This window comes from Diadema antillarum, unplaced genomic scaffold (assembly GCF_040938485.1).
Source record: "Diadema antillarum isolate AM-2024a unplaced genomic scaffold, OU_Dant_1.0 seq00001214_RagTag, whole genome shotgun sequence".
Lineage (NCBI taxonomy): Eukaryota > Metazoa > Echinodermata > Echinoidea > Diadematoida > Diadematidae > Diadema > Diadema antillarum.
In genome coordinates, this window is record NW_027272006.1 from 1 (window position 1) to 144,179 (window position 144,179).

A 144,179-nucleotide genomic window follows, 5' to 3' on the forward strand; every position below is an offset into this window, starting at 1 on the left:
TACTGGAAAACGATTACGAACAAATGATTCTTGAGGGCAACTTTAAAGGGGTCAACATTCGAAATGCAACGGACAGCTTGAGGCAACTGATTCCACAGGTAAGGTCCAGCATGTGCAAATGACCGATCCCCCCATGATTTCGTTGTTTTTGAGAATATATGGCGAATGGCATATGGGAATATATGGCATACAAAAATATTTGTGTGCCTCTATTTTTGCGCTAGTTTCTGGTTGCGCGAAATGCGCATAAATTTCCACTTTCCAGTATACGAGACATTACAAAGGCTTCTACAGGAATCAAAGTGAAAAAAAAAACTAAGGTGCACTTTCACCACAAATATCCTTCAATTACCACAAGTCACTTAGAGTGAGTAGGAGCTCACTTGGGTTGTACACAATATGAAAGCATGTATCACATATTAAGTACACTTCATTCGTGTGGAAGAAAAGTGATGAAAATCCATTTACCTACTTCAACTTCTAACATTCGTATTATTTATGAAATATGTACTGTAAAAGAAGATATTTTTGCACGACTACTTTTTCATACTCGGCTGGGTAAGAAGACTTTTGCATGGTTTTGATTCCACAAAATCAAGACATCAACTACTGAAACATATGACAATTAAAGATATTTGCATGCTTTTATTTTTGCACTAGTTTTTGGTTGCATGAAATGCCCCAAATTTTTAACACTGCAAAAATTTCCACTTTTACAGAATTGCAAATATACTAACTTGTTTGGTATTAGGCTTTCATGTTTTGATACAAAGGAGTCTTATGCCAAACATCACACACGTAATGTCACATGGATGTGACTGTCCTCATAATATGTCCTTTTGATTATTGTATTAAAAGCTGTACACTTCACAATCATTATTCAGTCTTCCACATATACTGAGCACTTGCTTTTATTGTCGTTGACTTCTGTGAAACTGTCTGGAATTCGCTTTGAGTTTTTTACGCACAATATACATTCTGTTCTCACAATAATGGCTATTCCACTGTACAGAGAGAGTGTCTTTGACAATAATGTGCAACATATTTCTGCATTCATCAAAATACTTTTTTCTGGTAGATAACAATACAAATAGCATTATTATACGTTATAACCTACTCGCCCTTGCAGTTGTTTGGCAAGATAGCACCAGCACCGGCACTGCCGTACTTGCAACTACCCAATGCTTACGTTGTGCAAAGATGCATCATCTGAACAATACAAAGTGATACGATACGATATGATACGATACAATACAATACATTGTGTCAATGATGTATGGTACTGTCTTGTGGGATGCCTTGGCAAGATGAATTTATCACAAAGAAATCAAATACTGTAGTTGCATTAGGTTTTTCCATCCGATCATGCTTAGACATAATACTCATCGTGTAAATTTTATACTTTTCCATGGTTCTTGAATGAGTGCTTTTATTATAACAAACAAAAACATATTTGCACTTCGTATATAAGAACATTGAAGATTTAAAAGCACTGGCCAGTAATGTCCAGACAATATTTGAGACAATGATGAAAAAAAAAATGCCTATGTTTGCTGTAATGCCATCACTGATACTTGCATATTCAAAGCCATAATTCATGTTTAGCATATAATGATGAGATTAGTTTTCTTGCAACCATTTGTGACCCGCTACAGCAAAAGGATCCTAAAGTCGCTGACGGGTGAGCCGAGAAAATCGAGTTTGAAGTCAGATCATCAAAATGCGTCAAAACGTATGGATTTCTGTTTTTGACATAATTTTGTAGTCTAATGTATTATCTATCATCTGCCGAAATTTCGAAGCTAAATGATAAAAGGAAAGGCAAGAAATTAGCATTTTCCTGGGCCATGATTTTCCGACTTTCCAGGGAACAGAAACGTGTCCGGTGATTTGGATTTAGCGCCACAGCTAGACTCCTCCCCTAGAAACGAGGGAGTGATCGCATTGGTCAGTGCATGGCATCCTGATTACTGATTGGTCGTGCGTAAACCGCCGGCGCTAAGCTTGAGTGAACATCGCAGAGGTTGCGAGGAGCGTACCTTCTATTGTCAATTGGTGAAAACTGTCTTGCTTCCCCTTGATCATGATAGCGTCGGAAGGAAAACTTTGAAGGCAATTTTCTCGAAACGCTGGTTTCTTAAACCACTCAACATGCGCTAATGAAGTCATCGATATCTCCGCAACCAAGTACTTTTTAAAGTGGAAGAATGAGGGAATAATGCCATGTCATTTTCAGAAAATTGTTTTTCCCCGACTTTCGGATCCTTTTGTGGCAGCGGGTCACATTTATCCCCACTGTGATACTGGTAGTATGTTACCCTTTGGCAAGTATCGCTATTACAAACAGTCATTGAAGTGTCCACCTGTCCAGTCACTTATCTACTTATTGTTATGGCAAGCATTTACATTACAAGTGTCTTGTTGGCATATATCACATACACTCATTAAAGACTGCACTTGTCCAATCATTTCAAGTGTTTTGGTAGTTGCATATGTTACCTTTGTTCCCTGGCAAGTGATGATTGTTCTAAATGTACATGTACATGCATAATGTTTGTTAGTCACTACGGCTACACAACTGTTTTCTTATGTGAGTGCTTGGTGACCACTTACAGTTGTACCACAAAACCTCTATCAAGTTTCATGGAATATGGAAGTGTATGGAAGGAAATGACTCAAAGCTATGTAAATAAACCTTGCATGTCATTATTGTTTTTCATCTCACTAAATTGAATGAAACTGGTGGGAGGCAAGTGGGATATCCATCTATGCCAAGTACTTAAGTAATCTCAGAAGGTAACACATTTATCGTTTGGGGTGGGATGATTCTTTTCTTTTTATCAAATTGATTCGGATGTCTTGAAACTTGCTTAAAACTGATAGAGGCTTAGCCCTGTTGTGGTGGCCATGCTCAGCTTGAGTCCAAGGGTCTTCAGATACAGTTGTCGCATATCTGTGGTGATTGCGCTGCTGTCTGAATTTGATGGGCCACTTTCTCCTTCCTTTTTTACCCCTACAACAAGTGCACATGCATGTTATGATTCCCATCAAGATGATTACGACTACACTTAGTATCACAATAACTGTGACGTAAATTTGTTCTTTCCTTCCATCTAAAGGGCCCACAGGCACGGGTGTTCTGTCTTGCGGGTTACAGGGTGTCGTTTCAGATGGTGGTGGCCTTTTGTCTGGTATCTGCTGCACAAAGCAAAATTTGTAGAAAGCACAAAACAAATTTTAGGATAGAATTCTCATCAAATGTTGTATTGATCACTTTTACCATTGAAATAAAAAAGTGAGGAATCTGGATGATGTTGATTGAGACAAAAGTGTATTTATCAATATAGGCTAACAGACAAGCAAATACCTGATGTGCATATTTTGATGGATGGAATCATAATTGAACACCTTTTTAGTTTTAATACTATGTGTATGATCCCCATGCATGTGTGTATGGCAATGGGCAGGACAAAGGAAAAATAAAAGCTTTGACCATTACAAGGTAGCAATAGAAAAATCAGCCCTCTAGCTAGCTCGCTGTAATTTGAGGACATGCACAAAGTGAGCAGTGGACCCGCACAGCGTGCGAGCTGCAAGCTGCAAGCGTAGGGAGCGCCTTATTTAAAAGTAATATCTGGACACTGATAATAAGCTTCATGCATAATTAATATATTATGCCAATTCTTTGCATAATTCATATCTAATGATATCAAGGGAAAAGGGAAAAGTATGAGATTGTTCCATTCATACATATTAGAGGGAAATAATTTTGAAAGTGGTATATGTAATGAGCTTCAGTTCAGCTCCATGCACCATATGTTTCATATTTTTAAGAATTAATTTGACAATAATATTACTCTACTATTTGGAAAATGTCTTAAGTTTTGATTGTGACTGATTTGTAGTGGCATATGATTCTTTCAGATCCATGCAAACAACCTCTGAAAGACATATTACAGTTAAACAGCACTAGATCTTCTACTTCGACTTATATCACAGCCCTATCTGATGGTATCTCAGAAATATTATTCTATTGAACAGTGCTCTAAACTACATTATATTTGTGTAGTGTGAATATGACGACTATCAAAAAATGGCAGCTTTTCTTTTGAGGGGAGGATAGGTTAAAAAGATATATTGGAAGACAATGAAGGAAGATGTTTTTGGCGTAAATTGCTTTCATTCCAATTCAACTATTAATCATTGACTTTGTCATCACGCATTCTATCATTTCAATTATCATTGAAAACTATTGTGAAAAACAAAAAAACAAACTAAGGGCCTAATGACTAAGAGTTGGTACCGGTAGCTGCCAAATTCGACCAGCCCTGTGCTGTTCACATAAGGTCTCTTTGCCCTAGAAAGTAAAATATATTTGAGTAAAATGGCAAAAAGATGTTTATATGGTGGTATTGTTACTACATTTACCTCTTTTTTCGGTGTGCCACTAGACATCACATGTGGTGCTTGTGTTGTGGTATGGAGGAGCTGCTCTCCATCTTGTTGCTATTATTATATGAGAGAACAAAAAGACAAAATGAAATGAATTAAAAGCTGCAGTCCATGTAATTCAGCTGTGTATGATATCAATAATTGTATTACATAACATAACACTAACACACACACTCACAGAAATATCAGAATTGATGCACCTGCATGCTTGCTAATGGTGAGCACAGAGAATGCCACTTCAAGTCAGACATCACTAGCGAGATCAAGTATAAAGCCCCTGTTCCACTATGCCGTTCTCGCTACGATTTGACAATTTTCTCAGGTCGGGAAGGATCGGGTAAAACCTGAGCCGATCTGGACACAGTACGATGTTAGAACGCTCTAAGTACGCTGCAGTTACGACTACCACGTTCTTGCTACGCTCTTACTACGATGATCGGGAATGAAGCATTACGATCTCTGCCGCTGCAGCTATGCTTTAGAACGATGTAGCTACGCTGTCAGTGCGATGTTGCTGATGTTATCTGATCGATGCACGCTGTATCTACGCTCTGAATGATCTATACGATCTTATCACACTGTCACCCCGTTCAGAGAGCTGAAAAGTGCCAGATGTGCCCCGATGTACCCCGATTCGACTGTCAATCTGCAGTCAGTCAACTTATTAGCATGCAGAACCAAAGAAATATACTGTGGACCTCGAATAGGCTACTCAACTCACAGTTCTTTTGCAGCAATGCATTGTTATAAACACTGACGTGCGGATTTTTCCAAGGCTTTTTCTTGATGTCCTTGCTTTTGTAGTCCGTCTTCCTCCAGTTGTAGATGATTTCATATTCTTCAAAATTCTGCTATGTCCTCTTCCTCCTCTTTAAGCATCACGTGCAGTCTTTCTTTCTTCGCCTTTTGGGTAGCTGCTTCGCTGCTTTCTTCTCTTCTTTTTCTTCATCTCTTCTTCTTCTTCTTCGGAAATTTGAGCTCCTTCTTCTTCATGTTCTGCCCTGACAGGTGCAGTGGCAATGCCCTCCTCCTCCTCAACAGTTCTGCCTCTCGATCTTCTTGATCTTCTTCTGGCAGACATTTTTGTGTAAGTTTTCTTCCCGTTCTTGTGCCGATGTTACTACGCTCAGAAAGACCTTGTTACGCTCATCCTGCTGCGTTTACGCTGTCACTACGCTCTCCCCGCTGCGTTTACGCTGTCATTACGCTCTCCCCGCTTGCCGTACGATTAAAAATTAAAGAAATTTTGAGCAGGTTCAAAATTTCTTCCCGATCTGAAAAAATGCCTGCTCCAACCCCGACCTCCACACGCTGCTGCTACGATGCTTCCGATCCCTGTACGCTTTTGCTGCTCTCTCCTGATCGGCTAGATCGGGGTCCAAATCTTGATAGTGGAACGGGGGCTTAAGCCACAATGATAGTAACCTCCTTCATCATATTTCTGTAAAATATTTCACTTCCTTTTTGTGAATATTTTAGAATTGTACGCTGTAAAAGCTTTTATATAGTACTTTGCAAATATTGCAAATTAGTGTTGGACTGCGAATTTAACAACATGCAAAAATATTGCAAATTGACAGGCATTAATGCACTTTACGACAGCCTCAGTATCAAAATAGCATTATTCATAACATAAAGCAAAAAATATCTGTGACCTCCTCATTAGCAAAAATATGTAAATATGGATAGAATAGCTTTTACAGTAGATAATGGATGGTGTGGGATATAATGCACAATAATCCAAAGGGTTTGAATGGAATACTTAAGGGATGTATGACTTTCCTGAAACTAGTATCTTAAGCCTGAGGTAAGAACATTGCATATGATCAACAAACTTTTGATTATTATTTTGTGGGTGTGTCAAAGTTCTTCAAGGTAAAGCATACATTCAACTTAAAGGACAAGTTCACCTTCATAAACATGTGGGTTGAGTGAATGCAGCAATATTACTGGAACACATCAATGCAGGTTTGAGGAAAATCGGACAATTCGTTCAAAAGTTATGAATTTTTGAAGTTTCTGCTCAGTCAGGGCTGGATGAGAAGACTACTATAGCTTGTGATGTCATATGAGTACAGCTATATAAAGAAAGTATTTAAAAGAAATTTCAATATATTCTCACTTTTCTCACATAAAAAAAGAACACTTGACTTCTCTCTTTCAGAAGTTTTGGGGAATAATATTACCCTTAACATAAGTCAGTAACAATTCGAGGAAATGTGCACATTATTCAAAAAGTCAACTTTTGTGAAATTCTCTCTTTATTTTCTTTATATCGTTGTACGCATATGACATCATACACTGTAGTAGTCTTCTCCTCCAGCAGTGATTGCACAGATACTTTAAATATTCATAACTTTTGAACGGATTGTCGGATTTTCCCCAAACTTTCACTGATGTGTTCTACTAACATTGTTGCCTGCACTCAATCCACATGTATATGAAGGTGAACTTGTTCTTTAAAGTTCTTTGTAGCTCAGCCACTTAGCAGCATCACTAACAAGCCAACAACTTTATAACTTCAACTTTGATACACTTTGCTGTGTCTCATGCATTCAAAGCATACCAGGATGTTTTGGGTAAATTTTGCTTATGACGTACATTTTATTGTCAGTCGTCAAGTTATTGCTCTCAGGTTTTCTTTCAACAATGTATGAAGCATTCAGGCTAAGAGTTTAGCTCACCTGTTTCATTGTGTGGGCATCACTTTGATCTTCTGTGACGTTGAATATGAAGTCGTGAATGGAAACCACTGTCTGATCTTTCATCTCAGAAAGTGCTAGCTGCATTTGGTCTTCCAGTTTCATGTCACTCACAGTTAGTATGATTTGTCCACTATTGCTGTCTTCCGTCATTGTCACATGCATTCGGCTGCATATGTCTTCGTCTAACACACAAGAGGTTCCTCTGACGAGAGCGACGTTTCCATAACATACAGATCCCCATATAAAGGAGCGATCATCCATGAAGTCTTTTGGTCCAAGGCGAAGATTTACAGTAACCTGTACAGTCCCATTCACTCCGTGTGTTGTGTGATTTGTATGAATGTCTGTGATGAATGTATCATATTTGCGCGAGGGCTCACCATCCACATGCACTGCAGTGAGGGCAAGGAGCAGGCACGTTGTTATTAGCTGTGCATTCATTTTGAGCTCTACACCAGCTAAAATTATGAAAACTGTCTGCTCTTTTTGTCCAAAGAAGCTATCCCAAGCACAAAACACTATTGAAGTCCCTTTTTGTTTGAAATCAAAGCCTGGTTCTTCATTGCACTTCGTGGAAAACATAGATTGCGTGTACTCTGCTGGGCACTGTATGGAAAAAATGACACGTGTGTGGTGCGAACAAAGGCCAAATGTAATGGAACATTTTCACTCTTTTGAATGGGCAGTCCACAGAGTGCGCAGAAGTGCGCAGTCTAATGCGTAACCTATGGAGTATTCCGCAGTGCTGAATACACAGAGTTGAGGAATATCATGTTTGTTTGTTTTTATTGCCCTTCAAGAGAGGTAATCCTCTATTGTGTGTGTGCGACTGAATGTCAATGTTTGATCACAGGCAGACTCTGAGTCTGTAAATATGACAGTTTGTATGATCTATACAGCATAAATGAATACTTTGGCTACAAGACCAAGTGAGATTTACATCAATGACTGTCTGGTCATGGAAGAATCAGTTCTTTGTGCGAATTTTTATCTTTTTGTATAAGAGTCTGTAGAATAGTAGAGTTGTATGCAGTCACTGGCATTAAAAATGCCAAGATACATTGTATGTCCCAGTATTCCCTATCTTTATGCCTCTGCCATGAAGTGTCACCGGATACATACAGTTGTGCCTATTGAAGGGGGAATCCAGTCCAAACAAGTTTGTGTGATAAAGAAGAATAACATCTTATGAGTTCAATGTTCTGTAAAATTTTGACTGAAATCAGATGAAAAGTAAGTAATTTTATGAGATTTTTAAATTTTGCTAATTTCTGCAAAACAGTCCAGGATTGTTCCATGGATATGAATATGCAAATGAGTGAACTAACCATGTCATAACCTTACAATTTTCCATTGATCGTGTACAAAAAAAAAGATGATGAAGATTCAATGTTTCTATATCATTGAAGTCTGAAACATAATGTTATTCCTTGTTGAATGACTTCAGAATATTGATCAGTTACTGTAAAACATGATGTATTCGCGGCATGAATTTTTCGCGAATTGGAGCCGACGGCCTTTTTTGCGGCATGAAATTTTTGCGAACTGCCACTGGCATTCAATGCACATAGTGTAGACAAGAACTTTCGCGTGCATTTTAATTTCGCGAATCTTGGCGCTCGCGAAATTCGCGAAATCAAAATGCACGCGAACATTCCTCGTCTTACAGTAGATAAACCAAGGAGGTACTACACGAGCATGCCTAGTATCTCATTGGATATTATAGGATTTTAGCCTCTGGCATAATTGCGTTTGAATGAATGAAAACTGGAAATTTCCCAATTTTATGTACAAACAATATACATGGCAAGTTGTGAGGGGATAACATGCTCACTTTGCCATTTGCATATTCATATTGACTGTTCAAGAACTGTTTCCTGAAAATTTGTGAACCTTCAAAATGTCATACCTTCCTTATTTTGACCTGATTTCAATCAAAGTTTTGTCATTGAATTCAATCCAAAGTCAAAATCCAAAGTCAAATTTCATTATTTCCCCATACCCAACTTCTGGAATACTTGCTGTTTGAAACAATTACTGTATAAGCTGGGATTGTTTGTTTTTTTTTTTTTTGGCATACAGATATTTTTGCAAATGAGGAGGTCACAGACATTTTTGCAATATGATGTTTTTCATAATTTTGACACTGACGCTATCGTAAGAGCACTAATGCCTGTCAGGTCGAGATATTTTCATGTGTTGCTAAATTCGCGGTCCAACAGTGATTGTGAAATTTGCAAAAATATAACCCTTGCAACCATAACAGCTCATACAGTTAAAGCCATCTGGATAAAAACTGGTTCAAGGAATGAAAACACCCAATAACTTTTATTGTGCCAAAATTTTAGACACATTTTTAAGTTTTTATTATGTCAAAACTGTTATTTCACATTGTCAAGATGTACTAATCTACTATAGACCTATTGAGAGATGTGAATGAAGAGATACGACGGAGGCATACCAGTTGCCAAAGTGGCATTTCTAGTTTTTCTAATCCTTCATATTTCCAAAAGAGGAAAGGTAAATTAATGCACTGTGTGTGTGCTTTAATCTGTTATCTCAGCCTTGGGACACAAAATGGTTGTCATAGAGTTTCTGCCTATGATGATATTTCCCTGCAATTCTGTAAATTATGGATGTCATCTTCTTTTAAAGACTGTGTAAAGTGCCTTTTTTATAGTAATTATTATTATTTATTTTTTTTTTATGTGTGTCGGGGAGGGGTGGGTCTCCTTCCCTAAGCACAATTTCTTCAGATGACCCTTCTGGTGACTGGAATGGCAAACAAAAATAATGCAGTCTCTTTTATCTGCATTCCAATCAACCTGATTGTAAAACATAACCGTGCACAAAGCTTTTGATATTATCATCACTGCAGCTATACATATGAAGGATTTTTCATCACCTATGCAGCTTTGTTGATTTTTAACCAAGCCCTGAATTTACATGATTTACATACCAGTAGCTAAAGACTTTGAACTGAAATATTTGATAATGAATGATAGATACAGTCCTTAAATGTTAAATTTTAATTTCTTGACGCATATCATCATCATCACACAGGAACCAAATCCCCAAGGAGACCTACACCAAGGCAGTCCGCCGCCTGAGGGAGCTACAACGCCGACACGCAGAGTTCCGTAACCTCATGACCTCAGCCAACCTCTCCCAGGTGCCCATTGGTGGGATGTCGTTTGCGGCCGCCTCGGTGTCACAGCCACTGGATGCCTCTAGTCCAATAAAATCAACACAGGTGGTAGGTATACACACTAAAATCCAACCTCAGTTATCCGGCCATGTCGGGACCGGTACCCGTCGGGATAAGCGATTTGGTCGAATATAGGAGAAACAATCTTTATGTATACGTATATATGTATGAGTACAACTATGGGCTGCTGACCCAGTGGTAGCTACATAGGTAGTGTACACCACAACAGTAGTGTACTTTAAAAGTGGAAAGTTTTGCAGTGTTGAAATTTTTGTGCATTTCGCACAACCAGAAACTAGCACAAAAATAAAAGTATACTTTCAAGTATTTCATGGCTTCCAGAGTTGACTTTTAGAATTCATCCAACCTCAATCTGGACATATCTCTTACATTATAGATGCTTACATTTGATTTAAAACACTACGCCCCCTCTAAAACAAAGGGAAAATATGGATAGAAATGTTTCTTTCATAGAGAGCACTAGTTGTAGTTGCATTTTGCAAGAAGATGAGTGCATGCAAGTGACTGATTCATCTGGGAAAGAAGAAGAAAGAGATGTACTTCTGCTGGAGAAGGGGGTTATTGTTGTAGAAGCAAAATCAGCTGGCCACAATAAATATTTTGTGTTTATCATATAATCCTTATAAATGAAGATATACATTATTATATCCATACAGAAATCTCAAAACACGCATACACAGACACAGACGTTATGTATGAATAAATTCAGAAAATTCCATAGTACAACTTTGCTGCATATTCAGTATTTCTTGTCTACATTTATCATTGCTCTGTTGGAAGGGGAAAAACACTAGAACTCCCCGCATCCATTTCCAGCTAGCGTCCAGTCACACAGAACTGACCGGCAGGACGTCAGTGGTAAATAAGCAGCAGAGAAAGTTTGAGCTCTGGGTTAGATGTGGTCTTTAGGTGGTGGTTTTCGACATTCACATCATTCACAATTCTTGATTGTCTTGCAAATACAACTGTGTATCTGCTCTTCTAATGAAAGTTAATGCATACTTTTCGTGCATCCTGCTAGAATCTGCAACATTGATTGAGTTCACTTTGATTTTCACTGTGGCCAGTGTATGCCACTTGTCATAGAAAGATTGCAGTAATTGATACTAGCGATCTGTCTTGACTTTATACACTTTTGTGGCAATAGCCTCTTTCTGATTTTGGTGTCATTTTTGGGAGGTCTTTACTGATCTCCGGGTGTTAGGGTCTCATGTTCTTGTGTTGTTCCTCTTCACACTCTTTTCATAATTAACTCTCCTTCTTGCTCTTTCCTCTCACACTTCCACTCTTTTTGCCTTTACTTCTCTCAGAATAATAAAGATTGAATTTTTATCTCCGTTTTTATGCCAAACCCTTCTGTCATCTACTCTGAGCTTTATTCTCTCTCTATCTCTCTATCTCTCTCTCTTACTCTGTGTGTGTAATGTCGTACAAACACTTTTTCCTACGTATTTGCATGTGGGTGCAGTTAAATTTGTGTGTAACAACCTTTCGAGTGAAACATAAAAGATGACCATTATAAGTAGACAGAAGACCATGGTAGACAGGGTAGTGGCCTATTTTTATTTCATCACAGAATGCATTTTCTGTAATAAACTCAACACTCACATCTCCCATACACAAGTGCACAAGGTCTTAGGATGCAACTGATTGTATTTTTTTTTGGGGGGGGGGGGAGGGGGATAGTGTAGCTAGAAGTGTTCATTACTTGGCTTTCTTTTTCTTTCGTTGTTGTTTCTTTTACTCATTGACTTTATATGTTTGGTACTGAAAATGGCCGTGATGTATTCATATAAAATGCAGAGACACTGGCAGTGAAAAATTAGTTGACATTCTAACAGACAGAAGTCAACCTGGAGTCTATTGCTTAGTACACAGTGAAGTGTTGCTAAAAGGGATGGTTTGGTATTGGCAGAGATGATGTTTTCAACTTTTAACCTTTTATGAAATAATGAGAAACCTCTTATGAAATGTTAAAGAGCATACAATTCTTACAGAATTCAAAGTTTCCTCGATGAAAAATCGGTTTTGAAATGGCTCAAGATAGCTTAAAACAAAGTAAAACAAAGCGATCCTATGTTCCACCTTTTATTAGGATTGCACAGTTTTGCATATCTCGGCCATTTCAAAGCCAATTTTCACCAAATAAACTGTGAATTCCCCTTAGAATTGCATTTTATGCTCTTTCATATTTCATAAGTGGTTTTTCATTATCTCCAAAAAAAAAAAAAGTTTGAAACCTGAAGCCCCATGTCAACCAAAACTATACTATCTCTTTTAGGGAGACAATCAGAGTGATAGCTTGTTTTTAAATACTTGACTGGCGGCCACTGTAAGCAAGGTTATTATGAACACTTGATATCTCTTGGAGGGAGTTTGTGGAGGCTGTGTAAAATATTCAACTGCTGAGACGGGCTTGATAACCTTAAAGCATTTCATGATCCTCTTATTCAAACTTATTGACAAGTATCTGTGTACAGGTTTTCAGCATGACAAACTCTTGACAGTATATTTTGTATTTGATTTCTGTTTTTTATTCTGTTGAAAAAAAAATAGGCCTATATATTTTATTTTATTCCAAATACTAAGAATCTTGCTATAGGATATGTCAAGAGCTGATCACGTGATAAAGCGTAGTTTTGCCCATCACATCACCTGAGAAGAACTAGGTCACTTGATAGTACACAGTGCAACGCACTTTCCCTTCAGTGTGGCGCGGTGCGCGCAGCAAATTCATTGTTTTGTCATCTATAAAGACAGCTGTTTGTTTTGCTGATCTCTGGCAGTCCATACAGTCTTAACGCAAGATGAGTACGCGCGAAATAAAAGTGCATTGCACTATGGACTATCATTTAACTAGGTCACTTGATAGTACACAGTGCAACGCACTTTCACTTCAGTGCCGCGCGGTGCGCGCAGCAAATTTATTGTTTTGTCATCTACGCGCACACGTAGCCTAAGCACTAAGGATACCTAAAGACAGCTAAAACGGTTTCAGATGTGCAGTAAAATGGGAATTTCTAGGACCCTAGATGTGGAATATAAAGCAAATAATCAACTTTTAGTTTCAGGCAATGAGACAAACTATCACTTCCGAGGCGATCTAAATGTGTACGCTATCTTTCCTCAGCTGCGCTTCGAAAGATAGCTACATCCAGATCGCCTCGGAAGTGATAGTTTGTCCCATCACCTTCGCCAACATTGATTATTTGCTTAATATATTACAAATATAATACACACATACCCTATAGATGTGGGTTTTATCTTTGACAAGATATTCTCTGTAGCTTTTGCAGTTGACATCAGCAAGATGTGAGAGAAAGCTACTAAACACTGAAAATAACACTTGCCATACATTTACATGGTACCTTAGTTACAGCCTGCAAGGATATTCTTCCAGTGGTGATTAAAGCAAATGTAAACTATTATAAAATGAGGAATGTTCATGTGCATTTTAATTTCCCTAATTTTACGAGAGCCAAGATTCACGAAATTAAAATGCACATGAAAGTTTGTGTCTACACTATACGCATGGAATGCTAGAGGCAACTCACGAAAGTTTCATGCCGCAAAAAAGGCCGTCGGCTCCAATTTGCGAAAATTTCATGCCACGAAAATATTGTGTTTTACAGTATCTTGTCTCTCTGCCCCGTCTCCTCCAGCACCATGACGACCTGACGGCCATCAGACATCGTCTGGATGAACTCAGCGAGAATCAGAAGCTTCAGATGGATGCCCTCCTCGGTGGCGGCATGCCGATGACAGCACGGTCTGAGATGGAGAAGGAGGGGGAAGAGCGCCCTCTTAGTCCAGATGGAAGTGGCATGGACATGCTGGATCTGTGAGGCAGCATGTGTCTCATCGTGGTGGTATACTCACATTCTGCTGGAGCTGCACTCCTCATACAGTACATGATAATGCCATGAAGTGCTATGGTATCTTTAGATCCCAAATGGTGATGTCACAGAAGCCTTACAAATTGCCTTACTTAAACTCCAAATGGACTTGACTGAACAATTATTTTTTTATGTGTATTGACAATGCAGTGCATAATTTCAAGGAGTATTTTCTGTCCATAAATTGATTGAGATTTTTATGCTTTCTAAGTACTTCTCTGATTGAATTGTATATATTGCACATACTGAGTAAAGTATTTATGTCTTACTAAAGCCGAGTGTTCCTCTTCAGTATTTTATTATTTTTACTAAATCACAGTAAATGGCAGCAATCACTGGACCATTTTATCCACTGGAAGCCACATTGGTTTCTCCAAACTTCATGACGATTCTAGTGCTATCAGGAAATTATTTCCCTCTCTGTGTTACAATGTACATCATAAATCTGGACACATCTTGTTTATTTTTGTTTATTATCTACCCAGCAACCCAATTCCAAAAGAGTATTAAACTTTCCGATGGATTTTAAGCCTTTGTTTTCATTATAACACCCCTGGTGTATTTGATGTGATTTCGTAATATACACAACAATTTTAACACTATTTATGAATTTGTGAAAGCAGAGATTTAAAAGAAATACAAGAAAACACAAAAACACAATATTCCAAATCTTTTCTGTGTCTGTGTTTATTATATGTGCAGTCGAATTTTTTCCTGTAAAACGTGATATTTTCGCGGCCTGAAATTTTCATGAGTAGCCCCTAACATTCAATGTGTACTGTGTAGACAAGAACTTTCATATGTGTGCATTTTAATTTTGCGAATCTTGGCTCTCGCGAAATCAAAATGCGCACAGACATTTCTCGTTTTACATTAACTTGTTTTAACTATCGAGATCCTACAGACCATACACATAAAATAGCTGCAAGAATGATTTTAGTTACAAGTGACTGCTATTCACATGCTGACAACCAATTCTAAGCCACTGTCAACTTTAAGATTACAAAATTGACAAAATTTCAGATTTTGCAAAATATGTGCTCTGAAAATTGTTTCATTATTTTATAAAAACTGAATCTTAATTGTGTAGCCCATAAGCATGCATGCTTGAAATCGCCCAATTTCCCAATATACCAACCTTTTGATTACATCAGCTTCTACCCTTGCTGCGTGGCACCTCACCCCAGCAGAGCATGCACTTTAGTGCACGTAGACATGCAAACCTCAAATACGCGCCAACTCCCAAGTTCATTAGCCCCGTCTGCCAAAAGGTCAAAAACCCTTCAAAAATTCGTAAAAATTCTTGTATCACTACGCAAAAGTACCAAAATTGAGTTATGTATTCCTTGTGTCATCAGCTTTTCCTGCAAATTTCATCCAAATCCATTCACAAAGAAAAAAAAAACCACCAGCAAGAGCATAACCTCCTTGGTTGAGCTGATGAGCTTCATTGAGGGGCCACACAGCTGACAAATGTTGTACACTGTCCCCCCAGTTGATGTTCAGTGCTTTGTTGCATAAATAGATGCGATGAAACGTAAGCCCTAAAGTCAATCGTAAGTCGGGTATAGTGTATCAGCCAATCAGAATTGAGTATTCAGAGACTTGGGTTTAATTTTTGGGCTGTCGTTTTGATGTCAACCTTCATGCAATAGGGCCAAGATGGCGAGTCTGTCAGAATATGTGTTATCTCAAAGCAAATCAGAAACATGAGTGAGAGTGATTTAGAGTGATTTAACCCTAACTACCAGGCTATTCAGGTAGATGATAAGAGTTGGGGGGGGGGGGGGGGGGGGGGGGGGGGGGTCAACCACAACAAAAATTGCCTGTGATGTAATCTTCAAAACTGTAAAGTTGACTTTTCAAACAATTATCATTTATGCTAATTTATGCATAACATATGTGTGAAGTCAGACTGTTTGTTAGAAATCAGTGCATAAGCTAAAAAGACATTTTTGGTGTAAATACAATGTATATACTATATACACTGGGTATATATGGTATATAATGTAAGTGACCTTACAGCATTTTTTTGCGAAAAATAGCCACTGTGAAGTTTAAATCGTGTCACCAATTTATGAAACAAAATAACCTCCTCCCTTGGCGGAGGTAAAAATGCACAGTAATTGGTTAAGTGTTCGTAAATGTTACTATCTGGTGGATAATTCTCACTAATGCCCTCTGTAATGTACATTAGGGAGCTTTAGACTTGCTACGCAGACATTTAAGACGACGATTGCATTGGCCATTCTCTCCCTGCGTTGTGCTCGAAGGAAAGCAGCTTAAGATTATGCTAGGACGGTATAAAAATAAAATGATGCCCCCATATGATCGGTGCATCAAGTAGCTCTCTGCGTTGGAAATTGAGGGAATGTAAAAATAGCCCAGAACACATGAAAACTCAGACGACGCGAGACATAAATAGATCAATTTTGATAAGCGATTTTGTGCGTGCACAGATAACAGGTTTTTTTGCCTTGAATGTCTGCATTGTAAAAATCTAAAGCTCCCTTTTATTTGTCTACTAAGAACCTCATCATAAACATTCAGTACGTTTGTCTCAATCTGTCTTGTGCTTTTCATTTCTAATTTTGGTTATGGAAACACATGGCAACAGTCTTCCTTTTTCAGCAAGCATTTATTCCACTGACAAGAAGATTGCATGATCAGTTTTTTGTAGAATATATTCACAGCATTCATAATTTTGTGTAACAACAATATTTACATACACAAAACAAGATATAGACAACCTGTATAAACACAAGTGAACAAAGTTTGATAAAACATCTCCACGACCTGTACTTCTAACCTGACAGAAACGAAAAATGACACGTGAACAAGCAAAGATGAAATGAGCTATGTACATGCTTGCTAAAACTGCTCCACAGTGGTACACATAATAAATTAAATTCGACCATGAAATTTCCACAAAAAAAAAAAAAAAAAATTGACATATCTTTGCAGTTTTCAACTCCAAAATCCCTAATGCACTGTCAGCTGCAAATACAATCAATTGTTCTGTCCCAATCACACATTACTTCCAGTGAATTAGCAGAATTCATAGCTTTTAATTGTAATTTTTCCCCTTCAGGACAAACAAGACCATACCTCCTTGAAAAGAGGTTTATGCTTATTTGCAAATTCATTGTAAAATTTGTTCATAAGAAATTATTACATGGATTTTTAAAAAAAACAAACTCGAGCCTTTTCTCTCACTGTATTCCTCCTGTTGTTCACTTATTGTTGGAATTCATTTAGGTTACAGGAATCATCACATTAAAGAGAGAGAGAATGAATTCCATACAGCTGTACCTGGTTTTCTTCACAAAATGATAGAGGGCTGTACAGAAGTTCAGTGTCAGACAAATTTGACTTGAAAAGTCATGAGAAGGAAAAACACTTAAAAAACCAAAGGTCCTGGATCGTCTCTAAAATGGACATTTACATGTGACATGTGTCTACACAATTCAAGGAAAACACTGACTAGAAAGGTTGTCAACCTATTTAAATGAAGAAAAAAGAAGATACATTCAATGTTACCTGCACCATTTCAAAGTAATATGGTAATGGCAGAGCATTGCAAGCGAATGAAAAACAGTTCATCATTTTTTGAAGTCATACCAAATTTTCATTCATTCATTTTGCTTTTGTTCTTGTGCATGAGAAAGTATACAGTCAACCATTAGTTCAGAATGGTGGATTGCACAGTAATCATGAGTATCCCATAATTGTGAGACTACCGGCTAAGCAGTTTACAGTACCAAAACATACTTTAGCAGAACACATGAAGACCATGTGATGCCCTGTCAGATCTTCAATTATTAAAATAAAATGGGCTTAATATTACAGGTTACATTTGCTAAAAAGTTATTCCCTGATCTTGATTTACTGTACTAGCTTGTACTCCCATATAATTATGTTTCCGGTTAAAAGTAAATCTATCTCTGCTTTCTACTTCTTTGACCAGTTTTCTGAGCTGATTATGAAACAATAATGACATGCATTACATAGCAATACATAATGGAAAGGTTTTTCACAAATGGGCTCATCATAATTGACATTCATGTCACCCCCAGGTATGATTTTTAATGTGGTGATCATGATCATGAAAACCTGAAGGAGATAGACAATCACTTTTAACCATTCTTCACTACACCACAAATATCTGAGCAGACTAATGGATGTCCTGGAAAAAAAAAAAAAGACTTCATGAATGCTGCTATCTTATCTATACTTATTTACTTTATTTTTTTCTTCATGGTGGAAGGTCATTTGTCCATGGCATTCTGGTCTTCTTCCTATCCTCAAGAAGTCCATAATATGGCCTGGGGCTTGATGTCTTGGTCCAGTTTACCACGCTGCGTATGATATTTTGGAGCTGCCGACAGCGTAACAGCTAAGCTTGCGCAGATTGAACCGCACTTCATCACACCACAGCATCCTATGAGCTATAAATGTCCTGCTCTCGATGCTCTCTAATAATTATTTACATTCCTTTCTTTGCAGTTCACTCAATCCTTGAAGTTCCCTTCCAAATATGTAAGGCATGTTTCATGACATTTTAACAGGAATAGAAACAGAAAAGTGCCTACAAGTGGCAACTTGTGACATGCAGAATGATTTGCACCAATACTCTGCCATTTGATGCCATGGCATATCTACAGTTTGTGAGTTTGATACAAACAAACTTTTTCTGATTATAATTGCACATCTCTTCAAGTTACCTCTCAACACACGATACAATTGTGTCAAGTCAGTAATACCTCATTTGATAGCATTTTAATTTCTTCGATATTAGGATTTTTCTTTCTTTTTGCAAGCTTCATGGATTAAGTGTTAATTATTGACATCTTTCCTTCTATCCATACAATTTAGGATCTGAACAATTACTTTCAGTGGTATTCTAACTACAGTTGTGACTTGAAACTCAATTTCTCTGGATTTCTACGCAACAAGGCTAGCAGATGAACACAATATGAGAATCTTTTTGACTTCCCTCTGCACCCCAGGAAGCTTATTGGCTAAGGTTAACTCTCTCTCTCTCCAACTGTTCTAAAATGAACAAAAATCACTGAATATCAACTGCATTTCACTTGCTCACTAAAGACAGAGAGAGAGAGAGAAGGGGGGAAAAATGTTATGCTTTCATTATGCAGTCAATAGGGCTTATGTGTTTTCCTGACTTCTGAGTTCACACAGAATTCAAAAGATTGCCATAATTAAGGAACGGTTCAATGTTATCTCTAATTTCATCCAAATGTTGATGCTAGGCATCTCTAAAGGGAGCTGCAGGCATGCCTCTCACCTTTTGACTAAAGTAAACATTACTTTTTGAAGCACTGCCCTTGCATGGAATTAAAGCAATAGTCATTACACAGTAAGCTGAAAGGCATCCAGGTCTTAAAAAACTTAGTGATTCTCTCTGACTCATCACATTACCGTTGATGAGTGACTTTACACTTCTTATGTGCTTTACTTCTCTCTGTGGTTTTCTGCTGTACTGAAGCCCCCGAGGAGCACGCTATTTCACAAGAGAGAAACGCAACTCGAGCCATTCTACCCCTGCTTACATCTTCATATCCCTTCACCATCATGATTAGATGCAAAGATTCAATTTCTTCCCCGACAGACCGTTGGCAAAGTCTGCATCCTAGCTGGAATTTGATCCTTCAGACATGTGCGTGGAAAATTTAAAGGAAAAGAGAAAGACCGACAAAGTAACTAAACTAAATCTAAAAATCTGTATGCAGTGAATGAAGTAGAAAACGGTCGGAGGTGGCAGCACATAGTGACAGAGTCCCTGTGTCTAACATACGATGGGCTGAGGAAAATACAACAATGCAGAGACTTGAACAAAATTGTGGTGTATGAAGTAGAAAATTATCAAAGGTAACAGCACAGACTGATGTATTTCTTACAAAACACGCATGACAGTCTGAGCAAAGAAGAATGACACTGACACATGGCATCTGCAATGGCACAGGCAGTCTTTGCAGAAGCACGTCGGGCAACTTCTCACTGCCTTGTCCACTGTAAAACTGGTCTGGTCGAATGACGATGCATTGAACATGGAGTTGGCTTTCCTCCTTATCTCTTGCCCCTTTGGAATCCTGGCAATTTCTTACTTACCACATTGCAACTTTCATGACATACTAGCCATAGTATACAGGAAAGTGATGAAAGTACATTGGTATGTCAAAATTCAGTGTAGCAAATGAGATGTCGTAATTAGCTGCTCTAGTATAATACATTAAAACATTGATTTTATCAACATGACTTCCAAATATTAGGAAAAAAAAACAACATAGTCCGATGAAGATGAGTAAAATCATCTTTTGAGAACCTAACTCACTGATAACAGTAATGGTATTATAACACGCAAGCTATCTAGAAAAATGGAACATGCATCAAGATCATGTTGCACTTTTAACTTGAGAAAATTGAACCTGCTTTCAACCCTACAAAATATCTCAATAGACAAACAGCTTACTTCTCCTGGAACAATTGTACAAAAAAAAAGACTGAGAATTTCACAATCTTTCCATGTATCAACAATAAGGTAATGCACTTCAAGTAGGTATACAACTTTCTCCATTCTGTCCTCAGTTACAAAGGTTGCTACAACCACAAACAAAACGAGTCGAATGTCCTGTAAAAAAGGAAAATAGATATATGTATATAATTATGTGTAAAGATATATAAATACAATGCGTGCATTGGTGTGACTCCAAGAATGTGGGAGCTGTATTTTGCAGCTGGACGCATCACGATACGCCTCCTTGGCTTGCGGCATGGCCGGCAGTTCAGTGAACAGGAAGTCCATGTCTTTGTGAGTTTTCTCAATCTGAACACTGATCTGCAGAGAAACGTTCACCAAGATGGAGGCTCGTCAACCGCTCAGTGACGTCGGTGAGGCTGATACCGTTATCTGCGCCGTGTTGTAGTCCGCCGTCTCCATGCGTAGAATGTACGGGATGATGCTGTCGATCTGCACATTTCCGATCAAACCGGCAAAGAAGAGTTCCTCCATGATTGCTGGACTCAGAAGTCGCAGGGTGGGGAGGCGCAGCAGCAGTTTGGAAAAGCGGTTCAATTTCGTGGAGTAGTTTCTCGCTTCGTAATCTCGCAGCTCCGATACTGCCAGTTCCTGGAATCGCTCGATTTGCCGTACATTGCTCAGTCCCGGATGATCTTTGCAGAATTGACAGAAATGGATAAATGTGTGTGCATGTTGACATAGTACAAGCAGGACAACTGCTGGAATGTGTCTATTTTGACGTTGGAAATGAGGCTATTTGAGACCTTGTAAACACACCACCCAACATAGTCAAGTTTACCAGTGTCCAGTTGAGCTGTCATTTCAATATCTGCATAAGTCACACAAAATGCCTAATTTAAATACACAATTGACATGAAAAAAGGGGTAAAAACTACCATCATTAACTTTTTTCAAACAATAAAATGTGATCCGTACCATGCCAAATTGGGAGCATTCGAGAAAATGTGAAAATGGCGTGCCTCACAAGTTAATTTTTGGACTCGGAGTCACATGTTTTGTAGAAATGGGGTCATTCACCTCTTGCACTTATAGATGCTATAAACAGGTGATCCTAACAAAGAGAATCTATCTTTGTATTATGATATACGTGCACACTTCTCATGTCAACATCTGGTAAAGTAAGTTTTCAGAGCACAATGAGAAGTGATCCACTTTTGGCAAAGCACAGGATGGTATGGTACGCTTTAAGAGAGCACTCGAACACATCTACTGTTTCTTTTTCCATAAAGCCTACCTGGGCTAAAAAGGACGATGGTCTTGAGGTATGCAAACTCCGTCTGATCCACCCCCAGCTTGGCTGTCGTGGTCACAAACTCCTGCAGCTTCCAGATGTGTTCCATGACGGCCTTTACCCGGTCTGCCGACAGCTTGTCTGGTCCCCGAGAGAAGGAAGAAATGTTGGGCACAGCCATTACACACCATGGTAACTGCTCAGCTATACAATCCCTAAATGAAAACTTCCCACTTCATTCCTCCATACTGCCAAAAAGTTAACTCCTGACACCAGTGACTTATCACATTCCAAAACATTAAGGGAATAACAAAAACAGTTTTTCTGTAAAATTAGTGGGTAGAATTATCGTATATATTGTAAATGGGTCAGAAAATTGATGTCACCAGAGAAACGAAATAAAATGTATTCCTTTTTCTTTATACAGCTATTTTCTCACAACGCTTATAGCAACAGGATAAAATCTTTTTAATAGAAATTTTCCCAGATTTTTTTTTCCCCTTGTAACACATCAGGAAAATCTACACAGCTATAGGCAACTGGTAATTATTCTTGTGAAAATAAAAAAGAACAAATACTCAACCATTCCTACAAAAATTAGTTACGTGAAATTAATGCTCTCCAAATAAAAAGAAAAAAATGACATAAAAAAGAGCAAAGCAACCAATGATTATACGACACAGATGATTCCTAGAATTGTATATACCCCCTTATACACTTTGTGTATGCGGGGGTATAAATATCTGAAGTTCATACACACATCTGCAAAACAGTAAGTCTACCTGTACTTTAAGAAGCTGTATAACAGGGCTGCACACTAACCCACTTTTTTGACTGGTGCGACCTGTCTTTCGGACCAGTAGGTACCCAGTTTTTCCATATTTTTTTGCTTTTTTTTTTTGACTGGTCCAATCCTGAAAAAGTTACTGGTCCCACAGTGACTTTTACTGGTAAGGGACTGTCTGACCAGTGCCAGTGTGCAGCGTTGTGTATCCTATCTTGGATTAAATTTTGTTTCATATTTCTCAATTGGGGCACCTGATAGTCAACATGGCTACAGTTTGTGAGAGGGGTGTCAATCAAAATGAGCAAACAGTTCATGGCTAGCTTACCCTGCTGAAGACTGGTCTGTAAGTGGTTGACGATGGCTGTAAGGATAGTAGACAGCGCCATCGCCTGGGCACACTGTGCCAACCCTAACGTGAACAGCTCACTCCAGCACTTTTGCACCATGGTTGTATGCGTTTCAGCGCTGTCGGGAAGGAGTAGCAACACAGGACATTATGGCATACATTGCGATTACATTACTAGTGTCACACAAAACCTCTTTTTCAAGACATCATTTGCATACTTATCTACACAGATAAGATAATCATGTGAAAACTACCATAGACAGGTTGATTTAATACGGGCAGAGCAACTTCCCCAGAATACATACACAAAGGCATAGGAAGTGGTCTGTTGGGCATGACGATTACCAAGTACACACTTAACATCATTTGGTAGCATATTTTATCCCACAAAACTTATTTGCATCAACTTGAAAATCAGTCATTCAATAATTTTGCAGATAGAAGAAAAGAGAAAATGATATTTGACTTGTACACTAATCTAATGAATTAATTTATGTGAATTTGTATGAAGAATGCGTGTCCCATATACCAGAAAAATGGTAGATGTTTCATGGCATTTCGGAACACCAATATATCAGCAATAAGTGTCTCACTGAAAAAATATGGCTTCTTCATGTCACTCACATGCACAAGAAAAAATTGCCTGGGATGAGTATAGACAAGGGATGAGAAGGAACCAAAAATAACAGCAGTCTTTTTCTTCTCTGGGCTACATTGGATACATATGTTCAATCTCTCTTTTCTTTATTCTGATGGTCAAATTCAAATTAGAACCGTAGATTGATATCTTTTATAGATCTGATATTTATTCAATATCTTACATAAATATCTAGTAAAGCTCAACCAAATAGCATCACGAAGCTGTTGCATGGCAATCAAATATACAGATTAGAGTTTCTGCGCTTTAAGGTCCAGTTTACCTTTGGGAGCAGTGATTTTAAAAATGTTTAAGATATCACATTTGATGCATATGTGTAGGTCTGTTGTATCACAAAACATCCTACCATATAAAATTTTCACAATAAAGCCTAAAATATATGGAGATATCGGTATTTTTCTCAATGAACCATAACTGTAGATGGTTTAATCTGGAAGCATTCTTATTATAACTATTGTTCACATTTTGTGTATTTAACAATACCTATCATTGATTATACAGATTCAAAATTTTACAGTGGTTGTTTCTATCCCTAGCTCACATTTTAGAACTATTTTAAAGCACTAATGCTGGATTTTTGTTGCATCTGCGAATTGTAAATTATGCCTATAACATATGATTTATTATCATCATTCAATAAAGTTATGGCAGTCTTTCATTCATGGTCTTATGCTAGTCAGAGAGCTAAGAAGGTAATGACAAACCTCAAGGCTTGGAATGCTGGCAAGCTTCTCGCCCAGTGCATGGAAAGAAAGAGGAGCCTCGAGGCCGACTCACAGATATAGTGCACATTGAGAAATTGAGGCATGGGGGTGGGAGTGGTCAGTTTGAACTGCATGTGGGCGTCGCTCAGCATCGGCGTTTCCAGCTTGACCAGGTCTGACTCCCCTGATGACCCACTGCCACCGTTGGTTGACTGGTCAATGCTGCAGGAGAGACCACAAAAACATACATTGTATATGAGGTTCATTGACCAAGCACTACATCTAATTTGGTTATACTGATCAATAATCATGGCCTTTCAGATGAATTTTTTGAATTCCACAAAAATACAGCTGTCACTTCTATCCCAATTCGTCTATGCTTCTATCCGCATCAAAATAATTCCTCACAGACTAACTGCTGGCAGTGATAGTGATTCTGTCGGCTAGAATAACAGAGAGGTATCATTTCTCTTCAAAGGTGAGGAATTCATACAAACCTGGCTACTCCTGTTACAAAGGTTTCGACTTTGGTCAAAGATGTTGCAACAATCTATCTCCTGTACATCATGAAATGCTGATCTGTCTATTGCTGTCGTTAGCTCAGATTTTCTGATAAATGTTTCACTTAACCTCTATTGTTCCTTATCTTGTTTGATGTTGCCTCCCTATTCATCCTTTTCCTTCAATGGCTGCCCCCATGGTCCTCAGGATCATCACTGACCCTCCTCTGCCTTAGTTGTCTGTCCACCCTCCTGCTTTGATCCCCCTCCCTTTACCTGTTGGGCTCCTTGCCCATGACCTCCCACCCTCTCCTTTAGTTTTCTTTGTTTTGTGTCCCTAGCTTGTCCCTGACTGTTCTTGTTGTGTGAAGTCCTTATATGTGATTGCTTTCCCTGCCTGTTTGTCATTTTGCCTCTGACGAAGTTTCTGCTATGATCAAAAGCTCAGGCCCCTTTTGACTCCACTTTGCTACACTTCAAAAACATATCATTTTATTTCTGATGAAGGAAAAACAGAACATACATCACAAAAACATGCTAGTTGGGGGCCTTGGTTTGGTTCAGACCCAACTACAGCATATCCCTCCCAGCAAAAATCACTGGTGACCACAGCTCTGAAAAGAGTTAGTCTTACCTGAGATCGCCTGCATCGGAGTCCCCCGACGTGTTGAGAGCCTTGGTTAATGCATCAAAGGCTTTGGATACGTTCATACTCTCGCTGCCTTGAACCTCCTGCTCGCCATTGGAGATGATTTGCAAGGTTTGCGAAGGAGAATAGATCTGCAAGGAATGGAGACCTTGGCATCAGTTCATTAGATCAATAGTGTGAGAATGAGACTGTACAAGGCGTGCTCAACTTTGGCCTGTTCACACCGGTCCAGAAGTATAACTGCAACGCTAAATTAAAATCATGATTACAATTACAACTAGAATTATTGTCCGTACACACAACCAAGGCTTGCTTCATAAATTCTGTGGTTATGAATTTCAGAGGTGTGGCTTCCTACTGAGTTCCCATCAATCTCTCCTGAGCAGTAAATAGCGTGTGCTTTGACTGCAGTGTGAGCATTTGAGGAACACATTTTTTCTAAGGAAGTGGTTGAAGACTCACTGTAAGCTCCAACCCAAAAACATGATTTGTAAGTCAATCTTTATACAAGACTGTTTCCTCCATAATTCTGGAGAATCGTGGCATCCGAACCATCATTTAAATCATGATAGGAATTAGGACTCATATCAAGCGTTGCCTTCGGCCCTCTGACCCAAAAATTTCCCAGAGAACCATTGTCAGGCAGCACATGCATCATATGTACTAAGTTTCATGAGGATACCTTGAGCCATTTCAAGGAAATGGAGTAAAAAGTAAAATGTTAGCATATTCACTGGACCTATGACCCCATGGCCCAACACTTTCTCTACAGAATCCTATCTGGTAGTACATGTATACACTAATTTTCAACAAAATCCCTTTAGGCATTGCATAGATACGGGGGGAATAGTAAAATTTGAGGATTTGACCTTGACCTTATACCTCTGTCCTTGATGATGCACACTCAGAATTTGACGGGCACAACTGTATCTACTCATACATACATATGCCAAGTATCATTAGAATACCTCAAACTGTTTTGACCTGTTGAGGACAGTTTGATTTTGCTACAACACACATTTCCCATAGATGCTTGCCCGAGTGTACTCCGGACTCGTCTTCAACAGGTTAAAGGGATCATATAGTTTTGGTTGAGACCTAATTTCAGGTTTCTAACAGTTTTTGGTGAAATAATGATAAACCTCTTATGAAATATGAAAGAGCATGTAATTCCATGAGGAATTCAACGCTTATTCGATGAAAATTAGTTTTGAAATGGTTGAGATATCCAAAACAGAGCAATTCTAATAAAGTGTGGGACCCATATTTTATTACGATCGCTTTGTTTTACTTTGTTTTTGGATGTTTCAGTCATTCCTAACCCGATTTTCATCAAATAAACTTTGAATTCCTCTTAAAATGGTATGCTCTGTATCATTTCATAAGTGTTTTCTTGGTATCTTGCAAAAACTTAAAAGCCCAATTCTCATCTCCACCAACACTGTACCATCCCTTTAAAGTTATACCGTCCACAAAATTTATTGTGGACGAAAGGACAAACGACCTGAAAAAAATAACCCCTCCAGCGACTCTTCATGATGGAGGCATAAAAAAACAGAAGTCGCGTTATTTCTACTGTACAGAGTAGAAAGAAATCCTGAAATTGTCATAACACACAAAACTGGCTCTTGAGGTCTACAGTTTCCATGTTTCCTCTTTCATCTGACACAGCATGCTTGCCATAACTGTTTGGTAATATCTTACCGGTACAGTATTCATCGCATAATCGGGACAGGTTGGGATTAGCAAACACCGGCCCTTTAAGCGGGCGGCTGCGCCTGATTTCGCGATGAGCACTCACCATACACTAACGGCATACGACATGTAAATGTAGTGTGCACACACACACACACACACACACACACACACACACATGCATACTGACGTACTGTACATGTACATGAATACACAACCACGCTACCCCTCGGCGCGACCCTCTAGCTCATTCACAACTGAGGAAGATTGTGACGTACACACAGATCACAGTGTATTGAAAGTTGAAACACTCAGAGATGAGGAATTTGGACTTTGCTCTCAAAGTGTATGACTGAGATTAAACAACGTACACAGCCTGAGCTGTGTGAGCGAGGCATGTTTTTTATTGGATGTGAGTAGGAATTGCAAGCGAGCGCATGGCTTTGCTTATGTAGGGGAGAAGAATGTTCGCGAAAGCATGTGTTCCGCAATGGTATGGATACTTATACACGGCGCTTTCGTGGCTATGCATGTACGTGTACTGGATGGACGGAGGTCAAAACACACCAGTCCGAAGCTTGCTTTGTAAGTTCGATGTAAAGGACAACTGATAGGGAATCTTTGAAATATTGTTGTGGTATTTTGGTAGATTTTTTGTTTACAATATCAACAAAATCAAAGATTGTTTGAAGAAAAATTGTCCCGTTTATCAGAGGTCCCTGCCCGATTATCCAGTGAAAGTAACATGCATTGGAAATGTTTCTGGGAAGCGTATGTCATTTAAGCGAGGTTCCTGATTATCAGATGCCCGATTATGCGATGAATACTGTACTACATGCCAAATTTTTTCCCCCTCCCAAACACACCCCTACCTGCTGTGACTGACTAGGCCCCTCTTCAGTCTTCTTGTTCATGTTGGCTAGTGACGTCACCACGCTGGCCAGCGTGCTCAGGTCCGTGGTCGTGTCCGTGGTCGCTGCCGGCGAACTCGCCTGGGTGCTCTGCAGGTTGAGTAGGATGCCCTGATCAAAGAGACCTGTCCGGTTCCCTTGTGGGCTTTTCACGTCACCTACAAACCAGACACACACACATACAAAACTTTCATTTTGCTGTCTCTCTGTACAAAATCCACAGGGGCATCAACAAGAGAGTGAAAAAAATAACCCAACTTCAGGCTGTCCCTCCCATGAATGGGCTAACAATATGAAATTGACCAAACAGCTCTTCATTCTGTACAGTAGTTAAAACAAGTGATCATGGTAAAAACTCCCAAATCTTTCATGCTGATTCTTTAGATCCTGAAGTTCCATTCCCCCCCCCCCCCTTTTTTTTGTTTGGGGGGGGGGGGGGGTCGGGGGATTGTGTTCAGTCTCATTGTCATGAATCTTTGATTACTTTTTATTGTTGACTAAAATCTACCAAAGTCAGAAAGAAGACTGGGCATAGTTTCCCTCTACCTTCAAACTAAGCTAAAAAGGACTCTGGCTCTAAAGCAAACTGGACCTTGCAGGCACAGAGTGGTGGCAAACCTTACCTCCAGCCAGAACGCTGCTTGTCATGAACGTGGGCGTGGCTGCCAAGGGACTCCTGATGTCCTTCCGGATGTAGATCTTGTCCGTTGACGCCGCGCAGTTACTGGTCGTCTTCTCCCGTGCCTTCAGGGGAGACCTCTCACACTGCACCGCTGCTTGAAGGACAGATCAATGCAAAGGGTGTGCTGATGTACTTATGGATGTCAGTGATCAAACCAAGAGATAGTACTATGACTGCATCACGTGTGTCATCTAACACACAATGTCAGGAATGCATTTTGCATATTCAATCAACTTTACGGGAGGTATTTTGTATAAATGAAATAAAATTTACAGGTGTGCATTCTTCATATTCAATGATCCTTAAATTCAATTATTTTAATACAACCATGTTACATAGCTAACATACTTGGAATAAGCTCAATTGATGAAATATCAGTGCATTAATGGATACTGCTTTCTTGTCCATGTGCTGAATATAATCCGGCTGAGAAATTACATTGTAAAATCATTTTTGTTGATGCAAAGAGATATCACAAGGTAATAATTTTCCTTATGCATGGTTGACAGCGTTTGCTCCAGTTTTCCACATCATAAATTCAAAATACAGATACAGGTCGTCAGGAATAGCAATCATGAGTGTTACAAAGAACAGAAATTGGATCTTGAAGGGTTGCCTTGTCTAAAACTTTCCAGCTCACATGATATGACATCTTCTACTGTCATATTATTTCCATTTTGACAGTTCCATACGCTGAGAAAGACTTGAACATAGAGAGAAAGCCAGTTCAAGATGGCATGGATGTATATTCATTTATAATGAATGGATGGAGTTTACTTGGGTTATTTGATGAACTGATGTCAGGAATAGATAAGGTGACAAGATACAGACGTATACATATATCATGTGACATAGACGTATTACATTACTTTGATGACAACAGAACTCTAATATCAATCACTAGATATGACCAACCAAAGGTAACAAATAGAAAGTAGTGATGAGGATAAGTACACCTGTGATGCTTCATTCATAAGACAGACCAAAACTGCAGAATTTCACATCTGCATGTCAATGGAGGTTAAAGTGACTGTACAGCACTGGTTGAGGTGGGGATTCATGTTTTGAACATTCCTAAGTGAGATAATGAGAAACCTCTTATGAAATATGAAAGAGCATGTAATTTTAAGAATGATTCAACGTTTATTTGATGAAAATTGGTTTTCAAATGGCTGAGATATAAAAAAAAGTGAAAATAATAAAAGGCGACAGGCCAAGCCTTTTATTAGGATCTCTTTATTTCACCTTGTTTTTGGATATCTCAGCCATTTCAAAACCGATTTTCATCAAGTAAACTTTTGATACCCCTTAGAATTGCATGCTCTTTGACATCACATAGAGTGGTTTCGGAATATCTCACAAAATGTTAAAAAGCTAAATCCTCACCTCGACCAGAACTGTACACACCCTTTAATCTATGGACGTGAGTTTGTGAATCTGAACATAGATGCCACTGGGCAACAATTGTAACATTACAGTATCAATCAATACACCTATTACAAGTTCTTGCAACATCTCAATAAAAGGACTGCAGTCCAAATTCCATTGATTTCACTAAAGGCCTGGTAGAACACATATAAGACCTGAAAGTGACAAAGGTCTGAAGATAAAAAGGTCTCAAGTGCACAAGGACGTAACTTCACATAGTGTGACAGATGGCCAAAACACAAAGCCCCAAAACCTACAAAATACTGGTAGCTAGCAACCTGCCAGCAACTCTTGGGGAAGTTACAGTAAGTTGTACCAACAATGACAGGCATCGTCTTGCTTTCAGACATACAAGGACCACTGTCTTTTTCTGGACTGTGGAGCCCTCTGCTGGTCAAGAATGACCATAGGTACATCCTAATTATTCTCCACTCAGCTGGAGCAGCATCTTTTGTGACTAAACAGACCTACCTTGGGCGACTCCTAGCACCGCTAATGCTGTTATGTTGTGAACACCAAAAGAGAATCAACCCAAACAGCGCTTTGTTCACAGACCAGCTCAGATGTCTGAAACCTAACTTTCAATGAATAGAGATCACCTAATCCCCTTAATCCCTATTATGTCACCATGGCCTTCCTGTTGGACTGAAGCACATTGTTACACCTGAGTGGGCTTGCTAATTCACAACTAGGACAAGCTCAGACAGATTACGGAATGCCAAAAGTTTGGCAAGTTAAGCTATTGTGATTGGGCACCTACAGGGTTAAAGGGTGTGTACAGTTCTGGTCGAGGTGAGGATTTAACTTTTAACGTTTTGCGAGATATTTAGAAACCACTTTATGAAATGTCAAAGAGCATGCAGTTCTAAGGGGTATGAAAAGTTTATTCAATGAAAATCGGTTTTGAAATGGCCGAGATATCCAAAAACAAGGTGAAACAAAGAGATCCTAATAAAGTTGTGGCATGTCGCCTTTTATCATTAGCACTTTTTTGGATATCTCAGCCATTTGAAAACCAATTTTCATCAAATAAACATTGAATCCTTCTTATAATTACATGCTCTTTCATATTTCATAAGAGGCTTTTCATTATCTCACTTAGGAATGTTCAAAACATGAATCCCCACCTCAACCAGTACTGTACAGTTCCTTTAACCCGTTGAGGACGGACTGATTTTGCTACAACACGCATTTCCCATAGACACCTGCCCGAGTATACTCGGGACTCGTCCTCAACGGGTTAAAGTCAGATTCCAGTACAATGTGATGTGGATAGATAATCAACATATGACACTTTGATGGATAAATTCATGACGGATAAAATGGGTGAATGGAGGAGAGTTGCTGTTGGGAACAGAAAAAAAGAGAGGAGGAAAATGACATGCAGTGTATGTATTTTAGCCTGAAATGTATGAAATTGCCCTTAACTATGTCTGATCTGCTGGACATTTTGATGTCATGGACACTGAGTCTGTAGTGAGAATAAGTTGTTAGATGTACACTGTACGTCATCAAAATACATAAACACAGACTTAAACACCCACATACACACAGACACACACAAACAAACATACAAACAGGGAGATGCTTTCAAAGTAAATTGGACCACAATGTTTGTACTTTCACATCCAACTTACACGAAATTTATACACCTCACATGTAATTGAAGACCTTGTGAATTCACTCAGTCACTACTTTGCAGGCCTTCTGCATATATACACATACACTCTCCCATCTAAACAGCTTTGTTAGTCTTTCTCCTATGGTCCTTGTTTGAAGGCATTTCACTTGTGCACATTCCAACACACAGACACAGAAACACACAGTATACAGACATGCAGTGGGTGTACATGGGAAAAATGGGGGCGGGGCAAGGGTAGGGGGTATGTTAGAAAAGATGTTGCCAATTTACTGGAAGAAGAAGAGGGAGGATCTACTCTCCCGCGCTTACAGTCCGACTTCATGCCCAGTTCTAGGCACTTCTGGAGGCGACAGTACTGGCAGCGATTACGATTGTGCTTGATGATCTGACAGTCCTTGTTACCCCGGCACGTGTAGCCTAAGTGCTTGCGAATGCTGCGCTTGAAGAAACCCTTGCAGCCTTCGCAGCTGATGGCCCCATAGTGGCGACCTGCAGAGTGAATAGACATAGAAAAGTTAGCAAGCTGACTTTAAAGGTATTGTTTACCATTGGGGGCAGTGTTATAAAAAATGTTCAAGTTATCACATTTGATGCATATGTGTAGGTCAGTTGTGTCACAAAACATCCTACCATATAGTTATTTAGCAATAAAGCCTAAAATATAAGAAGATACTATTTTTCTTAGAAAACCATAACTGTAGATGGTTTAATCTAGAAACAATCTTATTATAACTTTTATTCATATTTTGTATACTGAAGAATACTTAACATTGATTATAATGATTGAAATTTTTGCATTGGTCATATGTATCACTAACTCACACTTTAGAATTATTTTGAAGCACTTAAGTTGGGTTTCTGTTTCATCTGCAAATGGTTAATAATGCCTTTAATAAAGACAGCAAAATTAAAGAAAAAACACTGCAAGACATTTCACACAAACATTGGGCATAAAATAAGAACAAATATCACATCTGAACAAGATTCCCCAAACAATGAAACCAGTCAAAATTGCATACACAATCGAGATAAACTGATGATGTGAACATCTCACAGGTGTCTTTTTGGCTTGCACACCAATCTTCACATAGTTTCCTTTTCAATGAATATCCAACATAAAAAGGATGAACAAAACTTGCTGCAATAAAACATAGCACAGTTACAAAATCTTCAATAGCAAATGATGTATAGTATGGGAGGGAGTTGTAGTAGACTCATACATCAATCTATAAGTCTACAGTGAGTGTTGTCACATTCCTAGTGATATGCATGATAGTTACATTTATCCATGTAAAAATGGATATATTAATCCGTGACACACTACCCATCACATCATATTTCCAAAATGTATTCCTCTGAGCACCATGAACAATCTAAGTGTTATTAATCCTACGTGATGGTAAAGAATGATGAAATTAACCAAATTATATTGCAGATTTACAGGGAGAAATACGATGCTATACAATTACACTGACAAAATATTAGCAGAATTGTGATCCCCCACATATTATCTGCATGAGTCTGAGCTCCATTTAGAGCAGCAAAGCATCATCAAAGGTCATTGAGTCAAGCAAAGTAGTGTAAATATAAACCATCTCAAGTCTACCTGGGTATGGGCACACAACTTATTAATAGGCTAAATGAGTGAAGCTGCCGCTGATGATTCAGCAACACTAACAGTTTTGCTTCACTTGCGTCGCATCCTATGTTCCTGTGCACGTAAGCATGCCCAAGCTTGTTTGCTGGCAATGTGCCAAGTTGTAAATCCACCATACTTGACGTCATGGTGGCTGATCATTAACTGTCACAGTCTGCATTCTCTGGGTCAACCTAGGGTCTATTTCCTTTCCACACGCTGCCATTTTTTTACCTGATGCTTTGTCGCCACACACCACGCAGAGCTCAATGGGTCGTGGGGATGTCATGCCGGGCTTGGCGATCATCTGGGCCTGGGCCAGGCCCTGGGCCGCAGAGAACTTAATGATGTCCTCCTCCCGTAGCTTGACCAGCCTCTCGGCCGTGGCTGCATCGATGGTGGTCACTGTGGTTCCAGCCGATGTCTGCACCCGTACCAACTGCTCCACTGTCTGGTCATTAATCTGCACCTGTTGCACCTGTACGATGTGAATTAAAGGACAATAACAATAATGATGTTGATGACAATAACGATGATGATGATGATGAAGATGAAGTTAACGACAGCGACAATGATGATGACGACATGATAATGATGAAGATGATTATGATGATGATGATGATATTAGTGATAATAATGATGATGTTGATAATAATAAGCATGTTGATAATAATAAGCATGTCATTAGGACTGGTGATGATGACAATAAAAACAACAAAAACACCAGCAGCACTAATGATGACATCAGCACTAATGATGACATCAACACTAACAACATCACCACCACTATCATTTCTACCACAGGAATATTTGATATACTAGACAGCATTGGCTAAATGAAAACAGAAACATTCTGATATATACTCTTAATGGTAACTACAGTATTTATAAGATGCCAGGGAAATGCACCTTAGTGATGAGCTAAAATGACATAAAATTGTTCCTTCCTCCTAATATAGTACTGGGAAAAATAAGTATACTAATATTAGTAACAGTAATACAAAATGCTTTCTATTTCTCTTTTTATTGGAGACACAGGAAGCCTGTTTGATAGCGGTATTTCCATTAATGCTGGCGGGCAAAAGGGACGTAACAGACATCATGTTACAGCACCTTGAATGCCTCCACTGGCGTGGGCTGGGACGAGACTACCGTGGCAACGGACCCCAAGACCTGCTGAGGCATGCTGGTCATGGCAATGTGCTGGACCTGACCCGTCGGTAGATGGACAGTTTGCAAGACTTGTGGGTGCATCCCAGTGTGGTCAAGACCATGTACTTCTTGGATCTGCATTCAAAGGAGAGGGGGGGGGGGAGATGAAGATGTAAGGGTTAAAAAAAAATGACAATATTCCAAAATCATTCATTTCATGGCTGCCAGGTTTTATCAGACAGCATAATGAATGGATTTCACAAATGTCAAATAGTGTGTACTAGTATGTTCTGGAAGACAAAGAGGGTCATGTAAATCTTTAATAATTCCTCTCTCACTGGTGCAATATAATATACTTCCCTGCACGATGACTGCATAAAATCAGTAGTTGCATCCAAGGAATGTAAATGATTGCTTTGTTGTTGTATGGTGACATGACAACACACACAAATTCAAAGAATCACTAAAATTACCAAAGGTAGTGACATGGCCTTGCAAATTTCCCATTAACCCATACATAAATCCGCGCTAAGCATCTATTTTTGATGCGTTACTGAAAAAGAAAAACTGGTACCAGTGGCATTAAATTTTTGTTGCATTGCAAATGCCTTGAAATGATTCCCGAGTTTTATTGGGGGAAAGGGTTGCACTTGCAAATTTCCAGGCATCTGTGACATCTGATATTTGCAATGTCAAAGGAATTGGAGAACTGTGAGTCTCTGACAACATTTCTTCAACTCATTTGCATAATTTGTGTATGTGGTGACAATCAATATCACAATATGTGAGAAACATAATCAATATTCTGTAACTTTTATATTTCATATCATTATCTTGACGAAAGACCTGTCATTCTTTTTGTCTGATTTTATTACCTCCGCCAAGGGAGAAGGTTATGTTTTCATCAGCATTGGTTTGTTTGTTTGTTTACTTGTCCGTGTGCAAAATAAACTTACAGAAAAGGTTGATAATGACACAAGGAAGAGATTAATCAATTTTGATTATGTGATCCAGGAATTTTTACGGATTTTATGAAGGGTTTTCGACATTTTGGCAGGTAGGCGCATTTTTTGAGGTTTGCATACACGCACCAAAGTGTGTGCTCTAATTTCTGCTAAGGCGAGATGCATTACATAGCACAGCTGGAAGTTGATGATGTAACAAAGGGCTTCCATATTGGAAAATTGGGCGATTTTTCAGCATGCATACGTATGGGTGGAAATCACTGATCTGTATGAACAAGATCAGTGGAGGAAATGAGCTGCTTGGCAGAGGTCTGCGCTCTCAGAGTGCTTCTCTAGTTGTTAATGAAAATCAAACCAAACATGGTGGCAGTGCATTGTAGGTAGTCTGAAACAAGCAAACAATGACCAACTGTATGTTGCTACTGTCAGTACAGTCATTCCATGAACACATTATAAACAGCAGTGGTCATTCATTAACTGAACTGTGAGTGAACAGAGACCAGTTTGTCAGCAAACCACACCAAGCAATGACATGTCGGTGTAAAAGGAAAGGCAGGAAACCAAAACTCTCATACCAGCTCTCACAGTATCCGTTATATGACCTTTGAACTATCCATGCCAGCAGCTGCGTCATGACATAACACTTCACGCACTCGCCTTGGCAGGATCACAAAACATTGCCAGTAGTATGTACTCATGATCAAACTTGGCATATTTCAACAGTGGCTAATGACTGCTTCCCCGTTCAGTATTACCTAGTTCCCACGGCAATGATCTGACGTCAAACAAGCTTACACTTGATGCTTTAAAAAGTTCACGCACTGTACAGACAACACAATTACTTTTTATTAGAAAATTTTACAGGTCGAAATATGGTAGGCCAATGCAGTCTGTGAAAATCCTATTATTTTCTAAAGTTGCTAATACGAAGGATGGTATAATTACCTGCTGTATTCCACCATCAAGTCCATGGACTTCCTGAACATGAACCTGAAAAAAAGGAAATAAGACATTCATCAGAAATATGGACTGGAAATACATTGTACATGCATCTAACACATGATCAAAGAGGCCAACAAAGATCAAGGATTGTCAATATACCACAGAGCTGCTTCCCACAACAGAAAACCTGGTGACGAACTGCCACAGGCTAAAGCTTACATCAAGTATTTCCAGCACCACTCCTGTAGGTATCGTGGGAAATACAGTGGCCTTTCAATACAGGTGGTCACTATTGGCAGGTTTGCCGATTTTCTAACCTATCTTCAGCGGAGAAGCAGGGTAGTAGACAGAGAATTAACATGAGACAGGGCTCAACCTGGAGTCTCTAGATTCACCACACCTGGACAGCACTGACCATGGACAGTACCGACAATGGACAGGACTGACCATATAAAAGAGAATGGATTACCAGGTAGTGGTTCCTGGCTGCATCAGACAAGTGACTGCTACATGCAGGGTCATTTACACAATGTTCTTTTTTCTAGCCAGGATAGTTTTCATGTAACCACACAACTGCTTGGAAAGGTTGGACTTTTGATAACAACCACCCCCCCCCCCCCCTTTCTCTCTGAGGGAATCTGACATGCATCCATCCGTTCTTGATGTTCTGGCAAGGGTCCAGTGCTGGTATAATTGTAAGCCTCCATTCTGGCACTAGAGAGAATGTTTTCAACCAAAACATTCCGAGAACCTGTTTCTTGTCAAGTTCATGCCAACCTGGAGTTGGGATGTTGAAAAACACAGAGCCACTGGGGAGTCACAGATGGTGATATGCAAGGTGTAGTTTGCTTTTAAATGATTGGGAAAAAGTCTGAACAGACTTATTGTGAGATCATGTTGTGTACATGTACATCACCACAACTCTTCTCATACGATGACCATCATACATCAACTAATCCTTCGGGAAGTGTGCACAGAACAGGATGAACAACAATCATCAGCTATCTAAAAGTTCGACAACAATACAAAAAGGGATTTAATGGATTGCAGTATTGACTCTCGCTTTTGTTTGCCAAACTGTAAATCATGAGATGAAAGTGATAGAAACAGTGTGGGATGATAAGAGGGTATATTACCTCTTCCTCCCCATGCTCGATGTCACCCCCATCAATCTGCTGCACCTCTTCCACATGAACCTCAGCCACCTGAAAATCAAACAAATGCCAGGTATTAGTCATGATACTCTACATCACACACCTACACACATACACACACACACGTTAACATATTCACTGCGTGTTCAATTCTCCCTATTGCATATAACTGTAAAAACTCAAACGGCAGCAGCGCTATTTAATTTCTGTTACAATGTGTTGAAAACGCTATACCAGTGCACAGCATGAGCTCTTAATGATTGTATGCGAAAAACATGGAGCACTATTTCTATCTCAAAATACACACAACAGTTTTGCAGGATTTTCTCAGCAATTGTTACATGTTGGAAAAAAGACATTTCAGCTCTAAAAATGCATTTCCATTGTGAAGTGATGATGCTACTAAATCGGTCATGATAAAGAAGGAAAATTTGATGCAATTATCACATACATAAAGTGCTCTGCCCATGCCTGCTGCAGAGTAACTTCTCATTACCGGAAGTGCACAAGTGAATATCAAAAGTGTGACCTCGCTTGACCTCCATGTCTTGCAGGAGGGTGCGTTACGTGTAGATCACCTCATCCATTATACGGACAGCATGCGGACCCGAACGCTAGCGACAAAATGTTTACATACATTTATATGCGATAGGGAGAATTCTAGACGTGACATTTGACTGCTCATACTGTCACAACCCCACACAAGACAGGTATACGATACCTCTTCTTCGCCTTGTCCTATATCCCCTTCCATTTGCTGCACTTCCTCTACATGCACCTCTGCCACCTGAAATTGCATCGAATCGGAACCAGACATCAGATACCATTAATCAATTACGCTATCTTAAACTTCCAGTGCAAATTATTCATTTTGACATGCACCATATGCTGGTAGATGTTGTTTTTATACGCGCAAAACTGCTAAAAGGGTTTTTGCTACAATGGCAAGAAATCTTACACAAATGTCAGAGCTCCCAAACAGAAATCCTTCACATACATATCTATGCAAAGTAAATTTGAGTGTCCCTGGCACACAACATAAACTTAACAAAATGCAACTGTGGTGATGTGACACGCCAACGCTGGAAGTGAAAGTTTGACAGAGAAAAGAATGTATCTTCCTTGATTAAAAATCAGTGCAGTGCAAATCATATGCAGAAACAAGTGACAATGGTGCAATGTTCTACCCTGCAGCTCCAGTCGTATTTGGCACGACGGCTTTGTGAGGATGGCTGTTGCTAAATGTAATGTTGGTCCTTGCTCTCCATGAACTAGTACTAGACTTCTCATGTCTAGACTGTGTTGAATCTGGGTCTACAGTATTCACCTGGCCCCTTAAAAAGCAGATACATACTTACAGGCAGCCAACCACAGGACCGATACATGTAAAGTTCTTCAAGTTCCCTTCTCAGGTACATTGTTAAACAAGTTCTAGAAAGCTGCTTTATCATTTATCCACCCCCCCCCCCATGTAAAAAATAATGCTGAATTATTTTTTAGCTTAAATACCTGGTGCGTGGGGAAACATGGGTGGTCCTTTTGAATCTACCCCTACCGTAGAAGTGAAAATAAAAGCATACATGCAAATATTTTTATTTGCCACAATATGTTCCAGTAGGCCTACCTAATTAATGTCTTGGTTCTGCAGAATTAAACATGCATGAAATTCATTTTATCCGACCAAGTGTGAAAAACTACTCACGAGAAAATACCCACTTTTACACTATCTTCCATTCGCTACCCAACGGCGCACATTCGAAAACCATGAATAGAGCCCGTCAGCGAATATGTGCATCAAAGCAAATAATGTTCATCAGTACAGTTGAGTCCAGTCAAGATTCTTCGGCTATGTATATACTTACAAAGAGTGAAGTGATAAAACTGTACATACATGTAACTTGACACAGGTTTCTTAAAGGGAATCCAAACCAAAAGAGCAATGTGGATTGAGTGAAAGCAGCAACATTAGTAGAACACATCTGTGAAAGTTTGAGGAAAACCGGACGAGCGATGCAAAAGTTATGACTTTTTAAAGATTTGGTGTTGGAACCGCTGGATGAGGAGACTATTAGAGGTTATGACGTATGAGTGGACAACAAATAAAGAAAATATAAAGAAAATTCCACAAAAATTCATTTTTTGATGAAAATTACACATTCCATCAACTTGATACTGACATGATATGTTAAAGGTAGCAATTATTCCCCCTGCATTCTGAAAGCGGTTGGTCAAGTGCTCTTTCATAATGCTAGAAAAGTGAATTTTGTGGAATTTTCTTTATATTTTCTTTATATTGTTGTCAAAGAGATTTTTCTCCTCCCCACCACTAGAGGGCGGACTCTACAATGGTGTCAGTGATTTCATGGGGGCTGCCATTGACCCACTTAGTAATGGCGGACTTTGCGTACTGAAGTAACATTCTTACAGCGCGTATTACGCGAACTTTTGAACTTTTATGCGAGTACGCACTTCTTGATTTGGCTGCTCTTCGGTTGCTCGTTTGCTAGCATGTTAGCATGAGGGGTGAGCCTACCGCCTCAATGAGCGTGTTACTACTGAGAGCACCTCACGTCCCTGGCATCGCCACGAATTCACCACCTCGTATTTTACGACCACTCGAGCTGTTTCTACTGAGCGATAAAATACGAGGTGATGCAAAGGTGACTTGCAAATGCGGCGATTCCGGAAGTCAGGTATTTTTAAGTCACAGATTTGGTCACGCGCGCACTGCCTGTTAATACAATCCGAACCCTGCCTGCTTTGCTACTGCGTCGGCTATTTTTTTGGTATTTTTGCTATTTTTCTGGTATCCTGCCACTGACTGATGAGAAATCTTTGCAGATCGAGGGTCCAGTTGAGATTTTCTCAAGGCTGCGACATACTAATGTGGAACTCTCGCGATTCGAGACAATATAAAATGAAATAACGCGGTGTAAAATCAAAGTAAGTGATGAGGGCTTAGTAATGCAATAAGTTAGGCTGTTAATCACGCGAACAATTCACATGTAACGTAACGTATAGGGCCTATCGTGTACACAAGCGAGTAGGTACAAACAAAACATGATGCGAACACGATCGCTGTGTGTACACACGTATTTTGTACACATGTGTCGAAGGAGTGAGTGCGATGAACCGATTGAAAAGCGCGGGGAGAAACTCTAGACGCCCGATATTTTATTATTTTATTCTATTCTGTCTTCTTTATACAGGGTAGTCTCTTCAGTACATAAAACTGCTTTACAAGAGAGCCCTGTATTACATAAAAACATTGAAATACAATTTACAATTCGAAACAAATTTGATACAGTATAATGTTACAATCTATAACAATATATTACATAAAGTACAATACAAAATACGACAAGTTAAAACGGCAATCAAAGTATAAAACTGAGTATGATATAAGTTGAATAAAATGTATAACAATGTAAGATTAAAATACGTCTTACATCTTACATTCAGGATAACAATATACATTTATTATAACCAGTAAAACATCACCCATGATTTAAAAAACAAACAAACAAATACAATCTATCCATTATCCCCTATCCCCTATCCCCACCCCGCACCCCACCCCCCCCCCCCCCCCCTTTCCGGATAATACAGTGTAGTAGCTGCGGCAAGATGTTTTTGGGGAGAATAAAAAGAAAAAAAAGGTGAATACGGTCGGCAAGAATTTGTTCAGCTAAAATGAAAACAAAAATCAAACTCATATTTACATAATTTCTTTAGATATGAAAACTACACATAGATTCGTACATAAATAAATAATCACTGTTTGGTTTGGGTAAAACCTCAAATGGGTAAAATATATAGAAATTAAAAATCAAAAATCAAAACTTAAACGTTTACACTGTTTCTTAAAATTTTCAAACGACACAGAAGTTTGGACTTGAATAGGTAACATATTAAAATACAATGTGCCTTGATACGAAAATGTTGACCTCATATATTCTGTACGTGGTTTCGGAACAAAAAGAGGATTGTTTGCAGCATATCTTGTATAATAATATATCGGTCTGTTGGAAATTAGTTTCTTTAAATACATGGGTGTACGATTATTGATAATTTTAAACATCATTATACAATGATTGAATTTAATCCGTTGTTGCACTGATTGCCAATTAAGCAACCTTAATAAATTATCAGTTGATGTATATCTATCAGCATTTAATATCATTCTAGCATATCTGTTTTGAGCGCGTTGTAATCTTATTATATTATATTTTGTCGTATTCCCCCAGATAATGCTACAGTAATCCAAATGAGGGACAAACATACTATGATATTTCTACTGAGAATCGTCCTTTGTGTCCTTTGTGTCACCACGCATCGACCACCTCAATAGGTGGACGACGGAGCACCTCGCATCACCCGGCATCGGCCACTACCCGATCTGTTTCTACTGAGGAAAAATTCGAGGTGTCACCATGCATCGGCCGGTATCGGCCGGCATCGGCTGGTATCACCACACATCGGCTGGCATCATCTCGAATTTTTGTCGCTCAGTAGAAACACGCTCATTGTTATCCAGTGCTCCCCGTGCACTCACAAAACAATGGTACAGGGCGTATGAAGAGTCCGCACTCTAGCAGTCACTGGGGAAAATCTCTTTCATTGTTGTCCACTCATACGTCATAACCTCTAGTAATCTCCTCATCCAGCAGTTCCAACACCAAAACTTTAAAAATTCATAATTATTGCATCGATTGTCCAATTTCCCTCAATCTTTCACTGCTGTGTTCTACTAATATTGCTACTTTCACTCAATCCACATTGCTCTTTGGGTTTGGGTTTCCTGTAATTATATAGAAGCGCGGCCAGCCTTCCCACTTCATAGTATCCCCACATCACCAAGTCTTTAAATGACAGTATATCAACCACAATCAAATAACAAATGTGCAGTTTGCAGTGCAGGACCACATGAAGCTTACTGCCACTCATGTGCGTATTTGTGTAGCAGCAGATTTCACTACAATTGTAAGTGAGGTCTACGTCCATCATACACTCACCATTCACTCTTGCAATCAAAAGAAAGCACTTCTAATAATGTGCACAGTACAATACATGTCTCACCAAAAAAAGATGAAAGAATGGGCATGATAAGTCTCATCCAACATTTTCACTTTTCTCATACAAAAATGCAATAATACATCCCATCATATTCATAAAATGCTGTTGAAAATCTACAAATTATATTTGTGAACTTACAGAAGTTGTACCAACATTTCAAAAAGTACATACCAGTTGTACATTGAAAGTACTCTGTTGCACTAAATTTCTAGCATTCAGAAATAGTGTACATGTACACTACCATGCCCCTGATCACACTAGTGCTGGTTTTTATCAGAAACATACAGTACATTCATAACCCTGAAAAGGGAAATTTGAAAGTTTCACACACAAAGTGTCTACAAGTAACTACAAGTACTTTTGAAGGTTGACGCATTTTTGCATCTTCATACTGTTTCATATGGGAAAATACTTGCCAAGATAATATGGCACATTTGAATTTAAAAAAAAAAAAAAATGGGGAAAAGCCTACTTTGACAGTTAGGAAGATGATATCTGATTAGCCTGCCCTCTAATTTTTCTTCTTTTTATAAAAAACTTTCTTTGTTTAACCGCAGAACAAGCTGTAGCAATGATTAAATTCTAAGTACTATGATATACAATTAAATCCATCAAGTATCAAAAGACCAAGTTACATCCCGGTGATTATACCTCTGAGATGGTCTCCATAGGCTGCCCGTCATCCGTTGTGCATGTGATCTCCTGCCCACTCTCAATCTCCTGAACTTGCACCGTTTCCATGGCAATCCTCACCAGCTCCTTCGCTCACAGGAGTCCTGGATGCAGTGAAAAGGAGAGCAATGACCTTAGAGTAGATGGCTCTAGTCTTTATCACAACCATCTTCATTGTCACCATATACTCCTTAATCCTTTCTGTGCAAGGGACTTTAGGACAGTGTGTATAATGCTATGAGGTTTTCTGTGTGAATAGACATTTAAAGCACACAATGGTTTAATGAAAAGAGAGCAGTACTACAATTCCAAGTCAAGAGCATAAAAGAAGATCTCCTCCAACTTAATCATCTGCCATCTTCTTTCTTTTTAGCTTATCTATTGTCTAAATTGTTTTTGAGCACTTTTAAAACTCCCTCTCTACTTAAACAGCTTATGCACAGCAAACATATTATGCAGACACTTGGGTATATAACTGAGAATAGGGTGAATGAGTTATGGTAATGTAGCTTATGGTACATATGTTCCTGCCACTCTAAAATTCAACAAATATCACTTTACAGGGTAAAAATATTGCCCCCCCCCCCCCCAAAAAAAAAAAAAAAAAATGAATTTTCATCCATCTTTTGTATATCACTAGTAGCAGGTATTGACTAAAATAGGAACACCAAGATATAATGAAGCTTCTTCTATTCCTACGTTAAAATGGAAACAATTGGCATGTACTAGTACATTGTATGATGGCATGGTTGCAAGTCCCCAGATTTTGAAGACTGCGTTTTAGACCTTTTCCCAAGCAAATAACTGCATCCAAGTCCAACAAGTCAGCTTGCCTTTGAATCATTACGTTTTGTAAAAATGAGTGTGTGAATTACCTAAATGGCAGAATACAACCGAGTTTTCCATGTACATAAATGTTGTACATGTTGTTTAAAGTAGCATTGCACAAAGTTATTAAAAGAAATTCACCAGAGTATGGCTCAATGATGTAGATGAATGGGGACACCTCAGTAAACAAACAAACAAACAAACAAACAAACAAACAAACAAAACTTACAAGTGAATTTAGCAAAAAGCACACCAGAATGTAGATTCTGAAAACATTTTAATTCATACCAATGTAACCTATGACAGCACTGATTTAAACTGGGCTCTCCTTAGAATCAATGATATAGGAATCTGTATAATACAGTTTGACATAACTGATGCTTGAATACTTCTTTACCGAACATTAAATTGAACTTAAACTAAAAGCTCTTCATACTGCTGAATCAAATCAACCAGAGTAAGAAATGATATGAAAGTTCCATCATACCTGTAATAGAGCCATGCAACACACTGTCAAAGAGATAGCATTAATTTCATTTAATGGCTCACAATTAAATTGTAAACCCCATTTTTGCCAATGCAAGAAGACATTTCTCTAAGTTATTATAGCTACATGTAATTTGTATGAAAACACAATCACTAGCTAGCATTTCTGAATTCAGTGTAGGCCTATACTTTAGACAGTCTGTATATGCAAAACGAGGGGTGAACTATGTACATGTAATACAAATTATTCCGTCGATGAACATATGTTCGTTCATTCGTACAGTGCCCCAGCTCTTTTGTCTATATACACACATACTGCTGTAACCAGGTATATGCAGGTCAGGTCAAGCTCCTACAAATTCAGCTGCTACAATAATGTAGTCTTTGGAGGAAGAGCCCTTCTGAATATGCTTCTTTGCTCTAAGATACCACAAAAAAAAAAACAATCTATGATATTTCATGAACAAAACATGTTTTCTTTCCCATAGTCAAAATATCCACTAGTGAAAAGAACATAATTCTACAGCCTGCATGTCTTTGACCATCTGAGCATTTCCTTTTAATCTCCAGATCATTCCAATCCCTGTTGTGAATCTCATCTGAGATTGGCAAGCACCTCAAAGGGTCTCCTAGCATAGACTAGCAATGCTTCTGCCTGGTCACACACTGGCCAGGCAGTTCAATGGTGCCTCATTTGCATGCATATTAAAAAGCCTAGGCTGCATGCACACTGCACCGCACTTTTTCCACTGCCCAGACATACACAGTTGTAGCTTCGCTGAGTGGAAAGGGGTCAAAAGTTCACGCTTGCATAAACAGACAATGTGCATAAATTATGTGGTTTTTCAATGAGTCTACAATGAATGATGAATTTGCACATCACACTTATACACATATATTTATTCACTCTCTCGCACAGGAATTCAGTAGCAGGTGAATGGAAAGTCACTGAGTGAGGAATCACTGTTTCTTTAATCTTTTAAATTATTTTCTAAAGATACATTGTCCAATGATATTTCCAAGATTTCTTTATATTGCACTGTCTAGCAAATTCTCTCAAATGATAATAAGCTGCATTATCATTAGAATTCAGATGCTTGAAGTACATTACAATAAATTACACAGTTCACTGAATCTAATTTCAATGCTTGACTTGGGGTTAAAAATGTTACCTCCCTGGGAATCATCAGAGCATGGTATAAACATAAACTGTAAAAACATGATATTCAATATGCATGACGACACAGAAATGAATGACAGTGGCTCCACAACTTTTATGTGTTTGTGACGAACAATCATTCATCATTCATTCTGACAATTTGCCTCAGTTAATTGAAGCATTTTACACATAATAAATTTGTCAAGTTCCATTAATATCTGCCATCTCTGAAGGCACTAAACATTGTTTGATATCAATCTAATGGCACACAAGACCAGGTAGTCAAACCTGCCATTGAGCAAATGAAGACATGTCTTGTACCCTGAATTTGAGGAAAATCAGATCTACACAAAGTAACAACCATCATCTTCAAACATGCCTCTTTTTCAGCCACTAATTGTGGACTAGTCCACTCCATCTTTTCCCTTTTAGAAGAGGCAGCTACTGATAAGAATTTATCTTCCAGAAACTGTCAATTTCCTTTGATTTTGTTTTCTTATGTGGCACATCCTGTTCCCATGATGAGCCATGGGTTCAAAGCTCCATCAAATTTTTCCATGTTTTGTATTAAATAAATCCTTGTTTTCTCTTTGCAATAGCAAGCCCTACATCTCATATGTGAATTGCCTTGTCATACATTTCTGGCCAGTTTCTGGTCACTCTTATTACATAGTGACATTCACACAATATTCCTAATTTTAAAGATTACCTCGAAGTTTTAAAGGGAACCCAAACCCAAAGAGCAATGTGGATTGAGTAAAAGCAGCAAAATTAGTAGAACACATCAGTGAAAGTTTGAGGAAAATCGGACAACCGATGCAAAAGTTATGAATTTTTAAAGTTTTGGTTTTGGAACCGCTGGATGTGGAGACTACTACAGGTTATGACGTATGAGTGGACAACAATATAAAGAAAATATAAAAGGGAGTTCCACAAAAATTCACTTTTTTATCATAATGACAGAGCACTTGACTAACCACTTTCAGAAAGCAAGGGGAATAATTGCTACTCTTAACATATCAGTATCCAGTTGACAATATGTAATTTTCATGAAAAATGATTTTCTTTTTTGTGGAATTCCCTTTATATTGTTGTCCACTCATACGTCATAACCTCTAGTAGTCTCTTCATCCAGCGGTTCCGACACCAAAACTTTAAAAATTCATAACTTCTGCATCGATTGTCTGATTTTCCTCAAACTTTCACTGATGTGTTCTACTAATGTTGCTGCTTTCACTCAATCCACATTGCTCTTTGGGTTTGGGTTCCCTTTAAACTTTTATGATTACTAGTACAATTGGTTGTAGCTCATAATTTAGCCCCATGTAGACACACTTGCATGTTAGCAATCTGACGGATTCAATATTAGGGCCACAAAATTTCTTGGGGTACATGCTCTATCCACGAGCTGAAGGGGGTCCGAATTCATAGTTTTGCATTGTGTGGACACAATAACCAACAAGTCTAAAGTTAGCATGACCTCTTTGTGAATACTCCCCTTCAGCTTCCGGGTCAATCTCCGCTCCAGTGCATGTTGTACACTACTGTACAGTGTACATCATACTATCGGCTTTCATCATACTATCGGCATGAGTGCATGTATTTCTTCCGCTTCTGTAGTTTTATCATCCAGAGTGACTCTCAATCGAAAGCTAAATCATAAAGATTAGGTGTCGTGTGGATGTGTATTGTTGTTAAGGAAGTAAGACCTAATCATCTATGACTATCTACCATCAATGATTAGCCTCTGTGTGAACACAACTATTATAGAAGTGCAATCCCTGAATGTGACCTTGACATCATGACCCCTGACCTTAGAAATGTCATGACATGATGATGTACCAAAGTCTTCCCAAACCAAGTTGCATTTCGTGTTATATGTACTGTAAGTCTAATGGCACATTAACTCTTACACAAAAACTGGCAAAATTTCATTTGACCCTAACTTTCATTACTCAAAGTGTATTTCCACAAAAATTTTCATCATCAACATAAAAAAAAATGCATGTAGTGGCTTTCCTTTATTGCAAACTTGTATAAAGTAAGTGTAACCTGGATCTCAAAAAAGACCCCCATAAGTTCTACGGTAGTTCTGGATTAGGTGATTGTAAAATCCCAAATACACTGGTCACTGAGAATCTTATTCTTAACAGATGACAAAGCACCATCATATCAAATATCAATCGTGCTGTCTTTATACTTAAGAACTCCAAGCATATATGTGGAGTAATTTGATCTAATATTTTTGAATTATTAGGTCTGCTCGACACACCAGTTTACCACAATGTATCTTCAAAACAAAAGATGTCCATGACAGGAAGAAAGCTTGCTCATAAAATGTGTGAAATGGCAAAAACTACCAGGTACACAACTGGAAATGCATATAATTGGATTCTAAGTATTGAAAATTTGTATTCAATAAAACTGGTGAATTGCACCGCTTACAACTACATGTAGGTCTCTAGGAAATATACAGTAGTTCTGCATGAAATATCAAAGTTCACATTGGTACACTGACTTTTTCCTCAAGTTTCAGCAAGTACCCAATCTACAGCTGCTGTGTGCAGAAGCAGAGCACATTGTGTATGCTGTGCAGACTGGCTGGCATGAACTCCGCCCTGAACTCTGGGGGTCACTTCCTGTCAGTTTTACAGGGTTGCAAGGAGTGCTTCCTGTTGATAATTCACAACACTTCAAGGCATGCCCGTCTCTTCCCCTGTTGCCATAGACACTCGGTCTCGAATGAAACCTGAAGCACGGCAAACACAAGCTGAAAAGCACCACATGACTTTCTGTTTTACTTTTCAAACAAACTACTCTATTTATAAAGAATTTTGATGAAAATGCTGGCATGATTACAGGCACTTAATAACTACAACCTCTTTGGCTGCAAATAAGATCAGTGAAGCTGCACAACAATGCAACAAGATGCACCAACAAATGCATGTAACACCTTCACAGGAAAGAAAGTGGAGTGAGAAAGTGATACAAATTGCAACTTGCAAGCATTCAGTAATTCCTGATCAAAACAAAACTAGATTGTAGAATGCACTGAGGTGAAAATGTAGGCAGATATTACCCTCAGCATTACTGTCTGATTGTTGTTGTTTTTTCCTTTAATTTGGATTAGCCTTCTACCCTTTAACTGGTTGGAAATTGAGGAGGGGAGAGACTACTGTATGATAATAAATGCCACCTGGATACCATCTTTATCTTGTTTGATACATGTTCCTCACAGAGGTAATATAGTTTACAACTGCTGCCAAAAATGTATGGTCAATTACAACATTGTATGGCTCTAGCCTCACTGCAAAGGCCCTGTGGCTTCAATAGTTACAGTATGTTGTTGGCTGAGTACCAGAAGGGCTTTATCGCAATGGGGGGGGGGGGGGGGGGGTATGAGTTATTGGTATCATGTTGTAGAGCTCAATCTCCTAGAGCTTCTTTATGGTCTTACAGTAGTTTTAAATTATTTTTATTTTCAGTAAAATGTTAACAATCAACACAAGTGCCCTATTTTACCCTATATTCAGAAAAATTCTTACAAACAAATATACATGTACCTACATGTACACTGTACTTCTGATTAAATAAACTTTTTATTTCATGAAAACTCAATGTTTCGTTTTTATCAATGCTCAAATCTTCGAATGCAATAGCGCCCTTCTGTTTCTCAGCTGACGATACAGTCCTGTCCAGACAATGTGATTTATCTAAACTGCTGGTGACTGTGGAAAACAGAAGAGCATTGGGTGAACCCGCAACCAACTGACGTCAGCCACAAGGCCTTTTTGAACTTGGATCTGCCTCACCTCCAGAAACCACGCATAAATGAATAATTAATAAGGCATACATGCATCATTCATGTCGAGGGCACTATTCTACTATACTGTATAAATGCTCTACAATACATCAATACAAGTCTGAATTAACGGACTGTAAAAGACTTTTCCATTATTTTATGAGGCCTGTACTTAGGGGGAACAGAAGTTTCTTTATCTTTCTTAAAGGGACCTTTGAATTGAAAATTTACTGAGAACTACATGTCACCTTAGGTACTGATAATATTGTACAGATCTTGCCTTTCAGAGAAATTTAACACTTACACCTGTACATTCCCCCCCCCCCCCCAATGCTCAGCACTGAAAGAAAACATTGTCTCCAGGGAAACTTCTAAGGGACTGTCAAGTGGTATATTACACTGATAGACAAGGCAATATTTCCCATAAAATATATGGTTTGCATCAATACACATCATTTAATTCTAGCCCAGTCGACAGGCAGTCAAATTTTGAATAGTGTTACAGTATATTCCTGTACGTACATGTACATACCTATAATACTAATGTGATGTCTATTTTTGTTGTATTTATGTTTTATTGAAAGATTATGCAAAATCACACTATTTACAACAATTTACATGATTAAAATAACACAATCACTGAACAATGTACATTTGTAAAGAAATTGTTAGAAAAAAGGCAGAAAATTAAGTTACTAGATCAAATAAGATCTTGTTCAAGGGCGAAGTTCCAAGATGGGGAAGGAATAAAAACAAAAAACAAAAAACAAACTAAAGAGTGACCAATTAACAGTTTCATCTTCCTCTGCAACTGACAAAAGTGTGTGCATTGCAGAGACTGGAACAAGCAAAACCGGGGGGCGAGGAGATCCACATTACCCAAACATAACTTGAACCCTAATGTGATGTCTTGATTTAGCAATTTCGATTTTCGCTGCATTAGTCACATGACTGCATTATGACCAATCACCAACCAGTTTTTATGTAGACCATTTGATATCATGTATGATATGTCATTGTATGTTACTGTGGTACCCTTAAATACAAGTATCATTATGATATATTATAGATCAATCCACCTACAATTTGTAGGGGATGCCTCCGCATCTATTACGCTTTATCGTTCCTCGTGTCCAGCCTAAAGACTGCGTGGATGTGTCATGTCTGAGCTAGCAGAATGTATCGCCTTCAATCACATCAGCTACTCATACTGACTGTAGCCTGATGACATCATCAGAATGACCGTCTTGCAGACTGGCCACTATCATTTCAGTAAAGAAATTGTGAATAAAATCCCCATGGTTAACATGCAAACCAAGTTCACAAAGGTCACATGGGACATGGCACTTGTTTGGCCACTCACCTTTACTCTGCCATTCGTCTCATATAAAAAGGCTTAAAGTGCTGACAATAGACTGAAGTCACAAGGCCTACAAGAGGCTAATACAAAATTTTGTAAACTAGGTCCTATAAGCTACAAGCATTGCAGATCCATTTCCAAACTTCAAGCAAAGAAAAAAATATAATAAAACACTAAACCTTAGACTCAACAAAAGAAGAAAAATGCCCTCAATCATCTTCATCACATACACTTGTATGTATCTTTTATTTTTTTAATTTTCTTTTTCTTTTGCATTTTTTTCTAAATTCTGGGCACATGACTGAAAAAACAACCAGGAAATAGGCTTTCAGCACTTATGACCACAATTTGCCATCTACTCTAAATATAAGAAACTGTTTACAGTAATGATTTCATATTTTTAATGGTCATTAAACATATAATTTTACACTAATTTTCCCATTTCTCCCCTTAGAAAAAAAAATAACACCCACAAGAGAAAATAACAGCAGGCAGGCTGCTCTAGATAGTAATTAGCATATCATAAAACAAGATAAAAATACAGTACATTCAAAAATCATTACTTTATTACCACTATGGAGAAAACAAGTTTATCTGATCAACTTATGTTGTTTGTGACAATAACTGACTTCTATAAAAAAAGATAGAACGTTTGGAGGCTAGCACGAGACCGCCATCAAGTCTGGGTAATTAGTGTGAGTGAAATTCCATCCACGTTGAAAGTGAATGTTGTTTACATGAGATTGTGAAACATTTTAATATAAATTAAAAGTATACATTGCAGCTACAGCACATGTACACGATGTGTACCTGAGGCAGTATAAAATTGAATAGCAATCTATCTTACCTCAGAGAGTGGAAATGGATGAGTTGTAACACCTATTAAATATTCAGTTGAATGATAGGATGTACAATGTAGCAAGAATACTAGTGGACCTAAGTTCCACAGCATTCTTCCCACTTCTCTTCATTGTTTCTACTATGATTTTTTTTAATTATTATTATTTAATGGGGGGTAGGTGGCCAGTCAATGAATAGTGGAATAGTTTCAGGTACTGCTTTAGCAGGGATCCATGATGGATGTACTTCTACAACCGTGTGCACTTTAATACTTCATATCAAAGAGATAATACTCTTTTGTTTAAGAAACAACAAAATATCTCTTACAAATAAAAAGACTCACTACTTCATTCTAAATGTACACAGATGTACTCCATGTGCACCACATATTTACAATTACACATGTTTGGGATTCTTGTAAAGCAGCTGTTGGGATATCAAACATGACCATGGGGGGGGGGGGGTTGAGGTGGGGGAGGGAAGAGGGGCTTGCCCCCCAACTTTTTGTGCATCATACAAAGAAATACATAAGGTGTCATCGCTTTGCCTTGGGGTCCCCCCCCCACTTTTTTTCAGCCCTGATATATGTAAGTGGCATTAAAAATGAATAGATAGAGAAGTGTGAGCGCAATAAAGTTATGTTTTGCGCTGAAAACCTTCTTTCTTTCTTTTTTTTTTTGGGGGGGGGGGGGGGGGGGTCTGTCAGCTGAAGAAACCCGGAAGTGGAAGGGGAGAGATGGGCTGAGGAACTTTTCTTTTTTCTTGTTGGCTCATGAAACCCAGAAGTGCCCCCCCCCCCCCCCCCCACTTTTGAAAAGGTTGCCCGCTCTGATGACTACCCATGTACCCTCCTGGCAATCTCCCCTTTACGAGGGCATATGGTTCATCATTTGGGTTGACAATATTTCTGGTTGGAAGTGATAGGACCCCCGAGGACATGACAATAGCCACGCTGAACATGTTAAATGTATGAAACATGTGTCCTGCTTCAAATGTGAAATCCCTCTGGCATAGTCATTATTAATGTATGCTGGGATATGAGAACATACAGCAAGAACAACAGAGCATTGTATACTGTACATATCTGCTGGTAGTGTGAGAATAACAGACTCTGCACTATGGAATGTTATGTACACATTGTAGCCTCGATGTCTTCAAGTCATTCTGTTCCAATATGCACATTACTGTCAGCCTTCTTTGCTGAAATATGTTGTACCACATGGCTTGACCCCATAAGAAATCTGTGACACAAATATCACATCCATGGGTATACCCATACAGAATATAAAGATGTTGTACGGTTGTAGGTGTAAGGGTAATGTAAACAGGTACATAAAATGAACAAAACATAAATTTCCTAATGTAAGTGATCAGTCAAAGACCAGTATTCAATTGGTAGAAGATAATTGTGTGACAGTAGAAGATTTAGTGATATTCACCCACAGAATACACTGTTATGCTCTTGTCATCATCATCGTCATCGTCTACTAGTGGTGCTGATGATGGTTCCAGGACAATTACCCCCTGGACAATCATCCCATACCCTTCCCCTGACCCTAACATTAATCCTAATCCTGACCCTAACCCAAGTTCTAACCCTTACCCTAATCTTTACGCTCACCCTATCACTCCCGACTGTCCTGGTATGGCTGATGATCACCTCATAAACAGCTTAGTTGTATACTGTATGATCAGATATTCCATTGTTCATCAATGTTTAAAAGAGTCCTTACTCCAAACGCAACCAATTGTAGCTTACAATGACCACAGCAATACTCTCGTCCATGGAAAATATTCTAAGACTTAAAATATATCATCTTGGAACATCATGCCCAACTGTATTGCATTAAGAACAGGCATTCAGGGAAATACTTTCACCTTAACGACCGAGTATAAATGTTCGGCAGTACTTTGCACTTCCCTACAGCAATACGTCACAGATTGGCACAAACCACTGATATTGGGAGTGCACTGTGTACATGTATGCATAATGGCTAGCAGACAGGCGGAACAGTGCGCACCACACATGACTGGCATCAGGAAGCCGAGAGCTGACCTTTCCAAATGTCAGATGTCATCCCTGCTGCAGACTAGTGCACAGAGCCAGATACTTCTATAACAGTTATTTCAACAGACATGGGTCTGGAAAAAAGTGAACTTTAAACCCCTACAGACAAGTCCTTTCACTTCCCTGCTACTTCTATGATCACAATATGCCATTTAAAAAGCATTTTTAAATCCTTGTCAGTGGCCCTTAGTCACAATGTGGATTCCCTTCAGCCAGTTTGATCAGACATAGTAACTTATTCTTTCTACGACTACCAAATCTTACATTACGGCCTGAATTATCGAAAGTGTTACTTCTATGATCACAATATGCCATTTAAAAAGCATTTTACTCACATCTTGTATCCCACATGTGTACAAGTTATACCCCCATACAGTTGGCATGCATGTACTGTAATCAACTTGTCATGTAGGGTAACAAATCTACATTACAGTACACTCCTGACACTACAATGTACATTGTACATTTTCCATTTGCAACACCCAAGATGACCAAATTCCCAAATAAGGTAAGTTGTATGGGAATTGACCAATATTGCTGGTTTTCAGCAATACATTTTATCTAAATTGTCTTCCTTCACTTTATCACTCTCATGTCCAATATACAGTGGAAATATTATGATGTACCGTAGTCAAATATGATCCCACTACATGTACAGGCTGTATATGCAGCAAAGAACTGTGTGCCTCTGCCTTACCCAACTTTGGCCTTTTGGGGTTACTCTAATCCTCTAGATAATCAGCACTGTAGATGTGTTATAAAGACTAATAAACTCTGACCTTTACCACACCAAGTCTATTTTTAAACCTTGTCAGTGGCCCTTAGTCACAATGTGGATTCCCTTCAGCCAGTTTGATCAGACATAGTAACTTATTCTTTCTACGACTACCAAATCTTACATTATGGCCTGAATTATCGAAAGTGGTACAATCTTTGTCCATGGTTTAAACCATGGACAAAGACCGTAGTTTGTATGGGCGCCAAGTGTAGCATGGCCTATTTCGTTACGAAATCAGTCATTTTGTTGACGAAATGATCATTTCGTTTAATAGCGGGATGATCATTTCGTAGGCAGGGACCGTTTCATTCATATATGAAAAGGCCCAATCAGGTGCGAGAGTACCCTCACTTCCCATAACACTTGCCAGTAACTCCTGATTTCATTCTAAAGTGGGACTAAGCACACTTGATGCTCTTTCAAACTGTTTTCTTGATGAATAAAACTGCCCCTGCCGCAAAAAGGCATCCTGTTGCAAACAGGGATAATTACATGAACTCTACACTTTTTCTGGTTCATGCATCAAAATTATGAACTCAGGCATCTTACAAGACATGCACAAAAAAAAGTCAATGAGAATTTGTGCTTTATCATGGCCAAACATGATAAATATGACAACGTTGATGTCATAAATGTGGGATTGCATCAGTTATTTTCAGACACCCTAAAGACATAAAATGCCAGTAGACATGGTGACATTAACTGGGTAGTTATACATGTAACAGTCTAAAATTTGTATCCCTTAAATTTTCCAAAGCTGATTGCACACGTGTACAGTGTAGCTCTGTATAAAAACTGCACGACTGAAATCATTACAAGCTCATGCTGTGAAATTAATCAAACCTCAAGATGTGCGCCACATGCACTTGTACAATAAAAATCTCCTTGGGGCCTGGATGTGATAACGGTACACTGTATCTATGAAATAGACAAGTGGAGTTCTGGACAGTACTGAAGATAACACGACGCACTGCAAATGCACATTTTATAGCAAGTCCTTCGAGGGTGATAAGGAAAAGTGTCACCAGAAATGCAAATAATCTGTGGATAAATCAACACTGTATCTAAGATTATGACACAGATAATATGTACACATACACTGTAAAAATATCTCTTGAATTTTCAAAAAAAATGATCTTGGAGCAGCTCTCACTACTGTACAACTCACTGTAAAGTTCTGCAGTGTCTCTGGAAAAAATTAAATATTGATGAATATGTATGACAGTGTATAATTGTGGTTCCATATCAAACTTTACTTTTATTTCTATTTTTTTATTTATCTTTTTGCACAACAGTTTTCTCCCATGATGTCATCACACAAAATACAAGCAATTTGAGCATTAAATCTAAATTTTCAGTGATGTACAAAGTGGGTATTCAGAGTCATGTAGTTTTCAAGGAGTAAATTCTTCTGCTTTTGATAATCGCACTGCAATTTTTAACAAAAATGAAATGAATCACATTACATGTAGGCATTGCTAGGTGAAATAAACCTTGAACTTTACAAGATAATTCTTCCAAGCTCCTGCTTGGTGCTCTGCAGATAAACCTGTAAATTACATGAATTTATAATGTGTAAAGTTTAAATTTAACAAAAAGATCAGTTCAAACTGCACAAATCATAAATTTTCATAATATGCATGGCATCCTTCATAGGCTTCCAGGTTATTTCTCACAAAATAATCTTGTACATACTTGTAATAACTTTATACACTTGATGTAAATTGAACTATGTACAATGTATGCTTAACATACAGACTGGAGCTTTCTTAACCTTAACACACTTTTCTACATGGTCAAGTTACAGTGTTTTGTTTATTTTTTATGTACAATGTACTATAAGACATGAAATATTACATCACTATATCCTAGTTACTGTGCAAAATTCAAGTGTCAAATTCAATGAGCACAGCTCATAATCATGTCAAATACATTTTAGCAAGCCTGCTGCTTTTGTATGGCATAGAGAGTTGATTGCTTGGGTATATGATACATCAAAATTTGTCCTTGTGTTTTGGAATGAGAAATTTTGAACTGCTGGCATGTAAACAGGACACTACAAAAAAAAAAAACATTTTACTTGTGCCCACATGGGCACTTGGGTATACACCAAAGCTCATTACTTTCAGCAGGCAAGAATCCATTTATTTCACTTGCCCACAAGTAAGTTGTAGATGTCTAACATAAACAGACATAAATATAAGTCTGTGGCCCCCTGATGTAAGGCAGGAACAACAGTGCAAACTTGAAATTCTGTTTTTTCACAAAGGCAATCAAAGAATCACAACAGTGAGTTTCAAGTGCACATTGTCCAGTAGTGTGGGCACAGGTCTCTATTACTGGCAATTTCAAGCCCTATTTGCACTACAGGAAATTGCTACCCACATACTTAGGTTAGATATTAGTAATTACTGACACTTTTTGAAACATGTAGTATGAATGACTTCAGTCATTCAAAAGATTATATACACCTTATACAATGTTGTATTTGAAGCTGAAATATGACACATCAGGGGCTGAATGTCCCCTCCTCCCCCCTCAAAAAACAAACAAACAAACAAAAAAACACTTAAATTCATTTTCAGCAGAACTGAAATTTGAAATCCACAATGTACTATGTAAGTTGTAGCACCTACATGTAGAATTAAAGGGTAAAGGTACAAGCCTGGTTGAAACAGACAATTTAAAGGTGCAGAGGGCAAGAGGATATTGCCAGTTGAGTTAACATACTTTAAAAGGATTTGAACTTTGATGCCTGATCTTTTTGGTTTCACCCAAATCTAATAGTGCTGATGGCAAGTAAGACTGAATTCCTGTCTGTATTCAGACTCAAAGTAAGATGTTTATCAGCATGATATATTGTAGGTTGACTCTAGCCCTTGGAACATGTCATCTGTTGCATCAGGGCTAAAGACTTTGCCATCTAGACTTGTTCATATAGATACTGTAAAAGCGGATATTTTTGCGCGACTAATTTTTCGCGCTTGGCCGTGTCAGAAGACTTTCGCATGTTTTTAATTCTGCGGAATCAAGACATCAAGTACTGGAACATATGGCATGCAAAAATATTTGCGTGCTTTTATTTTTGCGCTAGCTTCTCGTTGCGCGAAATGCGCAAAAATTTCAACACCACAAAAATTTCCACTTTTACAGTAATACATCATGGGTGTTGCTAATGCCAAGTGCTTGCACAGTATAAATAATACTGAACAGCTTTGAGGAAACTAAATGTAAATTTGACCTCTAACTCATGACCTTTGAAACAGTTTAAAGTCTTATCAGTGATATATATACTAAAACACTCAGTCACCACTTTTGCAACAAGCACTGCCAGATTCTGTGTAAAGCCTTGGATAGTGCAATCTTATTTGAGATACATTTGACTCCCTTGAGTTATCATGCCTCTGTACAATACACTTTAAAAAAAAATACATCTGATCTTGATAAACATTACCCAAATACTTGAGATTAAGAATGTGAACAGATAACTCAGGAAAGAGAGGAGGTGGGGGCAACTTAAAACACCTTCAGGGTTAAGTTAATGCAGGGAAACCTGTGAAATCAATCAGTAAAGATTTATGAAAACCATACAATCCATTCAAAAGTATTTGAGTTGTTTCTTTTATTTGCTATTCCATTTGCAGCTCTCCATAAACAGAGGGTCTGTACAATAATATATGATATCATTATTGTAGCACAAGATTACGAGCATAAAGGTACCAAAAATCCTTTTCAGCCATTTCATTTCCAAAAAGGAAATGAAGTGAAATTGGACTGAAGGGCAAGAGGAGAATTGTGATGTGAGACAATGATACCAATACTATCACCTCGTCTTATTTGCAAAGATGTAGTTGCAACAGATATCACAGTCCAACAAAAAAAAAAAAAAAAAAAAAAAAAACTGCAATGAACAATGTCTGATTTCATGTTGCAAGTGTCCCGAGACAGCTTTGTTGTTGTTTTTTTCCAGTCTATTTCAAAGTCCACTCAAATGTAAAGTAGCACTGCATTTTCATTAAAAACATATCTAACAAGTAAAATCCTTCACAACGTGTATTTGTATCCTATGAAGACAATGTATGATTCTCTTGCTTTTGGATTTACATCAATAAATAAGATTTTTATCCCCCCCCCCTCATTACATCATACAAGAAAAATACATGAATAACAAATCAAGCAAAGTACTTTTTTTCCCCCAGTGGTGGATACAATTTAAGGAACATTTTCTTCTTATTTTTCCAAATTATGAATTCATTGTTTCATTGTTTGAAACTCAAGTTTTCTGCAATAAACATGAAGAGCTTTCTTCAATATTTTTTACTTGGTCACAGGTGTTATGGGTATGGTATGGTTGGGTGTCCAATACATCTACACCCTATTGTTTTTCTATCAATAGAAACTTGAAACATATCGCAGAAATTTGCCTGAAATTTTACTCACATGTCAAGAAAATATTCTGAATTCACAAGCGCGCATTAAAAATGCAATTTGCGATGTACACACGCTCCAAGATAACTGCTTCGAACGAACAGGTTGTTATTTTGACGCACTCAGTTGAGTCGTAATTTTGAAACCGACACCCCTACCCTTTATTAGCAATACATGTGAAATGCACGAAGTGCTTTTCCAGTGTGCATTTATAATCTACAGTAGGGCCTATCATTGTTTTGCTGTTGATCTTGTTCATTATCAGGTTTTTTAGTAATATAAATTGGACATCTTCAAATCCCCTGTGAGGAATGCAAAACCACTGCGCGTAGTCTCATGTGTGAATGTTCCTTTTGTGCAATGCTATAAATAGAGGGGTGTCGGTTTCAATGTAGGGCCTAGTGCATAGTGTTGCGTTGATGTGTTGGACACCTGCACCTACCATACTGCACTGGAAGAAAGTTTGCAAGATTGTACAATAAAATGTATGGTGGCTTAATTAATAATAATAAAAGGTTAGTAGACCCCCTAAAATACTGTCCTATAGATCTATGATAAACTAGCTTCCTGAAAAAAAAGAAGTGATCATTATTGAGTAGTATAGTGGTAGTATAGTACTATTGATGGGTCATAACTTAGGTAAATTTACCTATATATTTATGGGGAACATTTATGTGACTGGGGGAAGGCGCTGGGGCCACCAACACCCAAGTGGAAGTGAGCCGAGGGACAATGACTAGTGCAGGGTATTGCCGAGTGAGATAGATGCTGGTGCAGTGGTGGTGGTGATTGGCTGTAGTGTAGTGTTGCATTCTCAGGTTTTTGTTGTGCAGATAGCTAGTCTGAATGGCTCTGATACACGTCTATTCCATCAGGCTGATAGTTGTTGAACAGAACAACGAATATATCCAAGTTGGGGAAATAATATCAAGTTTTCCGCCTGCCTGCTGGCAGGAACGAACGGGAGGCTACCGATGAACAAAGACAAATTCGAGCCAGTCGCGATACCGATGCACTGTGATGTGCAGTGGCGTGTACAGTACAGCAGCGCGATGCCACAGAATTAGAAAGGAGAGCCGAATCCGAGGTGCACAAAGGTCAAAGTTAAACAGGAACAACATTACAAGAATCGATGTTCACCTCGATATACTGGCTCTGGAGCTCTGCTTGGAGAATATATTTTGTTGGGGAGTAAATACAGTGATTAATTTTTCATACCAGGGGTGTACTAGCCCGTTTAATCATAAAGGGAGGTAGGACAAAGCTCAGGATGATTGTACTAGTACACGACAAAAATGCATCGCCAATATACGATGGAGGGATCGCGGCAATGAAGCACACACGGTACGGTTTACACGCGACGGGTTGGTTTCGGGCGCTGCTCCGCGCTCTACAAAGCAAGCATGCAGTCGAGCTTTGGAAAGGCAAGGCGTGTATTCACCATCGCACGTACAATATCCATACAGCTCTTATGGATAGCTCCCACACACAACACATATGGTACATGAATGTATCACATTTAAATTGCTTTCTACTCACCTAAATTCTGTGAAAATTTCTGACGAAGGCAAGGATATAACGTATTATCATACCTGCAAAGAAAATGGTGATAAACGAGCCTTCCACAAGAAATATTGAGGGAAATTCTGTGAGATACGGTCGGTCTAAAGGTCAGAGTTCGTGACCCGCACTACGGCTTCAGCTCCGTGAATGCTGATTGGTGCGCACTGATGTAATAGCGTGCGCTTATCATTAGCATCTGATTGGCCTGTATATTTGGCTTGTAGTGACGTCAAATTGAGTCTGCTAAAATGTGTATTATTTTGTTGTGAATATTTCCACTGTTTCATTTCGCATTCATATTCTGCCAATTTCATTTTCGCTCAAATATAGAAGAGTAAGAAAATTGACTACATTAAACTCTGCAACGACCTTCATGTACAGTAACACCCCAAATGGCCCAGGGCGGGAGGGGAAAAAATCATTCGGCTGAAGACAATACTGCGCTATATACATAACGATAGGTGGTTACAATGGTTTCCTGTGTATCAAAATCAAATTGATGACTTGTAAAAGCAATTGAACAAAGAAGATGAATCTGTGAATGACACATTATAACCATTTACTTCGGATCAAACTTTTTTCAAGACACAAAGTTCTTCTGACATTCGGCTGAAGGGTAATACAGATTTTTGTTCTAACCATGCAGGGACCGCTTATGCCTTAAGAGTGTTGTGGGTGGGTGTGTGTGTGTGGGGGGGGGGGTGCTTGAGTTGATGATTGATGTATTTATAATGTTTCTTATCAATGTTGCTTAGTATTTACGATGAATATATGGCTTGGATCATCAGTTATCAGGCAACTGTAAATTGCTAAATGTAGACAAAATTAATGGTTAGACGCTTCTCGCTATTCTCCCCACCCCACCCCCATCACTGCTTACCTTTTTTAAAACTTATTTCTTACTTTTACATCTTCTTCCTTTCATCTACTTCTCTCATTATCTGGAGGAGAAATGGGCGGATGAAGTTTACAACTCGATGACATGGAATATTAGAACTGAAATATACGTAGGAATCTATTAGATTCAAATGTAATGAAGTTCTGTACTACAGTATATTCTGTATAGACGTAATTTATAGGCCCTTGGTTATAGATATACATTCATGTATCACTGGTTTATGTGTGGCGACCGGCAACCGGCATTATTTATTTGTACAATGTTTATTTCTTAAGTGGAAATAAGAGTGATAAGTGGAAGGCGAATTCTGTGCTTCATCAGACAATAAAGAATTTAATCTTTATTCTTTTTTTGGCTTCTTTTTTTTTTAAGAACAAAAAGACTCATATTGCTCTTTATATATGAGAAAAGTACATGGGCTGTGTTATTCTTTTTAAGTGCACGAGACTACTATGGAGTATACAAATTAAAGATAAAATCATGCTCAACTTCACCAAATGAATACGGTGATTTCAATACCAGCTGTAATTCATAATGGTCATATTATTGCTGAATAGTTCCAATTCCAGAATCGAATAAAAAAGAAATCCACCCCAAAAGTAAATACATTTCAAAAGTAAGAGAACAATATTCCCTATCATAGAAATGAAAGTAAAACCAATTAAAAGAGTAAAATCTTACGAGTTTAACGGTAAAAATTTGACTGAAATCGGATGAAAAATAAAACTTCATTTTCAGACTCCTTCAGGAAGTTATGACATTTTGAAACAAAGAAAAAATGACGAAAATTCAATGTTTCTGTCATAGGAGTCTGAAAATGAAGTTTTTTCCTGGTTGAATACATGTAACTTCAGAATAGTGATCATTTTTAGGTATACGAGGATTTGAGCCTTGGGCATAATTGCGTCTGAATGAAAAACTGGAAATATCAAAATGTTTGGGGGTACAAACTATATATGGTAAGTTGTGAGTGAATGACATGCTCACTTTGTCATTTGCATATTCATATTGACTGCTCAAGAACTATTTCCCCCCCCCCAAAAAAAAGAGAAGCTTCAAAATGTTATATGTTCCTTATTTTTCATCCGATTCCGATCATAATTATATACCGTTGAACTCGTAATATTTCACTCTTTCTTATCAGACTAACTTACATTTGGACTGGATTTCCCCTTTAAAAATTCTGTAACGTTCTTAAGATTTCTTCCTTCACTGTTCTTTATTCTTGACTTGACTCTTTTTATCAAAATTGTCCCGAGGGGCACAGAGGTTTCCAACAGTGACAATTATAAGGCAAGAAGCTTTGTTAGAAAAATAAATGAAAAATAAACAGCTTTTCGGATCATAAGATCATACAGCGGTAAGATATCCTTCTGAAAACAGAATATGGACACTCCTAGTTTGCGCATGACTGAGCTTACACCACAGCATTTGCGAGAAAATGAATGAAAATGTAGTCACAAAGTTCATAGATTCAGAGGAGACATTACATGTATCGAGTACAAGTTCGGCTTAACATACTATATCTTGTATAAATGACGTATACAATTCGGTGCCAGGTATATAGACATGTCACGAGTAAAAGTGTCAGGGGTATAGAAAAAAAAGGATTATTTCACTGGCTTAAAAAAAAAATGTTGAGGGTAATGGTAATAGTTGTCAGCGTCAACGGTGAAAATGTGTAGTATAATAAGAATACCGTAGATGAACCTTGTCGGAAGTGATGAGGGTAGAGCAAACGCGAAGAGGCAAAATGGCAGAGGTAAGAATGAAGTGTAGAAAATAGGTTATATAACAGAGCAAAATATACTAGAGGTAATAACGTTGCCAATCATGGTGGAACCTTCTGCATGGGATTTATTGCTTGATTGAAATAATAGTCTCTTTCGCCTGCCACGTTACTTTTTCAAATAATTCAATATTGGAAGAAACTTTTTCCTACGGAAGAGTATTTTACAAATGGATTTTTTAAGTAAATAATGTGACCCGGCGGAAGCTGGGAAGGCGGCTATTGTACTACTGTCCTTTCCTTTTTAATAGTTTGCTTACTTTTCATAAAATAAAGTCAAGGTCTCCATGCATCAGCAAGCATGTTTATATTATAAGCTATTTATAGCAATCGTTAAAATGAAGTAGTAATACACTCTATAATGTGATGGGTCTTTATTGAAAAGTTTATAAACATAGGTATTATCTCGCTCATCACTCTCTCCAGCCATCGTACGTATAAGGATTACTGGATGTGGGGAAGGGACTTGCTAAAGAATTGACATGTACGCAGAATAGATTAAAGTTATAGTTTCAACTTTGTCAGATTGCTTCTGATATACATGATGTCAGAACAACGAGGTATAGGCTATAGTGCACTCTCTAAAAAAAGAATCGAGTGAAAATATTCACTCTTAAAAGAGTGAATACAAAAAAGAGTGAATTTCGAGTGAAATTGGAGTGAATTTTGAGTGAAAATGTTCATTTTCACTCATTTTGGAGTGACGTCAGGGATCACTCCAAAATCTTCGAGTGATCCCTGACGTCACTCCAAAATGAGTGAAAATGAACATTTTCACTCAAAATTCACTCCAATTTCACTCGAAATTCACTCTTTTTTGTATTCACTCTTTTTAGAGTGAAAATTTTCACTCGATTTTTTTAGAGAGTGACTAACATCTGTGGCAATTTTCAAAAAGTATATAAAAGCTCCTATTTATACCCCTTAATTTTCCCCTGACATTCTTACCTGTGGCATTTCATCCCCTAACATTATAACCCTGACACATTATTTACACATTGAAATCATGTTTACCAATGACATTTTTCTCCCTCTTCACATTTTGTCCCTATAAGTTTTCCTTCACATTTTTCACCAGTGACATGTTACCTTAGACATTTTGTTCCCCTGGCATTTACCCCCTGACATATTATTTTAATTACCGAATGTATATGATAGAGAAAGACAGAAAGAGAGATATACAGAGAGAAAAGAAATGATAGAACGATGGAAAGGGAGAGTTTGGTGGAAGAAGTGGATGAGTTCCAGTCAGACGCTCCTCTCCTTTTCTTATTTTCTCAAACTTTCAGCGTACCCGACCTTTATGATTATGCTGTTTGAGATCTATATGGTGTAAACCGTATGTCGTCGCGAAACTATAGCTTTATAAATTTAGCAGACGACTTGTACTTTCAATTCAATTCAATTCAATAGTTTATTTATTTCCATCAAAGAAAAAAATTATAGAAAACAAGACTTATTACTTAAGAGACAGACATGCGACTTGCATGGACCATGGACCCTATACCACGTAGGGACATGATTGGATTGGGCGCACGACCAAAAGCCCTAGACAACCCATAGATATTCAGTACTATGTTGTTAAGCATGTATAAGAAATTACAATGACGCACAAAGGTTTTCACACGGCAGAGGCCTTTTAAGGTGTGGCAGAATACTATATAATGTGAGATAACACTATAGATTGATGAACCGTATCCTCTGTATCCATTGAATGACAGTTATTTGGACGAGCATTCAAAGTAATTCCTTCATATTTTGAGCTGAATGCCCCAAAATGTTGGTTTTTTTTTATATTGATCATTTAGTGTACATATAGTAATTCAAAATCTTGTGACAATTATTGGTTGATATGGTCGATTGTTCTTGGTATAAAATTTAAGGTAACAGTTTCGAACTTTTATTTGCAAATGGGTGTTGAAAACATGTGCGAAACTCCTTTTCGGGCAATTAAAATATAGATTTTTACTCTAACCAACTTTGAATTATGTGCACAGGTTTGAGGCCATTTTACAATTCCATTGCTCTTCATGCTTTGATAGGAGAAATGTATCCAGTATGTTGGATATTATGTTATATAATTATTGCCATATTGGAGATACTGAGTGTGATCAAGTGTAAATCAACTTGATAATGCATCCTTGGCCATTGTATCCTATTACTAACTTATTTGTTTGGATAAATATTTGTCAGTTCCAGAAGAACTTACATGCATTTTGATAGTTCAACAACAACAGATTGCCTTCAATAGATTGGATATGTTTGCAATTCAAGAAAACGCATGCAGTAAATGCAGATCTTATAGTTTTCGTCATGGGTATTGTGATAAACGATAACAAATACATATACGTATAAATGCCCATGTGAAAAATTGGGTGATTGTATTACTCACATTTTAAACCTGTATTTATATTCATTTCAAAAGTTGAGGACATTTTTTCAAGAGAATTCTGATGTAAGACCCCTAAGATGATGATAGCACTTTATTTTCCATTTTTGTTTTGCATCTAGTTGAGTTTGTATAGGAATGTCTTCATGTTGCCACCCGTTGTTGCTGATCTCTCCTTTATTCCTCTCATCCACCTTCATTCCTTTCCTATTCAGATGTGTTCATTCATTGCATTCTCACAGCTGACTCTTTTGTTCAACACTGAAGTTCTGTGTTTCATAATCACCCCAGGTAAATACAGGGTGCCATCTTCATCCTATAATTATGATACTGGCTTGGGAGAATTAATTATTAAGTTTGCCGTTCTTTACATGACAGTTGGCTTCCATCTCATTCAGTTTATCTCTATTGGTTTTCAGAGTTAATTTGAATTTAAAAAGTACATATAATGTACTTCATGCAAATTTTAACATTGAGGGGAACTTTCCTGAGGCCAAGCAGCCCTAAAATGAATGTGTGCAAGCCAATTACACTTCACGTCTACAAGACTATAGCTCAGGACTAGTACTTCCTGTGTCAAGCACCATGTAACACCCTGATTGTTTCCTCAAACAAAACTGCATGGCAAATAATAATGAAGGCAGGGAGGGCGTTGAGTATAATTCTCTTTTGCACCTCCTGTTCGACCCGGTACTAAGTGCGTCGTCCAGGCATGATGAGGGACCATTATAATCCTTAGATCGGTTCTAGGACAATTACCCCCTGGACAACGTTACCTGCAAAACCTTTCTCCTGACCCCACCTGTATAATCATAATCCTGAACTTAACCTAACCAAGATACTCACCCTAAACCTATATAACCCCTATAGCCCTAATCTTAAAATATTCTAACCCTATTATCATAACCGGTATCTCAGGGGTGGTTGTCCTCGGGGGGAATTGAAGTTTCAGCGCCGCCATCGCTGGATGAGAACACTGCTACAGTATAACTTGCGATGTCACATGTGTAAAACGATATAAAGAAAATGTACAGAAAATTCAACATGTTTTCACTTTTCTCGCATTATACAAAAACACTTGACTTGTCTCTTTCAGAAGGCACTTGACAAGTCGAGGAAATGAGCACTCTTTTTGTAAAAAAAAAAAACATTTTGTGAAATTCTCTTTATTTTCTTATATTGTTCTACGCATGTGACATCATACACTATAGTAGTTTTCTCATCCAGTAGTGACTGCGCAGATACTTCAAAAATTCATGGCTTTTTTTTTTTAACAGATTGTCCGATTTCCCCCCAACCTTCACTGATGTGTTCTACTAATCAATAATGCTGCATTCACAGAGACTCCAACCCCAAGCACCTTCTGATCTGGAGATTCTCCCGCCTGGATTCCCTAGCAAACAGGAGACTCCAAGCTGAAAGTGGACTGATTGTTGTCTTCTAGTAACTTTGTTCCCAGACGACTTTGCTCTGGACTTTGATCCTATCTGCTGCCATCTCTCGCTCATGTACCGCGCGGGGTGTATGGATTATGGACAGCTAGCTAGCTGACAGCTTAGTTTAGCAGGTGCTCTAGCAGTGTGCAACACAGAACTCTTCTGTGGTGTGTGTGGTGTGCAAGTTCAACGATCGATGGTGTGAACGAGAATACCGGTAGGTCCTACATGATCTTCACTTCATTTACTGGGGTGCTCAACACGGTGTAGACATTCGACGGAAAACGTGACGTCGTGAGGTAAACTTGACTTAGAAACTAGCATTTGTCTAAGGCGATTCGGGTGAGCTAGCCGCAGTGTTGTTAGGCTTAGAGCATATTCCCGCACGCACGAAAGTCACCCGTCTGTGCCCATTCCCACACGTGCATTTTGATGTTGGTAGATTTTGTCCATCATGTGGTGGTAATGAACCTGCGTTTACAAAATAAAAACTAAGTGTAGGGTCCAGTTACCAGGTGAGATACAGATTACAGAGGACGGGGGTGACTGGGGGAGGGGGCTGCGTCCCTTGCCTTACTTTTGGCTCCCAAGCCAACAATGACTCATTGAGGATTGGAATTGTCCACGCAAGCAAGGACTGATGAGCAGATGAGGGTTCCAGTCCACTTCACTGAGTGTGAGCGATTATTCTCGTCAAAAAGGGTCTGAGGTTGGGGTGCGTGGTGCAGTGGGGCCTGGGTATCTGTGACAAGCCCAAACGCAAAGGAGCGTCCCAGGGTTTAACGTTTGGGGCCAGGTTACTATACACAGCCCTATCGCTGTATACAAGTAGCGCACGGAGATCGCACTGCGTCTGGTCGGGCTAGGGTGGGGGAAGGTTCCCCCCCCCCCCCCCATCGACCGTATGGAACTTCTGGATCTGTATCTGACCCCTATTGTTAGTCAGCAAAATGTCCAAGACCACACATCCATGCTAACTTGTCGAACACTACATACAGGAGAGAGCATGACTACTTTTCCTTGTTTAGATCACACAAACTGATTCTAGTATTTCTACTAAATTTAAGGAGATGTTATTAAATGGAATAATTGTTTAAATGTCCACCCTCCGGCACCTCCAGTCAAAACTCCAGTAGGACGTAGGAGTATTCAGGAGGACCTCAACCAAGTACCAAGTACCAAGATCTAGATTAGAAATTGTGAATTTGCCCACACTTGAAATACAATGAATTTTACTGGCAAAATTTCATCTAGATGGTCTGATCATTATGGAAGATGGTCCAACAAGTCATCATTTTCACTTTGAGCATATTTTGCTGCTTTTTTTTTTCTTTCTGGGCGTTGAAGGTGTGCGAAAATGATTAATGGATGGATGGGTGAGGCAGTGAGACTTGAGCCGTAATGTTAGATGCAAGATTTGATAAGTCTGCATTATATGAGTGACTCACTTGACCACTTACCTCATCTGTTGTATTTTTTTTTAAAGTATGCAAGTATCATTAATAGAAACATAGGCCTTATCACTATGTCTCTCTCTTGTCCGGACTTGGAATAAAACTTGAGCCACATTTGTTGCTCATTAGACAAGCCTGCAGATGAATAAATCTAAATGAAAACCATAAGGAATTATAAGCATTGCAATACTAATTGCAATGATTTTCACATACATGTATCATGCAAATGTTTTCTTTGATGTAATTGTGAAAATAGTGGCGTCATTGAGGCAAAACAACAAAAGCAAACACAAAGAAAAAACTGTAGTAGAGTTTCTGCTTGATACAACATCTGGAATAATGTCTCGTGTTTTCTCTGTAAGGGTAGCCTGACTGAATAAATCTGTGTTTAAAATATCTTTCAAAGCAATCTTTGCAAATCTTGTATGATGAATGTTGAATTTGTCATTTCACCGAGGGCATTTGCATGGTGTGACGCTGTTTATTTGTCCATTGATTTCAGATATGAATGGGAGAATCATCACAGGAACGCCAATTGCTGTAGACTTCTGGCAGCTGCGGAAATGTGCGTCAAGCAAGCTCTTCTTCCTTTCACATGCCCACTCAGACCATACCCAGGGCCTCACATCCACATGGAGAATGCCTATCTATTGCTCTGAGCTCACTGGCAAGATAGCGGTGGCTAGGTGTGGAGTGGTTAAAGAATTGATCAGACCCCTTACTGTAGGAGAGGCGCAGATCATTCCCCTGGATGAAGAAAGAAAGGAGACTATGACAGTGACACTTATCGATGCTAATCACTGCCCAGGAGCCACCATGTTCTTGTTTGAGGGATACTTTGGACGGTTCCTGTACACTGGGGACTTCCGCTACCAGCCAGTCATGTGCAAAAATTATCCTCTTGCACTGCAGCGGCCAATCGACAGATTGTATCTAGATAACACATACAATCATTCTAGTTTTGAGTTTCCAAGTGAAGCTGACTGCAGGCTTGCAATTATGCAGGTTATTGGAGATCATCCATATGTAGATGTGGTCATTGGCATGCACCAGTTAGGCAAAGAGGACCTCCTCGAAGACATCGCTGCATTTCTGGATGAAGAGATTCAGGTGAGTCCTGAGAGAATGGCCTTGCTGAATCTGATAGGATGCAAACCTGTGTTTACGACAGAGAAGAGGCGCGTCACAGTGGTACAGCAACACACCATTTCATGGTCTGCTGTGGAGCGTTGGAATGACATCTTCCCCACCATAGTCATTATCCCATCTGCCGTCTTTGGGACCCATCGTAAAAGCATCCTCACAGATCATCCAAATGTTTTCATCATCCCTTACTCCAGTCACTCATCCTATTCTGAGCTGGAAAAGTTTATTCGTCAGGTGAAACCAAAGAAGATCATTCCAATTGTGAACTCTTCCACGTCCAAAAAAGGGGAAAAATGTGTAAATGATGTGAGCAACTTTGACCACTATCTTAACCGATCTCCAGCTCATACATTCAGTATTCCCCAGTGTGTGCAAGACACCATGAATGGCAAAGGTTTTTGTGATGCTCCCAGCCTTGATGTGCCTGTTGTGAGGAAGCGAGCTTCACTTCAAGGCAGGAGGCACGTCACTGCTAAGTGTGCCAAAGGTGTGGTGTTTGAAGATGACGAGGAAGACAACGTCGTTAATGAGCCAGTTGGAGACAGCCGCAATCCGACAGAGACAGTGACTCCAACAGAGGACAGCACTAATGTCCAGACATTGCAGCAACCAAATGGAACCAATAGTCTCTCATCTCCTTGTGAAGCCAGGGATAAATCCCCGGCCGAAAGGCATGGACCATTCAAAGATTCTGCACAGATTCGCACGAGAAAGGAAATCAATATCAATGCAATAGCCCATCGTCTGTCATGCCGTGACAAGAACATTGGAGTTTCTCTCTGTCAGAAAAGGACAAAATTGAGAGTAAATGGTTGTATAGACACAAGCAGTAAGACAGAAAAAGCTGCCGCTTCTGTCGTTAATGATGCAGATAGGCTGGGTACATCCCCTCCACACAAAGAAAGTGTTGCAAATCAAAACCTGTGTGCAAAAGAAAGGAGGGTTGCCGGCGTTAGTACTTGGCTAAGAGGAGACTATCGATCAAAGTGTTACGAGGCTTTCAAAGAATTCTACAAAAAGACTTCAGCAGCATCAGCCGACAATGATACATAGCTACTGTGCAGTCAAACTGGTGTCTTAAATCTGTTTTAACCATTTATCTGTGCTGAGGAATTTTTGTCCCCGCCGAACGAGTTCGAGCAGGGGACTATGAAACGGGCTCCGTACGTGTGTGTGTCCGTGTGTCCGTCCGTGTGTCCGTCCGTCCGTCCGTCTGTGTGTCCGTGTGTGCGTCCGTGTGTGATCAAAATCTTCAATTTGCTACTTCTCTGTCATTTATGAGCCAATTTTGATTCTGTTTGCTTTATATGATAGCACTACATGGGAGCTTTGAAACTTCTACACAGAATTTCAGTCGTGACCTTTGACCTTGACCTTTGACCTATATTGTACATTTTGCTACAAAATGCTACTCCTTCGCCATTTCTAACCCGATTTCGATTCCGTTTGCTTTATGTGATGGCACTAGGTGAGGGCTTCAAAACTTCTACACAGAATTTTGACCTTTGACTTCTTTGACCTTTGACCTTGATTTTTGACCTATATTGTACATTTTGCTACGAAATGCTACTCCTTCGCCATTTCTAACCCGATTTCGATTCCGTTTGCTTTATATGATGGCACTAGTTGAGGGCTTCAAAACTTCTACACAGAATTTTGACCTTTGACTTCTTTGACCTTTGACCTTGATTTTTGACCTATATTGTGCATTTTGCTACAGAATGCTACTCCTTCGCCATTTCTAACCCGATTTCGATTCCGTTTGCTTTATGTGATAGCACTAGGTGAGGGCTTCAAAACTTCTACACAGAATTTTGACCTTTGTCTTCTTTGACCTTTGACCTTGATTTTTGACCTATATTGTACATTGGCCACAAAATGCTACTCCTTCACCATTTCTAACCCAATTTCGATTCCATTTGCTTTATGTGATGGCACTAGGTGAGGGCTTCAAAACTTCTACACAGAATTTTGACCTTTGACTTCTTTGACCTTTGACCTTGATTTTTTACCTATATTGCACATTTTGTTACAAAATGCTACTTCCGGCGGGGACATATGTTACGCACCGCGTAATTTCTACTTTTCCTTGTTGTTGTTGTATGTTTGTTGTATTTTTTTTTACAGCAGTGGAAGCAGCCAGCGCACAATCTGAACTAAATGGGCATTGTTCCAGCAGAGCAAGAAATTGTTTTGCAATGTTCATGTCCGGATTTGACCCTTTTTGAGTGTTACGGATGCAAATGTATTAGAATAGCAGTCCAAACCACACACTGATGAGCTCCTCTTGTTTATCAATATATTTATTTTTGGTACCAGGTAATTAAAATGTGGTACGAGGTGCTATTAACTCATTTGCCCATTTGTCCTGGAGAAGTAAACTCACTGCCAGGGAAGTGCAATGAAGGAGGAAATGCCTGTAAAGGGACAAGTTCACCGTTATAGACATGTGAGTGAATGCAGCAATAAGAGTAGAGCACATCAATGAAGGTTTGAGGAAATTTGAACAGTTAATGTTTAAAAACTTATGAATTTTTGAAGTTTCAGTGCCACCATTGCTGGATGAGAAGACAGGTACAGTTTGTGATGTCACATGTGTAGAAGAATACAAAGAAAAAAAAATATTTCAACATATTTTCACTTTTATCATATAATAAAAGTGCACTTGACTTGACTCTTTTAGAAGGCAGGGGGAATGATATTACCCCTGACATACACATGTACATCTGACAAGTCGAGAGCATGTGTACTTTAAAAAAAAAAAAAAACGAAATTTTGTTGGATTCTCTTTATCATTTTAGTGTATAGTTCTATGCATGTGACATCACACACAGTAGTAGTCTTCTCATCCAGCAGTGGCTGCACAGAAACTTTAAAAATTCACACAACTTTTAAAGGGATCATCCCATTTTCCTGAAACTTTTACTGATGTGTTGTACCGATATTGCTGCATTCACTCAATCCACATGTATAAAGGTAAACTTGTCCTTTTACAGTATGAGATCCCCCATTGAATGGTTCTACGACCAAGTGGGAGAAACATGTTTTGTAATGTCCTGCACAGTATTGTCTACCACATCAAAAATGAAGTGCCTATGATGCAGTGTGCTCTCATTAAAAAAGAAAGAAAAGAGAAAAACACAGAACAAAACAAAATAATACCTCTGGTATTTGTACGACTTGATTAAATCTCGATGAGTCTGTAATGTTTAATAACCAATGTAATTTATCTGTTTGTTTGTTTTTTTACTCAAAGGTTAATTCTGCTCATGCATGCAAATAATTGCACAGAATTTTGGAGGATACATTTCAAGTAAATTGAGTACTGATGTGTCAGATACACAGTCACATGCAGCACAAGACCAGTCCAGATTCCAGGGTATACTCAGCAGGTGTCTTGTGTCTGTGTGTGTTATTGCCAATTGAGCTTGTCATTAACAGGTTAAACAGCTTGTCTTTCTCATGAAACAATTTCAAGATGTAATCGTGCAGAGCAACAGAAAGAACAGTCATTGAAGTGAAATGTTATGCCAGGTTCAATTTAAAACTAGTGTAGCAAAATCTAAGAAAAATATACAGTGAGAAAACAGAGACTCCAACCCCAAGCTCCTTCTGATCTGGAGATTCTCCCGCCCGACACCCCTAGCAAACGGGAGACTTCAAGTTGATGTGTGCGAAGCGCGAAGTTCCTAGGATTCTAGGTGTTCTCTGGTGCTATCTGAGGCTTATTTTTTCAACATACGATAGAAATAAGTAAGAAATCCTTTCCACCGGGAGACACAGAGCCAGGGCGGGAGAAATCAAATCTCAAACGGGAGAACGGGAGATTGTGCAAAAATGGGCTTTCGGCGGGAGATCTCCCGTCGAAAACGGGAGAGTTGGAGTCTCTGAGAAAAGTGAGACATTTTGGAGTCACATTATCAGTCACAACCATGTCAATCAGATGATTCAACGATGTTATCTTCTCACTATTCTTCTGCAGTATGTAGTATATGGCCATTTTTACAATCAGTGGTGTAAAACACAGTGTTGGCACTAATTGGTGTATAACTTTCTTATACACTGACAGATATGCATTATTTTTTCTCATAAACTTACCACCCACAGTGTCTACCTTGGGTACCTTAATGAACTTTCCTCTCTTTTTCTTTCAGATGTGGCAGGCACTTACATGCTTGAAATCCAACACTTTTGGTGTACTCACTCTGACATAGTATTTTTGTCAGAGCTAGCATATTAAATTGTTTATTCCTTTTCATTATTTTTGTTGCTGTTGTGATAGACAGGTATCCAACATTAAGAACTATTATGTTTACCAGGTTCTGCTTTGTCTTCTTTAAATACTGAAATCGTCCAAACTTTGTGTTTCGGAGGTGACATTTTCCGTTAACAATTAACCCCTCTTTGGAGTTAGCTCTTGTTCACAATTATAAAATTCAACTTTGCTAATTTCCATCAAAACAGAATAGTAATCAACCTGACTTAACTTTGATCCAAAGATTATTTAATTCAAATAACTTATCATTTTTTGGTGAGCGTTTATAAATTTATGTAACTTTTCCGTTAACATTTCTGTCACCTCCGAGACAACAGATTTATGTATTTGATTTTTTTATTCTTGACATCAGTTATACATTACATTTGCAAAAATGTAACATATCCCCTCACATTATCTCTGAAGGAAAGTAGTAGAAATATAGCCTGTTGTTTTCATTTCGGAGCAATTTACAATTTTCCGTTAACACTTGTCACCTCCGAAACAATTGTCACCTCCGAAACAACAAGCATACTATATTTGATAATTTCTCGAAGACAAAGCAATTTTGTTTGATTCTGTCCAATGGACAGGAATCTCTTTTGGATGACAATAGTAATATGGCAACAGAAAGTGAGAATTCTCTAGAGATTAATAAAAGATCCAATAAAAACTAAAAATTACTGTTTCGGAGGTGACAAAACACTGTTAACAAGATTTTTTGTTCATTTCTGTTGAAGAGAAACCATATCATGTACATCAATGGTTTAATTTATTTTAGTAACATAAGTCTCAAAGTGGAGAAATCAACTACCACACTCTCACTCTTTTTTTTATTACTAGACTGTACATTTTAGGGCAAATTTACATTTTTTCACTTTTTTTAACAATGAGAATGCACAAAATACACCCATCTGTTGTATATACAATATTGTAATCAAGATCAATTCTCCTGCTTTAGTTAAGTAAACATATAGATGCTTTCATCTTAGAAGCTTGATTTCCAACAAGCAATTTAGTTGTGAAGATTTACCAATCACAGCTTTCCATGTAGGTTGCTTTTTCTTGTGTTTCGGAGGTGACATTGTTTGTTAACACCATATTGCTATGTGATAGTGAAAGGCAAGACTTCAGTTCCTTTTCACTATCTATTAACATTTTCTAATACAGATCTACAAAATCACCACAACAGAAGTGACTTTTGTATACATAGCTCACCAGAATTCCCTTGATACCAAAGTACAATGTAATACATGTGGCAGTTCATGCATGCCCTAGTCCACAATCTTAAAAAAAAAATGCAAAAAAAAAAAAAAATCATCAAATAGTCAAACTCCACAAAAAAGGCCACATGCCTACAGCTGGTGCACAACTTGTTCTTGAATTCTTAGTTGTTGTTTTTCCATGTACAATGTGGTAATCATAAACAAAATTATGTGATTTTTTTTTAAATATGACAATAATTATTACATCTTCCAAAATGACCCACCTGTTTATGACATTGTATTTTTTAAGATTATTGAAGTTATGTGACAACTAAAGTGAACAGAGGAACAAGTCCCCAGGACTGGAAAGGGAAAGATCAAAAAACAAGATTTGTAGTTCTACTTCAGTATAATTTTGAGTAGGTGTTTACCTTGTTTTGTTATTATGTTTTATCTTAGAATTTGGCTTTAAGTACTGGAATTTCAAGGAAAAGAAAATGGCTTCTTAAAAGGATAAGTCCACTTGAATATACAGGGATTGAGCAGGGTTCTCGCCAGGAATTTCTTCACGCTTGTCGGCATTTATGCGCGCTGTTCTGGGGGTGGGTGCGGGAGGGGGGTTCCCCCTTCCGCGCGAAGCGCGGAAGCCTTCGCTAATGCTCAATACAACACAGATAAATCGCCGCTAAAATGCCACTAAATGCGACATTTTCACGGAGATGTAATGAACGTTGTGAGGGGCATATTCTCACAGAAACAATGCAGAAACTCCATACCTTTTGTTAGCGGCAGTTCCTAAATAATAAATGAAAGAGAAGTAGGTGCCGATGGTGGAGGTTCCGATTTCTTTTAGGCCTTTCCTGTTTCACTGTTGCAATAATTAGCCGCCTCTGCATGCATCGCAACAACGCGCGCCGTGTTGCTTTCTCGCTGTCTGCTCGACCACGTGGTAGGCCTATTGCATGCAGATGCGCGAGAAGCGATCGAGAACTTTTGGGACATCGTTGCACTTTCCTTTCTGGGTATACTGCGGTAGTTTGGCCGTGACATCAAAGAGATATCATACAAAAATGTAATGATGGTCATTATTCCGAAGGTTTGTTTAATCATAAAATGAAACGATTCATTACTGAGTACTTCGAAGGTTTGTGATCGAAAACAACAACAACACCAAAGGTCGGTACTACAGATGAATGTTCAAAATAAAACTGATTTCGTTCGAAGATTAACAAGCATTTTTTCTTTATTATTTTCCGATCAACGAACCTTCAGAAAGGAATCTATCATCTATCATCGTTATTGCTTCAGAAAAACAAACCTGATGAATAAGAAAACACCCTTTTGGGGCCGTTGTTGTATTCCGAAATTATACTGGCAGAACATTCGAAATAACAAAACTGATTTCGTTTGGATATAAACGAATATTTTCTCCTTTATAATTTTTCTATTAACGATCATTCAGAATTAAGAATGTAGAGTATTATTTTGCCATTATTCTTTCGGAGTAACGAACCCTGAGGGTAAGAAAACTGTAACCGTTTTCATTTCTTCTTTATCGTTTTCCGATTAACGATCGTTCAGAATTAAGAATCTAAAGTATATTATATCGTTATTCTTTCGCAGTAACGAACCTTCAGAGTAAAAGAAAACTGTAACCGTTTGGGGCCGTCGTTTTATTCTGAAATTTCGAAATAACAAAACTGATTTCGTTGTGAAATGAACGGACATTTTTTTTAAAATCATTTTTGGATTAACGAACCTTCAGAATAAGGAATAGAGCATTATTTTTTCATTAATCTGTCGGAGTAACGAACCCTAAGAGTAAGAAAAGTGCAACTGTTTTTGGGGCAGTTTTATTCCAAATTTCACTGGCAAAACGTTCGAAATGACGCACTGATTTCGTTTTGAAATTTACGGATATTTTTCTTTATTCAATTTTCGGTTAACGAATAAAGAATCTATTGTTATAACATCATTACTACTTCTGTCGGAATAACAGACCCTTATAGAGTACGAAAACACGCTGTTTTGTGCCGTCGTTTTATTCCGAAATTTCACTGACAGAAACGTTCGAAATAACAAAACTGATTTCGCTGTGAAATGAACGGACGTTTTTTCTTAATCATTTTTTGGATTAACGAACCTTCAGAATAGGGAATCTAGCATTATGTTATCATTAATCTGTCGGAGTAACGAACCCTCAGAGTAAGAAAACTGCAACTATTTTGGGGCAGTCGTTTTATTCCAAAATTTCACTGGCAAAACGTTTGAAATGACGCACTGACTTCGTTTTGAAATTTACGAACATTTTTCTTTATTCAATTTTCGGTTAACGAACCTTCAGAATAAAGAATCTACAATTTATTATTTCATCATTACTACTTCTGTCGGAATAAGAGACCCTTAGAGTACGAAAACACGCTGTTTTGTACCGTCGTTTTATTCCGAAATTTCACTGGCAGAACGTTCGAAATAACAAAACTGATTTCGTCGTGAAATGAACGGACATTGTTTCTTAATCATTTTTGGATTAACGAACCTTCAGAATAAAGAATCTAGCATCATTTTATCATTAATCTGTCGGAGTAACGGAAAAAAAATGAATCTTGGTGGCGATAACTGATGCTGGTGTAGAGAAAAACAAAGACAGCTCGCTCAAAAGATGCTTCCTTCTTTCAGTTTATTTTCTCCCCAGTCATTCCTATCGTTCTCCTCCCATGAACCCCTGCCATGCAGGGACGATGAACAAAACAAAATGTTACCGATGCTGCATTGCAGCAATGAAAAAAAAAAAGAAGAAAGAAACACGTCCTCAAAGCAAATTATCTATATACACTTTTCAAGTTGAACAAATTGATGTTCGTAATGAAGAATAAAAAAAAGCACGACCTCAAGCAGTGGGGAAACTTGATATCATGGCTTGTGGAAATTTCCATGATATTTCCACGAAAGCCAGGTGTCCGATAAAGAATGTCGCGCGTACTGCCACCTTGCTTCAGTGGTCGTCAACAGCGTGTACATAGCATGTAAACCAACTGGGAACATTGATGAACGATCATCATTTATTTTCTGCCCATGAAGGCCCCCTAACCCACCTTTTAACAAACCAAGCCAGAAGCACGTGGAGCATTACGTATACGTTGAACTTGAAAGACCATCATGACAGAATTACTATAAATTTCGCCCCGGAGAAGGAAAATGGAATATTCACGAATGACGTTTACAAATCCATAGAAATTGAAAAGGCTAAAATGGAACGCATGGCTTTTTAGATTAAAAAAAAAATAACCCACTGAAACTACCAAAACCTAAATAACAATTTGCGTTTGCTTACTCCATCGCACGTTCTTTTTTCTTTTCTTTTTTTAACGAAAAATGGAGTTAATTTTCTCTCTGCGGCAATGCTTTGAACGCATCTAATTTTGCGTCATTGCCGATAGCCAGCTTCCTAAAGAATTGATACGAATCCTTTCAAATATACGAAACAAAGTCTAAAGATCCTGGATCCTGGCGGCGAATTTCGGTGGTACACTGTATTATAAATCCTGCTCACTATCAAAATTTAATCATCTGTTCCTTGCACCATTTTACCAACCAACTGTTCCTGAAAATTTCATCCTAATCTGTTCCCAAATTTTGACTTATTTTTTTTAATAGAGAGACAGACAGGCAGACAAACTAACAAACAAACCAAAGCAGCCAAAAAAAAAAAAAAAAATACAACCTTTGGCGGAGGGGGGCATGCATTTCATATCGTTTGTTTTTGCGTAACCCGACAACAAGCGTGACAACAAGCGAGCACGTGTCAGCCTTCCTCAGCCTCCCTCTCGGCCTCCGACCCTCTCTTCCCGTCCTCTCTCTCCCTCTCACAATACACTGTAGCGTTGTACACGCACGCGGCTGGATAAGACAATAGTGGCCGGCTGGGTGCTTGTGCATGTGTGTGTGGATCCCAAATCAGAGCGCATTGTGGTGAGCAAGTGTGTGTATCAGCAGGGAGGTAGTACGTCGCTCTGTTGAGCCGCGTTGTTGTGATCGGTGCGGTGACTGCGTGGGTAAATTTTTGCGCTTGTATAAGTATGTAAACTGCTGCTGCTTTCAACATCTAGCTTCTTTTCTAGCCAGATAATAAAGACTGAAAAAGGCGAGAAATTGGTCCGAACTTAGCTCGTCAAGCAAGTTACCCTTGTCGGCAAGTTCACGCGTGGTGTTACCCTTGTCGGCAAGTTTTACCCTTGTCGGCAATTGCTTCTTCAAACCGCACGCTTGTCGGGGCCGACAAGGGTGATATACGCTGGCGAGATCCATGATTGAGTGAATGCAACAACATTAGTAGAACACATCATTGAAAGTTTGGGGGAAATTGGACAATCCATTCAAAAGTTATGGGTTTTATATCTGCGCAATCACTGCTGGATGAGACGACTACGACAGTGTATGATGTCACATGCATACAACGATATAAGGAAAATATAAATGAATTTCACAAAACTGTACTTTTTGAAAAAAGTGCACATTTCTTCAACTTGCTACTGATGTATTTTAGGGTAACATTATTCACCCTGCCTTCCAAAAGAGAGAAGTCATGTGTTCTTTTGTTAAGAAGTAGAATGTAAGAAAAGTGAAAATACAGTATGTTGAATTTTCTTGATACTTTCTCTATATCCTTGTACACATGTGACATCACAAGCTATAGAAGTCCTCTCATTCAGCATTGACTGAGCAGAAACTTAAAATATCCATAACTCTGGAACGGATTGCCTTACTTTCCTCAAACTCTAACTGATTTTTTTTTTTTTTTACTAATATTGCTGTATTTACTCAACCCTCATGTCTATTGAGGTGAAATTGTCCTTTTCCAGTTTCGGTCCCTTATAGGTTTATTTGAGACCAGTTTGTGTCCGGGACCTTCTGTGAAGTTGATGGGGAAAATTACTGAACAAAAACAAATTTTCCCCTCAAGTTCACAGAAAAGCATTATGCTGCTCTCTTCAGCTGGGAAACACAAACTGTTCTCTTAACCCAACTGTAAAAACCTGTTAGTATGAATAACAATCACAAACAAAATATGAGCTGGTATCCATTATCATGAAAGAGAATACCCAAACAAAATAACAAGTAAGAACTGAAAGAAAGAGCTTTCCTATATTTGAAAATTAAAGCCTGAGGAAAGACATGAATGTTCACTAAATAGTTAACACCTGAGAAGTTGGGTTGTCTCTGTGTTTTGTCACCTCAAAAACAATAAAATGGTTTTTCTTATCTTACACTTTTTACTCTCAAAAGTGACTGTTAAATATGCATGATTTGCAGGTAATTTTCAATCAATTCAGAACGATGCATAAAATATATTTTAGTAATGTCAGCAGTTTAAATGAATCTTGTGTATAGAAAATTTATCCCAGATGAACCAAACACCTTTCACCAGTATTATAACATTTGTATGGTGGCTATCAAGGATGATGAAGAATTCATGAACATCCTTGAATTAATCCATTTATAAAACTATGTGCAAACAAAAACGTACACTAGTCAAATAAGAATTTTTACTTTTGGTATTCATCTCGGCCGTACAAAATTATGTCCCCGCCAAAAAATTACAGTGGTACCCTCCGCAACGATAACTTTAAAGATAGTGAATCAATCTAAAATACAATTTGAGGGATTGAAACTATAACTCATTTCCCACACCTTACAGAAAACCCCATTCAATTTGCTTCAGAGGTCAAAGAGAATTGAGGATTTTTGTACAGCATGTGAGGAATCCCTTCCCTCCAAGTTCTGCATGTGTTTACACATCAATATGCAGTTCCAAGAGCATCCAAGTGCTGAACTTGGAAGAATCAGACTCCTGACATCCTTTATAACAATCCACATTTCTTTGAGATCACTTAACCAAATGGACTGGGGCTTTCTGCAAAATAGAGCTAAGATGTTATAATTTAAGACCCCAAAGTAGAATTTAGCTGATTTAATCATATTGGGTGCTATCAATGCAAAAGTCTAATTGTAAATTTTTTTGGGGGGACATACTATATGAATACTTGAACACAATGTTAACATTGAATGTCACCTCCGAAACAAAGTTATTCTTCCCTGGTGTTGTGGAATGAAATGTTCTGAGAGCAAAGAAACATTACTAAGATGATCTTACACCCTCATTTTAATTTAAGGTAGAAAATGGAATGCCATGTTTCTTAAGTTTACTATATCTAGTTTATTTCCGTCATATTCTTACTGTAAATTAATATTTTAACACAATGTTAACATTGAATGTCACCTCCGAAACGAAGTGATTCTTCCCTGGTGTTATGGAATAAAATGTTCTGAGAGTAAAGAAACATTACTAAAATGATCTCACACCCTCATCTCAAGTTAAGGTAGAAAATGGAATGCCACAGGGGCGTCACCAGCTTTTTTTCAAGGGGGGTGCGTTTTGACACTAATGTTTACGAGATTTTTTGGACAGACATTTGGAATATAGGAAGCTCTCAATCCCTAGACTTTTACTGTTTTTTGAGGGAAACCAAGCGGGGAAAGGGCACCGGCGCGCCGGTAGCTAGGATTTCATCTTTTTTTTGGGGGGGGGGGGGGGGGGGTAGTGTGCGAGGGAGCGAGCAAGGGTGGGGGGAGGGTGTTGAAGTGCCGGTACCCCTTATAAATGGCTTATGGAATAACGGTGTGAAACGACAAATTACTGGCAGCGATCAGGGGAATGGCATCACGACTACATGCGAGCGAGCGGAGAGAGCGAGCTTGAAAATTTTGACATTTTACAGTCCAAAAACTACCGTTTGTAGCCATATTTTTTTGCTTTGTAAATTAAGGGGGCGCACCGGGCGCAACTGCTGGCAATTACTGCCAGCAACATCAGGTGAATGGCATAATTAAATGCGAGCGAGCAAAGAGAGCGAGCTTGGAAATTTTGACATTTCACAGTCCAAAAACTGTCATTTGGAGCCATAATTTTTCGCTTTGGAGATAAAGGAGGGGTGGGGGCGCAACGGGCGGAACTGCCGGTAATTACTGGCTGCAACATCAGAAGAATTGCATAACAATTAAATGCGAGCGAGCGAGCGAGCTTGAAAATTTTGACATTTTACAGTCCAAAAACTGCCGTTTGTAGCCATATTTTTTTGCTTTGGATATTAGAGGGGGGGGGGGGGGCGCACCGGGCGCAACTTCTGGCAATTACTGGCAGCAACATCAAGTGAATGGCATAACAATTAAATGCGAGCGAGCGAAGAGAGCGAGCTTGAAAATTTTGACATTTTACAGTCCAAAAACTGCCTTTTGTAGCCGTATTTTTTTTGCTTTGGAGATAAAGGGGGGGGGGGGGGGGCGCACCGGGCGCATCTTACTGCTGGCAATTACTGGCAGCAACATCAGGGGAATGGCATAACGATTAAATGCGAGCGAGCGAAGAGAGCGAGCTTGAAAATTTTGACATTTTACAGTCCAAAAACTGCCGTTTGTAGCCATATTTTTTTTGCTTTGTAAATCAAGGGGGCGCACCGGGCGCAACTGCTGGCAATTACTGCCAGCAACATCAGGTGAATGGCATAATTAAATGCGAGCGAGCAAAGAGAGCGAGCTTGGAAATTTTGACATTTCACAGTCCAAAAACTGTCATTTGGAGCCATAATTTTTCGCTTTGGAGATAAAGGAGGGGTGGGGGCGCAACGGGCGGAACTGCCGGTAATTACTGGCTGCAACATCAGGTGAATGGCATAACAATTAAATGCGAGCGAGCGAAGAGAGCGAGCTTGAAAATTTTGACATTTTACAGTCCAAAAACTGCCTTTTGTAGCCGTATTTTTTTTTGCTTTGGAAATTAAGGGGGGGGGGGCGCACCGGGCGCATCTTACTGCTGGCAATTACTGGCAGCAACATCAGGTGAATGGCATAACGATTAAATGCGAGCGAGTGAAGAGAGCGAGCTTGAAAATTTTGACATTTTACAGTCCCAAAACTGCCATTTGGAGCCATATTCTTTCGCTTTGGAAATAAAGGAGGTGGGGGGGGGGGGGGGCACACCGGGCGCAACTGCCGGCAATTACTGCCAGCAACATCAGGAGAATTGCGTATAACAATTAAATGCGAGCGAGCTTGAAAATTTTGACATTTTACAGTAAAAAACAAAAAAACTGCCGTTTGTAGCTATTCGCTTTAGAATTTAAGGGGGCGCAGGGGGCGCAACTGCTGGCAAATACTGGCAGCAATATCAGGAGAGCATAATGATTACATTCGAGCGAGTGGAACGAGCGAGCTTGGAAATATTACATTTTACAGTCCAAAAAACTGCCGTTCTTTTCTTAGTCATATTTTTTCGCTTTGGAAATTAAGGGAAGAGGGGCACCGGGCGGAACTGCTGGCAATTACTGGCAGCAACATCAGGTGAATTGCGTAACGATTAAATGCGAGCGAGCGAAGAGAGCGAGCTTGGAAATTTTACATTTTACAGTCCAAAAACTGCCGTTCTTAGCCATATTTTTTCGCTTTGGAAATTAAGGGGGGGGGGGGGGGCGCACCGGACCCAACTGCAGGCAATTACTGGCAGCAACATCAGAAGAATGGCATAAAGATTAAATGCGAGCGAACGGAGCGAGCGAGCTTGGAAATTTTGACATTTTACAGTCCCCAAATTGCCGTTTGTAGCTATATTTTTTTGCTTTGGAAATTAAGGGGGGGGGGGGGGCGCACCAGGCGCAACTGCCGGTAATCACTGGCAGCAGCTTCAGGAGAATGGCACATACGACTAAATGCGAGCGAGATGAGCGAGCGAGCTTGAAATTTTTGACATTCTACTGTCCAAAAACTGCCGTTTGAAGCTATATTACTTTTTTTTCGCTTTGGAAATTCAAGGGGGAGCTGGGAGGGGGGGGGGGGACGCACGGTGCGCCCGGTGCGCCCCTCTCCCTGGATCCGCCACTGGTAGTCAAGGGTGTGGGTTTATGTTCATGACTGGGGGAGGTATGACCAGCGAGGTGGCGTCGAAGTGACCAAGCGGGGAAAGGATGTCCGAAATCTGCACTTTAGAGCATCCCCTAAACTAATTGTGCGTGTTTGTTTTTGTGTGTGTGTTACACGTCTTATGTACATGGAAAAGTTAGGAATTAGCCCAGGTCAAGTCTTTTTATTGGCAATGCAAGACATTTTTACATAGACTAGTATGTAAAGCAACACTGCAAAATCAATGATCTAGCTTTGATATAACGAAGCGTAAGGTACAAAGGTGTACATTCTACATCAAATTGCGCAACATATAGCGACTCTTCGTTCGGATGTACTGAGTACACTGCGCACATCCTGCTTATATTATATGCAGAATGCCAACCAGGAATCACGCTGAATCACGATCTGTCGGGTCCGGGCTTTTTGAACAATGTTTCACACTATATACCTATCTAATTATGGTTAAAAGAAATCATACAAAAATATCTTATTTCTTGATCACCCTTTCATTCAAAAGCAGTTTACTAACACTTGAATTACTATTTCGGTAAGTCTTTTTTTTTAACCAGCGGATCGGGAGGGGGCGCACCCCCCCCCCCCCCCCCCTCTCCGTAGTTACGCCACTGATTTTGGGTGAAATAATTGGACAGATTTCTTGAATTCTAACAAAAAAAGCAAGAAAATCTTTTCATCGCGGGAATTACTAGTACACTTGTATGATTATGTGGGATGGGGCAAACGTGTATAAGTGCTCCGTTTCTTACGGATGTACAGTACGGTCGATAAATAGTAAACACTGTAGAATACTAATAGATATGTACAAAATCAGTGCTGCCAGAACCAGGGGTGCGAATAGATTTGTGTATGTGTGTGTGTGTGTGTGTCCCTGGTGCAAAATATTAAAAAAAAAATAGAAAAGAGTAATTATTTAGCGTCCGGCGTTGAGATCGCTCGCAGACTGATTTTTTTTTTTTTTTTTTTTTTTTTTTTTTTTTTTAAGGATCTGAAGGGGGTGCGTTCGCACCCAACGCACCCCCCCTGGTGACGCCCATGTGCCATGTTTCTTCAGATTACAATATTTAGCTTACATCCTTCGTCCAAATGGAAGGCAAACTACCGGTACCCATGCTAATTAATGAAGTGTAAAAAAACACTTGTTCTGTGTGGTTTATCTGCTTGAAACAGGAGTTAATTTCTTGTTCTTGAGTTACAATTATTATAAACATTGATAAAAAGAAGAAGTTTTTGTATTATTGTCACTTATTCTAAAAAAAGGTGAGTGTTAATGTTAATGTCACCTCCGAAACATTCTAATATGTTAACTGTCACCTCCGAAACATCCATGTGTGAAAAATCCAAGTTTTAAAGAAATGATTGGAATTTCATTTAACCTACATAGGAAGGTAGCCCTTCTTAAAGACTTCTTATAGTAAGAGTTTGACCTGGCCTGCCCTCCAATAAATAGTTAAAATCTTAAAAATTACATGTCAATTGGTATTTTTAGCAAAAATTTATAGATCTCATGTATTTTTTTTCAAATTCACTTTATATTCAACCCCAAAATAGTTTTGATTCACAAACTATATATTGTTAACCATATGAACTTTGCATGGTGAAGTTTGACTACAGAGTTTTGTCAATATGGTGGAATTCATGAAAGCAAAATTTTGCTTAAATTTACTTCAGGTGCCATGGTTTTCCTTAAATTACACCAATAACCCTTCAGCTTTAAGGTCTGAAATGTTATTTTTTCAAAAATTTGAATACTTTCAAACAGGAATCAAACAGAATAATGAAAAAATATTTTGTTTGAAATTTTGACCCTCCGAGTACAAAAGTTACACCACTGATCGTAAAAAAGGCCATATGTCAAATTCATATTTGAGATTTGTGAGTAATAATTTAGTCTTTTTCATTTCTTCCTTTGTAAAACCACTTTGGCTAAGTTATTGCAACTGCACATTCCATTTGATGTGAAGGGCAGAAGTCATTGTTTCACTTTATTTAAGATGAAACATTTAGTCAAAAATCTTGTGGAAGTCAAACGGAGAATTTTAAGGCGATGAAATCACATTTCCTAGTTGGCATACTGTATTTGTGATGTGACCAATATCATTTCTGTGAAAATACATGTACTGTATGTGTATTGAACTGATTTACAGGTACACTGTGTATGCATGGCCCAATGTCATGATATTTTGAGGAAAATGCATTACAGTTTGCTGTACGTATCTTGACTCTATGGAGGATCATATCAATCCAAAGAAGTGTAAACATAATCTCATATGAAATGTCCAAAACTTGTCGCACACAATGATTATTGCCCTAACAATCACCATGTACTGTACCAGTATTTCAAAAACTGTGATTGCCTTATTCCATGATTGATGTAATGAAACTTTTCACAAATCAAGATATTTTAAATTTCATATCAAAAAAATAAATAAATCAGATGTATTGGTTTGCTTCCTTCATTGCAAAAATTTCAGTCTAAATAAGGATTGTATGTTGATGAGCAATGACATTTGATGAGTTTTATGGTTGCTTTCTTAATGCCAGTACATACAGTTCTATTATGTACATGTTGCTTATATCATACATTATACTGGCCTAAGGTAACCCCCCCCCCAAAAAAAAAAAAACAAAACAAAAACAAAAACAAACAAAACAAAACATAACACACACAAAAAAAACAACAAAAAAACAAAAACAAAACAGTAATTTGCATGTTTAGCATTCATGTGAATCATTTACATTTGGCTCTTGCTGAAAGACTGAAGAAAGTTCAAATGTTCAGCATCATCATCAGAGGATGATAATACTTGGGCTGAAGCAAAGTTTCAATGCACCAATTAAGTTAAAAATAAATGCAAAGCCATACACAATAATAACAAGACTTTCACAAAAAGTTTGCACACATTTAATGATTATATTTCTTGATATACATTTCACATGTACAACTGTACTCTGATTATAAATAGCTGAAAAATAAACACTTTCACATAATCTGAAAGTCATCAAGTGCATTGCGACTTAAACTCTTCACAACACCAAGTTGTACAAAGCGCATCCCCCTGCATACATACAATTTATGTATCCTGACCCACCGCCCCCCCCCCCAAAAAAAAAACAATGAAAAAGTAGAGAAGAGAGATGAGTAGATGTACTCATAGTGAAATGACTTATGACCACATTTTAATGTTGATTTCATTAGTGTAGTTGAATATCATGATAGAAAAGATACATAAGAGAATGCTGCCTTGTCTTGTAAATTGCAATAAAACCCTTTATAACTGGAGGTTATGTTGAGTAACCAGTCACACACACACACACACAAAAAAAAAAACACCTTTCAATAAATTGCATTCAATGTTACTCATGGTACACTTAAATAGTTTTGAGTATGAGATATACTGTACTTCACATGCCAATGCATACACATACATGTACATATATGACATACACTTCATACATGCACACACACATGTAACAATTCATTGTGGTGTTCGTGGTATTTGTACTGTATACGCCGAATATTTAACGAGGCTTTTATTTTCATGAATTTCGCAAGTCTGGTGCTTTTTGCAAATTTAAAGACATGCGAGAGTATTGACTCTGACCCCAACATGAAGGTGACACGCATGCATACATTTCTCCATTCAATAGGCCTAATGTACTCCATAACTGCGAATCTGACCACTTGCAAAATCATCAGGAAGTTCCAATTCGTGAAAATTTAGACTCGCAAAATATATGGCATATATGGTATCCTATCCTGGACACGCATTACAGTACATCAAGTATTTTAGTCAAAAGTAAACGTGTTAAGGCACTTGACTATCCAGTGTATTCCATTTATATAAAAGAAAACGTGTTTTATCAGGTTTATTGCCAACTAAACTTATCTTTGTATTGCTTTTACCGTGGCGCTTGTGTCGTTGCTCCATGCCTACCTTTGTCACTAGCTTTTACCATATTGAAAAATGAACTGTGCGATTTAGATTTCCCATGCATGCATTTTTTTTTTTCACTCCTCAAGCCATCTCTAGAGACTGGATAGTTTGCATTATGATGATTTCATACTTGCCCCAAAAGATTTCTTCAGATACAAAATACTACAATTGTGTTAAGAAGCTCCTTGGTTACATACATTGCAATGCACTGCATGTTCATAAAAAAAAATCAACCAAATTACAGTACATTTTGTACATATGTAGTTGTTTCAACTGAGTTGTTTTTACCTGCAATGTTGTGCCTTTTCATTTTGGAAGATGCAGTATCATTTGATGATGGGATGACCAAAGTTGGTCAAGTATGTAAACTTCTAAGTCAGTCCCTGCAAGCAAACCTTTGAAAGACATCCATCATTTAGGGCATTTCTTCAAAGCTTTGCTATCTACACAATGTGATGATAACTTTGAAAAGCGAGCAAGTGGATGGCATAAAAAAGTATGAGAGAGCAACTGACTACTGACTACTGTAAAAGAGGAAATTTTTGTGGTGAGGAAATTTGTGTGCACTTTGTGCGACAAAAAACTAGTGCAAATATAAAAGCATGCAAAAATTTGCCAGCTATATGTACTATTGTGCAATGTCTCGATTCCATAGAATTAAAAACAAGCAAAACTCATCTTACTCGTTAAGGCGCGAATAATTACTTGCACGAAAATATCCACTTTCACAGTACTCCATACATGGATTGTGCCATCATCTTTCAAACAATACACATTGTATGAATGTTTGTTGTGCCGCGTCTGTCTACAAATTTCTTGACAGCAGGAAAATATTGATTCATGAGGTCACTATAACCACCAACTTTACCTTGTTATAACCTGTACCACATTGTAAACATACTAAAACAGCGAACAGCTAAATACAGTAATGTAAAGTTGGGATCACTGAATTCACCTCGTTAAAAGCGGTACTTCATTGAAAGCGAGCTTGCTATAATTAGCTTTCCCTGTAGTCTTAATACTATCTGCAGCACATATACCACTGGGGGAAAACCCCAAACATTTTAATTTCTATCTATCACCGAAGGTCCTATGATACAAACCTATCATCAAATATTATGAGAGAATAGGTTTCTATCAACCCAAGTTTGCTTATTCTTGTAATCTTTACAGAGTAACATCACTTTAAGATCCAGAGGAAGACAATGTCATGATATTACAGTGCTTTCACTTACGAAATATGACAAGAGTATGACATCTATGTAGCAATTTCACTAACACTACAATGCACTTCCGTTATAACAAACACATTTATAACGAAAAGCTTGTTACAACGAAGTACAAATTCATGTCCCAAAATTATCATCTATTTGTTTTAAAGGCCTATATACTTCAATATACCACACTGCTCAGCTATAACAAAATTGTGATATAACAAAAGAAAACTGCTGGTCCTAAGGACTTCATTACAACAGAAGTAAATTGCCTGTATGGCATTGAATTAAGACAATTCACCCAACAGTGCACTTAATCAAAATAAATTGCTTTATGAGCGGTTTGAAAACAACCACTTAATGTGGCTGGAGTGTGGGGGGACTATGCATTGTGCAGGTTTCACTCAGATATATTCAAGATTCCCCATAATGAATAGTGTGCAGCTGTAAACACAGCACACATGCAGCTGAAAAATCTCCGCTGGAGTTTGATGTTTCTGATGAGTGTAGGCTTTGCAGATGGGCAATTCTATTCTGGGAGGCCCAGTTTTCAAATTTACCCTGATGAATGATTCAGTTGGGCCAACCTTCCCATTCAAAAGTCTCCCCATGCTCCAGTCCCTTTAACATGCAATTCACACAATGTTCAAGTGAACTGTAATTAACACAGTTAAGTCAAATAGAATGGTAGACATTTCATTGAAACTGGAGGCAAGTTTAGAATGCTATTGAATTTCAAGTTTACACATTTTAACCAAAATAAAGTATTGGTTGGAAGCACACTTCCATATAATATGAAGTGATGACACCACCACATTACAATACTCCCAATGAGTTGTACATATATGGTAAAAACAAAATGTCCTGAAAATCAAGGTTTTGATCACAACGTGACCAAATCGTCAGCCAAGAATGAGAATTAAGGTGCCTCGAACACTATGGCTTTAGTGGCAAGTTAATGCCCTTATCATTCTCAGCCAACGAAATACACCCCTTAACAGAAAAATTCAGCATTGCTAAGTTGTAAAAGCAATACTATGGCTGGATGCAGTGGGCACAAGATCTCACTCACTTCACTGCAAGAAAGGAATTAAGTGAAAACTTATGTACACGTATGAGGCTGTGACATCACTTCACCTCATTTACATAAATTGTTTGTGGCCATTATTACTTGTTTTGTTTTTTATTTGAAATCTGAGAACTTATTGATTTTATGCCTGACTGGATGAAATTTCTACCACATTATTTGATTTCACTCCATATAATAAAGCCAGCTGGAACAAGGAGCAGGAGTAAAAAGTTTTATCAGTAAACTTTCCTAACTACATTTCAGACTGATTTATTCTTAACAGCTTTTTCAGTTAAAATTGTGCCTACATAATGGGTATGATTGAAGCATATCAATCAAAGCATGGCAGTTCAGCAAACCTAGCACAAGCAGCCCCCTCCCCCCCCCCAAAAAAGCACCAATTCAATGATAAACTTCTTGAGTTTCCTGCTTAATTGGAAGCTAACTTTGAACCAGCTTTCATCTGTCAATACCACCCATGAATTTATAAACACACCAACATCTCTTCCAGAAAAAAAAAACGGAAGAGTTTAAGTATAGGCACATGGTGAACATTTCACAAATCAACACGACGTTATCACAAATCCGTTTATTGCAGAAGACAACATCTTATACCAGAAATCTTATTTTACACTATTGTTGGAGAGATGCCAGTAAGTTTTTGGTTTATATACTGTAAAACATGATATATTCGCGGCATGAAATTTTCGCGAATTGGAGCCGACAGCCTTTTTCGTGGCATGAAATTTTCGCGAATTGCTACTGGCATTCAATGCATGCAGTGTAGACAAAAGCTTTCGCGTGCATTTTAATTTCGCGAATATTGGCGCTCGCGAAATTCGCGAAATTAAAATGCACATGAAAATTCCTTGTTTACAGTAAACTTTAACTCTTACATGCCCAGGAACTCATAATGCCATTTGCGTTACATACTACATGTAGCCCTCAGGAACGACAGACGTATGGAGTAAAAGGGAACCTCATTATAAAGAGAACATAAAAACCATGATGACAATAACCACCGCCTTGCTATAAAGTATCAGGTTCTTACTATATATAGGGGTACAAAAAGAATGAAATATAAAAAGCTGGGACCTGGAGAATCACTACATTATAAGAGAATTTTGTTGTATCCAACCTCTTTATCAGAAGGTTCCACTGTATCAATACAGGTATGATAGACTGGTACACTGAGTGGGTCATACTGTATACCCGTTATTGCGGGAATATTGTACACTGTATTATCAATTCTAAATGCCCAAAACAGTACATGGATGTAATGACTTATAGAGTAAAAATGTAAGATTGGTAGACATGAGAAAATATGTGCGTGGTATATGGCAGACACAAGATTATGCACCATACATACATGTAGATGGCTCTGAATAGACATTTGTGCATTCACAGAATATATAGTATCATTTTCTCTCATTCATACCAGTATTTAAAATCATTACACTCATACAGTAATGATGCAAAGCATTGTGGTCAATGAATTCCAGGTACAATCTACCTCAGTCATTCAAGATGGTGGATAATTCTAGTGAAATAAACCTGTAATCTCTTCTTGTCATTGGCCATTTCACTTTCCTTGCATCAGAGTGTTTAGCAGCATTCATACATGTACATGACTACCAGTATAGTTCATGTTCTAAAAATAAGTTGTTTCTGTTTCCATAATTGTATTTTTCCCAAATCAATGCAAAAATGCTGAAGTTCAGTTCACTAATTGGAAAAATTTAGTAGTCATGATGATTTTTGCCCTACAGAAGCTGTCAAGGAAAATGAGTAAATGATGTCAATTGTTAAACTTTGGGCAAGAAACCATATCGCTTATGTTCCATAAAACAAAAAAAAATTCACAATTTGCATATTCATATTGACTATCCAGGATGTGTTTTGTGAAAGTAATTGAAAATTTACAATTCATAATTTCCCTAATTTCCATCCAATTCTGATCGAATTGTAACTGTTGAGCTTGTAAAATCATACGCCTTCTTTTTAGACAAACTTCCAACTGGTCCAGAACTATCCATCATGGACTGTATCATATGATATTTTATTCTTAGGATTTCATCAATATATATAAAAAAAATAAAATAAAGGAAAGAAGAAATTATGTTTCCCGGTTGGCAAGTGCACCACACACTCCTAACTCACACTATGATAGACGGACAAGATTGTGCATTCCTCTTAATGAATACAGAATGAGTAATCAAGCTTTTAGACCACTAGTCAGAGAGACTAACATCTGACTAGCTCTTACCCATTGTTAAGAAAACAATAACCTCTTTTGCAAACTCATATCACTTCCACACATCAAATGCAGAACATTCACCAGTCAGTTACTCTCTCGATCACAGTAATAACAAAAATATATCCACATATCATCATTTAAGAGTTTCTCCACCACTTTCATATAAAATATACATAACCCTGTGTACAAAGTGAAAGGGAAAGATATCATCAGCTTGAAAGTAATAATCTGACACAATTTACTTATTTGCCGGGAGATGATGAAGATATGTTTCGGCACTTGTTAGCTTGACTGCAGCTGGTGTCATAAACCCACCATGTGGTCAATTTGGTCCAGATATGAGGTATCCAATGGCAGCGTATGCTTGGGCAGGCTTAGGCACTGTGAATGGAATCACAAGAAATGAAAGAGATTACAAATAAATATCAACCTCAAGATTAGTTAGACTGATTACACTGTCATAGTTAACCCGTCGAGCACGAGTCCCGAGTATACTTGGGCAGGTGTCTACGGGAAATGCATATTGTAGCAAAATAAATCCGTCCTCAATGGGTTCATATTCTCATCAAATTCACCTCCTCCCAAATAACACTTATATTGATGAAATCCTAAGAATAAAATATCATATGATACAGTCCATGATGGATAGTTCTGGACCAGTTGGAAGTTTGTCTAAAAAGAAGGCGTATGATTTTACAAGCTCAACAGTTACAATTCGATCAGAATTGGATGGAAATGAGGGAAATTATGAATTGTAAATTTTCAATTACTTTCACAAAACACATCCTGGATAGTCAATATGAATATGCAAATTGTGAATTGATGATGTCATTCTCTCACAACTTGCCATATACAATGTAGTTTGTATATGCAATTTTGAAATTTCCACATTTTGGGTTTTTTGTTTTTTGTTTTTTGTTTCAATGCAATTATGAACAAGGAAAAGTAGAAATTACGCGGTGCGTAACATATGTCCCCGCCGGAAGTAGCATTTTAACAAAATGTGCAATATAGGTAAAAAATCAAGGTCAAAGGTCAAAGAAGTCATAGGTCAAAATTCTGTGTAGAAGTTTTGAAGCCCTCACCTAGTGCCATCACATAAAGCAAATGGAATCGAAATTGGGTTAGAAATGGCGAAGGAGTAGCATTTTGTAGCCAATGTACAATATAGGTCAAAAATCAAGGTCAAAGGTCAAAGAAGACAAAGGTCAAAATTCTGTGTAGAAGTTTTGAAGCCCTCACCTAGTGCTATCACATAAAGCAAACGGAATCGAAATCGGGTTAGAAATGGCGAAGGAGTAGCATTCTGTAGCAAAATGCACAATATAGGTCAAAAATCAAGGTCAAAGGTCAAAGAAGTCAAAGGTCAAAATTCTGTGTAGAAGTTTTGAAGCCCTCAACTAGTGCCATCATATAAAGCAAACGGAATCGAAATCGGGTTAAAAATGGCGAAGGAGTAGCATTTCGTAGCAAAATGTACAATATAGGTCAAAAATCAAGGTCAAAGGTCAAAGAAGTCAAAGGTCAAAATTCTGTGTAGAAGTTTTGAAGCCCTCACCTAGTGCCATCACATAAAGCAAACGGAATCGAAATCGGGTTAGAAATGGCGAAGGAGTAGCATTTTGTAGCAAAATGTACAATATAGGTCAAAAAATCAAGGTCAAAGGTCAAAGAAGTCATAGGTCAAAATTCTGTGTAGAAGTTTTGAAGCCCTCACCTAGTGCCATCACATAAAGCAAACGGAATCGAAATCGGGTTAGAAATGGCGAAGGAGTAGCATTTTGTAGCAAAATGTACAATACAGGTAAAAAATCAAGGTCAAAGGTCAAAGAAGTCAAAGGTCAAAATTCTGTGTAGAAGTTTTGAAGCCCTCACCTAGTGCCATCACATAAAGCAAACGGAATCAAAATCGGGTTAGAAATGGCGAAGGAGTAGCATTTTGTAGCAAAATGTACAATATAGGTCAAAGGTCAAGGTCAAAGGTCACGACTGAAATTCTGTGTAGAAGTTTCAAAGCTCCCATGTAGTGCTATCATATAAAGCAAACAGAATCAAAATTGGCTCATAAATGACAGAGAAGTAGCAAATTGAAGATTTTGATCACACACGGACGCACACACGGACACACGGACACACGGACGGACGGACGGACGGACGGACACACGGACACACACACGTACGGAGCCCGTTTCATAGTCCCCTGCTCGAACTCGTTCGGCGGGGACAATGAACCAGTCTCAAATTGTATCATTTCTGACCGGTCATCATTTTGTAGTATATCAGCCAGAATTGACTTTATGTTTGACACTTTCATAGCAAAAGAAATTAATTTTGCCAGTTCTTTTGTACACAATCAACGGAAAGTTGTAATGCTATGAATTCATCAGCTCACTCATTTTGCATATTCATATCAAGTGTTCCACGACTGTTTTGGAAAATTAGCAAAATTTCAAATTTCATAACTTCCTTACTTTTGATCCAATTCTCATCAAATTTTCATTATTGTGCTTGTAAAATTGTACTTTTTCTTTTCAGACGTATTTTTAACTGGTCAAATTCTCTTTGAAAAGCCTTAAAAGGAGATATGATAGAAGTATGATACCTAATTCTACGTACACGCAAAAAAGCGAGACCTTCATTCACACTTCCAATATATCTCCTGCTATACAGGCTATCCTTTGTCTGATATAATGACATTCTTTCTCCTTAAATGTTGCACCCAGAATAACGTATTGCTTTACTAACCCCCCCCCCCCCCCCCAAAAAAAAGGGGGGGGGGAGGGAAGGGCTGGTAAAATGTCCCACCACATTTAGTATCATTGTCTTATAGGGCTCGGTCACACTACGCGAAACCCAGTACTGTATACGCCGAATATTTCGCGAGGTTTTTATTTTCACGAATTTCGTGAGTCAGCTGCTATTCGCGAAATTAAAATCACTCAAAAATATCGACTCTAATGCCGATATGAATGTGACGTACGCGTATACATTTCTCCGTTCAGTACAGGACTCCACGATCGCGAATTTAACCACTCGCGAAACTGTCGGGAAGTCCCGATTTGCAAAAATTTAGACTTGCAAAATATATGGCTTTAAATATATTTTGCTTCCCTTAGTTTGGCCAGTGTGACTGAAAACTTCTCAAGAAATTACCAGCAAAAATTCCTGTGAAACTTCCTGCATTCACTTGGAAGTTTCTCACTTTTCTCCTAGTTTTGTGCAGCATGACTGCATGTGGCTGAAACTTCAGGAAGTTTGTGAGGCCATAATAGATTCATTCATGTTGCTTACACATATAGTGTATTCTTTTGTATGCTCAGGGAGGTGGAAAGTTCCACCTCCCTGGTATGTTGTTGCACTTTTGCATCTCTTTTTTCCCTGTGAGAAACTAAAAGTATGGGCAGTTTCCTATCACTGAAACTATGCATAGTTTTGTCTGTAGTGTTGCCGCATGCTAGAACTTCTATCAGTCATTGGGAAGCGAACTATGCCTAGTTTCGTCAAGTGTGACGGCAGCTATACACAGCATATCAGGCTTGTTACTCAGTCTGCACATCTTTGAGTGTGGGTAGGTGTAGGTGTACTGTGGGTGAAGCAATGTGAAAGATTACATAAAGAGTGTAATGGGGTATTCTGCAAGTGTACGTATTAAAAGGGAATGCACAGACACTAACTCTAAATAACCTTGGCTGGAGTTCTTTCAATTCACACACACACACACACACATACACACATACACACATACACACACACACACACACACACACAATATAGGAAAAACAAATCACATACCCCTGTTTTATTTTGTTCTTTGGCTTTCCCGCAGTTATTTTGCACTAAACATCGCTGATCGTTGTAGTGCCACCACGTCTTGGCTCGGTACTCGTTGGCGACAGGAAGCACATGACCCTCGGTATTGAAGATGTACCTGGCAGCTGCTTTGTTGATGTGGTTATCTTTGTCGAATAACTGAGAGATAAAAGCAGACACAGATATAAAAAGAACCCATGAGTAATATCTGCATGCACAAACAAAAGTGACATGTCTGTCTTTCTCCTTCACATGTAAAAGGCATACTTCTGTCCACTGTCAAAGTGGACATTTTCATACGATTAATTCTCCACGCTTAGCCTGGTAAGATGAATTTTGCTTGTTTTTAATTTCTGGGATGTTATCAAAACAATTGAGTAAGCACTTGGCTCACTGCTTCCGAGCAACTAAGGGCCATGGCAGCAAGCACTACAGTAAAAGTAAAATAGTCCAGATTACGAAAGCAATTTCACTCACACTACAGGACTAGCAAAAGAAAACTACAAATAATGTAGCATTTATACCCCTACAGCATAGCTACCTTAAAATCAAAGATATGAAATAGTATTACATACAACAAGCTAAAAATTCAAATGCTTTTAATTTTGTGCCAGTTTCATGTTGCCAGAAATGCGCAAACGTTTCCACTTTTATTACAGTACTGCATTGCATTGTTCTGAAGTGGGGTTGGCACCCCATACCTACCTGGCCACAATCAGTTTGCAGGGGAGATATGGAGTGTCTCTGAATTCAAAAAGCCACTTTCCAAATCTATTCATTGTTATCCTCAGGAAATATTGCACTCCGACCCTGACATTTATTGAAAAGTTCATTGACCACTAACCGCTAGCCTTCATGAAATCAAACCTACATGTAGCTAACACATATTGAGAGAGACAGCCAAGATATGATTATGGTTGATTACATCTAGAATAAACAAACAAACAAAAATCAACAAGAAAACATTCCTGCGGACTGATTTTGACTTCCCCCCAATGAGAAGATCAAAATACTGTATTCAACAGTCTGTATTTTCACTCTAAACAGCAACCACAGTACGCATGTGAAGTGTTGGGTGGTAGAAGGCTTACGGTGCACCACGTATTCCTTCTTGGGTAGTTGTATGTATGTGTCCCTGAAAAGAGCCTACCCACTCCTGATGTTTCGGCAAGAAAATGGCAGGAACATGTTAGCCGGAACGCTGGGAGAGGGTAGGCCCTTTTCAGGGCCACATATATAATATACCCAAGAAAGAGTGTGCGGTGTACCATTAAGCCTTCTACGACCCAACGTTCTACAGCCACAAAGCCTTCAAAGATTTCAACGTATGTGAAGTGCTTACCAGGTAAAGGTATTTGCAGGTTTCACTCAGGAAGAAACTCTCCATTCTGTCTTCCTTGGTTTTGGTCAGGACATTATGCAGAGTAGCATATCCACACCTACGAAGGACGGAGATCACAAATAGGGAAATATATAAATTGTCATAACAAAGAATACCCATGCCCTCTGTAAAGGAGTTCACTGTTAGCAAGTAATATGTCTCATTTGATGCCTACACTACAGACTTTCAAATAACATGGAAAGATCTTGATGCCTACACTACAGACTTTCAAATAACATGGAAAGATCCTGTGATGAAGCTTTTTTTTTCGCTGAAGCATGTATCTCTGTAATCAATGTAAATGAAATGCATGGAAAGCATTGCTGATGAACCGCTTTCATCTGTACACTCTAACACGCGTGGAACATACGACTTAAAGGACAAGTTCACCTTCATAAACAATAAGGATTGAGAGAATGTAGCAATATTAGTAGAACACATCATTTAAAGTTTGAGGAAAATCAGACAATCCGTTCAAAAGTTATGAATTTTTGAAGTTTTTGTGCAGTACCCGCTGGATGAGAAGACTACTGCAGTGTATGAATAACTTGCGTACAACGATATAAGGAAAATATAAAGAGAATTTCACAAAATTCCATCTTTTGAAAAAAGTTCACATTCCCCTGACTCGTTACCGACAAATGTTATGGGTAATATTATTCCCCCTGCCTTTAGAAAGAGGCAAGTCAAGTGCTCTTTTATTATGCGAAAAAAGTGAAAACATGTTGAATTTTCTTTTACATTTTCTTTATACTGTTGTACGCATATGACTCACAAGCTGTAGTAGTCTCCTCATCCAGCGGTTCCAACACAAAAATTTAAAAAATTCATAACTTTTGCATCGATTGTCCAATTTTCCTCAAACTTTCACTGATGTGTTCTACTAATATTGTTGCATTTTCTCAATCCTTATGTTTATGAAGGTGAACTTGTCCTTTAACATCCCAGACCCTCAGAACTCATTTGCCATGGGATTCTTTTCATTTTGAACTCAGTGGCAAATACACACACATTCTTAATTGACCTTTGAATATGCACATGTGCAATCACAACCGTGAACTTCCTTATAACCCCATCCCACAGAGATTTTTTCTCATCGGTCACTCATCGGAAGCAAAGTTTGCTGCTTCCGGCCACCCATCAAAGTGTATCGAATAGCAGCCCAATGGATCTGACCTGTGTTGGTTGACTATCAGGTTAGTGTTAGACATGTTGGGCGGTGATCCGATGAGGCAAGATCGTCCGATGAGGATCACGCGCGACATGTCTGACACTCCCCTGATAGTCGACCAACCAAGATGGATTCATCAGACTGCGATCCAATATACTTTGGTGGGTGGCCGGAAGCAACAAACTTTGCTTCCGATGAGTGACCGATAAGAACAAGCCTTTGTGAAATCGGGGTATTATGGTCTGGCTGGAGGATAATCCTCTCAGTGGTGACCAGCTAGATGGTAGTGATCTCCCAGCAGAATCTCAATCTCTGCACCAAAATTCATCTTAAGAACTCTCACTGGACCTTCTAATAAACCATTTCTGTAATGTATCACAATTTATGGATGTTTCTTTTCCAACAGCCGAGAAACAAAGCATCTCATTCACCTGCTCCCTCCCACTAAGTTCCATAGGCAGGGATTCACTGAGTTGTTGCCAGGTAGGGCAAGCCTCTGGCAAGCTTTGCGGTTGTCAAGGGCAACTTTTGTGAACAAAGCATGCATGAATTCTGAATACATTTCAGAGCCGGTCTATTGAAACACAAGAGGAGGTGATTTTTCTTGAATTCAACCACGCCGTCACTTGAGTGCTTCCCACGTCTTCTCAAGTCCCTTGGGGGTGATATTACTCCGTGAACTGTCTGCCAAAAGAGGGTCACATCCTTTGTAGAATCAGCTCAGTATGAAACCGCCATCTTGCAGCTCCTCCAACGACTCTCCGGGTCATGCACGTGATAGTACAGCTACTACTGGATACTCAAACACTTTTGCATGACACCATGATCAACCGGAAGACTTTCACTGCCACAAAGTTGCTACATTTTGCGTTGATTTTTGCTTATTAGGTGCCTTAGCATCACTAATTCTACTAGAAATAACATTGTGAATAGATAGGACAGTTTTTGGAACAGGCACTTGCTGAGCAAACTCCAATTTTAATTGCATAAATGAAATGAGGAAAATTTAAACAAAATCTCATGAATAACCATAATGGTGGACAGTACTGACTGAACTACGAGATTAATAGGAATAATCAATTTTCATTGAAATTGTAAAATTTTGAAGCTAATATTCTGCATTCTTCATATATCCACAAATTGTTTTTTCTCAAAGAGCAGAGCAAAATTCAATTTTCCTTGTACTGTTTGATGGCAGTTTGTTCAATTTATACCAGAAGTAATGCAACAATGCTCATCTACACCTGATATAGGATTATTGTACAAACTTAATAGAAGAATGAAACCTCTGCATAGACAAACCTTTTGTCTCAAATCTAGCGCATCTGATTTCACAGCCAACAATGCTAATTTAATCTGCCACACGGAGATGACACTGAATGGATGTTAAGAAGAGATATGTCCATGAGTGCATTAACTCTTTTGTGTGCCATGGTGTTGCATATGACACATTATTCTCAGACTGCAACACATGAGTTTTTTTTGTTGTTGAAAACTTTCTTTTTTTGAAAAGCCTTAAAACTTTTTACAGAATCATTTATGTTAGAAACAGTGAAGTTGTAGAAAAAATAGCAAGCTTTGTTGCGATAGTATATTTTATGACAACGTTATAGCTATAATGCTTTCAATGTACTGTGGCATACTGCGATTTATTGATCAGTTCATGCGCGGTTAAGCGCTTGAGCAAAATGTGCGAAGTTGGCAAGCCGTCGACTGAGTTGGGGATGCGAACGTGGCAGACAAAGAGTTAATAGGAATATTGCACCCTTCATTGTATATTCCCTAATCTATTGGTTTGTGGGAGAAGCTTTTATTGGACTTGTCAACTGGCATTAGACCAAGACGATGATCTGGCGACATATAATGAGCCAATTGAGAATATCATAGTACATTCTCAATCTACTGTACCACATTCTCTACGCACTAGTCTCCACTCGCTTGCACTTGTTTCTTTCATCAAATTGTAAATTTGATGCTCTATAAAATTTTGGGAATAAGCATGGTGCATGGAAGAGGCATTTGAATCACATTTACTGGAGACAACCGAAAATAGGACAAAGACTAATCTATAAAATGTTTTGAACTGTGAATATTAAACAAATAAGGCCCAAGGACGCAAGAGATGAAATATTATCATTGTGCAAACCACGATCAAATCACACAATGAAAAGAATATATTTCTGAATTCCCAAATGGCGAGATATGAAACTCCTTTCAATTGGATGTATTTCCGTCGAGTTCCCTGCATGTCTCTGTGACTCAGCACACACCACACTATGCCCACTCTCACATAGATATGACAAAAATGTGTTTGTTGAAACCAAAAACCCCACATTGTTCACCACCTCTTGCCTATTGCTTATCAGCACATGACTTGGATTCATGATACAGCATGATTTTTCTCCACCAAAGACACTTTCAGATTCTGGCATTGGCACAGTTGCCCGCGTGAGCATTGCCTTCAGACCACAGTTCATTAACCTGGGAAGAACAGTTTCTCACACTCATTTCTGGCTACTCCCTTGAATGACAGGATGAATTGTGATACTGAGTAAAAATCAAAGATGCTTGTCTGAAATGACACTAAAACTTGACATTTCTCTGCTTTTCTTCTCTCAGACCCCCCAAAAGAAATTAGGAAAGCCTCGTAAAATAGAAGGTAAAACATTTAACAAAAAGTGGATAAGTACATTAATTTCTTTGAAGAGACTCTCTACATCTTATTCAAGTTGACTTCAAGCAAATGAGGGCTAGAACAAAAAGAAATACAAACAGCAAACCAAACAAATCGGGCATTAAACTGGACCACTGAAAGTCATGGAATTTCAAAGTTTCACATTTTCACAAAGGAATGTCATCATTCTCCAGGACATTAAATACTAAACTAGAAATGTCGCAATGGCAACTGGTATGCCTCCGCCATAATGCATGGTTCTCCTAATAGGACTGTGGTACAATGTCTTGACAATGTGTGATGACAGTTTATCACAAATGTGCTGAATGTTCACTTTCCTTGAAGTAGGTTTTATTGGATGAATGGCTAAATTGTCTAAGAGTGCAGATATTTGGGGATTTGAGGATTTTTACTTGACTTTTGACCCTTTTTAAAGTTTATGTATTGAGTAATTTTTAAGGTACAGAGAAAAAGTGTAATTTTAGTATTAAAAGGTAAAATATTAGCATGTAAATCTGGCCTTTGACCCTTGTCCTTTTACCTTAAATATGACCCTACAGTTCTCAAGAGAATCACTGTCAGGTAGAACATGCAGAAAAATGTACTAAGTTTCATGATGATACCTTGAATCACTTTCACGATATGGAAGAAAAAGTGAAATTTAGTACTTTCACTTGACCTCTAAAATTTTGACCTTTGACCTTTTGGCAAGAAACTTCCCACAGAATCTCTGTTGGGTAATACATATATCAAGTTTCAAGAAAAAAACTGCAAGCATCGCATAAATATGAGGGAAGTATTGACATTTTGAGGAGTTGACCTTGACCTTTGACCCACATCCCCAAATTTCCTAGATAATCACTGCCAGTTAGTACATGCATACATACTAAGTTCCATGAAGATACCTTATACTATTTGCGAGATATGGAGAAAAAAGTGATATTCTAACATTTTCACTTGACCTTTGACCTTTAACCTCATGACCTGAAATTCTTTCTGGAGAATCTTCATTTGGTAGTACATGTACATGTATACACTAGGTTTCAAGAAACTACCTTCAGGCATTGCATAGATATGGGGGAAATAGTGAAATTTTTGAGCATTTGACATTGACCTTTTCACCTTTGACCTTAAGTATGTGCATCCAAAAGTTGATAGGCACAACTTGTATGCCCACTCATACATATACATGCCAAGTTTAATTAGGAAACCTCAAATGGTTTTTTAGTTATGCTGTCCACAAAATTGATTACAGACGGAAGGACGAAGGACAGACGGACGGATGGATGGAAGGATGGACGGACGGACAGCCCGAAAACATAATGCCTCCGGCACCACTTCATGACGGAGGTACAAAAAAGAAAAAATCCAAACAGGGCTACTTGAGGTCATTGCTTTACATGTCTCCCATCAGCTTGCATGCAAAGTTTCAACTGATATTCGATTACAAATAATTCTAGTAATATCCATTTTGTTCCAGGAAAAGTTCTTGCAGAGGGTGCATTTTTTCACTTATTTTTTTTTTCAATTTTTCACTAGTGAATTACATTCATTTCTGGTTGGTTTCCCTTTGTTTAGGTTCATTACATATCCAAAAAGGGCATCACTTCGGTAATCCCACACATTTATCCCCAGGTTGATTTACATCCTTCAGGCTTATGTCAGGTTAAACGTGTGTGTGTGTGTGTGTGTGTGTGTGTGTGTGTGTCTCTCACACACACATACACACACACTGCAATAGCTTCCAACCACATGGGTTTCTGGGACGAACACTGTACTAGGGCTATAAGGGTTTTTGGGACAAACACTGCTAGCTCACTTGGTAGAGCATCGGGCTAGAAATCAGGAGGTCTCGGGTTCGAATGCTGTTGGAATCCCATTTTCTTCGCTCAATTTTTCACTAAAAGTATTTAGGATACAACATGAAAAAATTGATATACGTCATTTTGAATTTGGTTTAAAGCAAGGTCATCATCAAAGAGACAAAAATATATAATTTTCCAAATACCGCACTCATTAAACAACAATACTCTGAAAAATATAATTAAAGTTATCATGTACGTTTTGATCATTATCTTGGTTTTTTCAGCAAATTCATTTTCAAACACAGTATCTAAAATTGATACAAATAGATGTATCTGTTCTCTTTGATATAGATCATTGATGAAAAAGAGAAAAGAAATGACAAAAAAGGCAGTAGATCTGCTTGCTGCTTCATGAGGATATCTACTTACTTGGCTTTTGTATAAGTCTCTATACTGTCCATTATGTCGCTGCCAACAAACAGATAGAATGGATGACCAGTTGCCTGTAAAAAACAGGTATAAAAATATACAAATTTACAATCTCACAACAGGAAAGGAATATTGGTAACAGAGCAATATATCAAAAATCAATTTAGATATTCTAACTGCTGAGGACACTTGTGATATTGCTTGTATCTCTTTTTTTCCAATTTCCACTGAATGAGAGGTTATTTTCAGAGACATACTGTGAACAACAACAAAATAATTCATGCATTTCATGCTTAACTAGCATGAAAACAAGAAGACATGGTGAGATATTAAAACATCCAAAATCTTTAGTAACTTAACTTAAGTGAAATTCGCCCAGCACACACACACACACACACACACACACACACACACACACACACACACAAATAATCATGCTACTGTTCCATTTTTGCAGTTCTTAAATTTATCAAAAACATTGCAAATTTCAGTCTTATTATACAGCACACAGTTTCTGTAAGAAAGGAATTCAGATTAAAACATTGTTGATTTCTATGCAACTACTGCATGAATAGCATGTTATGCTTCTACAACCGACTTCTAACAATGTTGTTTTAAGAAGGGGTACACCCGCCCGGGGAGGACGTTAAACTCAACGTAGTCCATGATAATCCAATCCTGACCACAGCTTCCTGTGAAAACTGATCCACAATGCCACAAAATATGCATTGCATTCAAATACTTTTCTCAATGTTTCCAAACATCGCTTTTATGGGTTCATGAGTAAGCTCGCAACATGATAGGATCCACTTCTGATATCACTCCCCTCGGGAGAGAGCGACTGCAGCGCCAGGAGAAAGCCAGAAAAGTCTCTGGAAACGATTTGCAACTGACTGAAAGAGGATGTAGATGACAGAGGACGGATATCGGGTGTCTCTTAAGTCTGTAATCATTTGTGTGCCCTGCAGGGAGCCCCCCTGCGGGCTACATTCATTTAAGAATTTCATGCATGGGTGGCGGAAGTCATCGCTCGCTACAAAGGAATTTGCAAAGACTGCCTGCCTGGCACACTTGCGGCCACACGCCGCGAGGTGTAAGCACAGAAAATTTGACCCAACACAACGCACGTACGGGTTTACTGCCCTGCATGGTGTAAACAATGAATCATTTATTCACTACTCTGCACACATGGGTTTTAAATGTAATCCAAAGTTTGGGCATGCCATCAAATCAAATGAGGGTGTGAGTATGGCAATGGAAAAGATGAAGGATGCACTACTCTCCCCGTCATTGTACTTTTCAGAACTCCCTGCGAGAATACTGTCTTTATCTCTCCAGCTCCTATACTACATTAGATCTGCACGGAACTAACCTTTCAACATAAGACTATTCTCATTCTCAACTGTGCACTAACCCATCCACTCCATGCAAACAATCCTTTTCATGACTAATATCGCAATGTGTTACCATAAAAAACCCTTCATCTACAAATACACACCACGGAAAAAATTCACAACTAATATAGCATACACAAAACTACAAAATACATCACGAAAGGCCTGACAAAGTAACTTAACGTCTATAACTTTAAACTGGAATATAATTGTCAATATGCTAGAAAAGAAAGAGTCTTTTACTGAGAAACATCAGCTTTCAAGTCCATACACAACAAGGCATGCTAAAGATACAGCACATGCATAGACGCATTAGATAATTTCAAAGTACCATGAAAACACGCTAACAAAAAAACACAAACACACGAGCTTCGTGCTTAAAATCATTCTCAAGCACTGAAATATCGACAAGTGGTACTTGATACAAAATTGTGAATGTACAAACTTCATCGAGAACATCAAATTCTTTTTTTTTTTTTGGCGAATAATCTAAATTTACAGCTTTCATAGCTTCATGGGGGTGACACTCTCTGCATATCACAATGTGATGGATCATCATGGGTATATCCCTGCTGAATTCAGTACTTCCCAATGCAATCATACCTGATAAAGTAAGTATGTGGACTCAATCAGCTCCGGCCGCAGAGGGTAGAAGAGGACGTTGGCGTTCTTCCGGAACCAGTCAAACCTCTCCGGGAGGGCGTTAAACTTGCGCCAGATGGCGTAGTAGTACGCGTGACTGCAGATTGCCTCATCCAAGTCCCCTGCAAGCACCTTGGATTAGTGAGAGTTTGGTATGATAGACATCACACAATCAGAGAACCTTGCACTGTGATAAAGATTTCTGGTCATTCCATGGCACAATACAACTTTTTCTTCTTTATACCCATCAAGTCTTGTCCTCCTCAGTCTATTTCTCTTTCAAAAGGTAAACTAAAATATAAAATAATTTTTCTGGTGCTACATCATTTCAAAATGAGGAAAAAGATCATGATACGTTGTGCTACTATATTGTAAAAGTGAATATTTTGTGCTAGTAATTCTTCACACTCAGCTGGGAAAGATGTATTTTGCATTTTTATAATTCCGTGGAATCAAGACATGACCTACTGGAATATATTGCACGTAAAAATATTCTCATGCTTTTATTTTCCCACTGGTTTCTGGTAGCGCTAAATGCGCAAAAATTTCAACACCGCGAAAATTTCCACTTTTACAGTCAAGCAAATTACAGTTTTTAAAGTAGCAGATTTGCTTAAAATTTAATATTCATGAGGCCGGGAATAATTTTCCAACTCAAATTTGATTAGCAATTTCAGCTGATGAACAATATTTCAAGTGGTATCTTGAACATTTCTGTGGAAGAAAACTGCTACACAAAAGTTTAGTTTGTGTAGCAGTGGTGTAAAAATGCATAGCAAATTACAGTGCAATACCAGGAAAATTATTCCCTGATGAGGTCTAGGATTTGTGGTTGATTGAAATTTATAGATTTCTAATTTACATTCTAAATTCTGATGTTGTTCATCACTGTGTCAAACAAGGTTACTTACTGTTTACAGTTCCATATATTGCATATCTTTACAGAAATGCCACAGTTGGTCATCATCATCATCAAAAAAACAAAACAAAACAAGAGACCCGGAGGTCGTATGCTCACCAGAGTATCGCACCTTCCATGCAATCTTGCAGACTCTTAAACTACAGTACTGTAAACGTGGAAATTTTCGCGGATTTCGCGCTACGTTCGGCTAGCGCGAATTCAAAAACGCGCGAATATATCTTCACAATTTTCTATGCACATTTTGAACGGGATGAATTGTGTGCGCTTCATCGATGATACTGCTACATAGTACAATGTACCAGTGCCGTATATTAAGAGAGTCTGGCCAACTGCTAATTTGGAAGCCATGTCGTTACCGCGCGTATTACGCGTCACAGGATTAGCGTGTACGCTCAGACGTAACAAAATAACCAAGCCAAATAAGGGGCAGTTAACAATGGGCATTGCGTATGAGCGCACTTCAGTAACGACATGGCGCCTGTAGATCACGGGACCAGCTTTTGACCAATCACAGGCTTCAAAACACGTAAGCCAAAAACCGAGTTGGCCAGACTCTCTTAATATACGGCACTGCAATGTACAGGCATGTTGACGCTACTAGTACTGTGCGAAGAGACGATAGATTGCTGTGTACTGTAGCATGCAGTGTGCGCCGCGCGCACCGATGCTACATTCCCCCGTGACTACGGTACTACAGTCACAGCTGTACTACGTATTTGAGTGCTTGTACTCGCAGTCGAGCCGCTCGCTACGTCGCTTGTCGTACGCTGGCATAGCAAGCTATGTAGCAGAGGCTTTGGATGAAAGCAGTGAATGTGTACTACAGTAAAGTAACCTGCTGCGGAGCGTGAATTTAAGAACCCGCGAATACGTTTTCGAGCCGCTCAGCGCGAAAAATTAATCGCGCGAAAATATTGACGTTTACAGTATATAGTATTAACTTTGCTCTATCACTTCTGGTTCTGGTGAAGATTATTAAAGATTCCTTAATTTTGGGGGGTTTGGGCAACAAAGGTGATGATGAGGATATCATGAATCAATAAAAGTCAACACATACTGGCACTGCATTGTTCCTTTACTGAAGGAGCTCTCTAATGAGTTGCTCACCTGTACTCCAGAAAATGCTGCTTGAAGGGCATCAATCCAGTTGTTAAGCATGCGGCCATTGTTCATGTTAACGTTGACATAGAGGGGGCTGTCTCCGATACCAGATCGACACGATTCGCGCCTGTGAAGAGATTGTACAGAACAATTATGGATAACTAATTCTGCCAAAACGTTTCACTTACCACAAATGAATAGCCAGCAGTCATTGGGGTGCTCTTACATGTCAGGATACGATACTCCAATCTATTCACAATTGTCACAGTTTGCAACATTAACAGCATAATATATAGTGACATGCACTGTCATGCCACTCTTCATTCAACTATACTAAATATGGCAAGAGGTGATTTAAAATTACATTGTCAATTCTGAATACTTCATAAGACCCAGTTTGGAGAAACATTTCCAGCATGAGCAGAAAATTCATACTGTTACCTCCCCCCACAAACCACTATATACCCCCTTACACACTTCGTTTCTTGTATGGGGGGGGGGGGTATAAATATAGATCATAAGTGCAATCTTTTCTCTGCTTCTCTGCTAACTAAATCTGATTTTATCAACTGATTCTAAGCTTATCACACCAGTAAAAAAAAAATACTCTCAGCATAAATGATGAATAAATAAATAAACATAATCACTGCACATTGTCCTTAAAGGCATAATTTACCATTTGCAGATGAAACAAAAATCCAGCATTAGTGCTTTAAAATAACTCTAAAATGTGAGTCAGGGATAGAAACAACAACTGTAAAAATTTGAATCTGTATAATCGATGTTAAGTGTTGTTAAATACACAAAACGTAAACAATAGTTATAATAAGAATGTTTCCAGACTAAACCATCTACAGTTACGGTTTATTGCGAAAAACACTGATATCTCCGTATATTTTAGGCTTTATTGCAAACATTTTACATGGTAGGATGTTTTGTGACACAACGGACCTAAACATATGCATCAAATGTGATATCTTGAACATTTTTGAAATCACTGCTCCCAAAGGTAAACTGTGCCTTTAAAACCGATCCCTTTTGGTGGAATGAAGTGGATCCAGTCTTTAAGAAGATACTACGATGAATATGGTATGGGAGACTAACATGATCTTTACTTCACAGAAACTTAAACCATTGAGGACAAGTCCCGAGAAAACTCCGGCAGGTGTCTATTGGAAATGCATGTTATAGCAAAATCAGTCAGTCCTCAATGGCCCAAATTCACGAAGGTGGTACAAATGCAACCATGGTTTAAACCATGGACAAAAACCATGGAGCGCCAAGTGTCGCATGGAATATTTCGTTACAAAATCAGTCATTTTGTTGATGAAATGATTATTTTGTAATAAAATGACTACATTTAGTAACTAAGTGAACATTTCATCCACGAAATGATAATTTTGTTAACTAAACGGTCATTTTGTCGACGAAATGACCAATTTCGTAACAAAATATTTCTTGCGACACTTGCCGCTCCATGGTTTTTGTCCATGGTTTAAACCATGGTTTCATTTGTACCACCTTCGTGAATTTGGGCCAATGGGTTAAAATTGCCATTTCTCTCCTTGACCATAAAGGAGTACATTCCTATTAAAATCATCATTGTCAGAGAGAGAGAGAGAGAGTGAGTGATAGAGACGAAAATGCCAGCAAGACACAGAGTGTGGTACTTACACAGCGCTCTACATTCTGGCATATAACGAAGGCACTAACCCTTTCCGCATATACTTCTTGACGCTGCTGTAGAGCTCGTTGAAGGCTTCCAGATATTGATGGTCCCCAAACATGATGAAGCTCTACACGGTAAGACAAAAGAGATGCAAATCAATTTACACAGACATTAGACATTACATAAATAAGTCCAAATATAAAGTTTTTGGCCATTTTGTCAAACTCCAGGGGACCGTTTCATGAAACTTTTTGTCAGTGATTTACAGAGACTCCAACTCTCCCGTTTTCGATGGGAGATCTCCCGCCGAAAACCCATTTTTGCAAAATCTCCCGTTCTCCCGCTTGAGATTTAATTTCTCCCGCCCTGGCTCTGTGTCTCCCGTTGGGAAGGATTTCTTACTTATTGCTATTGTATGTTGAAAAAATAAGCCTTAGAAAGCACCAGAGAGCATCTAGAACCCTAGGAACTTCGCACACATAAACTTGGAGTCTCCCGTTTGCTAGGGGTTTCAGGCGGGAGAATCTCCAGATCAGAAGGTGCTGGGGGTTGGAGTCTCTGGATTTACACTGACAACTGTTAAAAGCTAGTGAAATCCTTGCGTCTGATTGGCTGATAGCAAATTTGTCGGTGAAAACCTCCGACAAACTCGTTGATGAAACACCCCCCTGCTTTTACCAACTATGAAAACTCAACTGCATGTAAAAACCAACACAAGAATAGCACATTTTACATTTTCCAATAAACTATCCTCACCAGTCTACTCCCTATCCTCAAATTTAAAGATGAAATAGTCTTGGGATGTCTTTTCATTTCACTATAAAACTTAAAGTGTGTTCCATGGACAAGAGAGAGTTATCTCATTTCTGTACTAGAGGAAACAGATGCCATACTTTTGCCCACAAATATACATGGTAACAAATCATGGTACATGGTACATGGTACAAATCATCCTCTGCTTACAATGTATTAATTCATGTTGCACATGTAAGTACATCAATCCTTTGCTTTACAAAAAAGTACTAGATTCTGAAAAATCAACTCAAAAAAAGTTGTATATTCTGCTTCCTGCCATCAGGAGCTGATATCATTCTCTTGATATCACAAGAAAAATTGCTTTTCCCTACCAGCCATACAATTTGACATACAAACACTTGTACAAGGGCAATGCAATACATGGAAAACAAAACATTATTTATGGGCTTCTGATATATGGGCAAAGCAAAATATATGGGCAAAGAAAAGTGTGTATATATGAGCAAAATTTGCTGGAGTCCTCCTCTGACCACGGCACTGTGAGTTAACATGAGATAATAAGGTGCAAGGTGATAGGACAGTACCTTTAAGAGGTATTCATAGAAGGAATCCTGGCCAGCTCCAAGCCCACTCTGTACTCCAATCCATTCACCAGTCTGGATGTTGATGACATTTCCTGGAAAATGGATAGAACAGTATGGCAACAAACAGAAAGACAGATACTGTATGTGACTAGAGGAATGGATCGACACATAAATAGATTAATGTTTTTGCCAAAAATATATATAAGCATAAATAGGATTATCACATTTTCTACATGCCATGAAGAGTCTTTACCCATGGAAGACCAGTCCCGAGTATACTCAGGCACATGTCTATGGGAAATGTGAGTTATAGCAAAATCAGATCGTAAAGTGCTCAGACTTCCCTGTATCTATTCGCACGGCAAGAACTTCGCTAATTTATTGACACATCAGTTGTAATGCACCTGTTCATACAGACGGATTGGCAGGTGCATAGATTCAATTACAGCAACAGAAAATAAAACTTTGAACGCGAAAGTTCTTGTCTACACTATACGCATTCAATGTTAGAGGCAACTCGCGAAAATTTCATGCCACGAAAAAGGTCATCGGCTCCAATTCACAAAAATTTCATGCTGTGAAAACGTCATGTTTTACAGTAATTTCCCATGTGCAATGCAAGTGTTATAAAGTGGAGAAAATTTTAATGGCATGCATTTCTATGATCCATTCTTCAGTCCTTCAAATAGTCCTATGTCAAATGTAAGATCCTCATAGCTCAGAGTATGCCAAGTTTTTGCAAGGAATCAAGCTGTACTCAAGAGTCTGAAATCAGCCCCATTAGCCCAAAATCAGCCCCATGATGTAAGGTATCAAGCCTCTAATTTTGTTCTCTTCTGTCTTGGTTTGGGTTTGTGGTTTTCGCTTTTTGGGTGAGGATGAATAAAGAGCTGTACAGTCGTTGCATTATCTACTCAAAATACGACATCTGTCAGGCCATGTATCTGGCAATGATATTAGTTGAAGAGTTTACATGCAAATACCTATGTTTTGCATTTTTATCAACTTGACATATTTGACATTAAAGCTGCTGAAATTGAAATATATATCATAAATTCTTTAATAACTTCAAAATATGTTATGTAAAAAGTGTAGTTTCACTGAAAGAGTGAAATGTTCTCTTTTTGATAATGAAATTAGCATTTGCAAATGGTGTTTGTGGGTTTTGTATTCAAGCTCTTCAGTTTTTCTTGAATATTTCTTAATTGTGATTTCAGGTTTAACCTGTTGAGGACGAGTCCCAAGTATATTCGGGCAGGTGTCTATGGGAAATGCATGTTATGGCGAAATCAGTCCGTCCTCAACGGGTTAAGATTTTAAGATTATTTCACCCATATTTCTCACCCAGGAGACCAGTAGTATTAGATCGTTGCTCAAGAAGGACGGTGACTGCCTTGCGGGCCAGACTCTCAAACACTGGGTCCTGCACGAGGGAGCTTAGCAAGCCAAACTCTAGCACCAAGGAGCCGGCTCCAGCCGTACACGCCTCCTGGATACCATCCTTGGGAACACCACTGCACAGATTGACCTGTACCATGGGGAGAATGAGCCATTGGGATTAATCTTGTGACTCGTCACCATGTACAGTCCTTTGCTGATCTCCTACCAGCAGTGGATCTGTTCAGATGCAGATTCACAGCATGGGATACAATTTCACTATCAAATCAATATAAACCAAATGGAGTGAGAAAAACTAGAAATGTCGCTACAGCGACTGGTTATACCCCCGCCAAACAACATTTCATAAGCTTTGGTCAAAACAACATTTCATAAGCTTTGGTCAAAAAACTGAGGAAGTAGTTAAATCTGCAAGATCTTTCCTTGATCTTCTGCCATTAATATGCCGTTACCATGGCAACGTACTTTCGGGTACAGTCGAAAAAAGCTTCTTGCACATCTACAACCAAAGGCACACATCTGTACCAAGTTTCATGGAAATTGGGCAAAAACTGAGGAAGTAGTTTGCAACACAAAATTTTCCATCATTTTGGCTCATAATATGTGAGCTGTTACCATGGCAACATACTTTTTGTCACTGTCAAGAAATGTGTCATGCTGACCTATATCCTAAGACAAACATTCAATATGAATTCCATGAGAATTGGAAGAAAACTGATGAAGCAGTTTTGCCATGAAGCATTTTGCCCTATATTTTACCAATAACATGCCGTTACCATGGCAACGCACTTTTTGCCACTGCGGAAATATGTGTCTTGCACATTAACATATTCAGATGAACATCTGTACCTAATTTCACAAAAATTGATCAAAAACTGAGGGAGGAGTTCGCGACGCAAGATTTGTACCCATTTTTGCCCATAATATGCCGTTACCATGGCAACATACTTTTGGGTACTGTCAAAAAATACGTCTTGCACATCTACAACCCAAGGCACACATCTGTGCCAAGTTTTATGGGAATCGGTTGAAAACTGAGGAAGTAGTTCGCGACGCAAGATTTGCAACAGACCGACCGCCCGACCGCCCGACCGACCGACCGACCACCCGACCGCCCGACCGTCCGCTGATTCCTATATACCCCCTTCAAACTTCATTTGGCGGGGGTATAATAAAAACAAACATAAGTCGGCTAAAATTATAGAGGCACAACTACATGATATATGATACAGTAAATGATTATGATATATCATGTTTGTTGAAGATACCACTGATGACATTTTTATACTATTTGACAGCAATTACACAGCGTAAAATGCTACATTCAGCTGAGCTAAATCACTTTAAAAATATGTATACATGGCATGTATTATAAGACTTCATACATGACTGTGAAAAAGAGAAAGCCTGCAGCATACACAGAAAAACAATCATAGTAATCATATATACCCATACACTTCTTAGTATACTGGGTCAAAGACATTTAATTTTCTTTGTTGTCCTGATCAACCATTGATCCATAGGATGTAACTCTACACAATCAATTCCAATTGCAATCAAATTTTTAACATCTTGAATACCTGAAATGGCCTAACATTCTAAGAACCACCTTTGGGCTTTCCGTACACTATTAAAGTATCTATAAACTAATTTTATCATGAATGCCAGCCATTAAAAAGTGACTAAAATAAAGCGATTTACAAACAAGCAATGCAATACAGTACAAGGCACTACAATGCATTGAAATACAATACAATTGTAGTTACAAAAACATTATTAGTAAAAGATAAAATGTGCCGCCATCAAACAGCTACTGTATATATATGCCATATATTTAGCAAGTCTAATTTTTTTCATGAATCGGGAATGTCAAATAATTTTGCAAATGGTTAAATTCACAATCGTGGAATACAGTAATGGATGGAGAAATGTATGCATGCCACATTCAAGTCGGAATCAGAGTTAATACTTTCGTGTGTTGTAAAATATGCAAAGAGGACCTGACTCAAGAAATTCACGATATCAAAATCCTTGTGAAATATATGGCGTATAGTATAAGGAAAGTTTCTCTCCTCACCCTAGGATGTGGAAGACCGGTGGAGGTATTCTCAAAGGCTGGGAGGAGTCTTGTTGCAAGGTCGTGGGCCAGGTGGAGGAGCTCTTTGTTGTAGTCTGGAGGAGTCAAGTCACCAAGAGGCTGGAGGGGGTCTGTCATCAACAGGTGAGCTGACAGCAGGCCTCCTATTACCCTGTGTGCAAATATGGGGTTGGTAATACCCCCTTTACATTCACAGTCTTCCCAAAACAAGTTTCTGTGTACACTTTGCACAGGGTTAACATACTTTAGATAGTTTGCTGTAGATTTCATGTAGATGCCATATGATTGACATGACTAGGATTTTAATCCCTCTGCAGATCTAAAAAACACACTGATGCAAAGTATAAACATTCTTTGCAGGCAAAAATCACACATTTTGGTACAAACATCTGTCAGCTGTACGCAAGCTTTCTGACAAAAATGATAAACAGCACCCACAAAAACACTGTCAGGATGCTCATTGTGTAATTTCGATGCTTAATATACTGGACTTCCAATCCATGCAACAATGCAAACCATCTCTTATTTAAAAATAAGCAATTCTGCTGGTTGCTATCATTTACCATCCACTCTAGTCTTGCCTAATGATATTTACATTGGTATTTGACCCCTGACACTTTACACCCTGCGTACTGAAGTGCTATCTTACAAAATACGATGTATGCAGCAAATAGCACTTGTTGAAATACTACTGTACTACTCTCTACTCACACACACAGAGATAAACTTCAATAATAAAAACAGCTTCAGCAATTTTCCTTGACCAAAATATTGCAGTTGATGTCTACTGAAACATTTGTTACAGTTTTGAGAAATATCATTTTCAGTCAGTCAGCTATGCAGCAGCTTACGGGCAGTTTTTACACCCTGTGTCAAATCTAAGTGTCAGTTACTTACCGTATTGTTGATTCAAATACTTGCACTGTAGTATTTTTATCAAATGACACAGTTTCTACAACCAGATTTACAGCCCGTTGGAACTCACTGGCATTCCCAAGTATCTGAACAGTTACAAAGAAGAAAATTCAACAAGACATATTACATAATTTGTTTGCACATTCAACCACAAACATACAAATGTATCTTGTGAAATCTTGTCTCATTTATCATCAATAATGAGCAGTGTATCAATACTTCCTAGAACTACATTGGAATAAAGGTGTTGCCATATTACTACATACAATCATGTAAAATGCAAAGCGTAAAATCTGTGAGAGAAAAGCAACAATAAAGGATTCTCTTACACTTAATATTCAAAGTCATGATAGATTTTACAGAAAATCATTTTCATTACTTGTGAGGAAAGAATGTAATTCACGGATAAATTGTAGAAAAGTGCAACTTGTGATCAGTGCATGCTAAAATTGGGAAGGTACATGTACATAAGAGAAACAGAAAATCAGTTTTACAAGGGGTTGGAGTCATGCACAAATTTAAATGAAAGCATAGCAATAGACAAATGATAAAGTTCATAATTCTGATAAATTTGTTTCAAACGATCACCAATAGCTAAGCAACAACAAGGATACCAACTATATACCGTGTACTGATATCGAACATATCACAGAAGTTATACTATATCAAACAACTCTCTTAAGTTATATCTAAAGTGAACAGTTAACAACCAGAAGAATGACTAAGAGGAGGAACAGTCTCTCTGAGTTCTTTTCATTTTCCCATCTGTGGTATCATCTATATAACTTGAAATAAACAACTTGAAGTTCTCTGAAGTATCTCATTCTGGCATGAAATATAAATTTATAATGAAGTAAAGACTTTATAAACTTACAATTGTTGTCATTTCAAGTTTTTAAAAAAGCTAAATGTCATTGCTTTACACTTCAGCTACAGTATAAGCTGACACATTTTCTACCCCCTCCTTACAAAGAACAATTTCATATTTAAAGATAAACTAAATCAACAAGGATCAAATAAAAGAATGCCTTGAGTGCTTTACACTTAGACTAGAATAGACTAGAAGGGAATGGGAAGTGCATGCAGTTTGGCAGACATGAAAAGTGATGTGACTTACTGCTAAGGTGTCCAGACTGTCAATTAGTGTTAACGAAAAGTCACCAAGTACATCATTGATATTCAAGTTTCCTCTGTGAAAGAAACAAGATAACACAAAAACAAAACAAAGGATAGATATATACAGTAATCGAAATTAGAGGCATTCATGTGCAATGAAAGCAATTTTTTTCATTCTTGTAAGTGATATCAAATGAAAATATAATTCAGTATTGTGCAAAGGTGTGAAAGTAAAAGTAGTACAGTGTACATGTACAGGCATGTTGTACATTGTATTTCAAACAGTCTGTGCAAGAAAAAAAAGCCTATAATACTAGGTGTTTCAAAAAACATTTCCCACTTTTCATTCTTAATAATTAAAAAACTATATATCAGATAGCATTGTCATTGATATGAGTGATAGCTGAATAGTGTACAATTTGGTTGAACGTGGTTTAAATATGAAAGCATAAATCAGTTTCATGAAATCCATGATTAATTTCACAGTTAGGTTCCAGAGTTTGCCCTATTTTCAACCCTCTGTACAAAATTTCACTTTGCACAGGGGTCAATGGGTGTGTATGGGAGTGTGTGGTTAACACCCTGACAATGGTCCTGAACAATAGCCAGGGTTTGAATGCTTCATTATTTATTCATGAGAAATTCCACTATCACAACTAGTCTTTATTCAGCCCCTGGCAGTATCTGTGTAAAGTCAAACGCCTGCCGATACTGTCGTTGAGTCGTGACAGTGCTCTCCCTACTTCTGAAAAACGAAATTACAATGAAAACCTTCTGTTCTATCGTAAACATGGTGACAGGAAGCAAAGAGTAAACACTTGTGTATATGGAGCCTTAAATTAATCTACTGTGAAACAAATTGCCCCAATGATAAATGCTGCTGAACTCTTTACCAAAAATGATCTCTTTTTATCGAATAAGCGAAAAATTTGTCAGACTATCTAATCAGTTATAGACAGTTGTATTAAAATGAGGAACTTTAGATAATTTATTCTTATTTATATCCCAAATTTAGTGATATGTGAAGCAAAATTTGAAAACGATTGCCAGCTGGAACAAAATGTGGTGTTTGCAAGCACTTTACCGTGCATGAATTCAGACTAGCAGTGCCCAGGGCAATCCACATGAATTATTGATTAAGCATTCATGTGCCAGGGAGCGCGAGACTGACGCCTAGTCAACAGGTGGTTCAGGCATGTCCATTGTTCAGGGCCATTGTGAGCACACACTCACATACACATCATTGGTTCCTGTGCAAAGTTCAATTTTTGTACAGAGGGTTAAAATTTGACCAAAATCTGAAACCTTACTTCAAAATCAATCTTAGATTTAATGAAACTGATTTATGCTTTCACGTGCAAATTATCTTCAACCAAATTGTACACTATCCAGCTATTACTCATATCAATGACAGTTTTATCGGATGAATAGTTTTTGAACTATTAATGATCAAAAGTGGGAAATGTTTTTTGAAACACCTAGTACATGCCTAGGACAGAGTACAACAGTGGACCTCTTCTCACAAATAACGAGTGCAGGATATACCTTGACAAGTCAAAACATTACAGGCCCTTCTCCACTTATTTTTCAATCATCATATGGGTGACATTTGAGCATTTTGAGCTTCAAGTACAATGGCCTCTTAAGACAGGTCATCTGTTTGGTGTCACTTTGTTTTATCAAGTTTATGATATCTGGGTGTTTGGGGGTTGTTGTGCATGTACACAAGATGTATGATGCATTCCCTCCATATCTCATGAAATAAAAGCATCACCCTATTTTATATACCTCTACTGTAACGTAAAAAATTATAAAAAGAGAAAGCAAATGGCGATCTACACAATGTCCATGTATGTATCTACAGTTGTGCATCTTTTGATAATCAGAATGGACTGTAGCATCTACTCTGTCTTTCTGGCTACCTGTACATTTCATTCCATGACATTCTACTGTATACCTGTACTTCACTCCCGACACATATGCGTGTACAAGTTGTGTTGTACATATTTTTGCATTACATTTCCACATACCTGGTGGATATCTCTTGACATTGATTATACACAGAATTAATATGCAAAAATGCACTTGATATTTCCCTTGATAACCCTGCTAACTTTTGAAGATGACATATTTCATGTACATATCTGATCAAAATCACAAGCTTCTATTCTTATTTTAAGAAATGCTCCAAAGGCAAAGAAGACTTCAGGACACAAAATTGATTTGGCAAAATTCATACTGGATGCTTTAGTTACAAAAGTCCCTCTGCACTTAAAACACTTACAAGCTGTATGACAAGAAGCAAACAAAATGATAGAGACTCGACTCTGTACAACAGGTGCAAAAGCCAAGTATGCTATAAATTAATTATCATCAAATTAATAAACATGGATGTTGATGTAGAGCTTAGTTTAAGATAAAGTTTAAAAAAGGAAAAAATAACAAACGGAACTGACAAAATTTTGCCATTGGTTCACAATGTTTACATCTAAAATCTCCTTGCAGATGCTTGCACGTACCTTTCAAGTATTGCACTCCTTTTCTCAGATGATAATGATATTTACGATGAAAGCAAAGCTGTAGATAAACTAGACCTTTTTCTGTCTTCTCACACTTACAGACACACAAACTTGTGGTTGTATGGTCGAATTGATCAAGGAACTCCTACAATGACTGTAGTGCCCAGGCAGTTTTCATTTACACTGATCAGTCAGGGAGATCAGTGTCCCACCTTTCTTGTGTAAGTGGTTGATATTCAAACTTATCAGCACCTATCAGCACTTATCAGCAAAACGTCAAAAGCATAGGTTTCTATGTGTACATCAGTTCGGGAAACCCACTCACAAGGGGGGCCCCTCCTTATAAGTAACCCGTCCCCCTTATAAGTAACCCCGTCCCCCTTATAAGTAACCCCCGGGGCACCCCTTATAAGGAGTCTCCACGCTTTTTTGCGATGCAACGCGAAAATGAAAGGACTGCGGCAATTCGCTTGATTATGTCTATAAAGCTTCACAAGTTTCCTAGTTACTCACGAAATTTGAGCAAAATCGGTTCGAGGCGTCATATCTAAAATCATGGATTTAAATGCGATGTCAAACGACCCATGCGAATGCTGAAATGCGAGCGATTACTGGCGTGAGTGTCGCCAGGCGCGGCGGCGCGGCAATGCTTGAGTGCAGACGTGGCGACTGAGTACGGAGACTTTCGTTCATTCAGGTGGCTTAAGCATTTAAATCCATGATTTTAGATATGATGCCTCGAACCGATTTTGCTCAAATTTCGTGAGTAACTAGGAAACTTGTGAAGCTTTATGGACATAATCAAGCGAATTGCCGCAGTCCTTTCATTTTCGCGTTGCATTGCAAAAAAGCGTGGAGACTCCTTATAAGGGGTGCCCCGGGGGTTACTTATAAGGGGGACGGGGTTACTTATAAGGGGGACGGGTTACTTATAAGGAGGGGCCCCCCTTGTGAGTGGGTTTCCCGAACTGACATAGACCCTATAATATGTAGCACTTGCATGTTAAAGTACTGATACTGATAGCTGATAGCAGGTGCTCAAATTTTGGACGCCATTGTGGGTGAATCATGGGCAGCTTGCGTTACTCAACCCCCAACCAAAAATAAACTAGATGAATGACTGAATGACTGAATAAATGAATAATATATGAATAAATAACTAAATAAATAAATAATAAATAGGTAAAAGATAAACTTTGAATTTACTTGTAATTTGTATGTGCAGCAGTGAACAGCAATCAATGAATATCTATGACATCAAATGGATTATTCTTTTTCAATTTACATTGACTAAGATTAACATTACAGGGCAGTCATGCTACTACTACTGAACCAGCATAACCTATAAAGTATAAACTAACATCACATCATTTGCATCAGAACAAAACGCCTCCTGTGATGTGAATGGCCCTGCCTAACCGCAGCAGCGACCCCATACGGACACATACGTACCGTAAAGGGCAAATTGTTACTGTGTTACAGCGCCCCGCGACGGGGTTAGGCCCTGCCCTGCCTGCTGCTGGCCCTACTGTCACACAGTAACTGACACGAGAGTGAATTAGTGGGACTACAATATGTCTTTCACACGTATGGCAGTATGGTTTCTAATTTTTTGTTCTACTTACGGATTCTCGCGATCTGGTCCACGTCCAGAGCAGTGAATGGGATCTAGTTCATCCAAAGGAAATGCATATTTCATATAATTGTCGTAGCCAAACTGAAACATGCGTTTCACTTCCTCCAGCCGTCGTAGTCTTTCCGACTCGGGGAAATGAGAATATTTGTGGTCGTGCCATACCGACATGCGTTTACGTACGAATAAAGAGTCTGCGAACCAAGTGGAAACATAACTTTGTCCCTGCGATAAAAACACAGTAGATATGTAAAATATCCATCCAAGCAGAGAACAAAAGCTGAAGAAAGCCATGGCAATATCGACGTGCACCATGCTAACATTCAAAGCATGCTGTCTATGAAGTTTGGAATACACAGTTTACATGGTTCCAAGCCGTGGGTTCTAACATTCGCCATACGAACCGACTAGACGCCCAATTACACAATGTTTAGCCTTCTATCGAAACGCCAGGTGTCACACGATCATTGCTTGTTTACACCTAGTCTTAGATCAAGCATTGAAGTGTTTCTCAACATTCGAATGTTTTTGGCATGTTTTATCCACTTGAAATAGTCCTTTGATCCTAGTCCAGTTAAATGAGGTACTAGTAGTGGCAACCATGCAGATATTAACAAAACAAGGATGTCATTTAAATTCTTAGTATTTGATTCGAAAAATGTATCTCACTACCATCTGAAACAGAAATAGCAAGACGAGCGTTTGAACAGTCAGAAGAGCGTAACACCCTTGCTCAGGCTAAGAATGAAGGAAATTGTCTGTTCTTGTGTTTGTTATTCGTTGTTTAGTGGTACAGATTCGTGGGAGGGTTTGCAGGCCCGACAAGATCAAAGAAACACGCATTGTGTTCAAGGGATATGTGCAAATATAAACTGGCTACCAATCTGCCTTCACAAGAAATTTAGCAGATTAACATTTCTATGTCAATAACGCTATATGATCATATCTTGTTCAATAGATATCTCAACCGATACATATTGCCCCCCCCCCCCCCCCCACGAAAATATGGGGCGGGGGCAAACATATAATTTTGCCCCAAAATAATTCCCGATGTGCGGACATTTTTGATGGAAAATTGTTCAAATATTTCACCAAAGATGTGCACGGAATTTCAATTCTGAAAATGCACAATCTCCCTCGAGTGGGAGGGGCATACAGGCCTACTCACTCTCACTCCCTCCCCCGCTAAGCGCTAGGTCCCCTCCATACACTTAGTTAACTCGGGAGATTGGTATAATTTCCGTAGCACCAGAGCTGTTGCTTCACTTTAAAAAAAAAAAAAAAAGTTCCTTTATGCGGGAGTGGTAAGTCTCTCAATTTACCCTTCCCTCATTCGGTTCCTATTCATGATTTACACTTTTTTGATTGACAATTCCCAAATATTCAATCATAAACGTGTCATACGAGATGTTTTCATTTCAATTATGTGAAACTCCCTAGTGTGGGACTGGATGGAGGACACACCCTCCCCCGTGCTTATAGCTTCCCCTCCATGTATCGATTATTGCTTTGGAGATTGACAATTTTCTAACTGTCCAACAAATAGTGTGCACCAGACCGTTGAATTGCAATCATAAAAATGCAAAAGCTCCCTCATGTGAATAGGAGCGGGATATTTCCTCCCACATCCTTGCCCCACTTGGTCTCCCTCCATAGATGACGGACTTACTATATTTCCTATGATATGCCAAATAAAGTCAGCGCCAGATCGTTGAATTTCGATTCTAAAAATGCATAAATACCCTCGAATGGGAGGGGGATATCCCATGACCCCCTCCGACTGTCCGACCCTTCCCTTGCTCGGTTCCCCTCCATATTGACTCGGTACACTTTGGGGATTGACAATTCTCCGAATTTCCCACAAAAAGTGTGCATCAGATTGCTCTTTTTTCAAAGCTCCGTCGAGATGACAGGCTTAGGAATATCTGACCTGACTGCTAGGAGAAAATTGCTCATCCTCCTTTTAGTAACTACCTTTGCAGTGAAGTGGATGGGATTTTTGTGATTTGAGTAATAATCCTCTTCAGGTCGGCGTTCTTAGGACTGTCACCCTTGTTGGTGAAATTAGGTGAGTTGTTTTCTTTTTTCCAAAGGTAATCTTTCAGTGTTGCTGTTTTTGGATGTGAGAACATTTGTCTGATAAATTTGTCGGGATTATGCTTTTGCTTAAACAAGAGAGAGAATCTAAGGATCCCGTTGCTGCACCAATTACAGTGAATTAGAAGGCAGATACGGGAAAGGTCTCCGCACATGCAGTAAGTGAACGAAATATTGCGACCAGTGGTTCATATCCCGGAAGGAGGGAGAGAGGGAGGGAGATTTAATTCCATAACTTTTTAAATTTAGGTCTCATTTTGACGAAACCTCTTTCATGCTATTTGTTCGATTTTAATCTCCTCATAAAAGACAACTTGATCAAGGTGTGCATGGAATTGCACTTAACGCCTCTGGTGATAGGACCTCGTTATGTGGCAAATATTTTGTCGCTTGTATAGTATTTCTACTTATCTATACTCACCTACATTGTGACATTGCCACATCAGAGATGCCAAGTTTCAACTGCGAAGCAACCGAAGCGGGCGGGGTGGAGCGGATGCCGCCGCCCCCCCCCTAATAATCATCATCACATTATAGTCACAATGATTACAATCATGATTAGAATGTATAATGGGAATAAGAAGAAAATCAAAATACCATTGACAATGATGTGGAGGAGGGGGTGGAGTGGGATGAAGAGACGGACGGAAAAGAAGAATAAGGAGAGAAAGTGAAGAGGAATTTTGATCTTTGAATGAGAAGGAAGACAACAATTATATAAACATCCATTCTAGCTGTTCGTTAAGAATCTTATTCGATCATCTTTATCACGGCTAAAGCAATCTCCCATGTGAGTTATGTATACCTTTTACCACATACCCAAATGAATCACACTGAATGTTTACTGCGTACACGATTAATATTCATCGCGGCTGCTTCAATGACTAGAGTGACTGTGATTTTCCAAACCAGAAACAAGGTGTTTGTAACCAAGGGCCCCCGGCTCCACTAGGGAGACCTCTCGGACAAGTCCCCGAAGAGTTAGGACGTGTGGAGTTTCATTTTCTCATGATTTTGACAAGATTTTTGATGTCCCGTCATACACCACAGGTGATTTGCATTATAAGCAAGAACGTAAGGGAATGTGACGCACAATAAGAAAACTGTGGGTGGAAATGGATACATTTGCACAAACGCACACACACACGCACGCACGCACACACACATACACATGATATATCTATTCATAATGTTTATGGAAAAGACACGATAAGATAATTGTTTATAAGTTGTACCAATATACTATACCATAAATAGTTGAATAACACTTCATCGTTTTAAGTAATGCCCCACTCTTCTTAGTGATACAAAGATCAATATCTTACTGTTATATATTCAAATCGAATGTTATTCTTCTCCATCAGTTTGTTGATGTTCTAGTACCAAAATGTCCTTGACGTATAGGGCATTCTAGAAGAATGAGAGAATTACGCGATACACTCACCAACGATAAGCATAACTCCATGTCATACAATGTCATAGGAATATTCAACGGGGATAGCATGACTATACTTAACCCTTTTTGTGTCAGGGACTTGGGGCGTGTGTACAACGCTATAATGGGGTTTTCTGTGGTACTCAGCACTCATAGCACATAAAGAGTAAATGACTTCTCTAGCATTTTCAACGCACATTACGTTATGTCCATACATTGCTAAGATTGCAAGCAAACTAAATACTTCTCTGGTCGAGACACGGACAATGGCACTAACACTAAGCATCTTCTATAGCTGGCACTTCATTGACCGACACTGGTTGAGACGAACAAATTACACTCTTATGTTGATTTGTGCAGCATGTTTCAAATCCGGTCATTTTTCTTAATGTTTTCCTGTAACTGCTATGAATCGATGACACACATAGATGGTATGTGTGTGCGTTCTGAGTATTATTTCCTGTTTTACTTCCAGTTTTAAGTAATGATTCTCTCAGAAAGAAACAAAAAGCAGGTAAAATGATTTACAAGAAATTAAGATATGAACAATACTACAAACCAAACAGGCTCCTTGTTCTGCATTTGAAAAAAAATAACTTTATCGCTATGAATGATGTGAAATTTTCGACCAAGTCACAGATGATACAGTTGACCAGTTTACGTACACACTGTTAGTGTTGGAGAACACTTTGACAATGTTATCTCAATCTTCACCTCCTCTTCACTTCTTTTATCGCATTCCTCATCTTTACCGGCCTACTTGCAGCCGAGCATCGTGTTCACCTGAGCATGCTCGACGCCTACGAGCTCCGTCACGAATCGGAGCTGGATGGCCGGAGGCAGAAAAACTCGCCCCTCACTTCTTGACCTTACCTGATTGTGTCGTTTCGTATTAGAGATACCATTTCGTTGTTAAGCTGCTTTTGTTTTGCCGCGTGCATGCGGAGCACATCTTGTATTTCCCAAAAGATGTGCCCGATCGGTTCCCCATTCGGTGGTGTTGTCTTTCATTCAAGCAGCCCCCTTTGTTATTTCCACTACATTTCATCAGTGGACGGCACTTGGGATTAGATGAACATGTGTCAAATTTTAAACGAAACCTCTTCTCAGTTTGGCAATGGAAATCGAAATTGTTCCCTGAAATCTTGCATTTTTTCCTTTGAATGATGTCTTTCAGTCGCCCTTTTCTTTGACAAAGAGATGAGATATCCTCTGTGATATTCTACATTCTGACAAGAAGCCAAATGTCTGCTTTTCATGAACGACACTGACAGTTTTTCTAAGCTGCGCAGGGAAAACACAAATCATATATGTTCCCTGGTGCCTGTAATAGTTGCACCGCTACTTCTAGATGACGCTTGCTGTTTTCTGTAGTAATTCAGGCTGCTCCTTGTTTTTGTCTTTGCAATGAACTGACTTGTATTTCATCATATTTTATTCAAATGTTTCCGAAGTCTCAGGTTTTAGATACAAATCCTGATTTCAAACCTGAAAATCGCATACAACACAGCTATACATTGGAAACACAACAAACCTCATAAAAATGATCGAAATGAAATTATTTTAGCTATGTCTATTACAACTTGACATGTAGATGGGCGATTGTGTATTCAGCCATAAAAGCATTCTCTGAAATCATTGACATTGCAAGACTTTTGTCGTTATAGTTTGACTGTAGATCTTCCCGCCTATAAGATACCCTACTGTCGAGACACTTGAAAGTCCATTAAGTATTATACAAAAAAAAAAGAGTCGTAATTTTGTCGCCGGTATAACCATGATTTTTCATCCTATACACACACCATATGATTTCAGACAACTGTGCACGTCCTTCTATAGAAAACGACAAGAAACTAGGAAGACTTATTTGATTAATTTATTTGAAGGTGTGACCATTGCAAGAGGTGAAAACGGGTCCTTCCAGAAATAAACGTTCTGGTTTTCACTCTACAAGGTAGCAGAGGATATGTGAAAATGGCGCCACTCGGATTCAGGCTATACACAAACATTAAAACGACAACAAATGCTTATGATAATGGTAACAAGGATGATGACGATGATGATGACGATAATGATGATGTTGACGAGGATGATGGTGATGACGACGATGATAATGATAATGATGATGACGACGATGACGATGATCGGGTTGGTGATGACAACGATGTCTTTTAGTGTAATTTGTAATAACAGATATAAAAGAATAATAATGATAATAACAATCATGAAAATGCTAAGATGGTCATAATCTGCCCATGGCAACAGCCTCGTCAGTTGTCAGTCGAAGTGCTGTGCTCCATATGGAGCAAGTGATTAGAGGCACCCCTCCATTTCTACGTATCTAACTGAGTCAAGAGGGACAAGGCGCGGGTTAAAGATTACCCCATAATTCGAATTCAAGGTCCTCAATCTAAGTTATATTAACCATTACACCTTTACGTATTTTCACACCCTTTCCACCTTTTTATTTGTGACCATTCTCGGCATTCATCTGTACTAAATATGTGTGTTCGATCATCTCTGCTTGCACAAAGTTTAATCGTGCGATTGGTCATTGTTGGTCACAATATTGTTCTGAAATCTCAAGAATTCACTAATATCATCCCGACTCTTGTACACTTGACCATGTTCGACTCAAGCGTGAGCTTTTCCCATGAACAAGTCTATCTAATGAAAATGGTTTCTATTACAGGTGCGTTATTAGTCACGGCCATGAGAGGAATTTCTAGTCTGTGGAATGTGTACCTGATCCCATGTCTGCTCGAGACACACCTGGGATCCTCCACAAAAACTATACGTCATCAGAACCTTCGACATTATGTCCATGATATGAAGCAGTAATGACAGTCATGTTTCCTCCCATTACGTAATGTCATGTTTCAAAAGGTCAGCAAAAGATCTCTTCCTTTAACGTTTCAAAACAAGCTGAACTTAACTTCTTGAGTCGCCTGTCGACAGTTTAATACCTTGACGAGACGATAAAGGAATCAAAATTCTCATCGGCCTTACGCGCGCAACCAAGGGGATGAAAACGCACGGGGAGGAGTTCCTGCATGCACTCCCACGGCGCACCCGGCTTTATTACTCTATTATCTTCCGACCAATCAGGTTGCTCAAAACTATAATCACATGAGAACGGCCTCTATCTCTTTCGACCAATGCGGGCGCAGCTCACATTGTCCGCCGCACAGAAGCCCAATGCAGAAGTACTCGAGGCAGTGTACCAAAGTCTAAGGGAGTTTACAACACTTTTTTTTTTCCTGTGATCCGCCAGGACTTCATGGATAATGCATCTCTTGTATGTCACAAGATACCCGCGTATTGTTTCCTTTCATACGGTTCCATTATTGTCAGTGAGGTGAAGACGATCATATCTGACAGATCACAGTGTTTCTTTGTTGCGAGCTGTACACTTGATTTGGAGACGCCGAAGGTGTGTGCGCGGTCCACCAGACATGATCATTCGGATTTTAATCGGATTCTTACGACTGCTCCTTGCCTTTTTATTGATAAACTCCTGCTTCGGGTAAGTGACTACCGCACAATCATTAATTTCTAAGCGAATTATGATTTTTACCAAAATTGAGAAGAAAAAAAATACGTATGGTGTATACCTCACCGCCGGTATTGTGGAAACAAAAAATGCGTTGCTCATCATTCCGATCGAATTTCAACCAGTTTTCTGATTAAGTTATTTCAATTCATTGGCTCTCTCTTCACGAACCTCGTATGCTAACTATAGAAACAGCAATCGTAATGTTTCATTTTAGCCCGCCTGATTTAGCATGATACCTGTCCGGACAAGAAGAGAAAATTAAGGCGGTAGAATCGAAAAAAAAAACCACCATTTGAATCAATTTACTCTTCACAAGACATTCGGGAAGGACACATGTAAACTCTGGAGACACTACAAAGATATTCATGGGTGGTACTGTAAACTTCTCCACCCCTCCTCTCTTATTTCGAGGAGCATGCAGATCTTCCCATGTTTGTTAATCAGTCGTTTGTTGATTCCGAATCTGGTAAGCTGCATTTGGTTGTTTGTTTAGTCCTCATCCAGTTTAATATAAACTATTGTCTAAGAGTCGATAGGTCTGTAAACAACGTATACTTAAGCTCTGCTAACAGAGAATGTCGGGTACAGATCATCTTATTCTCTCCGAAAACTCCATTTGTTGAACGAAGAAACAGCACATTATCCTCGAAGTTCGGCCTTCATCTGCATCGAAATGTCGACGAAAATGTTTTCGACACGCGCAAATTCATTAAAAAAACAAACAAACCCCAAAACCCCCCAAAACGAGAAAGCATCACAACATGACGTGACGTCATAATCAGTTTATTGTGAAACATAGCTGTGAATAATGATTTAACGTGTCTCTTAGCTGTGATGCTGCTTTCTTGCAATGAATCCTTTGCCGTACAGTTTAGGACACCAATGTGCTACGTGCTGTCGATAATATCATGATTTGAGGTCAGTGTGTTAGTGTGAATGTTGATTGATCGTGAAAGTTTCGGATGCGAACACAAGACCAGTCCCAGACATAGAAACGAATATCACAAAGTTATTGGTGAATCATTATTGTAAGATGTTTGCTTGTGTGTGTCTGCTTTGTGTGTATATCGTACGACGTAATTAGCTATTGATTGCAAGAAGATTTTATCATAGGGGAGTGAAATTTGCTAATCTGAGACTTATAATAAGCAGTGTGGAACACGTGAACGACAATCCCTACACCCACTCGGCATTTAAGGTATAACGTATAATGTGAGGCAGGACTCTGCCCTTTCCTCGATACTATTATCCAGCTTGACTTCACGGTAAGACCAAACACAGATGCTGCCCATGCTAACATTTAATGATAACTATCACTTTTCTAATACTTATAGATATTCTCAGTATTTAAAATTTTAGTTTAAGTCACACTTAAACATCAACAGGAACAACTGCCGTAAAATGGTAACAGTAGGAAAGACCATGCGAGCAGCGAAGGCGTAAAGAGTATACCATGTGATCAACTGCTATAGGGTTTTGACTTTTTGATTCCCACTCGGGATTTTCGTCTTCAGATGAGATGACTGTGTCATTTACGATGTCCCTGTGGACCCTCGTGGTGTACAAACGGGAAGCCGACAATGCTGGGATGTAGCACCGCCAACAGGACGCTCTGGAAGAGCAGGGATATTATTGATAACCCCTTTTCTATAAGTGAATATGACCATGATAGTAGCAGAAGTAGTAGTGGTATCATAGGAGTTCTTGCGTAGAATATTGATTATCACTATTATTTATATTGTTATCACTATCATCATCCATCATGTTATTATCAATATCAGCATTATTATCATCATTAAAGGTGTGTTAAGATAACAGTAATCACTCTTAGTTTTTGCATCGTATCGCCCTGCCATTTGAGCATCTGTGGGTTGATGTATAGCGCTTTACAGATATTGATTATTATCATCACAGTATTATTATACGTGTATTTTTATCTTGAAGTATTCTGTCAGCAGATGATAAGCATGTATAGGAAGAACTATCATAATACATGTACTTCCATCTCTGTTGCCACTCTGGTCAAATTAATCATTAGGTCTAGAGTTTGATGTCAACAAGCTACTTTAAGTCAATTTCCAAAGGATAAAAATTTGTCGAAATTTCATGGGTTTACTGGGGAGCGTTTAAGCGTTGTCGTTTACAGCAGATGAGTGTACTCATCTTTGGGTTTAAGATGAGCGCGTTACACCCTGGGTTAAAGACTTGGGGAAATGGATCCATTAACAGCCAAACCAGTTAGCGCTGTGTATTTGAAGGTGTTAGAACTATTGTACCTTGCAGCCACGTGACTACAGTGGTGATATCACCAATATAACGTGTATCCTTCGTATGATAGCGTATCTCGATCTCTTGCATCTTTCATCATTTTCTATGAATGATTAAATCACCTTCCAGTCCACATGTGGGTGTGTGGGTGTGTCCGTGTTGAGGGGAGGGGACGGTTATATTCACAGCACAGAACTTACAGACAGTTCAGGTCATAACGTACATTGGTCGTATTATCTATATGCACAACGCCAAACGTGGATAATTAAGTTCATTACGTGCACGAAACGTCAGAGCAACGAAGAGGTACTTGGATGCCTATTTCAAGTGAGTGGCGTCGACTAGATTACAAGCCAACATGCGCAGTCACGGCAAACACGCCCTCTACAATAAGTATACACCATGAATATGCACAAACTATGGTGACAATTATATATACGTATTCCCACTAAACACTTCCTGCACATGGTTAATGCATCGTGTTCACGCGAATAACTTTCGTCGTTACACTTTGAAGTAATGCCATGATTTCAGATTTCTTAAAATTCCTTTCACAGGTATTGATAGAAAATAATCATAATGATTATAAAAAAATGGAATGAGACAGAAAACTTGTTTGGGAACGAAGACTGCATTTTTTTTCTAATGTTTATATTTTTTAAAGTAATTTTCGAACGACAGTGGTATTTTGCGTAACCCTATTTATGACAACGTCGAATTACCAATGGAAATATTCTAGCAATCATGCATTTGGTTGCTGTGCGCTTATACTTCATAGTAGTTTGTTTGTTTGATTGCTGTTGTTGCTCTTGTTTTTGTTTCTGCTTTGTGGTGGTATACACAACAGTTATATTGTCATCTTTTTGCGGTGACTGTGTTATAACTTGGAAATAATGGCTTTTCCGCCTAAATTTTGTAAGGATACAAATTTTGAGATATTAACAATTGTCTCACAAACATCAGACTAGGTTAACAGATACTACTGTATCTTTATAGTTCTGTGAAGTATTACTAACCGCTGTCTTTGTGGTCGCGACATGTTCAACCACAACGTGGATGTAACAAAATACTCGCTCTACTTGGTTGAGTATATGTGTAGATACATGCACTTTGCCCGGCCGTACGAATCTCCAGAGTAGGAAATGTGTGGTCAACTAAAACTGAATCCTCACTTCTCTTGGATTTCCTAGCAGAAGCTCGATATAACTCTTTAAACTCACTGGCAAATATTCATAAGTCTGTGTGAATTACAACCTCCGAGTAGGCTTCCTACTAGTATCCGTTTGATCTAACGTTTGCACTAAAACTTACGAGTTTTTGTTGGGTAATATTTCACCCATTAAAACACATTTAAAACTAAATCACTGTTTTTTAAGTGTGTACAATTCTTGCGGTAGTTTTAATTTAGATAAAACTTTACCATGCACTTGCACTATGAATTATGTTTGTTTGTTAGTTGTTGTTTTGTGTGTGTGTGCTGGCGCGTTTATGGTTCTGAGCAATGTCCTCTCGGATGTGTTAATGTGTGGAACAACCACGCCTCCCTCGATATGAAGGCCCCATAAAACAAAGGAAGAACAAATTTGGCGCGAAAATTGTTTCCATATGCAGACAATGCAGACCGTAGCATCAGCAAATATCCAGTTGTCTTATACATCAAACTTGTGATCATGGTGCCCGGGCAATGCTGTTCATTACTGCTATTTGTCACGCGGGATAAGGTACACCATGCACATACAGTAGGACCTCGATTATCCGGATTCTCTGTTATCCGGACGTCGACTGGCTTTTTTGTATGTTTTCATGTATTTTCAGTGCAAAATCTCACTCAAAACAAACACCATTATCGTGCAAATACGCGACGGGACATATTCTAATCATCGCAGCAGACTGTAACTTTTTAAGTCAGTTCGCGAGACTGTGCCACGCTTGTCACTGGCACTGAGTGCACAGCAGTGGCTGCAGTACAATGCAGCGGCAGTATTCGACTAGCAGCAATATTCATCTCATTGTTGGTCTATATCAGTCAAACAAACAATACATGATCTATTTCTGAAGTATGAAACATGATAACGCTATGCATGCAGACAATCATAACATTAGTGAATTGGTAAAATGTTGTACCATGTGTATACCCCTATATAGCGTGATATGCTAGAAAGTGCTGTATTTGAGCATATCTCTCAATATCCGGCCAAATCGATTATCCGGACGCCCGCCGGTCCCGACGTGGCCGGATAATCTCGTTTGTCCTCCGATGAGCTGGAGACTTTGAGAATTCCTTGCAATGGTGCATGAAAGTGCTTCAAATACACTATTACATTTATCTATCTATCTATCTATCTATCTATCTATCTATCTATCTATCTATATATATATCTATTGTATATTAAATATGTGTATATATATATGAAATGTATATGAAATATATCGTCAATGAACTGAATGACCGATCATTAGTAGGGATAAAATAGGATAAGAAGGTTTTACAAGTTTTCCTATTAAATTCGATTAACTCTACTACTTGTGAGTTCGTTTCTCTAGTTTTTAAGAAGACACTCAGAGTCGGTGGTTAATGTCTTTAGAAGCGAACACTCGGTTTGACAAAGCGTCAAACGCATGTTAGCTTGCATGTTACCGCGATTTGTAGATGTTCATTTTTCATTGTCCATAACATTGCTCATCATTCTCGTCATACGGTCTTTATCTTTAATGAAGAATAATGTGAAGTTGCATTTCGGAATAACCAGGTAATAGTCGGCAGAGAGGATAATTGAATATTGAGGTCAAATCAATTCGCAAAGAGAAGATTCTCAGCATGAACTTCACAACTCAATAAGATCAGACGTTTCTGCCCCATTTGTAGAAAGAGATGAAAGTGTAAGATGGAACATTTCGGGTGTGTTGGGAGCGCTCTAGATTCCTCATCGTCATGAAATCAAGTTTGATTCCTGCAATTTATCTGTGGTCTGGACGGGGTATTTTGACCTCTGTAATGGTACCTCTTGATCTTGACCTAGGTGTTTAGCAATTTTTGGCCCTCGGGAAGACTAGTTACCAACTTGTATCGATAATGATATAAAGCAGTTTCATACCATCTGCCAATTTTTTTTCATTGTTGTCACTATGATTATCATCAATATTATGAATACTACCATTGGTAGTAGGACCGCTGGACATCACTCTTCAGTGTTATTATCTTTGTCATTATGATGACGATGATGATCCTTATTTGATGTAATGAATTATCCAATCTCTGCATTTGTCTTCGCGTGTGCGTGCTACCCTGTTACTGATGTGGAATATAAGGTTGTGATGCACGTCACGAGACCGACACCCAGGAATCATACAGCCCATGAGTCGTACAGTCCATGAGTTCAACACTAAGCAAACAAGGCCCACGAGACCGACACATCAAGCCCCATGTTGTAATGTCGAACTCGTGGGTTGTTTTTACCTATAAAGTGTAGAACTTATCGGACTTATTTGCCTGGTGTCGAAATCATGGGCTGTATGACTCATGGGCGTCAGTCTCCCGGGATGACCCCTAAAGATTGACTATAATCCTGTCTTGTGACGGCCATAGGAGCTCCTCAAAACTTTGATAACGCAAGAATGATTTGGTATGGATCTTACCATTAGTCCACTTGCATGGGACGTCAAGAATATTACTTTCAACACTTTTCAGGGAAGAATTTCACCTCAAATCAAAGATGTTTGGGATCCTTGATACATCGTCGACAGAATCATGACAAAAATATTTCGTGTAAAAAACTCGAGATAAACATGATGGCAGTATGCACTCGTCACTCAATTTGCCTTCGTCCTGCGATGACTCGCCACTGTCGTCAACATATGTACGTTATCTCGCCCCCACCCCGACCACACACAAACACTGATTGAGCCCAATGGATATCACTCCAATCTTATCATCACAATCAGTGCTACAAAGACAGTAGGTTTATCTTGGCTCGTCTTCTTGGCACTCACGTAGTGGGATGATGATGGTATCTTAATATTAGTCTCATTCTTCTTCTATTTGTTTCTTAGAAACGATATGACTGTACGAGATACATCGAGTAGGAAATCATAATGAGAATGGGCTACATAACAGTGATATTCATTCATGAGTGTTGAAATGCTAGGTATGAAATGGGAGTGGGGGTAAATCTGCGAAATTCCGACATTTTTGAAGGCGTTTTTCTCTCTGAACAAGATCCAGTCCACCACTCACCATCTGCCCACTCCAAACATCACTGGCCTAATCACGGAGGTAGGAAGAGCTCCCATATCACTGATATAACATAATAATCTGAGGTAGCTATGCGCCCTGCGAAGAATAGCTCCTAGATGAGCGTCCACGTGACAAGAAATCGGAAATTACACTGAAGACTAAGCGGAATACACCGTAATGTGACTTTGTATACGTATGCATATACATCATGCGTGCGCATGAGTGTGCATGCATGTGTAAGAAAGAAATCATACGGACCAAGTATTCGTCATTCTTGATTTCTGACAGTTATTGGTCTTTGATAAAATTATATCGATGAACGAAATAATAGGTGTTCGGAATTTACAGATACAAAGCTCATTAGTGTAGAGATGTAGATCACAGTCGTTTAATGTTACTTTGCTTTGAAAACTAAAATGGCAGAGAACTGGAGTCACATTTGTCATTCAAGTGATATAACGATATTGTCTACGTGTGTGTGCTTGGTCAAGTGTTTTCATTTCCTCATGTTAAACTTTAAAATGCTTGGTCATGCAACCGGCTTTCAATGATGACATCTTATAACTAACATTAATCAACAACCGAAAAGGTGATGAACAGAAAGATATTATCAGGATTTATTTTCCTATAAGGCACTTTAAGGTATAGTTCGAGTAGATGAATGGCAAATTTTATATACTCTTCCCATTCTCTCACCCCGTTTTAAAGATGCCAAAAACTAAAACATAAATGATGTCAAGAACAAGTTGAGACTAATTGGATGGTGACTTAATATGTCATGTTGGCTTGAATGTGTGAGAAAATTTGGGGCATTCAAATAACTGGAGCGATTCGCTAGACATCAGCCGCATGAGTAAATGATTGGTCATTATCAGCTCTGCATGTAGATTTCATGGAATCTGACTCACCATGCGAAAGGGAGGCATAATAACATATCGCATCGAAGAGGAAGTTTTTGTGTGGTAGGGTAAAGCCATGCCTGCGTGCTGTATCAAACCCCCTACCACATTCTTTGTTCCAGTTTCGCCAAGACGGGGCAAGAGCCGCGGCGGAGTTTGGGAGGGTTAAGGCCGGTGAGGTGTATTATAGAAGCCGGCGGTGTTTATTTGTGCGCTTTGTACGGAAAGGTTGATGATCAACACGTTCTTAGCGGTGTCATCCCAACACCGGCAGGCCCAAGTGATGCGAGCAGCGTGAGAGGAGGAGGCGACAGATGCCTGCAATACGCCGACATGATGACAGCAAGCTCTATGCTAGGCCAAGATTCTCGGCCACGCAGACTCGATGCTCCCTTCCGCAGCGGAATGGGGGTAGAGAAACAGAGCTGTTCAGTGATGGAAATCGCTGTGCTCTGCTGATCTATGTCTCTTCTCTAAAACAATGTGCATAATGTACACAGATTTATTCCCCTTTCTTTATTCTATGTCTCTTGTTTTTTTTTAAATAGAATATGGTCTTAATGGTGTCTTTTGGCTGTAATCAAACTGCAATATGACCTTGCACATGAAAGACTCTATATACATTTTGTTCTGCATGCAAACATATATGATATCGCCTGTGGAATACTCCACACTTAGTATGTCAGATTGTCAGTTATACCTAAAGAGAGCTTTGATTTTATTTTACATGTGTATGTCTCTCTCTTATTCCATTAAAGAGTATGGGAATATGTATCGTCTGAATCATGACACGAATTGTGTAGGCATGCAGTAAATGACTTCTGCTGAATATACACAGCTAATATTCAGTTGTTAAAACTCAACAGAATGAATGAACCGTGTACTGAGTAGTTATCAGCTGGTTATAAGTGTCCAGATTATATTTTAGCTCTGATAGTTTTAACTCTAAAGTTGCAATTACGTTCGTATCACGCAAGCGACATCTCGATATCTGTTCATCGATCCTCGGAAAATAATTCTAGAAACCCACGAGCGATTCTGATACGCAACTAGACGTATAGGTTTCAAAATATTACAAGCTCTGTTTGCGACAATAAAGTCAAGTTATAGAATGCAATCATTGTTCTGATAAACGAAAACGTTGAACTAATAAAACGAAATCGCTACTCTCATAACTTTGAAGCCCATATAAACACGAAGGTTTGGCCATAAATTCGCGATAAAATGAATATTATGTCGTAATTGTCGCCATTATCCTGTCGCCAGTTAATAAAGTCAACCCTTCCAAAGCAAATGATGCATAGTTAGAGTTCAAGGTGTTGATCAATGTTCATGGCTGCAAAGAAAAAAAAGAACTTCCCACCATTGATTTCAAATGAATTGGTCTTGATGTAACCTCGTTCCTTCCTGCGCGAAATTTGGATATTCCTGATGAGTTTTCTTGAATTAAGTCTATTTTGTTCATAATGCAATTACAAGTCATGATGTGATTTTAATGGTAACATACCAAATAATGCTTCTGATTTGAATGGCTCAAGAGTTTTGAAACTGTATAGGCGTCAACAACAGGTATTTTCAGGTATCAGTATCAAATAATGATATTAAAAAAGATAATAAGTGCAACACAATACACATACCCACAAAGACGAGTATCTTGATTCTAATGCTCTCAAACGCGGTGTTTCTTCAATTTTGTGTGAATTCTTCGTCTACTCACATAAAGAAGTAATAAACAAGCAGAAATGTACGAAATAAATCGGAAGAGCTTTTGTAAACTTGCTATCTGGTTTAGATGCTGATTTAGGGACGGATCTTTGTCAAATGGAGTCATGAATTAATCAAGGTGTAAATGTTTATCAATTCTTTATGAAATTACCAATACACTGTGTAGTGGGTTTTTTTCGTTGTTCTTGATTCTTCGTCTACTTCACCTTCACAGAGGAAAGTAGTCTTTTATAAAAAATAAACAGAAGGAGAAAGACTGGAGTGTTTTGTTTTGTTTTGTTTTTGACAAGAGTCGCAATCGTCATCACAGAATATGAAGGATCGTTGCGCCCTTGATCTTTTTGTTCTATACTTTTTTAAGAGTAACTCAACTCTACGAAGACTTCAAAAAAAAAAAGAGTAAAGGAAAATAAGCATGCTGGAAAGTTGATTTTTAAATTCTTGAAGAAAGATAGGTAGTGAACTTATGAAATGTTGATGTTTACGGACAAATTTTCCTGCGAAAAGGAGATGGCGATATACATCATAATGCGATTACGTAAGGTGATGTCCTCCGTTTGGATGAAAGACACACACATACACACATACACACACACATACACACACACACACACACACACACACACATACACACACACACACACACACACACACACACACACACACACACACACACACAAAACATCAATAATTCAGCAGCTGAGGTTTCCTCCCCTTTGTAGGGTCTTGATTATTAATTGTTACTATTTAATGGCAGAATGATAAAAGTGATACATTTCTACGCAATGGACATATTTCCAAAAAATAATTGATTGAAGATTCGGAATGACAAAAATGGAAAAGTTGTGAGGTCATTACGTCACAATGTCATGTACACGTGTTTTGTTTTGTTTTTGTTTTTTTGTCTGTGACTGAGATTACAGTTAAAGGTATAAATGTGAAACTTATTAGAACATTCCACAACTTTTAATTTCTATGTCTAATTTTGATGAAACATTCGCTGATCTGTTTGCTCGAATTTATTAAAAATTAATTGAAATCAACCCGAACATGGAGTGAGCTTTTACGATAATGACAAATAAACAGGGTACATATCTTTACAGGCTTGTTTAGAGTTCAAATCAAGACCATTTCGTCTGGAACTCCACTTTTTAAACTCTCACGCTCAGTGAAGTCATTATAAGAAAATGAAATGATTTATGATCTATTTCCTTGCCGTTTTATCAGTGAATCATATAACATTTCTCATGAAACTTCTCCAATCTGTAACCTTGAGACGACCCGGTAAATCGCGTCCCTTTTCGGCATACAGGAAAGTTTGATCAATCGGTCCCAAGTTTCGGATGCAGTTGAGTAGGCCAACGTCACCGCCGAACCTCATAAGTCTGTCCCCCAAGAAACAACAGAGAGTAAACTCATAGCGCTCTGCTTTCACCCGAGTGTGCTGTAAAGTCACCGGAGTTTCCCTTTCCAGGAACACCATGAAGTTGTAACGATAGATGTCAAATGCTGGGTCACAGGAGACGAGTGACGTTGTTGTACATGTAGGAGGAGGAGAAGGAGGAGGAGGAGGAGGAGGAGGAGGAGGAGGAGGAGGAGGAGGAGGAGAAGTATCTCTTCCCCCGTGGTGAGAGATGTTTTCATCAGTCCATGTTGTACACAATGCGAGAGGGTCGATCTACTCCTTCTGTCTTAAAGGTACTGGATGCCTCTTTGGCAGGACTTCCAATATCTTCCAATTTTCATGAACCCTGTATCAAACTATGATCGATTTTTTTTTTTTAGTATATATGCTTACAAATTTAGATCAAACTGCCTTAGTATATAACGACGAAAAGTAAAATCATTCTCATCATGTCCTTTAACTCTTTGACTGCCACGTTTATTTCCTGTCCATGGGTTTATGCATGGGATTTCTGCACATTGATTTGACTCACTGGCGCAGAAAGAGTTAAATTATTTCATTTCAACGTAAACTTCAAGAAAACGCATAAAAATGAATGTTTTGGACGTTGATGTCGTATTCGGACTGATATGAAGGTGTTGAAATGAGTCTGAAGTCACATAGTTCTAGTTGAATAAGCCACATTTTGATTGCAACTGAAAGCTAGCTTCTACCATTAAGGTGTTTTAATTGGAAAATCATGAGATAGACGTTGTTTGCGGATCAGTCGTGAACACGCTGGTGAAGTTGCAATATATTATTGGTAGGTGGTCGCGTTTAACATTGTTTAAATAAAATTCAAAATTTACATAATAGGACATCCAGTTGACATAGGGAATGACTGGAGTTATAAGTACTACTGACAATCGACTATATGACTAAGCTGCCGATCGCGTTATTGTTATTTTTTTTATATATAGCATACATCACGTACCCAGGGATGCCATAAACTTATCATTGTACGCAATGTGATTTCTATGTCCTTCAAAATTTATAATTTTAGTTGCTACTTCCAAATGTGCCAAATATGTATTATACGCAGTCATGATATACTTCGAATTGATTATAAAGTCGTTATCATCTTCTGAATTCGATTTGAAGATGCTGTTACCCATACAATGCTATGAGACCTAAAATCACTTTGGTATGATTGAACTTAAATTTTCTCTTCAAACTCCGAATTTGCTTCCACGTTTAGGTATCGTTTCAGTGTTTCCTTTTAAGTCTTTTAAAAATTATTAAGCACTTTAATAGTAAATTTGACGCAAGGTCAGTGAAAAAAATGGGCAGCCTACTTTCACTTGAAGTAATGAGATAGAGTATTTATTTTCTATTTTTCTTAATATTTAACTCTTGTTTTCTTTCTTTCATGAATCATTCAGTGACATACCATATCTGACCGGATTAAATTGTGTCATAAAAAGCTAGAGCTAGAACTAGAGCTCTAGCTTCAAAAGCCTGAGAAGATGTTCTGCAAGTTTTAAATGTGAGAAGTGAATCACAACATTCGTGCAAAATGATCCAGTTCACGCTGGAAGATGGGAAATCCGAAGTACGACAAAGTCAGTATGTTTTTATGACTTAACATGGAAAACTGGTGTCAGCACGAATTAATGGGACACAATCAGTCACTTGAAAAAGTTCTTACAACTGTAACGTTTTCCATGTGTTCCTATGTAAAGTTTAACACATTTGTATCCGGAATGGTGTGTGCCAGTTGTCACATTTTTTCTCCCACTGTTTCCATATTTTGATTGATGGCAAAAGTGACACATTAGTTTCTATATTAGATCATCATCTGTGTCACTACACTTTCATAACGAATGTAATAACCTCTCCTTCAAACTTATGCATGGTAGGTGACGGTCTCCAATTACAGAGGAAAGTACGCTGTCCGTGTTTTAAACTTTCGAAAATATTAAACTTTAACAGAAGAAATGATTCCAAGACATTGGCAGAAATAGACACATTCTAGGTTACAACGACTTGTCATCCACTCTCATGATATGCCAACATTTAATCAACACCAGGCCTTAAAATGCGACACACATAGAGGAGTCCAATAATTTCGTCTACAGAGCGGCCACCATACGATATTCATTGATCTATAGTAAAGGGATTTCAAGGATTACTACGTATGTCTCGACAAATCAGTAACAGAAAAACCTCGACCTCATTATTACATTAGATTTACATCCAATAATCATGTATCGATTCGCACAGGCAAACGATGTGTTTTGGCGCTGTATAGGAGGTCTTGCAAATCAGGGAAAGCAGAAATGTGGCTGATGAAAGGATATCACATGCGTTGTTCACGGTAGAGAAAGATTAAAGAGGAAATCCACCCAAGAAAGCAATAAACTCTAAAAGAAATAGAAAAAAATCCTACAGAACGTTGCAAAAAATGACAATAATCGGATAAGAAATAAGGAAGATATGGCATTTTGAAATTTCACATTTTTTCGGAAAATTTTTATTTTCCTCTTTCTTATGAAATTGATAAAATTGTGGTGTCAATGACTAGGAGGACATGTTACTTCATGTTTAATCTTTGATTTATAGATAGGCATTACGTAATTCCATCGATGTTCAGAAATCATAAAGGTCGTTCAAATTTAGTACAATTATTTCTTTTTCGTTGAGATCTCAACCATAATCAAAATGTACATGTGGGAAAGGAGACAATTGAATTCTTTTTTTTTTGCAAATCGCAGCTGGTTCCTTTAATATGTTTTCCTACAATTGTGTTAAAGGGGAAAAGATAAATACATTTCTGTATTCCAGCGGTCATGTGCATGATACTTAATTAATTGTAAAGGGGCGAACTGACTTGCGGAGTATACGTGACCCTGGACAACTTTATCCTATAATTATATATTATAGGACAATATACTTTGTTCTCCATTATTATATATTCTACATCCTATAATTTTGTATCTTCCTCTCTCTTTCTCTCTCTCTCTCTCTCACACACACACACACACGCACACACACACACACACACACACACACACACAAATACCACTCTGAGGAGACCAAACGCGTTTTGAAGAAGAGCAGAACTAATCCTTCTCTCAAGAAACACATCAAATGCAAATTCGAATTCAAATGAGATTTTATTTCCAATAGTACATTTTTTTATACAAGTTCAGAGAGAGAAAAGTACAATGTAATACGACAATACATACATGTATGTACACGTGAAACTAATGTTCAGAATAATTGTGTTATTGGAACAGAGAGGCCAACGTAAAAGACAAGCTTGTAGAAATGTGGATTACTAAAAAAATATCGAATTGGCAATACAGAATCACCGACCAGGCATTAATGCAGATATCACTTCATACACACATTGTGGGAGGAAGCAGGGGCATTTAAAAAGGCAAACCTGGTACAGCGACAGGAGAGAGAGAAGCAAGCTTGGCCAATGACTAAAAGTGAGGACCCTAATGACTGCTGACAGTGTGTAGTGGGACGTTGAATCATCCAATTAGCGGAACGCAAACTCGTCACATGACTATGACCCATATTTCTAATGTCCCTTAGGAGTCTGTCGCAAATTTGGGCAACTGGCAGAAGACAAAAAAGCGACAGAATTCTCCCACGTCGATAAGGGGGATGCTTAGGTTCATATTAAATACTATATTCATGGATAAATGATATCATAATAGAAAGTAAGGAAATGTTTTATGGCTTGAAAAGCAACTTCAATGATGAGCGTGATAAATATATCCTCTAAGAATATACATAAGAACATATTTAATTCATTTAAGAATGATGATACGTTTCTGTAACTTCTTTCTATTAATATTATTATTTGACTATGGGCTACATAGAAAACGATTGGAAGGTAACAATATAAAGGGAGACGTTAAGACATTACATGGAACCACTTGAAGCAATGCAGGAAGAAATGCCTGGAGGAACGAAAAAAGTACGAACACATACGAAAGAAAACAAATCGGAAACTACCAGAGTCCTAGAGCCCTCGTTACTTTTATTCATTTGATATTTTTATACATGGTACAATATATTCTTGAAGTAGTAACAGTTTGTGTAAGAAAAAAGAAGTACTTTAATCAATAGGTTGATGATTACCAACTAACTATGTGAGTCAAATAGTTAGTGATAGTCGCGATAGTTTGTTAATTAACATGAGTTGGATGTTTCTGGAGATCAGTTGTATCGTGTGTGACACTGCGTCATCATCTTGTATTTCCGATTGATATTATATCAAATACATTCCTCCATATTGTGACTGATAATGATTAATTTCAAGTCATAATTATCAAATTGCGTTGTTTGGTCTCGATATTCTAGCGCCGAAGACGGCGATGGAAAGTCTAGCCTCACCTCTTACGAAGACGAATGAAGAACCGATCTCCCATTTAATATTGACCAACATAAGGGTGAGGGATTTACTGAGTTACGGATGTACTGAACCTGAGGTTGAAGGATATTAACAAAAACAAAGGAAATCGTGGAAGATTTGGCAGGAGAAACATTTTTTGAAGTTCAAACTAAAACAAACCTTAAAATACGTAGTTTTTGATGAAAAAATGAGCTACTTCAAGTCACATTTTGATGACAATCTATGCCACCTTGTAATCAATATTGGATAACATGTTAATTACAGGCCTTCCGTTCCTAGCAAAAACCAAATAAAGCAAACCAGACTTGTGGATATCCGCGTACAGTCTTTTGTTGTGTTTTGAAACAGGTATTGATTCGTGACAAACTGTGTAATAGTAACATCGTTGGGTCAGCCCTAATCTTAATACTATTGTATTGTTCTTTGAAAGTACCCAATGAATGATGATAATAAAGATAACAATGAAAGTATATGATGACGATAATAATGATAATAATAGTAATAATGATAACAATAATAACAATAATGATAATAATTTGATATTAATATCAATAATGAAGACAGCAATTTAATCAATGGTGATAATAATAATGATAATGATAATAATAATTATAATAATAATGATTTTCATATCAATATTAATAATGAAGATAATAATAACACAGTTCAGATGAAATAGTTCATATTCCGATACAATACTTCTCTTTGTCTCCCAGCTCTCGCAGCTCGACCACAAAAGTAGGCCGACAGAAGACCAAAAAAAGAACAATTTCGCATATATTTGCCAGCTATACGTTTAATACTCAAGAGCGTGGATCGAAATCAAATTTGCCTTATCCTGCAAATTTCACGCTTCCCTTTCTCTTTCCTTTAATCCATCTCATATATTTTCATCCAGTCCCCATATACCCTCAGTTCACCGCCCGGCCTTGTTCAGGGGTGTCCCGATACCTACATGAACATCTGTAAAATATTAGGAAATGTCAAAACCCATTTCATGAAACCCTGGAGGCGCTTGTCACATTCAAAAAGAAAACAGGCAGAAATAGAGAAATCTTCAGCAGACTTCAGTAAAAATAAATGTGAAATGACAGGCTCTCTTTTTTGCCATTGTCTTTTGACAAAGGTA

The 144,179-nt window shown here is 38.5% G+C and overlaps 3 protein-coding genes and 1 long non-coding RNA gene across 4 annotated transcripts; 1 reads left to right on the forward strand and 3 right to left on the reverse strand.

The window, feature by feature from the left end:
* Positions 1-2,983: 2,983 nt before the first annotated feature.
* LOC139744834 (uncharacterized) lies at positions 2,984-7,741 on the reverse strand. Its single transcript, XR_011711846.1, has 3 exons — positions 7,137-7,741; positions 4,429-4,506; positions 2,984-3,198 (listed from the first exon to the last, which is right to left on the reverse strand). It is a non-coding gene; the product is annotated as an uncharacterized lncRNA (long non-coding RNA).
* A 12,924-nt stretch (positions 7,742-20,665) lies between these two features.
* LOC139744818 (orphan steroid hormone receptor 2-like) lies at positions 20,666-61,132 on the reverse strand. The gene is made up of 15 exons (XM_071655232.1): positions 60,960-61,132; positions 43,651-43,775; positions 38,645-38,710; positions 37,906-37,974; positions 36,773-36,817; positions 34,824-34,997; positions 33,945-34,188; positions 32,345-32,563; positions 28,946-29,095; positions 28,284-28,480; positions 25,702-25,847; positions 24,568-24,789; positions 23,185-23,324; positions 22,076-22,213; positions 20,666-21,473 (listed from the first exon to the last, which is right to left on the reverse strand). The coding sequence occupies exons 2-15, from the start codon at positions 43,738-43,740 to the stop codon at positions 21,172-21,174; spliced, it is 2,202 nt and encodes a 733-aa protein (XP_071511333.1). The 5' UTR covers positions 43,741-43,775; positions 60,960-61,132; the 3' UTR covers positions 20,666-21,171.
* An 8,321-nt stretch (positions 61,133-69,453) lies between these two features.
* LOC139744819 (5' exonuclease Apollo-like) lies at positions 69,454-71,148 on the forward strand. The gene has a single exon (XM_071655234.1). It carries the CDS (start codon positions 69,454-69,456, stop codon positions 71,146-71,148), a length of 1,695 nt encoding a protein of 564 aa, XP_071511335.1.
* Positions 71,149-93,222: 22,074 nt separating this feature from the next.
* LOC139744836 (ER degradation-enhancing alpha-mannosidase-like protein 1) lies at positions 93,223-121,335 on the reverse strand. Its single transcript, XM_071655248.1, has 13 exons — positions 121,013-121,335; positions 116,870-116,942; positions 115,735-115,838; positions 114,817-114,988; positions 112,686-112,869; positions 111,342-111,433; positions 110,046-110,128; positions 108,339-108,459; positions 106,271-106,441; positions 104,274-104,347; positions 98,156-98,252; positions 96,796-96,972; positions 93,223-93,384 (listed from the first exon to the last, which is right to left on the reverse strand). The coding sequence occupies exons 1-13, from the start codon at positions 121,333-121,335 to the stop codon at positions 93,307-93,309; spliced, it is 1,749 nt and encodes a 582-aa protein (XP_071511349.1). The 3' UTR covers positions 93,223-93,306.
* Between the last annotated feature and the right edge of the window lie 22,844 nt (positions 121,336-144,179).

Excerpts from the sequence above, each read along its gene's own strand:
- LOC139744818 (XM_071655232.1), bottom strand. The coding sequence starts at position 43,740 with ATGGAAACGGTGCAAGTTCAGGAGATTGAGAGTGGGCAGGAGATCACA. Across the intron at positions 34,998-36,772 it reads TTGATGGTGGAATACAGCAG|ATCCAAGAAGTACATGGTCT; the intron begins GTAATTATACCA and ends CTTTGAATGCAG. Across the intron at positions 24,790-25,701 it reads TCCGATGCAGGCGATCTCAG|CATTGACCAGTCAACCAACG; the intron begins GTAAGACTAACT and ends TCTCTCCTGCAG.
- LOC139744819 (XM_071655234.1), top strand. The coding sequence starts at position 69,454 with ATGAATGGGAGAATCATCACAGGAACGCCAATTGCTGTAGACTTCTGG.
- LOC139744836 (XM_071655248.1), bottom strand. The coding sequence starts at position 121,335 with ATGGTGCACGTCGATATTGCCATGGCTTTCTTCAGCTTTTGTTCTCTG. Across the intron at positions 116,943-121,012 it reads GGACCAGATCGCGAGAATCC|AGGAAACTTGAATATCAATG; the intron begins GTAAGTAGAACA and ends TTTCTTTCACAG. Across the intron at positions 115,839-116,869 it reads ACAGTCTGGACACCTTAGCA|ATACTTGGGAATGCCAGTGA; the intron begins GTAAGTCACATC and ends GTAACTGTTCAG.